General features: G+C 35.2%; 3 protein-coding genes and 3 non-coding genes across 6 annotated transcripts; 3 read left to right on the top strand and 3 right to left on the bottom strand.

Annotated features, from left to right (window-relative positions):
• Window positions 1-806: 806 nt before the first annotated feature.
• Window positions 807-914, bottom strand: LOC148546023 (small nucleolar RNA R71). The gene has a single exon (XR_015900649.1). It is a non-coding gene; the product is annotated as a small nucleolar RNA R71 (small nucleolar RNA).
• Window positions 915-16,032: 15,118 nt separating this feature from the next.
• On the top strand, window positions 16,033-18,900 carry LOC107615741 (uncharacterized). Its single transcript, XM_088500353.1, has 5 exons — window positions 16,033-16,103; window positions 16,252-16,311; window positions 16,415-17,095; window positions 17,200-17,397; window positions 17,522-18,900. The coding sequence occupies exons 2-5, from the start codon at window positions 16,281-16,283 to the stop codon at window positions 18,898-18,900; spliced, it is 2,289 nt and encodes a 762-aa protein (XP_088356479.1). The 5' UTR covers window positions 16,033-16,103; window positions 16,252-16,280.
• Window positions 18,901-25,568: 6,668 nt separating this feature from the next.
• Window positions 25,569-72,796, bottom strand: LOC110266902 (receptor-like protein EIX2). Its single transcript, XM_021111957.1, has 2 exons — window positions 72,453-72,796; window positions 25,569-25,683 (listed from the first exon to the last, which is right to left on the bottom strand). Exons 1-2 carry the CDS (start codon window positions 72,794-72,796, stop codon window positions 25,569-25,571), a joined length of 459 nt encoding a protein of 152 aa, XP_020967616.1.
• Window positions 65,105-65,212, top strand: LOC148546024 (small nucleolar RNA R71). Its single transcript, XR_015901950.1, has one exon. It is a non-coding gene; the product is annotated as a small nucleolar RNA R71 (small nucleolar RNA).
• A 3,780-nt stretch (window positions 72,797-76,576) lies between the features above and the next one.
• LOC107619561 (calmodulin-5/6/7/8) lies at window positions 76,577-78,152 on the bottom strand. Its single transcript, XM_016321852.3, has 4 exons — window positions 77,993-78,152; window positions 77,663-77,820; window positions 77,451-77,534; window positions 76,577-76,863 (listed from the first exon to the last, which is right to left on the bottom strand). Exons 1-4 carry the CDS (start codon window positions 78,066-78,068, stop codon window positions 76,726-76,728), a joined length of 456 nt encoding a protein of 151 aa, XP_016177338.1. The 5' UTR covers window positions 78,069-78,152; the 3' UTR covers window positions 76,577-76,725.
• A 61,903-nt stretch (window positions 78,153-140,055) lies between these two features.
• LOC148546025 (small nucleolar RNA R71) lies at window positions 140,056-140,163 on the top strand. The gene has a single exon (XR_015901234.1). It is a non-coding gene; the product is annotated as a small nucleolar RNA R71 (small nucleolar RNA).
• The last annotated feature ends 4,016 nt before the right edge of the window (window positions 140,164-144,179 follow it).

Here is a 144,179-nt window from a genome sequence, read left to right on the forward strand (position 1 = left end):
TTTTAATTTTAATTTTCGAAAATCACTAACCATTTTTCAAAAATAATTTTCAAAATTCCTCTTTCTCTCTCATCTCCTTCTATTTATTTATTCATCTACTAACACTTCTCTCCCATCCAAAAATTCGAACACTACCTCCCTCTCTGTGTTCAAGTTTTTTTCTTCCCTCCTTTACATTACATTCTTTTCTTCTTCTACTTACACAGGGGAACCTCTATACCTGGGTAAAAAGGATCCCTATTATTATTATTTTTCTGTCCCCTCTTTTTCATATGAGCAGGAGCAAGGACAAGAATATTCTTGTTGAAGCAGATCCAGAACCTGAAAGGACTCTGAAGAGGAAACTAAGAGAAGCTAAATTACAACAATCCAGCAAGCACCTTTCAGAAATTTTCGAACAAAAAGAGGAGATGGCAGCCGAAAATAATAATAATGCAAGGAGGATGCTTGGTGACTTTACTGCACCTAATTCTAATTTACATGGAAGAAGCATCTCCATCCCCACCATTGGAGCAAACAATTTTGAGCTGAAACCTCAATTAGTTTCTCTAATGCAGCAGAACTGCAAGTTCCATGGACTTCCATCTGAAGATCCTTTTCAGTTCTTAACTGAATTCTTGCAGAGCTGTGATACTGTTAAGACTAATGGAGTAGATCCTAAAGTCTACAGGCTTATGCTTTTCCCGTTTGCTGTAAGAGACAGAGCTAGAGTGTGGTTGGATTCTCAGCCCAAAGATAGCCTGAACTCTTGGGATAAGCTGGTTACGGCTTTCTTAGCCAAGTTCTTTCCTCCTCAAAAGTTGAGCAAGCTTAGAGTGGATGTTCAAACCTTCAGACAGAAAGAAGGTGAATCCCTCTATGAAGCTTGGGAGAGATACAAGCAACTGACCAAAAAGTGTCCTTCTGACATGCTTTCAGAATGGACCATCCTGGATATATTCTATGATTGTCTGTCTGAATTAGCTAAGATGTCATTGGATACTTCTACAGGTGGATCCATTCACCTAAAGAAAACGCCTGCAGAAGCTCAAGAACTCATTGACATGGTTGCTAATAACCAATTCATGTACACTTCTGAGAGGAATCCTGTGAGTAATGGGACGCCTCAGAAGAAGGGAGTTCTTGAAATTGATACTCTGAAAGCCATATTGGCTCAAAACAAAATATTGACTCAGCAAGTCAATATAATTTTTCAGAGTCTGAATGGGATGCAAGCTGCATCCAACAGTACTCAAGAGGCATCTTCTGAAGAAGAAGCTTATGATCCTGAGAACCCTGCAATAGCAGAGGTGAATTACATGGGTGAACCCTATGGAAACACCTATAATCCCTCATGGAGAAATCACCCAAATCTCTCATGGAAGGATCAAAAGCCTCAACAAGGCTTTAATAATGGTGGAAGAAACAGGTTTAGCAATTGCAAGCCTTTTCCATCATCCACTCAGCAACAGACAGAGAACTCTGAACAAAAATACTTCTAATTTAGCAAACTTAGTCTCTGGTCTATCTAAGGCCACTGTGAGTTTCATGAATAAAACAAGGTCCTTCATTAGAAATTTGGAAGCACAAGTGGGCCAGCTGAGTAAAAGGATCACTGAAATCCCTCCTAGTACTCTCCCAAGTAATACAAAAGAAAATCCAAAAGGAGAGTGCAAGGCCATTGATATAACCATCATGGCCGAATCCAAGGAAGAAGGGGAGTACGTGAATCCCAAGGAGGAAGACCTCCTGGGACGTCCAGTGATCAATAAGGAGTTTCCCTCTGAGGAACCAAAGGAATCTGAGACTCATCTAGAGACCATAGAGATTCCATTGAACCTTCTTACACCCTTCATGAGCTCTGATGAGTATTCTTCTTCTGAAGAGAATGAGGATGTTACTGAAGAGCAAGTTGCCAAGTTCCTTGGTACAATCATGAAGCTGAATGCCAATTTATTTGGGGGTGAGACTTGGGGAGATGAACCTCCCCTGTTCACCAATGAACTGAATGCATTGGATCAACTGAGATTGCCTCAGAAGAAACAGGATCCTAGAAAGTTCCTGATACCTTGTACCATAGGCACCATGACCTTTGAGAAGGCTCTATGTGACCTGGGGTCAGGAATAAACCTCATGCCACTCTCTGTAATGGAGAAACTGGGAATCTTTGAGGTACAAGCTGCTAAAATCTCATTAGAGATGGCAGACAATTCCAGAAAACAGGCTTATGGACAAGTAGAGGACTTATTAGTAAAGGTTGAAGACCTTTACATCCCTGCTGATTTCATAATCCTAGATACTGGGAAGGATGAGGATGAATCCATCATCCTTGGAAGACCCTTCCTAGCCACAGCAAGAGCTGTGATTGATGTTGACAGAGGTGAATTAGTCCTTCAATTGAATGAGGACTCCCTTGAGTTTAAAACTCAAGGACATCCTTCTGTAAACATGGAAAAGAGGCACAGTAAGCTTCTCTCAAAACAGAGTCAACCAGAGCCCCCACAGTCAAACTCTAAGTTTGGTGTTGGGAGGCCACAACCAAATTCTAAGTTTGGTGTTGAACTCCCATATCCAAACTCTAAGTTTAGTGTTGGAGAGTCTCAACAATGCTCTGAACATCTGTGAGGCTCCATGAGAGCCCACTGTCAAGCTATTGACATTAAAGAAGCGCTTGTTGGGAGGCAACCCAATTTTTATTTAATTATATTTTTATTAGTTATATGTCTTTATAGGTTCATGATCATGTGGAGTCACAAAATAAATCAAAAAAAATTAAAAACAGAATCAAAAACAGCAGAAGAAAAATCACACCCTGGAGGAGGATCTTACTGGCGTTTAAACGCCAGTAAGGAGCATCTGGCTGGCGTTCAACGCCAGAACAGAGCATGGATCTGGCGTTGAACGCCAGAAACAAGCAGCATCCTGGCGTCCAGATGCCAGAAATGCGCAGTGAAGAAGAGCTGGCGCTGAACGCTAGAAACAAGCATCTGGCTGGCGTTCAACGCCAGAAATATGCTGCATCTGGGCGTTGAATGCCCAGAACAAGCATCAATTCGGCGTTTAAATGCCAGAATTTCATGCAAAGGCATTTTACATGCCTAATGGGTGCAGGGATGCAAATCCTTGACACTTCAGGATCTGTGGACCCCACAGGATCCCCACCTACCTCCACTCACTCTCTTCCCTTTTCTCAATGTTCATCCTCTCTTCCCAATAAACACTCTTCCCCAAAACTCTTCACCAATCACCTCAATTTCTCTTCCCTATCACCACTTCACCACTCACATCATCCACTCTTCCCCATAAACCTACCTCATAACTCCACCTACCTTCAAAATTCAAAATCAATTTCCCACCCAAAACCCACCCTTATGGCCGAACCTTACCCCCCCCCCCTCTCTTCCCTATATATAGCCCTCCATTCTTCCTCATTTTCACACAACACAACCCTCTCTTCTCTTCTTGGCCGAATACACCTCTCCCTCCTCTCCTCCATATTTTCTTCTTCTTCTTCATCTATTCTTTCTTCTCTTGCTCGAGGGCAAGCAATATTCTAAGTTTGGTGTGGTAAAAGCATAAGCTTTTTGTTTTTCCATTAAGATTGATGGCACCCAAGACCGGAGAATCCTCTAGAAAAGGGAAAGGGAAGACAAAAGCTTCCACCTCCGAGTCATGAGAGATGGAAAGATTCATCTCCAAAGCTCATCAAGACCACTTCTATGATGTTGTGGCCAAGAAGAAGGTGATCCCCGAGGTCCCCTTCAAACTCAAGAGAAATGAGTATTCGGAGATCCGACATGAGATCCATAGAAGAGGTTGGGAAGTTCTAACAAACCCCATCCAACAAGTCAGAACTCTAATGGTTCAAGAGTTCTATGCTAATGCATGGATCACAAGGAACCATGATCAAAGTAAGAACCCGAACCCAAAGAATTATCTCACCATGGTTCGGGGGAATTACTTAGATTTTAGTCCGGAAAATGTAAGGTTGGCGTTCAACTTGCCAATGATGGAAGAGAACGCACGCCCCTACACAAGGAGAGTCAACTTTGATCAAAGGTTGGACCAAGTCCTCATGGACATATGTGTGGAAGGAGCTCAATGGAAGATTGACTCAAAAGGTAAACCGGTTCAACTGAGAAGACTAGACCTTAAGCCTGTAGCTAGAGGATGGTTGGAGTTCATTCAACGCTCAATCATTCCCACTAGCAACCGGTCTGAAGTTACTATAGACTGGGCCATCATGATCCATAGCATCATGATTGGAGAAGAGGTGGAGGTTCATGAGATTATACCTCAAGAACTCTACAAAGTGGCTGACAAGTCCTCCACTATGGCAAGGTTAGCTTTTCCTCACCTCATTTACCATCTATGCAATTCGGCTGGGATTGACATAGAAGGAGACATTCCCATTGAGGAAGAGAAGCCCATCACTAAGAAAAGGATGGAGCAAACAAGAGAGCCCATTCATGGAGCTCACGAGACGCATGAAGCTCATCACCATGAGATCCCGGAGATGCCTCAAATGCATTTTCCTCCACAAAACTATTGGGAGCAAATCAACACCCCCCTAGGAGAATTAAGTTCCAACATGGGACAATTAAGGGTGGAACATCAAGAGCACTCCATCATCCTTCATGAAATTAGAGAAGATCAAAAAGCAATGAGGGAGGAGCAACAAAGACAAGGAAGAGACATAGAAGAGCTCAAGGACATCATTGGTTCCTCAAGAAGGAAACGCCACCATCACTAAGGTGGACTCATTCCTTATTCTTACATTCTCTGTTTTTCGTTTTCTTTATGTTAAGTGCTTATCCATGTTTGTGTCTTATTACATTATCATTAGTACTTAGTAACTTTGTCTTAAAGTTATGAATGTCCTATGAATCCATCACCTCTCTTAAATAAAAACTGTTTTAATTCAAAACAACAAGAAGTACATGAGTTTTGAATTTATCCTTGAACTTAGTTTAATTATATTGATGTGGTGACAATGCTTCTTGTTTTCTGAATGAATGCCTGAACAGTGCATATGTCTTTTGAAGTTGTTGTTTTAAAATGTTAAATACGTTGGCTCTTGAAAGAATGATGACAAGGAGACATGTTATTTGATAATCTGAAAAATCATAAAAATGATTCTTGAAGCAAGAAAAAGCAACAAAGAACAAAGCTTGCAGAAAAAAAAAAAAAAATATATATATATATATATATATATATATATATATATATATAATAAAATAGCAAAAAAAATAGAAAGAAAAAGAAAAAGCAAGCAGAAAAAGCCAAGGCTCTTAAAACCAAAAGGCAAGAGCAAAAAGCCAATAGCCCTTAAAACCAAAAGGCAAGGGTAAATAAAAAGGATCCCAAGGCTTTGAGCATCAGTGGATAGGAGGGCCTAAAGGAATAAAATCATGGCCTAAGCGGCTAAATCAAGCTGTCCCTAACCATGTGCTTGTGGCGTGAAGGTGTCAAGTGAAAACTTGAGACTGAGCGGTTAAAGTCAAGGTCCAAAGCAAAAGAAGAGTGTGCTTAAGAACCCTGGACACCTCTAATTGGGGACTTTAGCAAAGCTGAATCACAATCTGAAAAGGTTTACCCAGTTATGTGTCTGTGGCATTTATGTATCCGATGGTAATACTGGAAAACAAAGTGCTTAGGGCCACAGCCAAGACTCATAAAGTAGCTGTGTTCAAGAATCAACATACTGAACTAGAAGAATCAATAACACTATCTAAACTCTGAGTTCCTATAGATGCCAATCATTCTGAACCTCAATGGATAAAGTGAGATGCCAAAACTATTCAAGAGGCAAAAAGCTACAAGTCTCGCTCATCTGATTGGAGCTATGTTTCATTGATAGTTTGGAATTTATAGTATATTCTCTTCTTTTTATCCTATTTGATTTTCAGTTGCTTGGGGACAAGGAACAATTTAAGTTTGGTGTTGTGATGAGCGGATAATTTATACGCTTTTTGGCATTGTTTTTAGTATATTTTTAGTAGGATCTAGTTACTTTTAGGGATGTTTTCATTAGTTTTTATGTTAAATTCACATTTCTGGACTTTACTATGAGTTTTTGTGTTTTTCTGTTATTTCAGATATTTTCTGGCTGAAATTGAGGGACCTGAGCAAAAATCAGATTCAGAGGTAGAAGAAGGACTGCTGATGCTGTTGGATTCTGACCTCCCTGCACTCAAAGTGGATTTTCTGGAGCTACAGAACTCAAAATGGCGCGCTTCCAATTGCGTTGGAAAGTAGACATCCAGGGCTTTCCAGCAATATATATTAGTCTATACTTTGGCCGAGTTTAGATGACGCAAAATGGCGTTGAACGCCAGTTCTACGCTGCAGTCTGGAGTTAAACGCCAGAAACACGTCACGAACCAGAGTTGAACGCCAGAAACACGTTACAACCTGAAGTTCAACTCCAGAAAGAGCCTCTACACGTGTAACATTCAAGCTCAGCCCAAGCACACACCAAGTGGGCCCCAGAAAGTGGATTTATGCATCAATTACTTACTTCTGTAAACCCTAGTAACTAGTTTAGTATAAATAGGACTTTTTACTATTGTATTAGACATCTTTGGTCTCAGTTTTAATCTATTGTTCATCTTAGGAGACTATTGATCATGTTTAGGGGGCTGGCCTCTCGGCCATGCCTGGACCTTCATCACTTATGTATTTTCAACGGTAGAGTTTCTACACTCCATAGATTAAGGTGTGGAGCTCTGCTGTTCCTCATGAATTAATGCAAAGTACTACTGTTTTTCTATTCAATTCAACTTATTCCGCTTCTAAGATATTCATTCGCACTTCAACATGAATGTGATGAACGTGACAATCATCATCATTCCCCCACGAACGCGTGCCTGACAACCACTTCCGTTCCACCTTAGATTGGATGATTATCTCTTGGATCTCTTAATCAGAATCTTCGTGGTATAAGCTAGATTGATGGTGGCATTCATGAGAATCTGAAAAGTCTAAACCTTGTCTGTGATATTCCGAGTAGGATTCAGGGATTGAATGACTGTGACGAACTTCAAACTCGCGAGTGCTGGGCGTAGTGACAGACGCAAAAGGAGGGTGAATCCTATTCCAGTATGACCGAGAACCTCAGATGATTAGCCGTGCTGTGACAGAGCATTTGGACCATTTTCACAAGAGGATAGGATGCAGCCATTGACTACGGTGATGCCTCCAGATGATTAGCCATGCAGTGACAGCGCATCGGACCATTTTCACAGAGAGGATGAAAAGTAGCCATTGACAATGGTGATGTTCTTACATAAAGCCAGCCATGGAAAGGAGTAGGACTGATTGGATGAAGACAGCAAGAAAGTAGAAGTTCAGAGGGACGAAAGCATCTCTATTCCTTTATCTGAAATTCTCACCAATGATATACATAAGTATTTCTATCGTTATTTTCTGTCTATTTATAATTTATTTTCGAAAACTTCATAATCAATTATTATCCGTCTGACTGAGATTTACAAGATGACCATAGCTTACTTCATACCAACAATCTCCGTGGGATCGACCCTTACTCACGTAAGGTTTTATTACTTGGACGACCCAGTGCATTTGCTGGTTAGTTGTATCGAAGTTGTGAATGAAAAACGATTTATTAAAACGTGCGTACAGAGTTTTTGGCGCCGTTGCCTGAGATCACAATTTCATGCACCAACACTTAATTGTTTACATTCTTCCTCTTCTTCCAGTTGGTTAACAGAAATGACTCCAAGGGGAAAGAGGAGAAGATTAGTGCTCTTGGATTTTAATTCCTTATAACAAGCTTTCTTTTATTGTTATCAGCTTGATTCTCCTTGCTTGTTAGGGTAGGGGTTGTATTGTTTCTCCATCCCCTATGCATCTTCCTCTTGGGACCTTCCTCCTTGGTGGGTGGTGACTGCAACTCCAAACTTAAGTTTGATGTATGGACAAACTGTATGAGTTATCACCAAGGGGGGAGGTTTCAGTATTGTACTCTACATGAAAGTACCTCCTTTGTCAAGGGGTAGTGGAGGTTTAAAGACCTCGATAATTATGTAATACTTCTGTAACCTCATCACCAATTCCCCTCTCTCAGCATCAGAGAGGTTTCTTTCAGTAGATAGAGACCAATGCTCCAAAACCTCAGCAAAAGGAATATTAATTTGTAGCTTCTTAGAGCCTTCCAAGGATTGTGCGTAGTGATTGTCCTTGGTCTCCTTTTGGGTCTTTTAAGGGTGTGGTACTTCAGGCTTTCTTCTCATGAAAGGGGCATGTAATAGTGTGCTTCCAGCCTCTTCTTGAGTCTTTTCTTCATCTAGTTCCTTAACAATATGTACCATTTTAGGCTCAGTCCCCTTGGTATTAAGGAGGGCCTTACAGTCTTCTCTTGGATTCACTTCTGTGTTTCTAGGAAGAGTGTTAGGGGGTCTCTAAAGTTTCTGAGGAAGGTTCCTCTGAATGACTACACTGCACTCCTTAGTAAGTACCATTGTCTCTACTTCCCTCAAATCCCTCTTGTTATTCAGTATTTCCTTCATGAACTTAGCATATGATGGCATTTGTTCAAGAGCCTCTGCAAAAAGGATTTTGATCTCTAGTTTCTTGAAAGCTTCTAAGAATTTGGCAAATTGCCTATCCTTTTCTGCTTTCTGGAGTCTTTGAGGGTATGGTAACTTGGCCTTGTACTCAAGGGCCATGAGTGGTGTAGGGTGAGTGTCTATAGTGCTTATAGAAAGGCTACCAGCTTGTTTAAGAGAGGTGTTCTCAGCACTTATACGTGTCTGGCCTCCCTTGGACTGGCGTTCAATGCCTAGGCTGCCCCTTTCTGGGTGTTGGATACCTGGGCTGCCCCCTTCTGGGAGTTCAGCGCTCTCATGAACGCCTTGAACTACAGCTTGTTCATATTCTGCCAGCTCTTCTCCCTGCCTTTTACTGTTCTGAGGCCGGGTGTTCTTAATTGAAGAGCTTGGCACTCTTCTCTTATCTATTCAGACAAGTGTTGTTTAGCCTGGTTCAACCGTGCTTTCATATTTCTTATGGAGGCTTTGGTCTCCTGCATGAAGCCTTGCTGGCTCTTTACAAGTTCTGCTATTGTAGGTGCCAGGTCAAGAGTACTCCGAGGCTATAGAGGCTGAGGAGGAGGGTTGATAACTGAACTTTGCAGGCTCAACACTTGTTGTGTGAGAAAGTTCAGCTGCTGGACTAAAGATTCATTTTGTTCATGGATAGCAAATTCAATTAGCACTCCGTTGTCCTCCCTTTTCATTGAGGTCTTCTCTGATGAGTATAGGTTTTGGTTGTTAGCCACCATCTCAATGAGTTCGTTGGCTGCCTCTAGAGTCTTCTTCATGTGTAAAGAGCCACTCGCGGAATTATCCAGGGATACATTGGCTCTTTCAAAGAGTCCGTCATAGAAGACATCCAGCTTGATCCACTCTGTGAACATTTCAATGGAACATTTTCTGAGCGTCAACTTATACCTTTTCCAGGCGTCATAAAGAGACTCATTATCCTCTTGTTTGAAGCTTTGAATGTCCAGTCTTAGTTGGGTTAACTTCTTTGGGGGAAAGTACTTGTTCAGAAATTTGCTAACTACCTGACTCCAGGTATTCAAGCTTCCCTTGGGTTGGACATCCAACCAATTCTTTGCTTGATCTCTCAAAGCAAATGGGAAAAGCATCATCCTATAGACTTCAGGATCCACTCCCTTGGTCTTTACAGTATCACAGATCTGCAGAAAGTCAGAGAGGAATCTAGTAGGGTCTTCTTGAGGAAGTCCGTGAAACTGGCAAGTTTGTTGCACCAAGATGATCAACTGTGGGTTGAGCTCAAAAGGAGCTACTCCAATAGGAGTTATACTAATGATCCTTCCATAGAAGTCAGGAGTGGGAGCTGTATAAGATCCCAAGGTTCTTCTGGGTTGTGCATCCTCATTTGGATCTATATTGATTTTTGGTATTCCTGCATAAGCAAGAGACAAAGAAAAGTGGGAGTCTCTATGTCAAAGTATAGAGAACACCCATTGAGATACCCAAGAAGAAAGAACAAGAATTAAAAATTCTCCTTTTTTTTCGAAAATAAAAATAGAAAGAAAAAAATAATTATGAAATTCGAAAAATTTTAAAAAAATTTAGAAAGAGATGTGTGTAAAAATTTTTGAAATTCAAAAAGAAAGAGAAAAGAAAAATTAAAGAAATACCAAATTAAAAATTAAAACAAGATAAAGCAAACAATTAATTAAAAAGATTTGAAAATAAGATAAAAGATTTTATTTTGAAAATTTTTGAAATTTAAAAAAGAAAGAGTTAATCAAAGATTTTCCAAATTGAAATTTGAAAAGGAAAATCAAACAATATAAGATAAGATTTAAAATTAAAATAGCAAATTTGATTTTTTTTTTTTTTTTTTTGTAAAAAGTTTTGAAATTAAAAGAGGAAAGAAAAAGGAGAATAAAAGAGATACCAATTTTAAAATTAGAATAAGATAAAACAAGTAACTAACTAACTAACAAGATTTGAAAATAAAATAAAAGATTTGATTTTGAAATTTTGAAAATTTAAAAAGGGGAAGTCAAAAGAAGATCTTTAAAATTGGAAAGAAAAAGTCAAACAAGGAAAGATAAGATTTGAAAAGATTTTGAATTTAAATTTTGAAATTTGAATTTTAAATTTTGAATTTTGAATTTTAAAATTTTGAATTCTAAAAATTGAATTTGAATTAAGATAAGATAAAAATCTGAAATTTGAAGAAAAGGAAAAAGATAAGATAAAGATCTAAGATACTAAAAGATAACTATCAAGACACCAAACTTAAATTTTGAAATTAAATCAAAATAAGATAAAAAGAAATTTTTTGACTGATTAATGCTCTTGTGTTCTCATTCCTCTCTTTCGTTCGTAATGCTCTAATCTCCAATTCTAGTAGTTTACTTCCGGCTGAATCAATGTGAATAGGTCAATTTCTATCTTCCTTTCTGTTGTGTTTATAGGTTATTCAACGACTGCATTGCCTCAGTAACTTTCCTGTAAGGAATATGAATATCATCCCTGGGAGAAGGGCCTCAAGGCTCCAACTATTGGTTGTTTAAAGTTACGGTTGTTCGATGTTCAAGTTTCTCTTGGCTTTGGGAATAGATTAACCAGGTGTTGGATGAGAAGCAGCCTAGCCCAATCTTGACTGAGTTTGAGTTGCAATAAGCTTGAAAATGTAAATTCGTGTTAGCCCAGAAGAGAAGAAATTGACCTGGACTAATTTTGAAATATCTGATCAATCAAATTGCAGCTGGAAATACAATAAGCGAATCTACTACAATGGAAAGACTAAGGAAATCCTAACTTCTCATCTTTGTCATACTCTTCCAACGGTAGGTGGAGGACTCTAAATTTGAAATTTTGAAATTGGAATTTTTAAAATTTGAATTCAAAACAAGATAAGATAAGATTTTTAAAATTCAAATAAAGATAAAAGATAAGATAAAGATTTGAAAAAGATTAATAAGATAAACAAGAAAAATTTTAAATTTTGAAAAGATAAGCAAAAAGATAACTAATTAGGACACCAAACTTAAAATTTTTGAAACCAAAAGATAAGATTTTTGAAAATTGAAAGAAAAAAATACAAAAAGACACCAAACTTAAAATTTTGAAATCAAACAGAGAAAAACATCAAGAACAATTCGAACACAAGGAAGAAAAACAAGAATAATTTTCAAAGGACTCAAGAAAAGAAAAACCAAAAAGATACCAAACTTAAATATTGACACAAGACTTAAACAAAAGAAAAAGTTTTTGAAAAATATTTGAAAAAGAAACCAAGAAAATTCAAAACTTTTAACAAGAAACAAGAACAAAAGACTCAAACAAAAAGAAAAACAGTAAAAAGTACCTGATCTAAGGAAAAAGACAACCGTTAGTTTGTCAATCTCGAACAATCCCCGACAACGGCGCCAAAAACTTGGTGCGCGAAATTTAAAACTCCGCACAACTTAGCCGGCACAACTTAATAGCTCAGGTGAGTGAGGGTTGATCCCACGAGGATTGTTGAATTGAGCAAGTAATAGTTATCCTGCACTTCTTAGTCAGGCAAATAGAAAATTGATTGATTGTTGTTTGAACGCGCATAAGATAAATAAGAAAGCAATAAAGAAATAGCAAAGAAACAATAGTGAGAAATCACTTAAGGTTTTGGAGATGCCTTATCTTTCCGGATTAACTTTTTTTACTGTCTATTCCAATAATAGATGATTCATTCCATGGCAAGCTGTAAGTGATTAACGCCACGCCAATGGTCATTAATCTCTTCTGATTCACATCAACCGCCACGCCAATGGTCAATCGATCTGAACGAGGATGAAGCTCTAGCAATTCAATCTCTAATGATCCTACTCAAAATGTCACAGACAAGGTCAGATCTTCCATAGCGGAGAACGAAGCTTTATGATTCTAGCTTATACCACAAAGGCCCTAATCACCCTAGAACTCGGTTGAACATAGGTTTCCATGTCCCCAACGAGATTGTGAATTATCCGTCTAAAAGATGTCACCTCAAGCTTGTAGTTCAATGATATCCCTCCCGAGACTTGCAAGAACTCATGTAGAAAAAGGGGTCATACTCCGGTCCACCCCAGATTCGTAAAGATGAAGAACGAGAATGCATCTTAGAATAGAACCAAACATATATTGAAATAGAAACAGTAATATTATTAATCCATGAGAATCAGCAAAGCTCCTAATCTTAACCTAGGAGGTTTAGTTGCTCATGATTTACAGAAAATAAAATATGAAACATGTAGAGAGGCAAGAGTTTTTAACAAGGGTGAACTCTTGTCTATATATACTAATCTAATGACTAAGGATTACAATAGTAAGATAAACTAGACTCCTGGGGCGAAAATCCACTTCTTGGACCCACTTGGTGAGTGTTTGGGCTAAGTTTGGGGTGAATCCATGTGCTGGGACTCCTCTTGGGGCGTTGGACACCAGGCTTGCTCCCTTTTGGGCGTCCAAACGCCAGTTTGCTCCCTTTGGGGCGTCAAAATTCCAGGCAGGGGGTCAGATGGGCGTTCAACACCCGTTTTCGGCCTTCATTTCCAAAGATAAGTATGGACTATTATATATTTCTGAAAATAATAATAGTAGTAGTAGTAAAAAATTAAATAAAATTCTCAAATTACCCTTCTCTCCATCACTACTACCATCATCTCTCCCCTCCTCTCTCTCTCCCTCAATATTCTCAGTACCACCGCCTTGCACTCCTCCTCAACCGTCACTCTAACCCCTTCTCCACACACTCCGTCATCGGTGTCGGTCGTGACTCAACAACACCAACACCACTATCACCAGCATAATCATCTAACGCAAGCTCAGCCTCTGTCTATGCCGAAAAGAAACCCTATATCTAAGGATGCTGCAAGTAATGGGAGTGATTTGTTGGGATCTAAGGATGCTGCAGAATGTCACGGCGGTCGATATCGGTAGGTTGCTCTTCAGGGGCCTCGAGAACAATGGCGAGGACGAGAAGTTCAAATCATAGAAGTTCCCTTTCAACAGCTGCGAATTCGCCGCCGCCCTCGTTGTATTCTTCCTCTTCGCCGCCAGCCTTTTCTACATCTACCTCACCATGCCCGCCTCCGGCCGCATCAAGCTCCCACGCACCCTCTCCGATCTTCACCTCCTGAAGTAAATAAAGATCCATCTTTGCATTATTATGTTATCATCCTCGTAGATTTGTTTGAATCAAATTAGCACTAGATGAACGTAGCATAAGATTAGTTGAAAGATTAGTGATTTAGACAGGTGGGAGAAAGCCTCTTTTAAAAAAGAAAGTTTTGGAATTTGTTGTGTTGTTTTGAGTGTAAGGGTATGTTTGAATCTTTTTTGTGTAGTTTATTGTATTATTTCTTTGAATACAGAGAGAATCTTTTAGCATATGCGAGTAAACCGTCACTACAGTTAACCTCATCATCCTCACCGTCTTCCATCACCGTCAAACTTAACCATCTGGCTTTCGGAATTTAACATCCTAATGGAACCTATAGAGTGCATGAAGAGGCTTCTGCATTACGCATTTTTTGCTTCCACCATTCGAAAATTCGGATCGGGTTCTAGAGAATCGCATTCCGGGCTGCTCAACGTAGGTGTGGGTTGTTTCCTCTATGGACAACGACGATAAGATGTGGTTTCACACTAATAGCGACTCGAAGATTTCAAAGAAATTATGTTGCTGAATTTGAAGGATGAAACAATAGAGGAGGAAGCGACGGGGTTGGAGATTCGGAAGGAGAGGAAGGTGAGGGGGAAGCGGAACCTGCGGTTGAGATCAAGGTCGAAGAGGTGGAGGGAGGAGGAAGGGTGGCAATGGCGGTGGTGGTGATGGTAATGAAAGCAGTGATGGTGGTATTTGGGGAGGAAAGTGGTGGTAGAGTTTGGTATTGGAGTCGCTAAGAACATTTAGAGAGAGAGAGAGAGAGGAGAGATGATGGTAATAGTGGTGGAGAGAAGGATAATTTGAAAATTTTATTTAATTTTTTAGAGTTTGAATAATTTTACTTGCAGAAATCTATTTTTTATGAGTTTAAATGGTAATTTCTATCTTCTATGAATAAATATTTCAGCATTTTCAACTTTCATGAATAGAAATGATAGTTTACTCTTAATTATTACTTTCTAAGGGTATTTCCTAAATTTACTATCTTTGCTACAAAAAATTTCCAAAGAATCAAGTAATAAATAAAAAAGTTGCAAAAAAATTAGAATGTTGTATTAAACTTTGTAAGGCCAATTAATTTCTAAATCCAAACGATCATGACTGTTCATATGCTTTTAGGTCAGCGTGGGACAAATTATGTCATAAAATACCGAAAGCACAACAAATTGTAATCACTAATCTCTAATTGCAAACTATGATTAGGGTCATCACTCGGAACACTAAACTAAGCAAACTGGCCCAGACACTTGCAATCTGCTTCTATCATTTATACCTTAATTACAAAAAATAAATAAATAAAGAAAATGGCATTTGGGGCATTACCTATAATCCACCACCAACTTTACTTTATAAAAGAATTGAGAACGGGAAGAGTAGTAATATTTATCGAACAATGCTTTATCATTTTTAGATTTTGGTGTGATCTTAGTTCTAACTTCTAAGTTCTCTAAATCTTGTCGTCTAATTTTAGATTGAGTTAGATGTCAATAGTGATGGGTTAAGAGTATAAATATTCCGTGGCGTTCCGTATGGTCTAATTTAATTTTTGAAAAATCAAATGTTTTAAAATTGATTCTGGAAAATAAAACCATAAGTCACACTAGTGACTAGTCTATTTATCAGTTATATAATAATACATAGTCTAAATGATTTTGTGATCCGTCATTATTTAACTAATAAAATGACCAATATAATTTACTATTATATTTGTCAATGATTAATTTAAAGTGATCGATCTTTCGAAGATCAAATTGGCAAGAAGTGTGATCTTTCAACGACATTGCAACCATTAACCATAATATACACATCTTACTCTAGGTATACAAATAAATTATCTGTAGCAGACAAATGATGAAGCCTATTGGACTAAAAAAATAAACTTAAGCCCCATCAACAGACTCGTACCATTCTCTTTACAATGTATATGGCTATGTGAACCTTATTCTTGCTTAATTTTAATGAACTTGTCCCCAGTGCCTATCTGTCAAGTACATTGTTCAATGGTTCTTTTGTTGATGGTTGTCACTTTAAGACAGCCAAGAACAACACTCACACCTATTTCTCTTTGTGAAAAAAGGAATAACAAATGAAAAAGACATTTCATTGTTTTGAATATGTATTTCCCAAAAGCTTAACCATGAAAAGATTTGATTAGTAGTAGTGTGACCTTCCCTAGTTTCTCTTATGTGTCTGCAATAATTGTTTGAGAATTAGTTTAAGAAAATTTCAACAGACAGAAAGAACTTTATTTGGTCATATTTTGCTCTTAAATTATAAAGCACTTCTTTTTATGGTAGAAAAATGTTGATCATAAAGAGGTGATCATATGTGTTGTATCGTGACCAATTTTGATGATTTCTAAGCAGACAAAAAACACAGAAAATGAGGCTTGTGTGGCAAGCAATAACAGCTTAGTAGCAGTTTAAGTATGAACAACTTGGCAATCTCACAAAAATCAAGTGTTACATTTCACCATTCAGTGTTATATTCAAATATAAACACTTCTGATGTTGCAGGTTCTTAATTGATATTGATTGATTGTGTACTAGTCTCCTTATATTTCTTGTATTGCAGGCATTCGCAAACTGAGCATCGTCGAGGAAATGGGTAACAATAATACAACTGATATCAAAGGTATGTGGTTGAGTGCATACATCATTGGAATGTCGAAGAAAGCGTTGATGTAGTAGAGTTTATTATATTTCTTGCTTCACAAGAAACATTTTCATTGTTGCAGAAGAAGACAACGAGCGCGAAGCTGAGAAGAAAACTCATAATGACCTCAATCATCACGAAGATAGTGTGAAGGAAGAGAATGAAGTAAACCCAACATCCAAAAGGGAATATGCTGACTCTAAATCTGCAGAGGAATTTTATGTTCATTCAACAAGTGAACCTGCGAAAGATGAGCCACAAGAAGATAAGCTTACAGATGATTTAAAAGTAGAAATGCAAGCAGTTCCAACAGCTGAAGGCAAAGATGTTGAGGAGAAAGTTACATTGCCAAGCATGTCCAAGAATGATTCTTTCCAAGAAGGTACTAATGCAGGCAATGCGCATATGGAGAATCGAATGATTCCAACTTCTGAAAGTGAAGATTTTCGGGAGAAAAATGCACCTTCTGATCATACAGGAGGTGAAGGAGATACTAATGCAGGTGATGTGCATACACGAAATCAAAGGCATCCAACTGCAGAAGGCACAGACGTTCAAGAAATCGATACTATGTCGGCTTTAGATCATAGCAAAGCAAGTGATCCTAAAGAACATGTATCTCAGGGTCTAGATACTCATCATGCCAGTAACAAAGATGAAACTGAATTTGTTCTCTGTGACAGCCGAACCGATGTTCTTGCTAAAAGTACCATTGTGGATTCAGAGGATCAATTTGATTTGACAAACTCTAATGATAGTGCAGGTTCCCAATTTATTTCATAATGCTATATTTTTCAATTAACTAATAGCTACTTAGTGAAGAAGTGGCATTATAACATTTTTGTTCTTTGTAATTCTGTTTCATAGGGCAAGAAATACTTGAAGTTGGACCACCTGACAGAACTGAAAATGCTGAATCAATTGAAGAAGGTGGTGAAAAATGTGAAATTTTGTCAAGTTCTTCATTAGTAGATACTGAGGATTATGGAAATCAAACAGAATCAACTTTAAGGGAGGATCCGTTGTTAACAAATCTTGATCACCTTGAAGAAGATCCTAAACAAGGTTAGAAGAACATAATTAAATTCTAGTGTTAAACTTCAATCATAGATTTATACTTTCACATACAAAATGATGAAGAAAATTTAAGAGCTCTTAGTTAATTCCATTTTTGGTTGAATTCTTACAGAGGAAGAGGACACAAAAGTCTTAATATCGGCCATGGAGGACATGTTCAATGAAGCAGAACTTCAAGAATCACCAGTTGCGGATCAAGTCCTCCCTGAATCATCACTACCAAAAGGTGATTTTCTGGATACTAATCTTATTTGTCCTGAAGATAATGATGTTGTTATAGAAAGAGATACACAAACACAAGAAAACAATGTATCTTCTAACATTTCTGGAGACAATGATAGAGATGAAGTAAAGAATAGTTTGGGAGATTTATCTGGAATCAGATCCAATTCGCCAAGTGGCAACATAAGCAATGGTACTAATTTGTTGACCAAGGTAAATGGGGAACACTCGTCAATGCATGAATTTGAGGAAAATCACAAGTTGCTTCATGCAGAATCAACAACAGAAAATTCACATGAAAAGAGTCCTATAGGGCCTAATGGGGACTCCAATGGAGAAAGAAATGAAGAACCAACTTGTAATGGGCACCATTTTGATGACTGTGATGATAACAACCCCAACAAGAAGGATTCAGATGAAACCAGCAGTGTTTCAGAAGAACAAAATCATTATCTTGTGTTTCCTGAAGCTGAGTCTGAACTTCTTCCAGAGGCTTCACATGCTGCTGAAAAAGGCCTTGAGGTTTTAGAACAATGCAACTCTCAGTTGGTAACCACAGATCATGTTGAATCTTTTTCTCTGCATAATTCTAGTTCCTTGTTACATATCTATAGTTTCCAAGAGGGCACTGAGAACCACACCAAAAATCACAATGCCTCAAGCATGTCATCCTCGGATTGTGAAGACGCAACTTCAGTCAATGATAAGAATCGCAACTATGCTATAGAAGATCAAAATCATCACCTTGTTGTAGCTGAAGCTGAAGTCCTTCCACTTGTTTCACATGTAGAATCCTTTTCATTGCAGAATTCCAATTCCCTTTCACATGAGAAGCTGAATTCTTCAATTGATGATAAAGCATTTGACAATGAATGTGAAGATTGCACTGATCCATGTCCGAACAATTCTACACTTGAAACAAGGGAAAGTACATCAACAACAACAACTACTGTAGATAACTGTTCTTGTCAGATACAAAAATCACCAAGCTTCAATCTCAATCTTCAAATTGGAGAATCAGAGCAGAGTCCATTGCTCTATGAAGATAAGTGCAGTACAAGTGAGATGCCAGTGGAAGAAGAGAAAATAGTTACAATGGAAAGAAGCTACAGTGAGAAATCTAAGTACTCAGAACAAGGTAACATTGCTGGAACATGTGAAACAGTAGAGAAGGAAGTGACACCAACTATGCCAAAATCAAAGGAAAAGAGAAAGGCTGTGTCTTCATTCTTCATCAACTGCATGTGTTGTGCAACTGTTGCAAATTGAATTGAAGCCTTCTAAACTATATACTTATTTATTTTTCTTCTTTATTTGTGAGGCTGAGTTTTCTTTTCTTTTCTTTTCTTTTCTTTCATGTTGATTGCTCAATGTGAAGCTTTGATCTATATAGACAGATATTGGTTCTTCTGTGGTGTAAATTTTACTTCACATTGATTGTAAAGTTTGTTTTCAGAACACTGATTTTGGAATTTTGTGGAGTTTTTCGTATTGAGATAGAAGCAATTATATTATTAAGCGCTTCTAAATATTGATTTTGAAATATTAATTCACCAACAAAATGATCTCAATACATAGATGGAAATTGGTTTAATACTTTATTTTGATAAAATCGTTAGTCATCCAAATAAAAATAATTTTAATAGTAATATAATATTTTTAGAACTAAAATGATAATTTACTTATGAATAATATAAAATTGCATTGATTTGTTAAAAATTATTTTATAGTAAATAATATTTCAAAAGTTAAATTTATAATTTACTCTTAATATTTGAATACAAAAATTTTTAGGTGTTCCAAGAATAGATGAGAGTTCTTACTCTATTTCATTTATACTATTATACATCATAGCGTTACTATCTTTATTTTTAAAATTAAATTTTCAAAATTTACAAAACCCACTAACACTCTCTCTCTTTCTAATATTGCTGTGTCACAAAATAAATAAAAAATAAAGCAATAACTTTCATTTATTCTTTGAACAACTTTGGCCTGGCAAGCAACATTACAATTTTTCTTAGCCTTCTAAATTTTTATCCCATAATAACTGGAACAATAATAATGCAGAAATTATTTTTAATATGAACAATATTTGTGTTTTATATAGTTATATAATTATATTCTATCATAGAGTGTTATATCATAATGTAAAGCTGTAACATTATCTGAGCTAATACGCAAGTTACGTGATGCTTTAACTCGAATCAATTTTTACAAAAAAGAGAGACGCGTGATGAGCTCCCATCTACAGACAGGTCGCATGTTGCTTTCGATGGAAGCGGCTTTTGCAGCAAAGTAGAATGTGTGGCGAGCCACCGTCAACACGAAGGCTACGTGTTGCTACAGGTGGCGCAAAAATTCCTTCATTTTTCTAAAAAAATTGTACAATTTTTTAGAGATTCTCTTCGCTTTTTGACCAACACAATATATGCGTGTTGTCAGTATATTTGCATACAAAAAACATGCCTGCTCCGGGAACACGCGACGCAGCAGAAGTTGCTTTTAGAAATTCCCACTTGAGCTTTCCTCTTCACTCAAACAAGTTGAATCACATTGTGAAAAAAGTGAAAAGAATTCAGAGAGTTTAGAGAGTGAAGAGAATAATTCTCAGTGTTTTATTAAGATTATTTAGTGTATTTAGTGTGAGATTTATATAAAAAAATTATAAATTGTGTTTAGTAAAATTTGTATGTATAGGCTCGATAGTAGAATATATTCTCAACTATTCAGAACAATATAATTACATAAATTTATTATTTTTACTAATCTAAAACTTATTATTTGGTTAATATGATTTTTAGTTTAGTTATGTTGGTTAATATTATTATTAGTAATATTATTATAATTAATTATTTGATTAATTTTTTATGGATTTTATGTGATAATATTATTATGTATTTTTATTTTTTATTTTCTGTTATAATATTATTATTTTATTTTAATTGTAATTATTAAAATTAATAAGTGATATATTTATTAATAAATATATTTTTTAAATTTTCTATAATTGTTTTTTTATTTTCTGTTATAATAATATTGTTATTTTATATTTATTTTAATTACTAAAATTAATAAATAATATAAATATTATTAAAAAATTTTCAAATTTTATGTAATTTTTTTATTTTCTGTTATAATATTATTATTTTATTTTAATTTGTAATTATTAAAATTAATAAGTGATATAATTATTAATAAGTATATTTTTGAATTTTCTGTAATTATTTTTTATTTTTCTGTTATAATATTATTATTTTATATTTATTTTAATTATTAAAATTAATAAATAATATAAATATTAACAAAAAAATTAATAATTTTCTATTATTATTTTTATTTTTTTTATAATATTATAATTTTATTTTAATTTGTAATAATTAAAATTAATAAATAATATAAATATTAATTAAAATTCTTCAATTTTTAATTATCTTTTATTTTATTTTCTGTTATAATATTATTTTTTATTTTATTTTTTGTTATAATATTATTATTTTATTTTTAGTTCTATCAAAGAGTTTATAAGTGAGATTTTTTTGTGTCTTGGTAAGGTTGAGATGAGATTGGGTGGCTAATTGATTAGTACGATGAAAACGTAGATGAGTAAGAGGATGAATTATATTTATTTGTATAAGTTCTTATTATTTATTTTTCAAAACATATATTATATAATTATTATATTAAAATATTCTTGTTATTAATTATGACATGAATAAAATAATCATTTGATTGGTTTTATAAAAAAACAAATATTAAAAAGCCTCTTTTAATTTAACTTATAAAAATATTTGTTTAGTTAATTTTTAAAAGATAAAAATAATTTTTTAAGATTAATTTTTATAGGACTTTTTTTTTATATTCTCGAAGATGAAAATATGGGGTATTGGACGAGAAGGTGGTGGGGTCACTTTTCTTGCCCATTGCGAGATATTAGTTGCTTTTTTTAATTATTGAAAAGCATCTCGTATCAAGCGAGATTAGTTTTTTATTTTTTATTTTTAGATAAAGTATATTTTTTGTCCTTAAAATTTTCGAAAAATTTTAAAAATACCTCTAACATTTAATTTGATTCATTTTTGTCTCTAACATTTGCAATAAGTTTCAATTTTACTGTTACTATCAATTTCTTAACAGCCAATGTTGGGTCAAATATTTTTTACCAATTTACCCTCTTTTATATACATCATCATTCATGACAGTAGGCGAGTAGCTTTTCTTTCTTTCTTTCTTTTATCCCTCACCCCCATCAAGACACCCCACTTCTCCATCCTGCCCGTCTCTTCTCTCTCTTCCTCCACTTCCTCTGATGTCTTCTCTCCTCCTCTATCTCTCCATGTCTTTGCAACTTCTATTAATCATCTTCTTTTATCACAGCCACCTCCTCCTCTAGCATGTGCACTATATGCGAAACTTCATCATTCTTTCTTTTTCACGTAAGTTCGATTTGTTCATTCCTTTGATCACTTTCTATCTTTCTCTATTTAATTATTATTGTTGATTTGTGTGTATGTGTGATAGTGATGATAGATTTAGGATTTGTATTGGTTGGAATTGTGATGAGGTGAAAAGAATGGACAAAGACGATGGTGACGGTGGAGGTGAAAATGCAGTGGCAAAGGTGGATGAGGAGGTGTCAGAGATTTAGGGAGGTAAAGGGTGGGATACGAAGCAGAAGGGATGGGTGGTTGTTAAGTGGGGTGGGATCCAATGAAATTAATGATGATGTTGATAATGATAGTAGCGGTTTCCGTAAGTGAGGTGTGATAGTAGTTGGGTTATGGTGGTGGGTTAGGGGCAATGACCAGGAAGGTGGTAATGGAATAAGAAAAGAAAGTTTAGTAAAATTATTGTTTTTGATGATGTTGGTGGTGGTGGTTGTAGGTGAAGGAAAATGGTGGGGCTGTCACCGTGGGATAAAAAATGGTGGTTTGTTGAAGGTTAATGGAGAGAGATGACGATGATGATGATGTGATGTAGATGGAGATGTTGTAATAAGGGTAAAGTTGGTAAAATGAATTTTGACCTAACTTTGACTGTTAGAAATTTAACTAAAAGGACAAAATTGAAATTTATTTCAAACGTTAGGGATAAAATTGAATCAAATTAAACATTAAGAGTTTTTAAAATTTTTCAAAAATTTTAAGGACAAAAAATATGTGTTACCCTTTATTTTTTAAATGTTGAAACTGTAACTCGCTAATAGCGAAAAGATAATTTTCTTTTTTTTTAGTTTTAAAAATTCATAACGTCGTCAACGAAAAAGAATTTTGATTTTTTCTTTTAAATAGAAAACACTATTGAAAAGAGATAATATGATATTTTTAGACACTCGTATAGTGTAAAAAGCTCCCTTTACCAAATTGAATTGACCAAGTGAATCTTTCCTTTCATGCGAAATATTAATAATTTAATATTATTTCAAACAAAATTTTACTGTTTTATGAAGAAAATAATTAAAAAATTAGTTTTTATTTCTATATAAATAAGTTAATCTCGCAGAAACAAACCACACATTTATTCGCTTTCTTCTACTTCTCTGTTATTGTGATTTCTCTTAAAGTTTCAGAATGCAAGAGTATTAAATTTGAGAAAAAAATTTTAAAAGCAATGGAAGCTAATGTGTGTTGTTAGTATATTTTGATGGTAAGATTATACCATATACAAATGAGGGCATAAAATTTATTTGTGCAAGTACAGCATCTTTTATTATTCCTTGCACGATGTCGTTTGTAGAGCTACAAATTGTATTATGCCAACACATATACGGTGATTTTTCAAAGAGAGTCAGTAGTATTTTATACAGGCAACACGTGCTAGTTTTTGATGGTGTAATACAGTTTCAAGTAACAAATGTGACAGATGAAGCCATCATTCTAGATATGTTAATGATCTATCGACAGAATCAAGTTCATGTGTCGATGATCAAGTTGTATGTTAAATTCGAAGAGTTAGATATTAGTCACGAAGTAGACGAATCCTTCATAAATGAAGGGGACAACACAGACTGGGAAGAAGAAAACAACACTGAAAATGAAGAAGAATTCTTAACCAATAATAACATGTTGGGAGGATACGACAAAAAAATGAAACTATAGACACGGAAGTTCAGACTGTAATAAATACGGTAACAAGACAACATCCCTTTGGTGTACCATCTTTCATGTGTGCTTTGGATTTCGAAGCTATGAACATACCAGAATTTTCTGAGTTGGCAAACTAAGATATGTCATCGTATTATTTTTTGTCATGACAATTTTACTCTCAATTTTCAAAATACGATTATACGTTTTAATTTTAGATGTTAGATTATTTAAAATATATTTGTTGAAAGTAAATCTTTTATGGATTTTGTTAGGGTACCAGATAATTACAACTAGATATACTTTAATAGAACTTAAAATTGGTATTCGTTGTATACAGATGTTCTTTCTGTGCAAGATGGTAAGTTTGCTATTGAAATAGAGTTCAGTTCTAGAAAATTTGTAGTCATAGCAATTAGGAATTACACCATTTCTAAGGGATTCGATTACAAGGTATTTGAGTATGAACCTTTGACATTTTATACAAAATGCCTACAATATGGTAGATGTTGTGATTGGCTTATTCAGGCTAATTTGATTCAAGAAAATACTCTTGAGAAATTAGAGGATACAATAGAAGTCATACTTGTACTATGGGTACAATTTTTCAAAGACCATTTGAAGTTGGATTCTGACACAATTGCGGATGCTATAAGACCTCTAGTTGAAGCCGACTCATCTATTAAGGCCCGAGTCGTCATTGCAGATATTCAATCAAAATTCAACTATATGATAAGCTATCGTAAAGTGTGGTTGGCAAAGCAAAAGTTGATTGCAAAATTTTTGGTGATTGGGAAGCCTCGTATGAGTGTTTGCCAACATGGTGTATGGCAATGTGTGCTCAAAATCTAGGTTTTTTGGTTCAGGTTGATACTATTCCAACATATTGTGGATCTGAAGTGGAGAAAGGTGTAAAGATAATGCGCCGAGTATTTTGGAGCTTCCATCTATGCATTACAGCGTTTCGACATTGTAAACCACTCATGCAAGTTGATGGCACACATCTGTATAGACGATACAGGGGAGCTCTTTTGGTTGCCGTGTCTCAAGATGGGAACCAAAATATTGTACCACTTACTTTTGCCATCATTGAAAGAGAGACCGTTTATACATGGCACTTTTTCCTCGATAATCTACAGAGGAATGACGTGAGGAAGAATGGTGTGGGTATTATTTCTGATCGACACAACTCTATTAGTCCAGCAATTGCTAGAGTAATTGTGCGTGGAGTCTTCCTAGGGAATTACATCTATTCTGTGTTAGGCATATTGCATCAAACTTTCTACGACGATTCAAGGCACCTTACTTACAGAAACTCATCATAAATATGGGTAAAACATGTTCTTTATATACTATTGATCTTTGTTTATTATAAATTTTTTTATAAAGTAATGATTGGTGTCATAACGAATTTTTCTGTATGATATTCTAAGACAAAGCAACAATACAACGAGCAGTACTAGCGATTGCGAGAGTGAGGAGATGCATATACTCAATGGTGTGACAATATCGATCATCAGCAGTAAGGGATGGTTTTTTTATTAAGGGCATCACTTGGGTTATATGACAACCAATCTGTTCGAGTGCATAAACTATATGTTGAAAGGTGTGTGTAACCTCCCTATCACGGTATTGGTCAGAGCAACCTTTTACTATTTGAATGAGCTATTTACTCGGAAGAGCGCCGAGGCTCAAAAGCGATCACTGCTGGACATGCCTTCTTAGAATTCGCCACTGCGAAGCTACATGCAAATTTACAAGCATCGGGGAACTTACAAGTGCATTGGTTTGATAGACAAAACAAAGTATTTGAGGTTTATGAGATTCCTAGTGGTGCTGAATATACCGTTGACCTCAGGCGCAGAGTTTGCGGTTGTGGTAACTTCCAGATGACTTGACTTCTATGTCGCCACATTTTTGCGTCTTGTGCCAACCAGTGTCTCGATTGGCGAACTTACGTTCATGATGTCTACATGATGGATGAAATTCGCAGAGTTTACCAACACGAGTTTATACCAGTAAGGGATCCAAGCACATGACCAGCTGACACTGGATCACAATTAATCCCTAATCTTACACTCAGGTGATGAGGTAAAGGTATACTGAAATTAAATTGATATTTGAGTAAAATGGATGCTTGCCAGATGTGTGGTCCACGATGATGCAACTTTGTGGGGGCTAGGGCCATAGCTATAGTCAATGCTCTCATTGTGCCGGGTCAAGTTCAAGTGGTGGAAGTCCTGCTCCATAGTTATGTTGTGGTTGAATAAAAATCAATATATTCATTTAGTAAATATTTATATGATTAATTCAAATGTTAAGTTTGTCTTTGATATAATGTTGTGGTTGTGGTTAGACTATTGTTGTTGCAAAATGTTGACATTAAGTTATTGGTTGCTGTAGTTTTTTGGTTAAAACTTCTTAGAGAATATGTTCTGTTGTAGTAAGGTGATAAAAAAAATGTAACAAAATGTAAGAAAATAAAATCGAACGGTTAACTATGAAAAGTTACATCGCATAATTGGTGCACAAAATCGTGATTGTTCATTCCTTGGTAACGGCGCCAAAAACTTAATACGCACGTTCATAATCTTAGTTCTTTTTCACAACTTCGCACAACTAACCAACAAGTGCACTGGGTCGTCCAAGTAATAAACCTTACGCGAGTAAGGGTCGATCCCACAGAGATTGTCGGCTTGAAGCAAGCTATGGTCATCTTGCAAATCTCAGTCAGGCGGATTCAAATGGTTATGGAGATTTGATAATTAAAATATAATTAATATATAAAATATGATAGAAATACTTATGTAATTCGTTGGTGGGAATTTCAGATAAGCGTATGGAGTTGCTTTTGTTCCTTCTGACCCTCTGCTTTCCTACTGCTTTCATCCAATCATTCATACTCCTTTCCATGGCAAGCTGTACGTTGAGCATCGCCGTTGTCAATGGCTACATCCCGTCCTCTCAGTGAAAATGGTCCAAATGCACTGTCACCGCACGGCTAATCATCTGTCGGTTCTCGATCATGCTGGAATAGGATCCAGTGATCCTTTTGCGTCTGTCACTACGCCCAGCACTCGCGAGTTTGAAGCTCGTCACAGCCATCCCTTCCCAGATCCTACTCGGAATACCACAGACAAGGTTTAGACTTTCCGGATCTCAAGAATGGCCACCAATAATTCTAGCCTATACCACGAAGACTCTGATCGTAAATCAGGAGGCTAAGAGATATGCATTCAAGCTTGCTTTCATGTAGAACGGAAGTGTTTGTCAGGCACGCGTTCATAAGTGAGAATGGTGATGAGCGTCACATAATCATCACATTCATCATGTTCTTGTGTGTGAATGAATATCTTAGAGAAGAAATAGGCTTGAGTTGAATAGAAAAATAATAGTACTTTGCATTAATTCATGAGGAACAGCAGAGCTCCACACCTTAATCTATGGTGTGTAGAAACTCTACCGTTGAAAATACATAAGAACAAGGTCTAGGCATGGCCGAATGGCCAGCCTCCCCAAATAGCATATGAATTCGAAAATAGGGAAAAATACTGATCCCAGATCAAGGATGATCAAAAGATGTAAAATAAATCACTAAAATTAGTTTTTATACTAAACTAGTAGCTAGGGTTACATAAGATAAGTAAATGATGTAAAAATCCACTTCCGGGCCCACTTGGTGTGTGCTTGGGTTGAGCATTGAGCTTTCATGTATAGAGACTCTTTCTGGAGATAAACGCCAGGTTGTAGCATGTTACTGGCGTTTAACTCTGCTTTGCAACTTGTTTCTGGCGTTTAACGCCAGAATAGGGCTGAAAGCTGGCGTTAAACGCCAGTTTGCGTCATCTAAACTTGGGCAAAGTATGGACTATTATATATTTCTGGAAAGCCCTGGATGTCTACTTTCCAACGCAATTAAGAGCGCACCAATTGAGTTTCTGTAGCTCCAGAAAATGTATTTCGAGTGCAGGGAGGTCAGAATCCAACAGCATCTGCAGTCCTTCTTCAGCCTCTGAATTAGATTTTTGCTCAAGTCCCCCAATTTCAGCCAGAAAATACCTGAAATCACAGAAAAACACACAAACTCATAGTAAAGTCCAGAAATGTGATTTTTATTTAAAAACTAACTAAATCATACTGAAAACTATGTAAAAACAATGCCAAAAAGCGTATAAATTATCCGCTCATCACACACCAAACTTAAATTGTTGCTTGTCCCCAAGCAACTGAAAATCAAATAGGATAAAAAGAAGAGAATATACTATAAATTCTAAAATATCAATAAAACTTAGCTCTAATTAAATGAACGGGACTAGTAGCTTTTTGCCTCTGAACAGTTTTGCCATCTCACTTTATCCCTTGCAGTTCAGAATAATTGGCATCTATAGGAACTCAGAATTCAGATAGTGTTATTGATTCTCCTAGTTCAGTATGTTGATTCTTGAACACAGCTACTTTATGAGTCTTGGCCGTGGCCCTAAGCACTTTATTTTTCAGTATTACCACCGGATACATAAATGCCACAGACACATAACTGTGTGAACCTTTTCAAATTGTGACTCAGCTTTGCTAAAGCCCCCAATTAGAGGTGTCCAGGTGGTGCGGTAATTTACAACCACACTTACTAACCAGCAAGTGCACCGGGTCGTACCAAGTAATACCTTACGTGAGTAAGGGTCGATCCCACGAGGATTGATGGATTAAGCAACAATAGCGTTTGATAGGCTTAGTTAGAAAAACAGAAAAGAGTATTTGAATATTCAATCGTGCAGAAAATAAAATAGTAAAATAAATAAGTTGGGAATAAAATATGGAGAAGGCAGTTAAGGTTTCAGAGTTATCTATTTTCCCGGATTAATTTTTCTTACTAACTATTTTAATCATGTAGGATTTAATTTATGGCAAACTATATGTGACTAGACCCTAATTCCTTAGACCTTCCTAGTCTCCTCTAAAATTCATCAACAGCCAATTCCTTGGTCAATTAATTCCAATTAGAGGGTGATAATCAAATTTCAGTTTATATGCCACAAAAACTCTAATTACCCAAAAATAAAAGGATTATATGTCACGTATCCCGTTAAGTCCAAATAATTAAAATTTAGGAGAATATGTTTTCAAGCTGTTGTTCAAGTAAAGAGCTTTTCCAAGTTTTACAGGAACTCAAATAGAAAGAGGGTCATACTTCCGTTCCACCCAAATTTATAAAATAAAGAGCGAAAACAATTCTTAAATTATAAATCCATACATAAATTAAAATAGAAAAAGCAATAAAATTAATCCATAGACAGAGCTCCTAACCTTAACAGTGGAGGTTTAGTTGCTCATAGAAAAGAGAGAAAATTAGGATTGTCAATTATGTTCCCCTGATGGGATGAGGTGGAATCTCCCCCGGACCTCCCCAAAGGAAGGAAAGCTTCCTCCTTTTATAACTAATCATAATAAATTTAAAATCTAATATCTAAAACTAAAAATTAAAATAATATCTTTTCCTAGAATTAAAATTTGAATTTAAATTTGAATTAATTTAAATAATCAAATCTTCAATGGATGGATGGGGACCACTTGAATTGTCCATGCTGCAGCTTCTAATCTGTGTTTTCTGGGCTAGAAACTGGGTCAAAATAGCCCAGAAATCGCCCCCAGCGTTTTTCTGCACGTGGCGCATGTGACGCGTCCGCGTCGTCCATGCGTCCGCGTCGTCCACGCGTTCGCGTCATTTGTGCAGATTTCAGTCCACGCATTCACGTCAGGCACACGATCGCGTCATTGTGATCTCCTCCATTCCGCACGGTCGCGTGAGCCATGCGTCCGCATCGGTATTCGCTGGTCATCTCCTTGGTTTCTTCTCTTTCTCTGCAGAAACTTCATCAAATCCATCCGAATGCTACCTAAAATAAATAAAATTGCACAAAACTCAAAATAGCATCCATAGTGGCTAAAATATAATTAATTCTTAATTAAACTCAACAAATTAGATGCAAATTCACTAGAAAAAGATAGGAAAGATGCTCACGCATCACAACACCAAACTTAAACTGTTGCTTGTCCTCAAGCAACCAAAACTAATATAAGCTTAGGATGTGAATTTACATGAGAATGAGAGTTCGATTAAGCCCATGTCTTCTCTTATAGTGGGGTTTACAACTGCAATCCTGAACAGTTTTGGCATCTCACTTTATCCTTTGAAGTTCAGAATGATTGGCATCCATAGGAACTCATAATTCAGATAGTGTTATTGATTCTCCTAGTTCAGTATGTTGATTCTTGAACACAGCTTCTTTATGAGTCTTGGCCATGACCCTAAGTATTTTGTTTTCCAGTATTACCACCGGATACATAAATGCCACAGACATATAACTGGATGAACCTTTTCAGATTGTGACTCAGCTTTGCTGGAGTCCCCAGTTAGAGGTGCCCAGAGTTCTTAAGCACACTCTTTTTACTTTGGATCACAACTTTAACCGCTCAGTCTCAAGCTTTTCACTTGACACCTTCACGCCACAAGTACATAGTTAGGGACAGCTTGATTTAGCCGCTTAGGCCAGGGTTTTATTCCTTAGGGCCCTCCTATCCATTAATGCTCAAAGCCTTGGATCTTTTTTACCCTTTCCTTTTAGTTTAAAGGGTTATTGGCTTTTTCTGCTAGCTTTTTATTTTATTTTATTTTATTTTATTTTATTTTATTTTATTTTTTTCTTTTTTTTCGCAAGCTTTGTGTTTTTCACTGCTTTTTCTTGCTTCAAGAATCAATTTTATGATTTTTTATATTATCAATAACATTTCTCTTTTTCATCATTCTTTCAAGAGCCAATAATTTTTAACATTCATAAACTTCACTATAAAAAATATGCACTGTTCAAGCATGTATTCAGAGTCAGAAAATACCACCACATTTAAGTAAATAAGACAACTCTAAAAATTAAACCCAAATTCTCATGCACTACATCACTTCTTTTTCTTTTCTTTTTAGGTTCAAGTTCAGTGAGTGGTACATGAAACATCTTTTTAGCATTAAAGTAATTAAAAGAAAACTAAACTAGTCCTAGGATTCTAACTAATAAAGGATCATGCAACAAACAAAGAAAAATAGCAGAAAATCGGAACATAACATAGACAAAGAGGGGAGGAGTAAAAAAATGAAAGGAACTCAACCACCTTAGTTATCCTAGCAATCATTTATTCTTCAGGTTGTGCTCCTCAGTGAAGATGATTCGCCTCCCTTTTGGTGCCATAGGAATAAACAGAAAACCCTTAAGTGAAGTGTCAACACCAAACTTAAAGGTTTGCTTGTCCTCAAGCAAATAAAAACTGAAAATAGAAGAGACAAATGTTAAAATGAAAGAAAAAAATAAAAGGATAAGAGAATAAGAGAGAATTAGGATTGGAAGAGAGAGAGAAGAAAACTGGGCGGCGCAAGCGACGCGTTCGTGTCAATGACGCGATCACGTGCGTCGCGCATTCTTCATAATGACGCGTTAGCGTCAGGCACGCAATCGCGTGGATGGCCATATGTGTAACTGACGCGAACGCATCAATCACGCGTCCGCGTGACCAAATTTGTGCGTTTAGCACACTTCTTGCCCCAAGCTGGCACAACTGTCTGCCCAAAATGCTCTGTTACGTCGAATTTGCAGGTCATGCGATCGCGTCGGTGACGCGACCGCGTGAATGACGAAAATCACAAACGACACGAACGCGTGGGCCACGCGTCCGCGTGGGCTTGTTTGTGCGAAAAACTTCATTCTGGCGCCACTCCCGCGCAACTCTCTATAACTTTTTATTTTTCTTGCACCCCTAGATGACGATGACGCGTACGCGTCAGCGACGCTTTCGCGTCGGGTGTTTTTTTTTTTATATTTTTTTAGCTTTTTTTTTAGTTTGAGGTGTTCGGTTCCTGTGATAAAATAGCTGCATGATCAGAAAATTAGTAAGAACTTAATAAAAATCAACTAAGTAAGAAAACTACTATTACGAAAAACAACTAAGAATGAAAAAGAACGATCATACCACGGTGGGTTGTCTCCCACCAAGCACTTTTAATTAACGTCCTTAAGTTGGACATGTTGTGAATTTTTGCAACTTGTTTTTTTTTTTTTTTTTGTTACAAAATATTACTATATTTTGTAACAAAACACCATCTCATTACAAAAACTAAGATTTTTTGTAACAAAATAAAACAGGTTGTTACAAAAATATTATCATGTTTTGTAACAACTTGTTTCCTTTGTTACAAAATATTATCCTTTTGTAACAATTTTAAATTTGATACAAATTTTTTGTTACAAATGTTCCATTTTCTTGTAGTGTTGTCATGGTGGCTTGTGCTTGTACTGATCCAGGAATCTCCACCAATGTTTGTAATTCTAATGGCTACCGGGATCCCAAACTAGGCGCATAAAGCCTTTGAGCAAGTTGAAGCAAGTGACAAGGCCCTAAGAGTGTTGATTGTGGGAATGAATTTCAGGGTCCCAAACCTTGCTTTTACACCCGTCTTCTTGTGGATTACCATTGTTCCCACCGGGTGGCAAGCGATCTGAATTCTCACAGAGACATCCAAACAACCTTCTAGACCCATTCAGATTAGCTCTACACCAATTCTTGCACTTCAATTCGGAGCATGCAACCATATTGAACCTTGCTTGACAACTCTTACCACTAACCATCTTCCTCTTACTCTTAATGCCACAAAGAGCTCTAAGTTGACCATCCATCTCCAGTAGCCCATATTCAAGTGGGAAAGTAAGGATTAAGGATAGGAATTTTACCCACTTGAATGTTGTATTGGATGGTGATGGCTTTGGAAGAGGTCTTACAAGCTCTACTCCCTTGTGTTCTACTTTGAATTCTACCACCTCCTTGCAAGCTTCCTCAATTTCAACATCTTCTTCTTGGTAGCTTTCTTTTAATTCAATCTCTTCTTCATTGCTTACCAAGGGTATGGGAGGTTGTGTATCTTCCTCCTTTGTGGGTGCATCTTCCTCCTTTATTTTTGCATCTTCCTCTTCTTCCATGTGTGAGAATGGAAAGTTCTCTAATGCACTGGAGTATAAACTCCTTTGATTGGTTTCCTTACTTTCTTCCATAGGATCTTGCATTGTATCTTTTGGGAAGGAATTTGCTTGTTCCTCTTCCTGGTACTTGATAATCGACTGCATATGCTTCTCTATATTTTTGACACTTGTCTTTATATCATGTAAGTATTCTTTCATGAGAAGCTCAAGATCTGATGGTATTTGAGATGAATAAGAAGGAGGTGATGGTTCTTGATAAGTGTAAAAAGAGGATGGTTCTTGGTATGGATAGGAAGATGGTGGCTCTTGATATGGGTAGAAAGATGATGGTTCATGATACGGATAGAGAGGTGGTGTTCTTGATATGAATATGGAGGTGGTGGCTCTTGATAGTTGGAACATGGAGCACTGAGGTTTCTTTGGTTTTGACCTTGCCAACCAAAATTTGGGTAGTTTCTCTATTCATAAGGATATGAATCACTACTCGGGTGTGAGTAGTAACCCATATAATCTCTCTCCATTATTTTTTCTTAGCACAACACACCAAAAAGAATTAAACGCACCATGTGGTAAACAGGAAAGCAAAGAAAAAAAAAGAACAAAATTCTAAAAATTAAAATAAGAAGAATCAAAATAAAATTAACTAGGAGACACCAAACTTAATTTTAGAAATAAAAAAAATTATTAGTATTAAATTATTATTAAATAATTTTTTTTTTGAAAATTAAAGATAAAAATAAAACAAAACTAATAAAAAAAATTAATGGAAGAAAAAAAACGAAAATAAAAATAAAATGAAAATAAAATAAAAAAAAAAGATAAAATAAAAATAAAATTAAAAACGGACAAAACAAAAAAAACAAAAAAATAAAAATAGAATGAAACAGTAAGGGAGCAAACGGAAAAAAAAACAAGGAAAATTAAATTTATTTATTTATTTTTTTTTTTTTTAATAATAAAAGAAAAAAAATTAAAGAGAACGAAGCAGGCGGGATTGCTAACGCGAAACAAAGGAAAAAAAATTTTTTTCGAAAAATAATAAAATAGTTTTCTTTCTCCGACAACGGCGCCAAAAACTTGGTGTGGTATTTGTAACCCACTTCTACATCAATCAGAGCTCTTCCAGTGGCTAGGAATGGTCTTCCTAGAATTATAGAGGCATTCTCATCCTCCCCTGTATCAAGAATCACAAAATCTGCTGGGAGGAAGAACTTACCCACTTTGACCAAGATATTCTCCACTAATCCGTATGCAGGCTTCATAGATTTGTCCGCCATCTGTAATGCTATCTTTGTGGGTTGTGCCTCTTGGATCTGCAGCTTCTTCATCACAGACAATGGCATTAAATTGATGCTTGCTCCCAGATCACATAACGCCTTCTCAAAGGTTGTACTCCCGATGGTGCATGGAATTTGAAAGCTCCCTGGATCTGGCATCTTCTTTGGTAAGTTATTCTGAATGATGGCACTGCATTCTTTAGTCAGGACCACTGTCTCATTTCCCTTTAAAGGCTTCTTCTTTGACAACAGCTCCTTCATGAACTTGGCATAGAGGGGCATTTGTTCCAAAACCTCAACAAAAGGAATATTGATTTGTAACTTTCTAAAGACTTCCAAGAACTTTGAAAACTGTTTGTCCTTGGTCTCCTTTTGAAGTCTCTGAGGATATGGCATTTTAGGCTTGTACTCAGGAGCCTTTGGCAATGTAGGATAAGTGTCAAGAGAGTCTGGGAATGGGTTGTCTGCACGCTTTGGAGGGGTGTGCTCCACTTCTCCCTTCTTCTCCTCTGGAGCTTCCTTTTCAACTAGCTCTTCATTGGCCTTGGTCTCAGAGCCAGCTACTTTACCACTTCTCAATTGAATAGCCTTGCAATCTTCTCCTGGGTTCACCACTATATCCTCTTGAAATGTACTTGCAGACCTCTCAAGTATTTGCTTGCTCATTTGGCCCACTAGCACCTCTAAGTTTCTAATAGATGCTCTGGTTTCCTGTATAACTTGTGCTTCCGTACTTGTCACTTGTTCACTTATTACAGTGATAGCCTTGCATTCCTCTCTTGGATTTGGAATTGTGTTACTAGGAAGGCTATTAGTGGTCCTCTGATCAATTTCATTAACCTTTGTGGCTAATTGACCCATTTGAATCTCCAGGTTCTTGATGGATGCTCTGGTTTCCTGTCTAAAACCTGTCAATATTGCTTCCAAATCATTGTTCTGCTGGAAACCGCCCTGAGAACTATTGTTGAAGTTCTGAGGTCTCTGAGGTTGGTCCCTCCACCCAAAGTTTGGGTGATTTCTCCATCCCTGGTTGTATGTCTTAGAATTTGGATCATTGTTGGGATTCCTAGGGCCACTCCCCATGTAATTCACCTGTTCATAAGAAGGTTGAGCATAATCATGATTATCATTTTGAACAAAATTACCTGCCATGTCATAGGAGATTTCTTGGGGTGGATTTTGAGTGTTGATAGCTGAGACTTGCATGCCACCCATCTGTTGAGTAAGTAGATTTATCTGCTGAGACATAAGCTTGTTCTGAGCAAGAAGAGCATTAACAGCTTCCACTTCCAACATGCCTCTCTTCTGAGGGGTCTCAGAGTTCACAGGATTCCTGTTAGATGAGTATAAATATTGGTTGCTTGCAACCAATTCAATAAGCTCAATAGTCTCCTCTGGTGTTTTCTTCTTGTGCAGTGAACCGCCTGCAGAAGTGTCTAGGCTCATCTTTGACATCTCACCCAAACCTTCATAAAAGATATCTAGTTGGGTCCATTTGGAGAACATGTCCGGAGGGCTGCCTAGTCAGTAGCTTGTATCTCTCCCAAACTTCATAAAGAGTTTCACTCTCCTTCTGCCTGAAGGTCTGAACCTCCAACCTAAGCTTGGTCAGCTTCTTTGGTGGAAAAAATTTAGTGAGAAACTCCGTAACAACCTTTTCCCAAGTATTCAGGCTCTCCTTTGGTTGGGAATCTAGCCATAGCTTTGCTTTATCCCTCACAGCAAACAGGAAAAGCATGAGTCTGTACACCTCTGGATTCATTCCATTTGTCTTCACAGTATCACATATCTGCAGAAAATCAGATATGAACTGATTTGGATCTTCATGAGGAAGTCCATGATACTGGCAATTTTGTTGCACCAAGATGACAAATTGTGGCTTCAACTCAAAGTTGTTTGCATTTATAGGAGGCACCACAATACTTTTTCCATAAAGATCCGCAGTAGGGGCAGAATAAGAGCCAAGCACTCTCCTCTGTTGATCATCCCCATTCGGATTTACCACATTGGCATTAGCATTATTATTTGCCATAGTGGATTCTGCAGCCTTGCAAAGTCTTGCTTGTTGTAAACGTTGCCTGAAAGTTCTTTCATGTTCAGGATCAAAGTCTAAGAGATGTTCTTTGTCTCTATTCCTGCGCATACAGAAGCAGAAAACAAAAAAAAATGAAACTCTCTACGTCAGAGTACAGAGAAGTCCCTGTGAGGTAACCTGTGTAAAATAAAATAAAAATACTAAATACATAAAAAAATTCAAAAATTTAAAATAAAAATAAACAGAAAAATTAAAATAAAATCAACTGGGTAACACCAAACTCAATTTCAGAAATTAAAGAAAAAAATTATTAATACTAAAATAATTTTTTTATTATTATTTTATTTTTATTTTTTATTTATTTATTTATTTATTTATTTATTTATTTATTTTTTATTTTTTTTAATTTAAAGATAAAAATAAAACTAATAAAATATAGAAAGAGAAAATAAAATAATGAAAGTAAACAAAAACAAAAATAAAAGAAAGTAAAAAAAGAAAGAAATTAAAATAAAAATGAAATAATAAAATATAAAAATAAAAAAAATAAAAACGAACTAAACAAAAAAAAAGAAAGAAGGATCAAAGCAAAAGGACGTCAAGGAAACAGGGGGGGTTGAACGAACTGTACGGGAAATAAAATAAAAATTAATAATAATAAAATAGAACTAATTAAAATTAAAACGCCTAATTTAAGCGATCAAACAACTAATAGTTGTTAATCATAGTTAATCCCCGGCAATGGCGTCAAAAACTTGGTGCGGTAATTTACAACCACACTTATTAACCGGCAAGTACACCGGGTCGTACCAAGTAATACCTTACGTGAGTAAGGGTCGATCCCACGAGGATTGATGGATTAAGCAACAATAGCGTTTGATAGGCTTAGTTAGACAAACAGAAAAGAGTATTTGAATATTCAATCGTGCAGAAAATAAAATAGTAAAATAAATAAGTTGGGAATAAAATATGGAGAAGGCAGTTAAGGTTTTAAAGTTATCTATTTTCCCGGATTAATTTTTCTTACTAACTATTTTAATCATGTAGGATTTAATTGATGGCAAACTATATGTGACTAGACCCTAATTCCTTAGACCTTCCTAGTCTCTTCTAAAATTCATCAACAGCCAATTCCTTGGTCAATTAATTCCAATTAGAGGGTGATAATCAAATTCCAGTTTATATGCCACAAAAACTCTAATTACCCAAAAATAAAAGGATTATATGTCACGTATCCCATTAAGTCCAAATAATTAAAATTTAGGAGAATATGTTTTCAAGCTGTTGTTCAAGTAAAGAGCTTTTCCAAGTTTTACAGGAACTCAAATAGAAAGAGGGTCATACTTCCGTTCAACCCAAATTTATAAAATAAAGAGCGAAAACAATTCTTAGATTATAAATCCATACATGAATTAAAATAGAAAAAGTAATAAAATTAATCCATAGACAAAGCTCCTAACCTTAACAGTGGAGGTTTAGTTGCTCATAGAAAACAGAGAAAATTAGGATTGTCAATTATGTTCCCCTGATAGGATGAGGTGGAATCTCCCCCGGACCTCCCCAAAGGAAGGAAAGCTTCCTCCTTTTATAACTAATCATAATAAATTTAAAATCTAATATCTAAAACTAAAAATTAAAATAATATCTTTTCCTAGAATTAAAATTTGAATTTAAATTTGAATTAATTTAAATAATCAAATCTTCAATGGATGGATGGGGACCACTTGAATTGTCCATGCTGCAGCTTCTAATCTATGTTTTCTGGGCTGAAAACTGTGTCAAAATAGCCCAGAAATCACCCCCAGCATTTTTCTGCACGTGGCGCATGTGACGCGTCCGCGTCGTCCACGCGTTCGCGTCATTTGTGCATATTCCAGTCCATGCGTTCGCGTCATGCACGCGATCGCATCATTGCGATCTCCTCTATTCCGCGCGGTCGCGTGAGCCATGCGTCCGCGTCGGTATTCGCTGGTCATCTCCTTGGTTTCTTCTCTTTCTCTGCAGAAACTTCATCAAATCCATCCGAATGCTACCTAAAATAAATAAAATTACACAAAACTCAAAATAGCATCCATAGTGGCTAAAATATAATTAATTCTTAATTAAACTCAACAAATTAGATGCAAATTCACTAGGAAAAGATAGGAAAGATGCTCACGCATCACAACACCAAACTTAAACTGTTGCTTGTCCTCAAGCAGCCAAAACTAATATAAGCTTAGGATGTGAATTTGCATGAGAATGAGAGTTCGATTAAGCCCATGTCTTCTCTTATAGTGGGGTTTACAACTGCAATCCTGAACAGTTTTGGCATCTCACTTTATCCTTTGAAGTTCAGAATGATTGGCATCCATAGGAACTCAGAATTCAGATAGTGTTATTGATTCTCCTAGTTCAGTATGTTGATTCTTGAACACAGCTTCTTTATGAGTCTTGGCCATGACCCTAAGCATTTTATTTTCCAGTATTACCACCGGATACATAAATGCTACAGACATATAACTGGGTGAACCTTTTCAGATTGTGACTCAGCTTTGCTGGAGTCCCCAGTTAGAGGTGCCCAGAGTTCTTAAGCACACTCTTTTTACTTTGGATCACGACTTTAACCGCTCAATCTCAAGCTTTTCACTTGACACCTTCACGCCACAAGTACATGGTTAGGGATAGCTTGATTTAGCCGCTTAGGCCAGGGTTTATTCCTTAGGGCCCTCCTATCCATTAATGCTCAAAGCCTTGGATCCTTTTTACCCTTTTCTTTTAGTTTAAAGGGTTATTGGCTTTTTCTGCTTGCTTTTTATTTTATTTTATTTTATTTATTTCTTTTTTTTTTCGCAAGCTTTGTGTTTTTCACTGCTTTTTCTTGCTTCAAGAATCAATTTTATGATTTTTCAGATTATCAATAATATTTCTCTTTTTCATCATTCTTTCAAGAGCCAATAATTTTTAACATTCATAAACTTCACTATCAAAAATATGCACTGTTCAAGCATGCATTCAGAGTCACAGAAAATACCACCACATTTAAATAAATAAGACTACTCTAAAAATTAAACTCAAATTCTCATGCACTACATCACTTCTTTTTCTTTTCTTTTTAGGTTCAAGTTCAGTGAGTGGTACATGAAACATCTTTTCAGCATTAAAGTAATTAAAAGAAAACTAAACTAGTCCTAGGATTCTAACTAATAAAGGATCATGCAACAAACAAAGAAAAATAGCAGAAAACCAGAACATAACATAGACAAAGAAGGGAGGAGTAAAAAATGAAAGGAACTCAACCACCTTAGTTATCCTAGCAATCGTTTATTCTTCAGGTTGTGCTTCTCAGTGAAGATGATTCGCCTCCCTTTTGGTGCCATAGGAATAAACAAAAAACCCTTAAGCGAAGTGTCAATACCAAACTTAAAGGTTTGCTTGTCCTCAAGCAAATAAAAACTGAAAATAGAAGAGACAAATGTTAAAATGAAAGAAAAAAATAAAAGGATAAGAGAATAAGAGAGAATTAAGATTGGGAGAGAGAGAGAGAAGAAAACTGGGCGGCGCAAGCGACGCGTTCTCGTTAATGACGTGATCACGTGCGTCGCGCATTCTTCATAATGACGCGTTAGTGTCAGGCACGCGATCGCGTGGATGGCCATATGTGTAACTGACGCGAACGCGTCAATCACGCGTCTGTGTGACCAAATTTGTGCGTTTAGCACACTTCTTGCCCCAAGCTGGCACAACTCTCTGTCCAAAACGCTCTGTTACGTCGAATTTGCAGGTCACGCGATCGCGTCGGTGACACGACCGCGTGAATGACGAAAATCACAAACGACGCGAACGCGTGGACCACGCGTCCGCGTGGGCTTGTTTGTGCGAAAAACTTCATTCTGGCGCCACTCCCGCGCAACTCTCTGTAACTTTTTATTTTTCTTGCACCCCTAGATGACGATGACGCGTACGCATCAGCGACGCTTTTGCGTCGGGTGTTTTTTTTATATTTTTTTTAGCTTTTTTTTTTAGTTTGAGGTGTTCGGTTCCTGTGATAAAATAGCTGCATGATCAGAAAAAAATAAATAGATAAGGAGATTAAGGAACGGGTCCACCTTAGTGAGGGTGGCGTCTTCCTCCTCTTGAAGAACCAATGGTTCTCTTGAGCTCCTCTATGTCTCTTCCTTGCCTTTGTTGCTCCTCCCTCATAGCTCTTTGATCTTCTCTAATTTCATGGAGGAGGATGGAATGCTCTTGGTGCTCCACCCTTAATTGTCCCATGTTGGAGCTTAATTCTTCTAAGGAGGTGTTTATTTGCTCCCAATAGTTTTATGGAGGGAAGTGCATCCCTTGAGGCATTAGTGGTTATGAAAAAACAAAAAAAGCAACACTTTTTCCACACCAAACTTAAAATGTTTGCTCGTCCTCGAGCAAAAGAAGGAGGAAAGGAGGAGAAGAAGAAGAATGGAGGAGATGGAGGTGTGTGGTGGGTTCGGCCAAGGGTGGGGGAAGTGTGTATGAAAAGGTGTGAAGAGGAGAGAAGAAGACGTGTGGCAGGTGGGGATCCTGTGGGTCCACAGATCCTGAGGGGTCAAGGATTTAGCATCCCTGCTCCATGTAGGCGTGCAAAACGCCCTTAGAATGCATGTCTGGCGTTAAACGCCAGCTTGCTGCTTGTTTCTGGTATTTAACGCCAGCTTTTCTCCCATTCTTGGTGTTAAACGCCAATTCCATGCTCTGTTCTGGCGTTAAACGCCAGTCTGGTGCTTGTTTCTGGCGTTTAACGCCAGCTTGATGCTTCTTTCTGGCGTTAAACGCCAGTTTGATGCTTCTTACTGGCGTTTAAACGCCAGTAAGCTCTTCCTCCAGAGTGAGCTATTTTTAATGCTATTTTTCATTCTGTTTTTGATTTTTCAGAAGTTTTTGTGACTTCACATGATCATTGATGAGCGGATAATTTATACGCTTTTTGACATTGTTTTTAGTATGTTTTTAGTAGGATCTAGTTACTTTTAGGGATGTTTTCATTAGTTTTTATGTTAAATTCACATTTCTGGACTTTACTATGAGTTTGTGTGTTTTTCTGTGATTTCAGGTATTTTCTGGCTGAAATTGAGGGACTTGAGCAAAAATCAGATTCAGAGGTTGAAAAAGGACTGCTGATGCTGTTGGATTCTGACCTCCCTGCACTCAAAGTGGATTTTCTGGAGCTACAGAACTCGACATGGCGCGCTTCCAATTGCGTTGGAAAGTAGACATCCAGGGCTTTCCAGCAATATATAATAGTCCATACTTTGGCCAAGAATTGATGACGTAAACTGGCGTTCAACGCCAGCCTTCTGCCCAAATCTGGCGTCCAGCGCCAGAAAAGGATCCAAAACCAGAGTTGAACGCCCAAACTGGCACAGAAACTGGCGTTCAACTCCACAAATGGCCTCTGCACGTGCAACACTCAGGCTCAGCCCAAACACACACCAAGTGGGCCCAGGAAGTGGATTTATGCATCAATTACTTACTCATGTAAACCCTAGTAGCTAGTTTATTATAAATAGGACCTTTTACTAGTCTTTTTAACCATCTTTGGACGCCTGGTTCTTAGATCAGAGGGGCTGGCCATCTCGGCCATGCCTGGACCTTCACTTATGTATTTTTAACGGTAGAGTTTCTACACTCCATAGATTAAGGTGTGGAGCTCTGCTGTTCCTCAAAGATTAATGCAAAGTACTACTGTTTTCTATTCAATTCTTCTTATTTCGCTTCTAAGATATCCATTCGCACCCAAGAACGTGATGAAGGTGATGATTATGTGTGACGCTCATCACCATCTCCCTTATGAACGCGTGCCTGACAAACACTTCTGTTCTACATGAATTAAGCTAGAATGAGTGTCTCTTAGATCTCCTAACCGGAATCTTCGTGGCGTAAGCTAGAATGATGGCGGCATTCAAGAGAATCCGGAAGGTCTAAACCTTGTCTGTGGTATTCTGAGTAGGATTCAATGATTGAATGACTGTGACGAGCTTCAAACTCGCGAGTGCTGGGCGTTAGTGACAGACGCAAAAGGAGGGTGAATCCTATTCCAGCATGATCGAGAACCGACAGATGAATAGCCGTGCCGTGACAGGGTGCGTGAGCATATTATTCACTGAGAGGAGGGGATGTAGCCACTGACAACGGTGATGCCCTTGCATACAGCCAGCCATGGAAAGAAGTAAGACAGATTGGATGAAGATAGCAGGAAAGCAGAGGTTCAGAGGAACGAAAAGCATCTCCATTCGCTTATCTGAAATTCCTACCAATGATTTACATAAGTATCTCTATCCCTATTTTATTATATAATATTCGAAAACACCATTATTATTTTATATCCGCCTGACTGAGATTTACAAGGTGACCATAGCTTGCTTCATACCAACAATCTCCGTGGGATTCGACCCTTACTCACGTAAGGTATTACTTGGACGACCCAGTGCACTTGCTGGTTAGTTGTATCGAAGTTGTGACAATTATGAATTAAGATCAAAGCACCAAGCTTTGGAGCCATTACCAGGGATTGTTCGAGCCTGGACATCACAATTTCGTGCACCAATCATCAACCTAAAGAAAACATAAAATAGCAATGAAAAATAAATAGATATAATTAAATAACATTGGGTTACCTCCCAACAAGCACTTCTTTAATGTCAATAGCTTGACAGTAAGCTCTCATGGAGCCTCACAGAAAATCAGAGCAATGTTGGGGCCTCTTAACACCAAACTTAGAGTTTGACTATGGGGGTTTTTTTTGACTCTGTATTGAGAGAAGCTTCTCATGCTTCCTCTCCATGGTTACAGAAGGAGAACCTTGAGTCTTAAATACAAGGTAGCCCTCATTCAACTGAAGGACCAACTCTCCTCTGTCAACATCAATCACAGCTTTAACTGTGGCTAGGAAGGGTCTGCCAAGGATGATGGATTTATCCTCATCCTTCCCAGTGTCTAGGATTATGAAATCAGCAGGGATGTAAAGGCCTTCAACCTTTACTAACATGTCCTCTACTAGTCCATAAGCCTATTTCATTGATTTGACTACCATCTCTAATGAGATTCTTGCAGCTTATACCTCAAAGATTCCCAGTTTCTCCATTACAGAGAGGGGCATGAGGTTTATCCCTGACCCAAGGTCACATAGAGCCTTCTCAAAGGTCATGGTGCCTATGGTACAAGGTATGAAGAACTTTCTGGGATCCGGTTTCTTCTGAAGTAATGTCTGCCTCATTAATGCATTCAGTTCATTGGTGAGCAAGGGGGTTCATCCTCCCAAGTCTCATTACCAAATAACTTGGCATTCAGCTTCACGATTGCTCCTAGATATTTAGCAACCTGCTCTTCAATGATGTCTTCATCCTCTTCAGAGGAAGAATATTCATCAGAGCTCATGAATGGCAGAAGGAGGTTCAATGGAATCTCTAGGGTCTCTGTATGAGCCTCAGATTCCTTTGGTTCCTCAAAAGAGAACTCCTTTCTGTCCAGAGGACGTCCCATGAGGTCTTTCTCACTGGGATTCACGTCCTCCTCCTTCTCTGGGCATTCGGCCACCCCAAGTAAGGTTATGGCCTTGCACTCTCTCTTGGGATTTTCTTCTGTATTGCTTGGGAGAGTACTGGGAGGAGTTTCAGTAATCTTCTTACTCAGCTAACCCACCTGTGCCTCCAAATTTCTAATGGAGGACCTTGTTTCATTCATGAAACTTAGTGTGGTCTTGGATAGATCAGAGACTATGGTTGCCAGGCCAGAATGGCTCTGTTCAGAATTCTCTATCTGTTGCTGAGAAGATGATGGAAAAAGCTTGCTATTGCTAAACCTATTTCTTTCACCATTATTATTGAAGCCTTGTTGAGGCTTCTGTTGGTCCTTCCATGAGAGATTAGGATAATTTCTCCATGAAGGATTATAGGTGTTTCCATAGGGTTCTCCCATGTAATTCACCTCTGCTATTGCAGGGTTCTCAGGATCATAAGCTTCTTCTTTAGAAGATGCCTCTTTAGTACTGTTGGATGCAGCTTGCAATCTATTCAGACTCTTAGAAATCATATTGACTTGTTGAGTCAATATTTTGTTCTGAGCCAATATGGCATTCAGAGTATCAATTTCAAGAACTCCCTTCTTCTGAGGCGTCCCATTGTTCATAGGATTCCTCTCAAAGGTGTACATGAACTGGTTATTTGCAACCATTTCAATGAGTTCCTGAGCTTCTGCAGAGGTTTTCACGTGAAGAGATCCTCCTGCAGAATGGTCCAATGACATTTTTGACAACTCAGATAGACCATCATAGAATATACTTATGATGCTCCATTCTGGATGCATGTCAGTAAGACACCTTTTGATCAGTTGCTTATATCTTTCTCAAGCTTCATAGAGGGATTCTCCTTCCTTCTGTCTGAAGGTTTGGATTTCCACTCTAAGCTTGCTCATCTTTTGAGGTGGAAATAATTTGGCCAGGAAAGCACTGACCAGCTTATCCCAAGAGTTCAGGCTATCCTTAGGTTGTGAATCCAACCATGTTCTAGCTCTGTCTCTTACAGCAAAAGGGAAAAGCATAAGCCTGTAGACCACGGGATCAACTCCATTGGTCTTGACAGTGTCACAGATTTGCAAGAATTCAACTAAAAACTGATGAGGATCTTCCATTGGAAGTCCATGAAACTCGCAGTTCTGTTGCATTTGAGAAACTAATTGAGGCTTAAGCTCAAAGTTGTTTGCTCCAATTGCAGAAAGTGAGATGCTTCTTCCATAGAAGTTAGAAGAGGGTGCAATAAAGTCACCAAGCATATTCCTTGCATCTCCACCATTGTTATTATGTTCGGCCATGTCTCCTCCTTTTTCAAAAATTTCTGTCAAGTCCTTTCCAGAGAGTTGTGCCTTAGCTTTCCTTAGCTTTCTCTTCAGAGTCCTTTCAGGTTCAGGGTCAGCTTCAACAAAAATGTTCTTATCCTTGCTCCTGCTCATATGAAAAAGAAGAGAACAGAAAAGAATAGGAATCCTCTATGTCACAGTATAGAGATTACCTTTTGTGAGTAGAAGAAGAGAAGAATAGAAGAAGGGGAAGTGGAAAATTCGAACACAGAGAAGAAGATGGGGTTCGGATTGTTAGTAAATAAATAAATAAATAGAAGGAGATGAGAGAGAGAGGAATTCGAAAATTAAATAAAATAAAAGGAAAATATTTTTATTTTTATTCTAAAATGTAGTTAGAATTTGAAAATCAAAAAGAGAAACAAAATAAATTTTGAAAATCAAATAAACTACTTAATTAAAAAGATTTTTAAAAAAATGGTTAGTGATTTTCGAAAATTGGAGAGAGAGAAGTAGTTAGGTGGTTTTGAAAAAGATAAGAATTTTAAAATTAAACAAAAATTCAAGTGGTTAATTGAAAAAGATTTGAAAATCAAATTTTGAAAAGATAAGAAGTTAGAAAAAAGATTTTGAAATTAAGTTTTGAAAAAGGATATGATTGAAAGATATGATTGAAAATTTAATTTGAAAAAGATTTGAAAAGGAAATTAAAAAGATTTGATTTTGAAAATTAAAGTTGATTGCTTGACTAACAAGAAACAAAAAGATATGATTTTAAAATTTAAATATTGAACCTTTCTTAATAGGCAAGTAACAATCCTTAAAATTTTTGAATCAATCACATTAATTGTTAGTAAAGATTTTGAAATTATGACATGAAATTAAGAAAAAGATTTTGAATATTATTTTAAAATTTTCGAAAATCATAAAAGAAAAATGAAAAAGATTTGATTTTTGAAAAAAGATTTGAAAAAGATAGAATTTTTAAATTGAAAATTTGATTTGACTCATAAGAAACAACTAAATTTTGAAAATTTTTTGAAAAAGTCAACTCAAATTTTTGAAAATTTATGAGAAGAATAAAGGAAAGATATTTTTTTATTTTTGAATTTTTAATGAAGAAAGAGAAAAACACAAAAAAGACACAAGACATAAAAATTATGAATCAAAACAAGAAAAATATGCAAGAACACTTTGAATGTCAAGATGAACACCAAGAACTTATTTTTGAAAATTTTTAAGAAAAGACACACATGCAAGACACCAAACTTAGAAATTTTTAATGTTAAGACACTAACAAATTGAAAATGCATATGAAAAACAAGAAAAGACATAAAACATAAAATTGCAAAGATCAAACAAAGAAGATCATCAAGAACAACTTGAACATCATGAAGAACACATGCATGAGTTTTCAAAATTTTAAAGAAAAATTAAAAGCATGCACTTGACACCAAAATTAAAACTTGACATTAGACTCAAACAAGAAACACAAAATATTTTTAGTTTTTTTTATTTTGTAAATTTTTTTGGATTTTTCGAAAATTAATTGGAAAAGAAAAATAAGGATTTCAAAATTTTTAATAGGAATTCCAGGAATCTTGCAATGTTAGTCTAAAAGTCAGGTCCAGGAATTAGACATGGCTTACTAGCCAGCCAAGCTTTCAGTGAAAGCTCCGGTCCAAAATACTAGACATGGCCAATGGCTAGCCAAGCTTTAGCAGAACATTACATACAACAGCTACTTTGCTGAGAAAGACAAAGAAGCTCTTCTCATGATAAGTGGAAGTCTCGGTCCAAAAAAAATTAGACATGGCTTAACAGCCAGCAAGGCTTCAACAGATCATGATGAAACTCTAGAATTCATTCTTAAAAATTCTGAAGAACATAGAATAAATTTTTAAAAAAAATTTTGAAATTTTTTTTTGAAAATAAGAAGAATAAAAGCAAAAAGTTTAAAATTTAAAATAAAATTACCTAATCTGAGCAACAAGAAGAACCGTTAGTTGTCCAAACTCGAACAATCCCCGGCAACGGCGCCAAAAACTTGGTGCACGAAATCATGATTGTTCATTCCTTGGTAACGGCACCAAAAACTTAATACGCACGTTCATAATCTTAGTTCTTTTTCACAACTTCGCACAACTAACCAGCAAGTGCACTGGGTCGTCCAAGTAATAAACCTTACGTGAGTAAGGGTCGATCCCACGGAGATTGTCAGCTTGAAGCAAGCTATGGTCATCTTGCAAATCTCAGTCAGGCGGATTCATATGGTTATGGAGATTTGATAATTAAAATATAATTAATATACAAAATAGGATAGAAATACTTATGTAATTCGTTGGTGAGAATTTCAGATAAGCGTATGGAGTTGCTTTTGTTCCTTCTGACCCTCTGCTTTTCTACTACTTTCATCCAATCATTCATACTCCTTTCCATGGCAAGCTGTATGTTGGGAATCACCGTTGTCAATGGCTACATCCCGTCCTCTCAGTGAAAATGGTCCAAATGCACTGTCACCGCACGGCTAATCATCTGTCGGTTCTCGATCATGCTGGAATAGGATCCAGTGATCCTTTTGCGTCTGTCACTACGCCCAGCACTCGCGAGTTTGAAGCTCGTCACAGCCATTCCTTTCCTCTGGATCTCAAGAATGGCCGCCAATAATTCTAGCCTATACCACGAAGACTCTGATCATAAATCAGGAGACTAAGATATATGCATTCAAGCTTGCTTTCATGAAAAACGGAAGTGTTTGTCAGGCACGCGTTCATAAGTGAGAATGGTGATGAGCATCACATAATCATCACATTCATCATGTTCTTGTGTGCGAATGAATATCTTAGAGAAGAAATAGGCTTGAGTTGAATAGAAAAATAATAGTACTTTGCATTAATTCATGAGGAACAGCAGAGCTCCACACCTTAATCTATAGTGTGTAGAAACTCTACCGTTGAAAATACATAAGAACAAGGTCTAGGCATGGCCGAATGGCTAGCCTCCCCAAATAGCATATGAATTCAAAAATAGGGAAAAAGACTGATCCCAGATCAAGGATGATCAAAAGATGTAAAATAAATCACTAAAAGTAGTTTTTATACTAAACTAGTAGCTAGGGTTACATAAGATAAGTAAATGATGTAGAAATCCACTTCCGGGCCCACTTGGTGTGTGCTTGGACTGAGCATTGAGCTTTCATGTGTAGAGACTCTTTTTGGAGTTAAACGCCAGGTTGTAGCCTGTTTCTGGCGTTTAACTCTGCTTTGCAACTTGTTTCTGGCGTTTAACGCCAGAATAGGGCAAAAAGCTGTCGTTAAACGCCAGTTTGCGTCATCTAAACTTGGGAAAAGTATAAACTATTATATACTTCTGGAAAGCCCTGGATGTCTACTTTCCAACACAATTGAGAGAGCGCCAATTGAGTTTCTATAGCTCCAGAAAATCTATTTTGAGTGCAGGGAGGTCAGAATCCAACAGCCCTGCAGTCCTTCTTCAGCCTCTGAATCAGATTTTTGCTCAAGTCGCTCAATTTCAGCCAGAAAATACTTGAAATCACAGAAAAACACACAAACTCATAGTAAAGTCCAGAAATGTGATTTTTATTTAAAAACTAATAAAATTATGTTAAAAACTAACTAAATCATACTTAAAACTATGTAAAAATAATGCCAAAAAGCGTATAAATTATCCGCTCATCAATAATACACATGATAGTTAGTACCAAAAGAGTTCAAAACAAAAAAAATACACATCAGAACATACACATCAGAGTTCCTACCTACGAGTACGCTATATTAAAGCATTACGTAGAGTTCATTTTTTCTTCTTTTTCCCTAGCCAACTTGGTCCGCTGATAACAAACTTCTTTCCCTTCTTAAGCATTTTCATGAAAGGAAATGGGTTGAGTTTATCCATTGATGCTATAAGAGTCCGAAGAAAATATGCCCTCTCATGCTTATTATCGCATTGACGGTTGCCGCCTGCACTACCAACCATTCATACAGAAAGCTAACCTGCAATAAATATCTTTCTGATGAATATAACAACAATGTTGTCATCTATCCAAAGGTATATCCAAATACAAACCTGAACACACAGTCACATTTTAGTATACATTCCTTTCAGCTCAAAAACTGGAAAAAGATTTTACTAGCTTCACATAATTGTGCAAAAAATACTTGAAAACAATAGAATGAAATAGGTATCTACTTGAATAAAATACAAGGCACCATTTATTAAAATATAAATTATCTTGAGCTTATTGGTAGGTAAGCTCCTTGCATGTTTAATCATTGAAACAAACTCGGATTCTCTTTTCTTTTTTCTCTTTTTTTTCTTTTTGTTTAAGCATAACGTAATTGTTAATTAAACTATAACCAGAATATATGATCTACAACCAGGAAAAAAACAAAAAAAGCAAACAAAGTTTTTGAAATCCGTTTAACTAATAGTTTGACTAGAAGGGCTTGCTTCCACCAATCGCCTCATACTCAGATCAAATCCGTCTAACTAATAGTTAAGCATGAATGAATTAGCACTTTAGGAATATATGCATAAAATAACAAACAAAGTTGTAGTTTTAAAATTTGATCACTATTCAATACAAATTGATAAGGGAAAAGATAATATGAATTTTGAATTTTTCGAATATTGTATTCAGAATGAAAAGAGCTCAACTGAAGAAGTAAAGCTGTAAGAACCGGAGTTTTTACGTAAAATCGCTTTAATAAATAATAACTTTAACTGCCCAGAATATGTTCAAAAATATAGAAGTATTCTTTTTAAAATATAAAGATGAAATTTGAATTCCATGAATTTTTCTGAGTGGAAAAATATATCTTTTACAAAAAAATTTTGTAAAAATGTGTACCGACACTTAAGCCGACAGTACCGGCTCTAGTCTGTCCAGTACCACGTATTTTGGAAAATGAGATTTTGAAAATTGAATTTATTGATTTGAAAAGACAAAAATAATTTAGAATGTAAAACCGGGCACTAATCTTAAAGGTTTTGGCCCAAAATTGGACCAAACAGACATAAAACGCTAACGGATTGGATCGGATCTAAGTTGAGCCCAAGGCCCAACATATATAAACCCATTAATGAGCCAAATCAGATCATTCCACCCCCAAAATAAGAGAAAGGGGCGCTGCTACTGGGTGAGAGAAGGGAGGAACAAGATTACTATTCACACTCTCACTCTTTCGCTTGTAACTTGAGCTACGGAGCTCCGATTGACGAGCCGTTTGTGGCCACGCGTCGCTCTCGCTGAACTTGTTATTTCTAGCTAGGATTTGTTGGTAATAAATTGAAACTCATGCTCAAGTTTTCTGCCCTAGTCCAAAACTCGAAAATGGCTTTGGATTTTTGAGTTTCTTTGTGTTTTTGGTTGTTTAGGGGTGATCTAGCATTGGAGTATTGTTAGATTTTGCCCCTAATACCATTGGATAAGGTAAGGTCACACTAAACCCTTATGTTTAGTTATTTTTGTGAACCCTAGGTTAGATGTTGGTATGTTGTACGATGTTAGATTGAGTTTTGGTATTTGTTGGAGTTGGTTTGAGGCTTTTGGATCGAGTTTGGTGGCTTCGTTTTGGTGTCTGGTGCATTTTGGGAATCGGCCAAGGTATAGTTTTGGTATTCTTTATGTAATATGTAATGTTTCGTGACACTTAGGATAGTGGCCTTTAAGATAGGATTGAATGAAGTAGTTGTATGATTTATTGTATGTGATTACATGTTTGATGATGATAATGATGATATGGAGTTTTTGGGATGTGTGGTATATGAATTATGATGAAGGTTGAGTGAGTTGTATGTGGGGGAGTATGATTGTGAGGATAACTTGATGGGTATTGGTGCTGATTTTGATTGATGATGACTATGAGTATTGTTAATGATAAGTGTTGAAAGAGTTGATAAGTTAGGATATTAAAGGTTGGATGTTGTATAGTTGAATAATGATGGAGTTTAGGAGCTTTGATGTGATTTAGGTTGAATTTAGATGTTGATGAATAATGATTTTGATGATGTGGAATAGTGTAATTGGGATGTTATTAATAGTTGAGTTTAAGGAATGAATGGTATGGACTTTTGTGTTGTTTTGGTATTGTTTGGGTTGTGAGTAGTTTGGTTTTGAATTGAGAGATTTGGTGAAATTGAGTTTTTAAGGTTTTTGGTAAAAATGGATTTTGGGCCAACTTTGGCGGATCATATCTTGAGCTACAATTTTTGAAATTGGTTAAATTTTGTATCAAAGTAAAGATAATTCAAAGAGATTTAAAACTGTATAGACTTTGTGGAAATCAAAATTTTGTAGAAAAATATATGATCATTGGAAGTTGGTGTTGAAAATCTAAAATTCTGTGATGTTGCAAAAATTGAGTTTTGGTTTGTGTGGGCATGCACACTGTTGTGTGCACACACACACAGGGATATGCCTACTGTTGAGAGCGTTTGCACACTCTGGTGCGCACACACACCCTGCAAAATTTACAAGTGCATACGCACAACATCATGCGTATGCACACGCTGGGAAGTGCCTTCTATTGAGGGCATTCGCACGTATCCATGCATGCACAAAAAATGAGAAATTTTACTTTTGTGCATACTGGTGCGCAGAAATCGTGAACGTTCCTTCCTTGGTAACGGCGCTAAAAACTAATTACGCATGTTCATAATCTTAGTTCTTTGTCACAACTTCGCACAACTAACCAGCAAGTGCACTGGGTCGTCCAAGTAATAAACCTTACGTGAGTAAGGGTCGAATCCCATGGAGATTGTCGGCTTGAAGCAAGCTATGGTCACCTTGTAAATCTCAGTCAGGCGGATTCAAATGGTTGTAGAGTCTTAATAATTAAAAGATAAATAAAACATAAAATAGGATAGAGATACTTATGTAATTCATTGGTGAGAATTTCAGATAAGCGTATAGAGATGCTTTCGTTCCTCTGAACCTCTGCTTTCCTGCTGTCTTCATCCAATCATTCATACTCCTTTCCATGGCAAGCTGTATGTTGGGCATCACCGTTGTCAATGGCTACTTCCCGTCCTCTCAGTGAAAATGGTCCAAGATGCTCTGTCACAGCACGGCTATTCATCCGTCGGTTCCCGATCATACTGGAATAGGATCCATTGATCCTTTTGCGTCTGTCACTACGCCCAGCACTCGCGAGTTTGAAGCTCGTCACAGCCATCCCTTCCCAGATCCTACTCGGAATACCACAGACAAGGTTTAGACTTTTTGGATCTCAGGAGTGGCCATCCATGGGTTCTAACTTATACCACGAAGATTCTAATATCTCGGACTCGGTCCCCCTGTGATGGGAAAATTTGTGGAAAAACGAATTTCCAAAACACCCAAAACTAACCGGCAAGTATACCGGGTCGCATCAAGTAATAAAACTCACGGGAGTGAGGTCGATCCCACAGGGATTGATGGATCAAGCAACTTTAGTGGGTGATTAGTTTAGTCAAGCTAACATTGAAGTGAAATTTGATGGAATGTAGCCAACAGAAAGTAAATGGCGGTGAATTAAAAGTTGCAGAAAGTAAATGAGCATAAACGTAAAGGGCAAGGAATGTAAATTGCGAGAATCTTAAATGACAAGAAATGTAAATTGCATGAATTGTAAAAGGGGGCTGGGTGCAGGAAAATTAAATGAAAGCAGTAAATTAGAACTCAGATCAATTGCAGAAAATTTAACTTGCAGGAAAAATAAATTGGAAGCAATGCAACAGAAAGTAAAAATTGCAGAGAAGGAAATTGTAGCAGAAAGGTAAATCAGCAAGAAAGCTCAATTCAATTATGAAATAAAAAAACAAGTAAAGATCTCAGGGGATCAAAGAGACTAGAAAACAAGTCTAGATCTCAATTCCTTCCTTGATCCAATAGAGAACAAATTGCAGATGAAAGAAAGATGAAGGTAGTAAATGAAAGCTCAAATTCAATTCTCAATTCTCTAAGATTATGCAGAAGAACAAAGAGATTTTAGACCAAGTGAAACAGAATTCCTTCAACTCTTGATCCAAAATTCAAAACAAAGAGAAAAACTAAAGAGAGAATTCTCTATTCCTAATGCTCCCTAATGGAGCCAGCCTCCTTACTCTCTAATGGAGCTCGCTTTTTTAGTGAAATTAAACTAATGCCTTTATATAGGCTTTTACAAAATAAAAGTGAAAAATGAAAACAATATTTACAAAAATAAAATTCCTAATCTAACTTCTCTGTGTGCCTATAAGTGATGTCAATTGGGCTTTGCTACTTTGGAGTGGAATTGGGTTGAAGATGGATTTGGATGGCCTTGGTCTTGAGGAGAAATCTGCGTGCAAGTTGGATTGTTGAGCAATTCACGTTTGAGTCAACGTTTGAGGCAAACGTTGGCTCAAACGTCTTCGTGAAACCCACAATGCAGATCGGCCCCTTGCTGTCATCCACATTTGAGCCAACGTTTGAGGTCAAACGTGAGCTCAAACGTGACCTTTCCCAAGCATCTCTTCTAGCCAACGTTTGGCCTAACGTTTGAGGCAAACATTGGCGCAAACGTGGCTCATCATCAATCAGGGGTGCTCTTTGTCCTCTTGTCAACGTTGCTAATTTTATGCCCACTATAGACTATTATATATGGTTGGAAAGCTCTGAATGTCAGCTTTCTAACCCAATTGTAATCACCTCAATTGGACATCTACAACTCAAGTTATGCTCCTTTGAAGGGGACAAGGTCGCTGGTGTTGCTGTCACTCACGTTTGACCCCACGTTTGAGGTCAAACGTGAACGCAAATGTTGGAAACATTGCCAGATTCGGAAGCTCAAACGTGCTATCCACCCCATACTATTATTCATTGTTGGAAATCCCTGAATGTCTACTTTCCAATGCAATTGGAAGCGCATCATTTGGAGCTCCACAGCTCGAGTTATACTCCGTCGAAGGTGTAGAGGTCAGTTGGTCTCACTGCAGGTTGCCACCATGTTCGTTTATGCACATTTCGGGGCAGTTTTCTCCCTCAATTTTAGTGTCCACCATGCAATGCCATATATGCTTGGAAAGCTCTTGATTCCTACTTTCCATTGCTTTTTGAATCACCTCATTTGGAGCTCTGTAGCTCAAGTTATTCTTGTTGGAAGTATGCCCCTTCATGCTGTTTGGCGCCAACATTTGACCTCACGTTTGAGGCAAACGTTGGCTCAAACGTTGCTGCCTCCAGGGATGCCATTTCTCTTGGTATTCCTTAGCCAATGTTTGACCTCACGTTTGAGGCAAACGTTGGCGCAAACGTTGAGCTCCTGGGTGGCTGTGCTGATGAAGCTTCCTTGATTTGGTCATGGGCCACGCTTTTAAAAGCGTGGCCTAAGGCTTCAAAGTGTGCTCCAACTTCAAAGTGTGCCCCAAAGTTCTTTTTTTCTCCTTTTTAGCTTATTTTGTGCTTCTTTGCTTCTTTTTCTTCTTATTTCCTACAAAGTTTATCAAATCAAAAGATAAAAGAAATATACCATTTAAGCACCAAAGAATGCAATATTTAAGCACTAATCATAAATTTCTTGTATGTAAAAGCATAGAAAAACATGACATGGTGACATGTCATCACAACACCAAACTTAAACCTTGCTTGTCCCCAAGCAAGAAAAGAATCATGCAATAAATATTGACAAACCAAGGTGAGAAGAGTAGCAACTCAATTTTCATGGTAAGCTAGTTTTCTAAACATGCTACAATCACAAAAGAGATGTAAATGATTGATGTTTCTATCTAGCTCAATTTATGAAATCTTTCTCTTATATTTCTTCCTTGAAACAAGCTTTTGATTTTTCTTATTAGCTTCTCCTTTTGGGTGCTTTGCCCCATGAGTTAATAATAAAGCTACGACTTCTAAATGCTTTGTTTTCAAGTATTACCACTTGATACATAAGCACCACAAGCATTTGATTAGAGGACTTCATTAAACACATTTTTCTTTTCTTTTCTTGACTCTCTAATCATTGATGCTCAGAGCCTTGAGCTTTGAGGGAGTGTTTTTGCACTTTGAGCCTAACCTTGACTTCTAAGTGTTTTGTTTTCAAGCATTTGGCTTGATACATAAACACCACAAGTACTTAGCAAATAAATTGCCATTGGTACTCAGAGCCTTCAGCTTTCTCATTCTTTCCCTTTTTCTTTTCTTGCCCTTTTTTGCTTTTTCTTTCAAGGTTTTCATGATTTTCAAAAGATTTCACAAAATGTACTAGATGAAAACTTCAATTAAATAAAATCCAATGTAATTAAGCAACAATCAAACATACTAGCTTTCCAATACTTTTATGCACATGCTAAATTCTTCTTTAATTCCTTGTTTGTTTATGATCATGATACTTTACTGCTTTTGAATTCACAAAACTCAAGTTGATAGTCATAATGACATGGCAACATGTTACAAATCAAGATGCAGGCTATGCTTTATTCATACACACATGTAAACAGAAAAGATGAAGACAATCATGCATTTTAAGTGCTGGAAACAAATGAGGAGAAAAGGAACTCTACAACCTTGTAGTTCATCTTCATTATTGTTGTCCTTTTTCCTCTATTCTTCCTTCTTCCCTTGCCAAACTCAGAATGCTTGCTCATCCTTAAGCAACAATTAGAACAATGGCTATGGGGCTAAGATGGATCATGAATGTCTTACACAATGAAAAGTTAGTAGTACATGTGTTCTAAGCAAGCAAAATTAAAGATATGAAGGCACAGAGAAACAGAGACATTATTTTTGCAAATATAAGTTGGTGTGCATGATACATTGCATAAAAGTATAAGTGGTACACCAAACTTAGTGTGACACTTTCTCTTGGAATTGATGCAAGCATCTTGTAAGGATTAGAACCAAATTTTGTTGCATAGCAACACCAAACTTAGAATGCAACCATATGTCAATTTATTGAAATTTAAACTAAACAAAGGAAGAAAACAAAGCAGAGAAAAAATGTTACCTACGGTTGGGTTACCTCCCAACAAGTGCTCTTTTAGTGTCATTAGCTTGACATGTTGTTCTTCACTTTCTTCCTCTTCTTCCAGTTTGTTAAGAGGAATGACTCCAAGAGGGGAGAAGTTTCAGTTATTGTCCCCTGTCTTGGTCTCCTTTCAATAAGCTTCCTTGTGAAATTGGCTTGATTGATCTTGCTTGCTGGATCAGGGGGAGGATTGTTTGTAGTTGACCTTCTCATGAATGTTGTCCTTGGTATCTTGGTCACAATCCTCTTCTTGGTGCTTTTGTCAATTGCCTTCACTTCTTGGATGTCAAGACATGGTTGTTGTGTGATTATTGGAGTGATTTCTTCATTAAGAGCCTCTTGAATTGGTGGTTCCATGAGTTCTTCTTCTATGCATTTCTCTGCTTCAATTGAGGGTGACTTCTCTTGAGTGTCTTCCTCACTTTCTTGCTCCTCCACTCCTTCCCTTGTCACCTCAAGTGCAGTTTCATTTTCAACCACCTCATTCTTCATTGAAAGTTTACTTGATGCAGTGGCCTCCTTATCTTACTCTTCCACTTTCTCCTTCATATCCATCACTTGGCCTTCATTTTTCTTGCTCAGTGGTTCTAAGCTCCTCCTTATTTTCTCTAAATCTTCATTCATATTTTTTAAGAGAGCTTCTTCCCTTTTCCAGGATTTTTGTGCCTCTCTCTCATATTTTTCGAACATGGACTCAAGCTCTGAAAGCCTTGAGTGGTTCATGGAAGTTTGTGTGGGTGGTGAGTTTTGAAAGGGGCTTTCGGTTGAAGTATGGTCAAGTGATGATATCTTTGGATGAATATCATATGGAGCACTAGAATTCTCTTCCCAGCCACCATTAGAATCATGACTTGCATCATTTCGTGGTGGAGGAAAATATCCCATATAATTTCCTTTCTCATCTTGTGGTTCTGAAGCATAGCTCCATGACTTGGAGCGCTCAGAATTGGTATTTTCTTGGTGATATTCCCAGCCACCATTAGAGATTGGTGATGGTGGGTGATATCCCATAAAATTTTGTTTGACCAAATGATGAGTTGAACTCCATTTGTATTTTGCAAAAATCAATGAAAATTGAAATTACTCATATCAGAGATGAGAATTTCTTAGTGAGGCAAAAACACAAACACCTTGGTTTCAGCTTAGAACAGAGAACAAAAATAAAAAAAATGCTTGATCTAGACTTCTCACCCACTTAATCATTGTTGATCTAAATCAATCCCCGGCAACGGCGCCAAAAACTTGATGGGAAAATTTGTGGAAAAACGAATTTCCAAAACACCCAAAACTAACCGGCAAGTATACCGGGTCGCATCAAGTAATAAAACTCACGGGAGTGAGGTCGATCCCACAGGGATTGATGGATCAAGCAACTTTAGTGGGTGATTAGTTTAGTCAAGCTAACATTGAAGTGAAATTTGATGGAATGTAGCCAACCGAAAGTAAATGGCGGTGAATTAAAAGTTGCAGAAAGTAAATGAGCATAAACGTAAAGGGCAAGGAATGTAAATTGCAAGAATCTTAAATGACAAGAAATGTAAATTGCATGAATTGTAAAAGGGGGCTGGGTGCAGGAAAATTAAATGAAAGTAGTAAATTAGAACTCAGATCAATTGCAGAAAATTTAACTTGCAGGAAAAATAAATTGGAAGCAATGCAACAGAAAGTAAAAATTGCAGAAAAGGAAATTGTAGCAGAAAGGTAAATCAGCAAGAAAGCTCAATTCAATTATGAAATATAAAAAAAAACAACTAAAGATCTCAGGGGAACAAAGAGACTAGAAAACAAGTCTAGATCTCAATTCCTTCCTTGATCCAATAGAGAACAAATTGCAGATGAAAGAAAGATGAAGGTAGTAAATGAAAGCTCAAATTCAATTCTCAATTCTCTAAGATTATGCAGAAGAACAAAGAGATTTTAGACCAAGTGAAACAGAATTCCTTCAACTCTTGATCCAAAATTCAAAACAAAGAGAAAAACTAAAGAGAGAATTCTCTATTCCTAATGCTCCCTAATGGAGCCAGCCTCCTTACTCTCTAATGGAGCTCGCTTTTTTAGTGAAATGAAACTAATGCCTTTATATAGGCTTTTACAAAATAAAAGTGAAAAATGAAAACAATATTTACAAAAATAAAATTCCTAATCTAACTTCTCTGTGTGCCTATAAGTGATGTCAATTGGGCTTTGCTTGCCTTGGAGTGGAATTGGGTTGAAGATGGATTTGGATGGCCTTGGTCTTGAGGAGAAATCTGCGTGCAAGTTGGATTGTTGAGCAATTCACGTTTGAGTCAACGTTTGAGGCAAACGTTGGCTCAAACGTCTTCGTGAAACCCACAATGCAGATCGGCCCCTTGCTGTCATCCACGTTTGAGCCAACGTTTGAGGTCAAACGTGAGCTCAAACGTGACCTTTCCCAAGCATCTCTTCTAGCCAACGTTTGGCCTAACGTTTGAGGCAAACGTTGGCGCAAACGTGGCTCATCATCAATCAGGGGTGCTCTTTGTCCTCTTGTCAACGTTGCCAATTTTATGCCCACTATAGACTATTATATATGGTTGGAAAGCTCTAAATGTCAGCTTTCTAACTCAATTGTAATCACCTCAATTGGACATCTACAACTCAAGTTATGCTCCTTTGAAGGGAACAAGGTCGCTGGTGTTGCTGTCACTCACGTTTGACCCCACGTTTGAGGTCAAACGTGAACGCAAATGTTGGAAACATTGCCAAATTCGGAAGCTCAAACGTGCTGTCCACCCCATACTATTATTCATTGTTGGAAAGCCCTGAATGTCTACTTTCCAATGCAATTGGAAGCGCATCATTTGGAGCTCCACAGCTCGAGTTATACTCCGTCGAAGGTGTAGAGGTCAGTTGGCCTCACTGCAGGTTGCCACCATGTTCATTTATGCACATTTCGGGGCAGTTTTCTCCCTCAATTTTAGTGTCCATCATGCAATGCCATATATGCTTGGAAAGCTCTTGATTCCTACTTTCCATTGCTTTTTGAATCACCTCATTTGGAGCTCTGTAGCTCAAGTTATTCTTGTTGGAAGTATGCCCCTTCATGCTGTTTGGCGCCAACATTTGACCTCACGTTTGAGGCAAACGTTGGCTCAAACGTTGCTGCCTCCAGGGATGCCATTTCTCTTGGTATTCCTTAGCCAACGTTTGACCTCACGTTTGAGGCAAACGTTGGCGCAAACATTGAGCTCCTGGGTGGCTGTGCTGATGAAGCTTCCTTGATTTGGTCATGGGCCACGCTTTTAAAAGCGTGGCCTAAGGCTTCAAAGTGTGCTCCAACTTTAAAGTGTGCCCCAAAGTTCTTTTTTTCTCCTTTTTAGCTTATTTTGTGCTTCTTTGCTTCTTTTTCTTCTTATTTCCTACAAAGTTTATCAAATCAAAAGATAAAAGAAATATACCATTTAAGCACCAAAGAATGCAATATTTAAGCACTAATCATAAATTTCTTGTATGTAAAAGCATAGAAAAACATGACATGGTGACATGTCATCACACTGTATTAGATATCCAAGAGATACCCATTCAATCTAAGATAGAACGGAAGTGGTTGTCAGGCACGCGTTCATAAGTTGGGAATGATGATGATTGTCACGATCATCATATTCACATTGAAGTGCGAATGAATATCTTAGAAGCGGAATAAGTTTGTATTGAATAGAAAAACAGTAGTACTTTGCATTAATCCATGAGGAACAGCAGAGCTCCACACCTTAATCTATGGTGTGTAGAAACTCTACCGTTGAAAATACATAAGTGATGAAGGTTCAGGCATGGCCGAATGGCCAGCCCCCAAACGTGAACAAAGGATCAAAAGATAATCCAAAGATGTAAATACAACAGTAAAAAGTCCTATTTATACTAAACTAGTTACTAGGATTTACAGAAATGAGTAAATGATGCAGAAATCCACTTCTGGGGCCCACTTGGTGTGTGCTTGGGCTGGGCATTGAGCTTTACATGTGTAGAGGCTTCTCTTGGAGTTGAACGCTGGTTTGTAACCTGTTCCTGGCGTTTAACTCCACTTTGCAACCTGTTTCTGGCGTTTGACTCCAGAATGCAGCATGGAACTGGCGTTCAATGCCAGTTTGCGTCATCTAAACTCGGGCAAAGTATATACTATTATATATTGCTGGAAAGGCTTGGATGTCTAATTTCTAACGCAATTGAGAGCGCGCCATTTGAAGTTCTGTAGCTCCAGAAAATCCACTTTGAGTGCAGGGAGGTCAGAATCCAACAGCATCTGTAGTCCTTCTTCAACCTCTAAATCTGATTTTTGCTCAAGTCCCTCAATTTCAGTCAGAAAATACCTGAAATCACAGAAAAATACACAAACTCGTACTAAAGTCTAGAAATGTGATTTTTATTTAAAAACTAATAAAAATATACTAAAAACTAACTAAATCATACTGAAAACTATGTAAAAATAATGGCAAAAAGCGTATAAATTATCCGCTCATCACAACACCAAACTTAAATTGTTGCTTGTCCCCAAGCAAATGAAAATCAAATAGGATAAAAAGAAGAGAATATACTATAAATTCCAAAATATCAATGAAACTTAGCTCCAATCAGATGAGCGGGACTTGTAGCTTTTTGCCTCTTGAATAGTTTTGGCATCTCGCTTTATCCATTGAGGTTTAGAATGATTGGCATCTATAGGAACTCAGAATTCAGATAGTGTTATTGATTCTCCTAGTTCAGTATGTTGATTCTTGAACACAGCTACTTTATGAGTCTTGGCTGTGGCCCTAAGCACTTTGTTTTCCAGTATTACCACCGGATACATAAATGCCACAGACACATAATTGGGTGAACCTTTTCAGATTGTAACTCAGCTTTGCTAAAGTCCCCAATTAGAGGTGTCCAGGGTTCTTAAGCACACTCTGTTTTTGCTTTGGACCTTGACTTTAACCGCTCAGTCTCAAGTTTTTACTTGACACCTTCACGCCACAAGCACATGGTTAGGGACAGCTTGGTTTAGCCGCTTAGGCCAGGATTTTATTCCTTTAGGCCCTCCTATCCACTGATGCTCAAAGCCTTGGATCCTTTTTTTATTACCCTTGCCTTTTTGTTTTAAGGGCTATTGGCTTTTTGCTCTTGCCTTTTGGTTTAAAGAGCTTTTGGCTTTTTCTTTTTTTTTCTTTTATTTTCGCCATTTTTTTTCTGCAAGCTTTTGTATTCGCTGCTTTTTCTTGCTTCAAGAATCATTTTTATGATTTTTCAGATTATCAAATAACATTTCTCTTTTTTCATCATTCTTTCAAGAGCCAACATATTTAACATTCATAAACAACAACTTCAAAAGACATATGCACTATTCAAGCATTCATTCAGAAAACAAAAAGTATTGCCACCTCATCAAAATAATTAAACTAGTTTCAAGGATGAATTTGAAACCATGTACTTCTTGTTCTTTTGTAATTAAAATATTTTTCATTCAAGAGAGGTGATGGATTTATATTCATAACTTTAAGGCATAGACACTTAAATACTAATGATCATGTAATAAGACACAAATATAAATAAACATAAAGCTCAAAAATCAAAAAACAGGAAAATAAATAAACAAGGAGATTAAGGAATAAGTCCACCTTAGTGAGGGTGGCGTCTTCCTCTTCTTGAAGAACCAATGGTGCTCTTGAGCTCCTCTATGTCTCTTCCTTGTCTTTCTTGCTCCTCCCTCATAGCTCTTTGATCTTCTCTAATTTCATGGAGGATGATGGAGTGCTCTTGGTGCTCCACCCTTAGTTGTCCCATGTTGGAACTTAATTCTCCTAGGGAGGTGTTGATTTGCTCCCAATAATTCTGTGGAAGAAAGTGCATCCCTCGAGGCATCTCAGGGATTTCATGGTGAAGAATCTCCTCATGCTCATGTTGAGGTCCATGATCTCTTGTTTGCTCCATCCTTTTCTTAGTGATGGGCTTATCCTCTTCAATGAGGATGTCTCCCTCTATGTCAATTCCAGCCGAACTACAGAGGTGGCATATGAGGTGAGGAAAGGCTAACCTTGCCAAAGTGGAGGACTTGTCAGCCACCTTGTAGAGTTCTTGAGGTATAATCTCATGAACTTCAACCTCCTCTCCAATCATGATACTATGGATCATGATGGCCCGGTCTATAGTAACTTCAAACCGGTTGCTAGTAGGAATGATTGAGCGTTGAATGAACTCTAGCCTTCCCCTAGCCACTGGTTTGAGGTCATGCCTTCTTAGTTGAACCGACTTGCCTCTTGAGTCAATTTTCCATTGAGCTCCTTCCTCACATATGTCTATGAGGACTTGGTCCAACCTTTGATCAAATTTGACCCTTCTTGTGTAGGGGCGTGTGTTCTCTTCCATCATTGGCAAGTTGAACGCCAGCCTTACATTTTCCGGACTGAAATCTAAGTATTTTTTCCGAACCATGGTAAGCCAATGCTTTGGTTTTGGGTTCACACTTTGATCATGGTTCCTAGTGATCCATGTGTTTGCATAGAACTCTTGAACCATTAGGATCCCGACTTGTTGAATGGGGTTGGTGAGAACTTCCCAACCTCTTCTTTGGATCTCAAGTCAGATCTCCGGATACTCATTCTTTTTGAGCTTGAAAGGAACCTCAGGGATCACTTTTTTCTTGGCCACAACTTCATAGAAGTGGTCTTGATGAACCTTTGAGATGAATCTTTCCATCTCCCATGGCTCAGAGGTGGAAGCAATTGCCTTCCTTTTCCTCTTTCTTGAGGTTTCTCTGGCCTTAGGTGCCATTGATGGTTATGAAAAAACAAAAATCTATGCTTTTACCACATCAAACTTAAAATATTTTCTCGTCCCCGAGCAAAAGAAGAAAGAAAGAAGTAGAAGAAGAAGAGAAATGGAGGAGAGGGAGGGAAAGGTGGTTTCGGCCAAGGGAAAGAAGAGAGAGTTGTGTTGTGTGAAATAGAAGAAAGAATGAGGGGTTTATATAGGAGTGGGGGGTGTAGGGTTCGGCCATTAGGGTTGGGTTTGGGAGGGAAATTAGTTTGAAATTTAAAGGTATGTGGGTGGTGAAGAGGTGATGGGAAAGAGTGATTAAGTTGATTGGTGAAGGGTATTTGGGGAAGAGAGTCATGAAAAGGTATGAAGAGGAGAGAAAAAGGGTAGGTGGGGATCCTGTGGGGTCCACAGATCCTGAGGTGTCAAGGGTTTTTCATCCTTGCACCTTTTAGACGTGTAAAATGCCCTATACATGCAATTCTGGCGTTTAACACCAGACTGCTGCCTGTTTCTGGCGTTAAACGCCACTTTCATGCTCTGTTCTGGCGTTTAACGCCAGGTAGATGCTTGTTTCTGGCGTTAAACGCCAGACAGATGCTTGTTTCTAGCGTTTAAATGCCAGACTGCTCTCCTCCAGGGTGTGCTATTTCTTTTGCTATTTTTCATTTTGTTTTTTATTTTTCAATAGCTTTTGTGACTTCACATGATCATCAACCTAAGGAAAACAGAAAATAACAATAGAAAATAAATAAATATAATAAGATAACTTTGGGTTGCCTCCCAACAAGCACTTTTTTAATGTCAATAGCTTGACAGCGAGCTCTCATGGAGCCTCACAGATGTTCAGAGCAAGGTTGGAACCTCCCAACACCAAACTTAGAGTTTGAATGTGGGGGTTCAACAGCAAACTTAGAGTTTGGTTGTGGCCTCCCAACACCAAACTTAGAGTTTGACTTTGGGGGCTTTGGTTGACTCTGCAGTGAGAGAAGCTTTTCATGCTTCCTCTCCATGGTTGCAGAAGGAGATCCTTGAGTTTTAAACACAAGATTGTCCTTATTCAGTTGAAGGATCAATTCTCCTCTGTCCTTATCACAGCTCTTGCTGTGGCTAGGAAGGGTCTTCCAAGGATGATGGATTCATCCTGATCCTTCCCAGTATCTAGGATTATGAAATCAGCAGAGATGTAAAGGCCTTCAACCTTTACTAGTACGTCCTCTACTTGTCCATAAGTCTGTTTTCTTGAGTTGTCTGCCATCTCCAGTGAGATTCTGGCAGCTTGCACCTCAAAGATTCCCAGTTTCTCCATTACAGAGAGTGGCATGAGGTTTATCCCTGATCCAAGGTCACATAGAGCCTTCTCAAAGGTCATGGTGCCTATGGTACAAGGTATTAAAAATTTTCCAGGATCCTGTTTCTTCTGAGGTAATTTCAGTTGATCCAGATCACTCAGTTCATTGGTGAGCAAGGGAGGTTCATCTTCCCAAGTCTCATTACCAAATAATTTGGTATTCAGCTTCATGATTGTACCAAGGTACTTGGTAACTTGCTCTTCAGTGACATCTTCATTCTCTTCAGAAGAAGAATACTCATCAGAGCTCATGAATGGCATAAGGAGGTTCAATGGAATCTCTATGGTCTCTAGATGAGCCTCAAATTCCTTTGGTTCCTCAGAGGGAAACTCCTTGTTGATCACTGGACGTCCCAGGAGGTCTTCCTCACTGGGATTCACGTCCTCTCCCTCCCTTGTAGGTTCGGCCATGATGGTTAAATCAATGGCCTTGCACTCTCTTTTTGGATTCTCTTCTGTATTGCTTGGGAGAGTACTAGGAGGGGTTTCAGTGACTCTTTTACTCAGCTGGCCCACTTGTGCCTCCAAATTTCTAATGGAGGACCTTGTTTCATTCATGAAACTTAGAGTGGCCTTAGATAGATCAGAGACTATGTTTGCTAAGCTAGATGGATCCTGCTTAGAACTCTCTGTCTTTTGCTGAGTGGATGATGGAAAAGGCTTGTTATTGCTAAACCTGTTTCTTCCACCATTGTTAAAGCCTTGTTGAGGCTTTTGTTGATCCTTCCATGAGAAATTTGGATGATTCCTCCATGAGGGATTATAGGTATTTTCATAGGGTTCACCCATGTAATTCACCTCTGCTATTGCAGGGTTCTCAGGATCATAAGCTTCTTCTTCAGAAGATGCCTCTTTAGTACTGTTGGATGATTCCTTCAATCCATTCAGACTCTGAGAGATCATATTGACTTGCTGAGTCAATATTTTGTTCTGAGCCAATATGACATTCAGAGTATCAATTTCAAGAACTCCCTTCCTCATAGGTGTCCCATTATTCACAGGATTCCTTTCAGAAGTGTACATGAACTGGTTATTTGCAACCATGTCAATGAGCTCTTGAACTTCTACAGGCGTTTTCTTTAGGTGAATGGATCCACCTGCAGAATGGTCCAGTGACATCTTTGATAGCTCAGACAGACCATCATAGAATATATCCAGGATGGTCCATTCTGAAAGCATGTCAGAAGGACACTTTTTGGTTAGTTCCTTGTATCTCTCCCAAGCTTCATAGAGGGATTCACCTTCTTTCTGTTTGAAGGTTTGAATATCCACTCTAAGCTTACTAAGCTTTTGAGGAGGAAAGAACTTGGCTAAGAAAGCCGTGACCAGCTTATCCCAAGAGTTCAGGCTATCCTTAGGTTGAGAATCCAACCATATTCTAGCTCTGTCTCTTACAGCAATTGGGAAAAGCATAAGCCTGTAGACCTCAGGATCAACCCGATTGGTCTTAACAGTATCACAGATCTGCAAGAATTCAGTTAAGAACTAAAAAGGATCTTCAGATGGAAGTCCATGAAACTTGCAGTTTTATTGCATTAGAGAAACTAATTGAGGTTTAAGCTCAAAGTTGTTTGCTCCAATGGTAGAAATTGAGATGCTTCTTCCATGTAAATTGGAATTTGGTGCAGTAAAGTCACCAAGCATCTTCCTTGCATTGTTATTATTTTCGGCCAAGTTTTCTTCTTTTTCGAAAATTTTTGTCAGATTTTCTCCAGAGAGTTGTGCTTTGGCTTCCCTTAGCTTCCTCTTCAGAGTCCTTTCAGGTTCAGGATCAGCTTCAACAAGAATGTTCTTATCCTTGTTCCTGCTCATATGAAAAAGAAGAAAACAGAAAAGAAAATATGGAATCCTCTATGTCACAGTATAGAGATTCCTGTATATGAGTAGAAGAGAAGAATAAAAGGAGGGGAAGAGAAAAACTCGAACACAGAGAGGAAGATGATGTTCAAATTTTGGGTGGAAGAGAAGTGTTAGTAGATGAATAAATAATTAGAAGGAGATGAGAGAGAGGGAATTTCGAAAATTAATTAAATTAAAAATAAAAATTAAAGTTAAATTTCAAAAATTAAAATTGAAATCAAATCAAATTAAAAATTAAAACAATTAGTTAAATAAATAAAAAAAAGAATTTTGAAAAAGAGGGAAAGGATTTTTGAAAATTAGAGAGAGAATTAGTTAGGTAGTTTTGAAAAAGATATGATTGAAATAGTAAACTTTTAAAATCAATCAAAAAGTTAAGTGGTTAATTGAAAAATATTTGAAAATCAATCTTGAAAAGATAAGAAGTTAGAAAAGATTTTGAAATTGATTTTGAAAAAGATGTGATAGAAACTTATTTTGAAAAAGATTTGAAAAAGATATTTAAAAAGATTTGATTTTAAAAATTAAAGTTGATTACTTGACTAACAAGAAACTAAAAAGATATGATTCTAGAGTTTAAAGATTGAACCTTTCTTACTAGGCAAGTAACAAACTTAAAATTTTTGAATCAATCACATTGATTGTTAGTGAGATATTCAAAAATATGAAATAGAAGTAAGAAAAAGATTTTTTTTTTTTTGAAAATCATTTTGAAATTTTCGAAAATCATAAAAGAAAAATGAAAAAGACTTGATTTTTGAAAAGGATTTGAAAAAGATAGAATTTTCAAATTGAAAATTTGATTTGACTCATAAGAAACAACTAGATTTTAAAAATTTTTGAAAAAGTCAACTCAAATTTTCGAATTTTATGAGTGAAAAAAGGAAAGATATTTTTTTTTATTTTTGAATTTTTAATGATGAAAGAAAAATATCAAAAAGACTCAATGCATGAAAATTTTGGATCAAAACATGTGATGCATGCAAGAACACTATGAATGTCAAGATGAACACCAAGAACACTTTGAATGTCAAGATGAACATCAAGAACTTATTTTTGAAAAATTTTCAAGAAAAGAAAACATGCAAGACACCAAACTTAAAAATTTTTATTCTTTAGACATTAATGATTCAAGAATCCATATGAAAAACAAGAAAAGATACAAAACAAGAAAATATGAAGATCAAACAAGAAGACTGGCCAAGAACGACTTGAAGATCATGAAGAATGCAATGCATGAAATTTTTTAAAATAATTTTTTTAGAAAATTAGAAATATGCAATTGACACCAAACTTAAAACTTAACTCTAGACTCAAACAATAAACACAAAAATATTTTTTTTTGTTTTATAATTTTATTAATTTTTGGTATTTTTTTCGAAAATTATTTTGGGAAGAACAAAAAAGAAGAAAAAAATTTTTTTTGTATTTTTCGAAAATAAAAGAGTAAAAACAAAAAGGTTAAAATTAAAATAAAACTACTTAATCTGAGCAACAAGATGAACCGTCAGTTGTCCAAACTCGAACAATCCCCGGCAACGGCGCCAAAAACTTGGTGCGCAGAAATCGTGAACGTTCCTTCCTTGGTAACGGCGCTAAAAACTAATTACGCACGTTCATAATCTTAGTTCTTTGTCACAACTTCGCACAACTAACCAGTAAGTGCACTGGGTCGTCCAAGTAATAAACCTTACGTGAGTAAGGGTCGAATCCCACGGATATTGTCGGCTTGAAGCAAGCTATGGTCACCTTGTAAATCTCAGTCAGGCGGATTCAAATGGTTGTAAAGTCTTAATAATTAAAAGATAAATAAAACATAAAATAGGATAGAGATACTTATGTAATTCATTGGTGAGAATTTCAGATAAGCGTATAGAGATGCTTTCGTTCCTCTGAACCTCTGCTTTTCTGCTATCTTCATCCAATCATTCATACTCCTTTCCATGGCAAGCTGTATGTTGGGCATCACCGTTGTCAATGGCTACTTCCCGTCCTCTCAGTGAAAATGGTCCAAGATGCTCTGTCACAGCACGGCTATTCATCCGTCGGTTCTCGATCATACTGGAATAGGATCCATTGATCCTTTTGCGTCTGTCACTACGCCCAGCACTCGCGAGCTTGAAGCTCGTCACAGCCATCCCTTCCCAGATCCTACTCGGAATACCACAGACAAGGTTTAGACTTTTCGGATCTCAGGAATGGCCATCCATGGGTTCTAACTTATACCACGAAGATTCTAATATCTCGGACTCGGTCCCCTGTATTAGATATCCAAGAGATACCCATTTAATCTAAGGTAGAACGGAAGTGGTTGTCAGGCACGCGTTCATAAGTTGGGAATGATGATGATTGTCACGATCATCATATTCACATTAAAGTGCGAATGAATATCTTAGAAGCGAAATAAATTTGTATTGAATAGAAAAACAGTAGTACTTTGCATTAATCCATGAGGAACAGCAGAGCTCCACACCTTAATCTATGGTGTGTAGAAACTCTACCGTTGAAAATACATAAGTGATGAAGGTTCAGGCATGGCCGAATGGCCAGCCCCCAAACGTGATCAAAGGATCAAAAAATAATCCAAAGATGTAAATACAACAGTAAAAAGTCCTATTTATACTAAACTAGTTACTAGGGTTTACAGAAATGAGTAAATGATGCAGAAATCCACTTCTAGGGCCCACTTGGTGTGTGCTTGGGCTGAGCATTGAGCTTTACACGTGTAGAGGCTTCTCTTGGAGTTGAACGCCAGTTTGTAATCTGTTTCTGGCGTTTAACTCCACTTTGCAACCTGTTTCTGGCGTTTGACTCCAGAATGCAGCATGGAACTGGCGTTCAACGCCAATTTACATCATCTAAACTCGAGCAAAGTATGGACTATTATATATTGCTGAAAAGCCCTGAATGTCTAATTTCCAACGCAATTGAGAGCGCACCATTTGGAGTTCTGTAGCTCCAGAAAATCCACTTTGAGTGCAGGAAGGTCAGAATCCAACAGCATCTGCAGTCCTTCTTCAACCTCTGAATCTGATTTTTGCTCAAGTCCCTCAATTTCAGTCAGAAAATACCTAAAATCACAGAAAAACACACAAACTCATAGTAAAATCCAGAAATGTGATTTTTATTTAAAAACTAATAAAAATATACTAAAAACTAACTAAATCATACTGAAAACTATGTAAAAACAATGCCAAAAAGCGTATAAATTATCCGCTCATCACATACACACACCTTTATGCGTACGCACACTTTGAGAAAACTCTTCTGGGAGTGCATACGCACAACTCTATGCGTACGCACACAACCCTGTTTTTCAATAAAAGCCTTGTTATTAGCAGTTTTACCTTCCCGACAAGCTTCTAAACTTCCATAATGCTTGTTTAAGATCCTTTAGCTTTTTTAGGCTTTGAAACATAGAAAATATCATAAGTGAGTTTAACTAGATATTTTCTGGTAATGAGTTAGAAGACGGAGATGTAGGTTTCTGGTGTACAGAGGGATGGACTAGTTGGGTATCTGATGGTGTACTATATTGATGATGAACTTGTGATATTGAGGATGGATGATGAATTTAAGACTTGAAAATGAATGATTATGGTTAATGGAATGAGTATGAAAGGAAATGTGCTATGAGCAGTGGCCTCTGAGATGGACTATGTGATTGTGATATGCATTGTTCTCCGTCGTAGGGGCTGTGGCAGTCTTCTGCCTACGTTCGGATGTGAGGGTTGAAGCTGGGCTTCCCATCACATTTCGCTCTCATGGAGAATGTGGTAGGGCACTCATCCCTCGGAATTATTCCTCCTGAGCATGCGTTTTTCTCTCTGGTTGCAAGGTGGTAGGGCGCTAACCCACAGAATCATGCGGCATCTAGAGAAAGGTGGTAGGGCACTCTCCCTCAGAATGTTTCCCTCTGAAAGGTGAAGGTGGTAAGGCACTCATCCCTCGAAATTATTCCTCCTAAGTATGCGCAACAGAGAGACTAATCCGGGAATTTCCGTCTGGATTTTGTCTCAGGTTTGGCACTATAACATGGTAGACATTCATCATATGCATCTTCTATCTGCTTATTTCCTTTGATTACTTGAGTTATGCCTATTTGAATAATATGACTATATGCTAGCTGATTTACCTATTATACATGAATATTACCTGTGTATTACTTGTTTGCATATAGTTGTGATTGTCTGGCGTTGAGGAGGATCGGGAGACGGTGGCAATGGGATCACATGGAGGTTAGGTTGGCGAAGGCTGTGGGATACAGTGGTGTGATTAGTATTGGTTAGAAATTCTCCTAAGTTTAGATAACCCTGTTTATGGTGTTTGGTTTAAGTTATTTATTTTTGTTAAGCTTGAATATCTATTTGGTGTGAAGTTCTAGGATTGCCTTCAGCATTTCGGAACCTTACATCTTACATATTGGGCACTGTTACCATACTGAGAACCTCCGGTTCTCATACCATATGTTGTTGTTTTTTCAGATGCAGGTCGTAACCCACCTCGATGAGTTGTGAGATGGTGACGAAGCAGAGAATCTTATGCACTCTTTTGTATTTTGATTATTTGTTGTAATATTCTCTCTCACCTCTTTATTTTAGACTTTATAGCCTTAGAGACTTGATTTGAGAGATAAGTTATATAAGCTGTTTAAAACTTCCAAAACTCTTTTGTATTTTTAGTTTAACTAGCCAGCCTAAACTCCGTAGACTGTGACTAGTTCTCTTCTTGGTATTTCATACTTATATATATATATATATATATTGTTAATTTAATTATTACCTTGTATATCCTGAAGCTATCTACAAGGTTTTATGTATATTATGCCCTGTTCTGTCCATGCCTACGTGTTTAGTTATCGTGTGTGAACACTTCGCGTTTTATAATTCTGCCTTATGCGACATTGAGCTTTACTCCTACATCGAGCTTTTAGTTATATAAATTCTTGGACATATATTATATATTATAAATTTTAGAACTATCGTGACACTTTGTTATCCTTTGCCTTACGGCTAGAGGTAAGGTTTAGAGTAACGGGGTGTTACAAAAGCAAGCGAAAAAACATGAGAAAATGACAACAGGCAAAAAGCATATCTGGTAACCTTCACGACCACCCAAAAAAACATAATTTTCTCCTCCCAAATAATGTGTCACCTGCAAATTAAATCAACTAAATGGATCTTTCTTCTACTACTGCTACATTCAGTTCATACACACAAATGTACCTCTATGGCTTTCTTCACTTGAACAATAGCATATGTATACACCTGTAATTTAGAACTATGAAAGCAACTCAATTTGTTAGCCATCAACTCAGCATATATAATTAGAATAAATTAAAGACCATATATATAAGATATATAGCTAGTAGCACCACCATGCATATAATGAGAAGGCATGAATAATTGAGCCGTTCCCCATAAAACTTTTTTGTTACTCTACATTATTAAATAAAATAGAAAATAAAAATTGTGAAATGAATACACACTTAATACATTATTTAGAACAAATGTATATGTATGACATAAGCTAGAAGAAAAAGGATGCTTCATGTCAAATTACCTTAGTTTCATTAGTTTTCATTAGTTTCCTATGACAAACTCAACAGGTGCAATAATCAAAAGCAGAGTATTATTAATTAATCAAGGATAAACTATGACAAATTTAAAAGATTGAGTGATCACCTCCAAAGTTTGTCCATTAGAGGCTATATCCCTATCGTGGAAGCACAAAAAATTAACCCCAAGTTTGTCTATGAACTCAAAGTTTGCTCTCACTGTGTATACTAAGTAATCGTATATGCACTAGCTATTATATTATATATTATTGCCCTAAATCATGGCATAAGAGATTCATGAAATCATGTATTTAAATGTAAGAAATTAGTGTATACCAACGTAAATAAATAAATAATTATTTTTGCTTGTAAAAACTCAAAATATTAACAAATTTATTTAAAATAAAATTAAAAACAACTCCCTTATTTATTGGTAATGCCTACTCTTGCTGCTACTGCATAAATTAGAACCAGAGAGAGCCAAAATTAGAATCAGAAACAGAACAATAAATTAGAAAAGAAGCAAGAACAAAATTAGAATAGAGAAAACCAAAAATTAAAACCAAATCAGAACAAAACCAAAATCCCCAACAAAAAATTAGTACAGAAATCAATGGCGGTGAATCAGACGAGATGCGGCAAAGCTCAATGGAAAACGACGAGCTGGAGGAGAGGCATCAATGTTAGAATATACTAGAGGAGAGACTGGCTTAGAAGTTGCAACTAATGCTCATAGAAGTTAGAATACAGTGCTATAGTAACTAATGAAATGAAATACATGCTTACATGAATCTTTTTCAGTTCAGCCTCCGTGGAAGCTATTTTACTGTTCTCCCATGATGAAATGGATGAAAGCTTCTTCTAAGTTCTGCGAAACAAATTGATCTAACTCGGCAATAAATAGCTTGTTAGTTGAGATGGTATTATTCCTTGTAAAAAAATTAAATTGAGATTAAGATACTGCAACTTGGACAGATTCCCAAGTTGATAAGGGATTGAACCCTTAAGTTATTCCAATAAAGATTCAAGTATGTGAAATGTGAAATAGATCCAAATTGACTTGGAATTCTTCTACCAAAATCACAAAATGATAGGTCAAGATACCTCAAGCTAGAGAAGTTAGCAAAGAATTCAGGGATATGGTAGTCTTCAAAACCATTTGAACTGAGGTTCAAGTACCTAAGATGTTGTAATTCCACTAATGAGTTTGGAATCTTACCTCTCAAAAATCTTTGTACAGAGGTATATTCATTTTCGGTGAAGTCATAATCGAGACTTTGCACATGGCCAGTGAGATTGTTGCAGCCAACACCATTCCAATGGCAGCAATCCTGACCGTTCCACGATGAGAGCATGCCGTAATCATCAACCATGGCGGCCTTGAACTCCAGCAATGCTTGCCTCTCACTCTCAATGCAGCCACTCGTAACGACTCCAACATGCAACATCAAGTATTGTTTTTGTCCCAAACGTTGGGGTAAGTCATATTTGTATCCCTAACATTTAAATCGTCCTATTTGTATCCTTAACGTTTATAAAAGTGATTCAATGTTATCCTACTATCAATTATACTAACAAATCAGATTATATTTTTCAATTATTCTCACTTGGATGTATTCATTCTCAATTAGGTCTCACTTGGATGTGGTCGATTTTAATATTATATCCACTATTTGTGTTTAAATTCAATTATGTCCTTAGAAAAGTAAATTATGTAAATGTTGTAGGAATTAGTTTCAACATTTGATGAACTATTTTTTGAAGTAGATCATCGATTCTATCCCAAACATTTATATTCTAACTTCAAGAAGAGGTTTTTAAAACTCAAACTAAAGCGCTCATGATGTGTAATTGATGGCAGGATAACATTGAATCACTTTTACAAACGTTAGGGATACAAATAGAACGATTTAAACGTTAGGGACACAAATAGGATTTACCCCAAACGTTGGGCACAAAAACGATACTTTACTCTAATTTAAAAGAAACTAATATACCCTTTTTTATTAATTTTCAAAGACTAAAATATTTTTTTAGGATTAAAATTTTTTAATTTGTTGGTTTTAATTATTAAAAGACTAAAAAATAACATTTTTTTACTTCAAAAAAACTAAAATATCCTTTTAAAAGGACTAAAATGTTCTTTTAATTTTGTTAATTTTAGAAATACAAAAATACCCTTTTAGACTACGGTTTTTAATTGTACTGGACAAAGTTGTGTAATTGAATTAGAAAATAAAATTTTTGAATTTTATTTTAAAAAACTAAAATAGCTTTTTTCAATTTTCTAATCTATAATATAACTAAGAAATTAAATTTAAAAGATTATTTTAATCTTTTAAAAATTAACCCAAGTATTTTTTGTATTTAAAAAAAAATAAAATGCATTCCGTGGAAAAATTAAAAAAAAACTTCAATCCTTTTGTAAAATTAGTTAAAAAGGATATTTTAGTCATTAATAATTAATAACAATGATATATATATATATATATATATATATATATATATATATATATAAGTTATTATATAATATATGTTTTATAAATAAATAAAAATAAATGTAGATGCAGATAATTAGTCCAGATATCATCTTTTAATTCGGCAATGTTTTTATCATGTTGAGATATATTAATTAGGAGTACATTATTAATACCGTTCTTGATTTTCTAAGACCCTGATAAAAAAATCTCACTTTTATTAATTAATGATAAAAATGACTTTAAAATATTTTGTGACGCGATAAACATACCCAATGTTTAATATATATTCTCAAAAACTATTTTAGAAATTAGTTTTTGTTGTGAGTTTTTTGTAAATATGATTAAAAAGTTGAGACATTTTTTTTTTAAATTTGATAATTTTATGTTAAGTAATTTTTTTTGCGATTTTTTGTCAATAAAAAGAATATTTTTCTTATTATAATTTAGAGGTCAAAGTTTTATCCAATTTTTTATAGGTACATTCTAAAGAGTTATTCAAATTTTTTTTAAAAAAAATTTGTATTAAATGTATAAATAATTTGTCAAATACAAAAATTATTTATCACCTTAACAAAATAACATTCTCTTAAATTGTCCTTTGTCACATTTTGTTACCATTATAAAAAATAAAGAGTGTTTTTATCGGCATTCTAAAAATTCAAGACAATTTTAATAATTTAGCCTATTAATTAGACACCTTAATTTAATAAGTCCTTTGAACTTTTTTCGATCCAATAAAAAACAGCTATAAACTTTTATTTCATTTATTTTAAAAATAAAAAAAGGAAGATGGGTTACAGGATTACAAGATTACAGGATATGACGGTGTGAGGTTTTAATTGGCTTGTGCAGAAGAGAACAGAAAACTGACAACGTGTGGCACTGCATGGCAAAATATACAGCTAATTGCAAGCTTTCTGCATTCTGTAGTTCACTTCAGTTCACACCAGCTGTTCATGTTTTTCTTATTGTTTTCTTTCTTTGATCCCATTTCAATTGCAATGCATTCTATAATATTCATTATCTTTATAACTATAAAGTTAGTGCAACAACTAATTTGAAGAAGCTCAGTTTTGTTTGCTACTGCAAAAAGTTGGAATATGATGAATTGGCAATGGCTCAAAGTCAATAAAATGAAAAATTTTGACCATAAATTAGTCACATGCTACAACAGAGTCTAATCTTTTTTGGGTCAAAAGTCTAACAACCCATTCCAAAAGAGTGGTAAGTTTTTGAAATATGTTATTCAACAATCAACACATTCCAACAGCTCTGTTTTTCTTATTCAACAGAAATATGTCCCCCAAGTGAGATTGTGACATCCCAAAAGTAAAGTTATTATTATTATTATTATTATTATTAGGAATTAGCCAACAAATACTCAACTTGTTAAAAGCACTAAAAATTCCTTAATAAGTTCTTTTAACTAAACTCTTTTTATTATACATAAACTAAATGTAGCCTTATAATTCACCAAGTTTAACAACCCACTTTATTAATTAAAAAACTAAAGTTATATTGTTGGCATTAACTATAATTTTTGGCATAGTAGTCAAGAATTTTGTTGAGTAAACTATTATTTTTTAAGATAAAAATTTGAGCACTTACAAATTTAAATATCTATCAAATAGTGGATCAATTTAACAAAATTACTACAAACGTTTGATAAAATTATGCAATGAACTATTAATTTTGAGTAATTTCATCAAATTAACTCAATATTTAATGAATATCTAGTTAGTTTATCTTATTTATGATTAGAATTGTCAATGATTAAATCGATATAAAATTCTAACCAGTAATCAAGTTGTTCTAGCTACAGGTTTGTCGATTTAAAAGTTCAACTAATTCAATCGCAGTTCGACCAATTCAATCGTGATTAAATCAAAATAATTGAGTTATAATAAAATAATATATAAAATTATAAATAAACACATAAAAATATAATATTATAATATAAATATAAAAAAATATACAAAAATTGAAAATGATCATAATCCTATTTAAGTACACAAATAGGCAGCACAATAGCAAAATTAAATAAACTAACCATTACAATTTAATGAATTTACAGCAGAAACAATAAGAAACTAAATCCAACAAGAGAGTTAATGACTAAACATCTAAACTAATACAGTAACAACTTAAAAAAAATCAATGAACAAGAGTAAAATTAAAGGACAAGAGAGGAAATAGAAACGTTCGTTGTTCGTTAAAATTGAGAAAGATGACGGCTAAAAAGTGACTACGATACGGAGACGAGACGACAATATTGCCTAAACTAGAAGCATCAATATTGATTTTGGAACAACATGGTATTTGGTTTTTCAGAAGAAGAGTGTTAAGGGACTAACAAATTTTGTAATTTGTAGTTATCAATTAATCATCATTAGTATTTTTAATGGTATAAAACTATATCTAATGATATAATATTGTTCACTTTCCCTTTTCGAAACTATGGTTTTGTCTAATATATCACAATTTTGCATCCATATCTCTCCGTTAATTTTCATTTTAATCAACGATACCATAAGCTTGACATTTCCAAGTAACTAGAGAACATTAAGATATATTAATATAAACAATAATGCTGAACTAGAATTGAAAGAAAAGCTACAAGTTGGAGTTGAACAAATGAAAGAAATGTAGGTTTGTTGTGGCAGGGGAAGTCACTCTAAAAGCTTGGTCATTCATTCACAACATGGGAGGAAACCACTACAACAAGTAAAGGCAGAAAATACACACGAATTGAATTAAATTAAACTAACTAACTAACTTATTTTCGTGTGAGGGAAACTAGGTTGGAAATCGGAATAATAAACTATAAATTAAAGCCAAATGAATTTTGAATATAACAAAAAAAATTATGTATTTATGATGAGGAAATTTTATTAATTTCATCTAACGGCCATCATCATCTTGACAAATTCATCATAGTTAACTTGACCATCACCATCCAAATCTGCCTCTTTGATCATCTGTTCCACCTCTTCATCAGTTAGCTTTTCACCTAGATTTATCATTACATGTCTCAACTGCACACCAATAAATTAACCACACCCATTAAACAAATTATTTAGCTTATATATAAATATAATTCAAGATGCTGATAATTCACACATATGGGATATTTGATATTTCTAATGAAAATTCACGCACACAAAGGGTTACGAATTTAGTAAAATAATAAGATAGGTCTAGAGAAATGTGAGATTCCCTACAGCTCTCTCTCAAAAATGTCAAACTCCAATTAATTTTCTAATGAGACAGCTAATATTCATTGCATGCGGAAATGTACGGATTACTATCCTATCCTATACATATAATTATATATACAGGATTTACAAATTCACAAATTTATGTATAAATTAAAAATCATGTAAATAATAATAATAGTTTAAATATAGAGCTGTAGTCCCTTAAGACCTTGTAAACTAGTTTTGCAACATATTGGGCCCTACTTGCTTTGTTTATGTTCTATAGAATCTCTCACTTTGTCAAATTTGTCAGAAAGTGAAAGACTTAAAAATGAATATACATGATATGATATGATAGAAAATCATCAGTTATAATACATATTAAAAATGAAAGAAAAATAGAAAAGAACAAAAATAATATATACCTCACTGGCTGATATGAAACCATTTTGATCTTTGTCAAAAACCTTGAAAGCCTCTTTGAGTTCCTCCTCTGCATCATCAGTGTCCTAAAACATTGGAAAAGAACAGCAAAAATAACTTATTACAACTTTAATTTGATAATCATAAATTGATTATTGACTTATAGTAATGAAGAAGAAATGACTTAATAAAAATAATAATAATGTTTAGTTACTTTGATTTTCTTGGCCATCAAGTTTAAGAACTCATCAAATTCAATGGTTCCATTGCCATCAGCATCAACCTCAGTAATCATATCTTGAAGCTCTTCTTCAGTTGGGTTCTGATCCAATGAACGGATCACAGTGGCAAGTTCCTCAACAGTAATGCAACCTATATATTCAGTGAATATTCAATATACAACATGCACACACACACATATATATGATGATGATGATGTTGCTGAGAATTATGTTATTCTATCAATTTAAATTAAAGAAGAACAATTCAGGTGCATATATAACAGATACATACGTAGATGCCTAATGAATAATACTATACTCACCATCTCCATCTTTGTCAAACAAGCCAAAGGCTTCTTTGAAGTCAACAATCTGTTCTTCACTAAGAATATCTGCCATTGTATGTATGTGTCTATGCCCAGAAGAGAGAGAGAGAGAGGGAGAGAGAGAGAGAGGAATATAATGTGGTGAGTTGAGTATAGCTCAATCTTAGCTGGGCTATATGTAGAACTTCAATGACCCTATAGTCTACCAAAATATCTTAAAAAAAAAAAAGAAAGAAAATTTAATTCAATAATATTGATCGAGTCAAATTAAGCTTATGACTAATAAGGAAGTTGGCATAGCAAAAGAGATGCATTCAATAATATCTAAGAGGAATTTGAATTGTATTAAAAAAGAAATACTAATTCTAATTTACAGAGCAAATATGTGGCTAATTTTTTTTATATTGATTAAATATATGTAATACGTTATTATTGAAAAATTAGGTGTTTTTCTTTGATATGACGTTTTTTTTTAATTGATAATATTTAAATTGGACAGTCCAATTTATTTAAAGAAAAAAATAAATTACAAATCGGAGTATCCGATTTATACTTTTAAATTTTTTTATTTTTTAAAATAAAAATTGGATGGTTCGATTTTAATATTAATTTTTTTTAATTTTCAAAGACACAAATGGAAGACTCCGATTTGTCTAACTTGTAGCAATGTAAAATACTTCTCTTCACACAATATCTTGTGATACACTTCTCTCTCTCACACGAAAAATAAAAAGTACAAATCTGTATATGATAAATGTCATTTTAAAGCATTTAGAGTTACATATGGATTTAGTATATACTTATATGTATTATCAAATTGATAAAAATAATTATTTTTTATATTTATTATGTGAATGATTATCTAAAATAATTAATGTAATAAATGATGGGATAAAAGTATATCAAAATTAAACTTTTGTATAATATTTTTTTCTGAGGAAAAAAAATTAACAATGTATTTGGTTTGTTTATTTTTTATTTCAAATATTTTTACTTTTAATATTTTGTGCGGAGAAAAATAAAAACAAAAAATTAAATTGAATTTGATTGTGTTTACTTTTTTTTTTTTCATAAAATTCTGAAATTTAAAATATTAAATTAAAACAAAAAAAAACATTTTTTAATACCAAACAGACCCTAGGCTCCTAGAGCTTATGGCTGAATTATTTTGGAGGGATAGTTGTGATTTTTATTATGGTAAAAAATAATCAAATTGTGTAACCCTTGATATAGGGTGTGGGGGTGGGGCATGATGATTTTAATGGCTTCCATGTTTCATTAGTAGTTTTTGTTCATATTCATTTGAATATAATAATTTAATAATTGGAGTGGAAATTTTGACAGCTGGGAAGGTTTGGTGCTCAGGGGACAAAACAAAAACCCATTAATTCATGCAAAACTTCAAAGGTTAATAATACGGGTAGAAATAGACCGGTGGTCTGTCAGAAATTTACAAATGTATACATTTAGGTTCATCTGTCCCAAAATAACTATAAATTTAGGTTGTTTTAAAATTCTAAAATTATTAATAAATCAGAACTAGATTCATAAATTAGTTTAATTGATATATTAAATTTATTTGGAGCTGTCGAAATATAAATAAATTTTGGTAAACTAAAAAGTAATTAATTTTATTTTTTACACTTTATTATAAATATTTTATATATTTTAAATAATTTAAAAAATTAGATGTTATTGTAAATATTGAATTTGATTTATTGCATATAAATAATTTTTATAAAAAAAAGTTTCTTTCAATTGTTTTTTGTAAAAAAAAGAAAATGTATATGAGATTTTTTAATAGACTTTAAACCAAGAAGATTCAATAGTATGTGAGATTTAATACTTGAAAAATAAAATAGTCTATAATGTAGCGTCTGTTTTGAGGTATTGAGACAGAAATTAAGAGACTAAAATTCAGTATCATGTTTATTAGTTTAGAAACTAGTACTTAAATTCCAGTCTCTATTTTCAAAATTTCAATATTCTAGTATCTCCAAAAAGTGGGGACACACATTACAAGAAAAACGTTGAGTACCATCGGATTTAGCGAGAAACGTTACTGTCAGATTTTTCGACCGTTATGAGTGAAAATTCGTCTCTTGAATAAGTTACTATCAGATTTAGAATTCCGTCGCTAAATTCGACGATGAATAGAAGCGCGAAAATTAATTTTATTAGCACCGAATTTACCGTGGAATTTTCCGTGGAAAAATTTCGATGGTAACAGAATTTAGTGAAATGCGTCATTTAGGGTGTAATTTAGGGTTTGCTTTGGGTTGATGGTGTATTGGATGATTGTTAATTTTCTTTGTTTATTGTTGTCTGAGTTAATTAGTGCTGATTGTTATTAATTTTCTAAGTTAATTTTAGCTTGTTAATTTTTTAAGTTAATTATCGACTTATTATTGATTGTTGTTAATTTTTTAATTTATTATTGTCTGAATTAATTGTTTTCTGAGTTAATTAGTGTTGATTATTGTTAATTCTTTGAATTAATTTTAACTTGTTAATTTTTTAAGTTAATTATTTACTTATTATTGATTGTTGTTAATTTTCTGAGTTTATTGTTGTTTGAATTAATTATTTTATGAATTAATTTGTTGAGTTGATTGTTGTTAATTTTACTAAGTTTGTTGTAATTTACTCATTTGAATATATGAACTTTGATTTGTTTGTATAATTATAATTTGTGTGTTGATTATGTTTGTAGTTTGTGTGTTAATTATGTTTATAGTTTGTAATTGAAGGTATACAGCTTACTATTCTAGAAAATGCTCCTGTAGACAGTAGGTTTGTAAGTTGCTGAAATTGTATAAATTTAAATAAATATCCCATTTGAGAGTCATACATATGCAAGTTAGTGGATTACTTATAATCTTAAATATATAATTACTTTTTTTTCAATATTTTATTATCTAGAGAGTTTTAACTATGCAATTTACTTAGCCACTATGAGACATCTTGTTTTTTATATCAAACTTTATGTATGTTCATCTTTTCTGGATTTAGAGTATACTAGTGCTACTTTTTTTCCATACACGAGTAATTATTATTTTTCTTTTTTATTCTTAAACTTTGATGTGTGAACTTATTTGTAAACATTTAATGAAAAATTATAGACAAATTATTATGAAAAATTATAAAATTTTGAATTTTGTTAGTTTAAAAAGAGATTGAATTTAAACATTTAAAATTATATATTGAATTTTTAAACAATTTTTTTAAATAAAATTTAAGATTGTCATTGGATTTTATTGGGGGATAAATCCGATGGTACCAAACTCTAAAATTTTGCCAATTAAAAGTTAATATCCGCCATTAAATTCGCCAGTAATTAGCAGCGAACGAAAAAATCCGTCGGTAATAATTACCGGCGAGGTTTATACCGTCGAATTTATTCCGAATGTAAACATATTACCAGTGAATTTTTTTGGTAAATCCGACGGTAAATATGACGGTATCAGACGAATTTTTTGTAGTGACAGGGGACTGAAATTTTTGGAGACGGGGACTGAAACTTTAATAACTTTTTTTTCTCAAATGCCCTCATTCAAAATTTCATATTCCAAATTTATCCTTCACTCCCAACTTCATCCCACCTCTCACCCACTACCCAACCCCACCCCACCTTTCACTCCTCCACCACACCTCCGCTACCACTAACAACAGTGCCGACAGCAACAACAACAATGTCATTAATCAGATTCAACAACAACAACAATTTCATAAATCAAATTTAACAACAACAAAATAATTTCATAAATCAGATTCAACAACAATAACAATAATACAAAAAACAAGAACAATCTCATAAAATTAAAAACAACAATCTCAAAATAGAAAAGAGAAGAATAGCAAGACATAGAGGTGACACAGTGGCGTGGAACTGGAACAGAGACGACGCAGTGAGCACAGAGAACATAGACGACACGGTAGACCATTGGTGAGCAGGGATGGATTTACTCATACAGGAATGGGGGCAAGTGCCCCAGTGAAATTTTAAATATTATTTAGTGACTCTCAGTAATAAAAGTTAGTTGCCGCCACTACAAATCTAGTTTTGATCCCAACTTCAAATTCCTAACCCTTTTCCCTTTTTTCTTCAATTTTCTTTCTCTGCAGCTCTGCCCCACTCCAAGTCTCCAGACTTACTGCCGCCACTCCCGCCAACTTCACTGCCGCTGACGTCGCTCAACACTGTCCCGTTCTGGCGTTATGCCTGTCAAGCTTCTTCAACACCTGCGTCGTTGCCATTCAGCATTTCTCCTTGCATAATTGCTCCACGCCTCCACTGCCGTTCCCGTTATGCACTTCTGCCTGACGTATTTTGCCACTCCGTCTTTGTTTGTTGCCACTTCGTCTCTTGCCACTCCGTCATCTCCAGTTTCTCGTTACTTCAGGCATTGGCCCCATCGCTCCTCTTTGGCTCTAGTCTTCACTCTTCACTCTTCAGCCTCTCGAGTGAGTCTGTTCGTCCTTGTTACCTGCTAGGCGCCGTACCGTTGCTTGCTGCTGCCTCCTGGAGTCTTGCCATCTTAGTACATTCATTGATCTGTGATCTACTTGTTTCATTGCTTAGATATAGTATTTTGTTTGGAGTCTTGCTAAATTGGTATCATACTTGATATTTTTATTGTTCTGTTTGTTAATTATTTGTGTAACTGTGTATTGACTTATTTTGAATTAGAAATTTAGGATATTATTCTTCTGTTCTTCACTTTTTTTATTGCTGTTGAAAATTAATTTGAGTGACTTGTTAATTGTGTGTATCGACTTATTTTGAATTAGGAGTTTCGGATATTGTTCTTTTGTTTTTCACTTTTTAAATGATTGTTTAATGACATATATTAAAAGAGAGATATTTGATTGTATTGAAAATGAAAATATTATTCAATCTTTTTAAAATATGAAGCCAAGAAGGATGGAATTATAAATTATTTGTTATTATTTTGATTTATTATTTTAGTTTTTTAATTTGTTGGTTAGATAATTTAAAGAGTAATTATATTTTACAATATCATAATACAATTATAAAAATTATTATTATATTATATATATTTTGCTCCTACTGTCAAAAATTTTTGGATTCGTCACTGTCAATGAGCATAGAAAACAAAGGTGCAATGGATTCGACCCTAAATGCAAGATCGACTACGGCGAGTTTGACTCCATCTACCTCACAGACAGTAAAGACAACTGTGATGACAGAACGAGCGAGAGACCAAGAAAGAGAGGAGAGAAGGAGGGAGAAGCAGAATAAACAAAAAAGTATAAAGAAAAATAGAACAGGAAAAAGGAGAAGGAATGGATGGATTTAAATTTTTTAATTAATAAAGATATTTTAGTAATTTTAAATATTTTAGTTTTTATTTTTATTTTAAACTAAATAAAATATTAAAATATAATTTAGCTTTGTATATTTTACATTAAATATAATACTAAAATTTATTTCAATCTCAATTTTTTAATATCTTACTTCACAGACTATCAATTATGCTCAAATCAATTAACTCCTTTACAAATGTAAAAAGTGAAATTTAACTTGACATGTCCTACTTTTACTCTTAGATAACACATATAGGTGGAGATATAATAATAATAATAAATTTGAAAGGCACGCATTGAGAAATTATTTCAAATTTAAGTTTGTAATCAAATCTCCTATCTCCCCATTCAAGGACACAAAAAAAAAAAAAAAAGACCATATATAATAAGCATGTTGGTTTACTTGGATGAGAGGAGAGAAGACCTAGACCTAGCTAGTTAGGGAAGACTAGAAATTAAAGAATATAAGATAAGATGTAACACAGTCAACGCGGTTTCGAAAACCGAAAGGGTGAATAATTCTATTTCTATGGCACCTTTCGTTAAATACAGGGTATTATAATGTCCATCCATCCTTGTGTAATTTTGTACTTTGATTTCAAATATTAACTAAATTTATATTTTTAATTTTACACATGATTTATTTGTTAAGATTGAGGTTGAACTGTGGATTTGTTTCTCATTCCGATCCACTGTTGTCAGTATAAATAATTTTCTTTACATTGATTGTTGTTTTAAGTTTATATAAAATAAAAGTTTAATTATTATTTTATTAGTCTTTATAATTTTATAAAATTTATAATTAAATTATTATAATTTTTTTAATTAAATTTTTATATTATTTTTAATTTTATAATTAAATTATTTTCATAGGCGGAAATCCTGTATTTTCTAAGTTTTTGTGCAAGAAATTACAAAATTTTTTTTTTCACCAACGATGTGAATTAGGAAGGATTGGTAGACGAAATCTAAATCGAAGATTGAATCTTGATATACCTCAGAACAATACATTTTTGTTACCACGAGATATATTGGCAGCTGCCAATCATTTGATTGGAATGAAATTTGGAATAGGTACACTTGATGATATGAATCATTTAAAAAATAAACGTATTCGTTTCGTAGCAGATCTCTTACAAGATCAATTTGAATTGGCTCTAGTTCGTTTAGAAAATATGATGTCAAAACATTAAAATTAATTAATTAACAAAATATTTTTTTAAAATATATATAGTCAAAAAAATTAATTAGATTATTAATTCTAAATATATTTAATTTGTAAAAAAAATATTCAATTAATTCTAATTTTTTTATACTAAAAAAAATTTGATTACAAAATTAAAAATAAAATAAAAATTCAATAAAAAATATAAAAATCTAATTACAAAGTTAGTAAAATTATAAAGACTAATAAAATAATCTAACATACACAAAATTTGGACTTTTTAATATGAAAAATAAAAGCAAGTTGATGCTAGGTAGACAAAAAAAAAAACAGTAAGAATTTGTCTTATTTATCATTAATTAATTGTCGCAACAATTAATGAATGTTAAATAAGATAAGTTATGGCTGTTTTTGGCTGATTTTCTTTGGTTACCAAACATTTCCGGATGTTTAATTTGTTCAAACTCAAACATTTCAAACCCAAACTTTAACTCTTTAATGTTGTGATATTTTCATTTTTACTCTTTAAAGGAATTCATCAAGATTTTATTCCTAAAATATTTGTATGCTAATATTGATTCTTCTTCCTTATTCTTGCATGTCTCTAATGGTATTAGAAAGATCCAAATGTTGCAATGAAACAAAATATTCCTATTTACCCAATTTTATGTAACAATTTTGATGAAGAAATGGAATTTTATCCTTGATGCTCTGATTTATCATGATACTACCCATATTAACAAGAAAAGAGAATAAATTGCAGTTTATTTTTAAATACAAAGTCCAAGCGAATTTTTTAAAAATAAATATAAATATAATTAATATATGGAAAAAGAATTTGTGGTCACAAGAATGAAATGAGAAACAAATTTGCATTTTGATCTCGATCTTCATGGACAATATATAATATCAAAAAAATGAATGTAATGTTTTAACGTATTGATTGGGTGTAATTAAAAGTACTGTTAAATTGAAAGCTAATTCTAATTGTACAAATTAACACAAGTAGGTCAATAAAAACTAAACATGTAAGGGTGGATATTTTCCTATCATATTATACAATTCACTCAGTGAAAGTACATATACGCGTTTTTGTTGTACTTTTTCCCGAAGAAAATTGTACCAATAATATCTACAATAATTATTCTCTGAGAAACTCCACATTTGGGTTTAAACGACTTTTATATTAGATAAATTATTTTTTAACAAAAAATAGATAAATTAATTTTAAATTTATAAAATTTCAGATAAATTATTATTTATTAATGAAGTAAATGAAAATTTTAGTTTCTTGTATTTTAAAATTTAAATAATTTAATGTCCTCAATTATATTATATTTAAAAATCAAAGAATAATTTGTCATTTCTTAAAAATACTAAGGACTAATTTATATTTTTTTATTTTATAATACACTAACTTATCTAATATTTTGAAAGATTAGAAATCAATTATCAATTTTTTATTGAAAAATAATTTATTCAATATAAACATTATTAAGGACCAATTAAGATATATATCACCTTAGAAATAAGAGGTATACATATCTAAAAAGGTCTAAAAAAAATTCAAGAGTTAAAAACATCAACAAATGCTAACGTTATTGCATGGCAAGACGTGTTTAAAGTTTAAACTAATTATAACATTAACATAATTGGAGAGGTAGAATATAAGTTTAGAGACAAAACCTACTTTTTTTGGAATAAACTCTTGAGATACTTGTAATTCTATTCTTAAAAAGAACGTGCATAAGTCGAGACACACAAATTTAAAGTTTGTTGTAATTAAGTCATTTCCTAAACTGAAAGAGTAAATTTGAAATATTTAATCTTTATAACTTTTTTGGTCTCTCTATTCATTAATTTAGTTATCTAGATTTTTTCTGGCAGACTGATTGATTCAAAATTAAGATTTGCAAAATTTTGTTTTTAAGAGTGAATCACTAAACTAATGCATGTTCCAAATTGTCAAATTATTAGTAATTAAAAATGTTCTCTAAATTCTTTAATGATAAAAATTATCTCAAATATTTTAAAACAAAAAAATATGTAATTTTTTATAAGTGACAAATGATGTTTTGTATTTGAAAAATTGTGTGTTCATTTAGTCTGAAATTTTGTAAAAATATTTGAGAATTATTTAGAAAGTATATAAAAAAAATCAAAATTTGATCTCTATTGTTTTTATATTTTAAAATATTTTTGGTCATTTAAAATAATTAAAAAAAAATTCACTTAGTATAAAATGATCAAATTTTAAAATAAAAATATTTTTAATTATATTTATAAAAAAATCATATCAAATCTAATTTTCAAATTTTTTTAAAACATATATATTTATAATTAACTTTTTTTACGTTTTAAAATATTTTAAAAATAAATTTATTATTATTATTAACTTTGAAAACACATTTATCCACGTTGATAATTTGATGCGGTTTTAGTATTACTTTATTAAAAACTATTTTTCTAAACCTTCTCTTTACATTACTAAAAAAATTATTTTTAATGGCTGTTATTTTATTTTCAGCGAGTCACTAATATATTTATTAGTAATTAAAAATTAATCGTCTTTATTATTAAACTTTTTAACAGCAGTTATATAATTGTTAGTAAAAATATAGATAATTCACGTTAATAAAATAAATAGAGTTTAAAATTATACAGATATCCTAAATTAAAATTGGTTATATGCTATATCCTGAACACATTTATATAAATCAAACCAGAATAACTCCATTTTAACTATTTATATTTAAATCAAATTAGTCTGTTTCAATTTACTATTGGTATAATATATACATAGTAAATCGAATTGGATTGATTTGATTTATTATTTGTACAATTTATTGATATTTTTTATTTTTAAATTAATTATTTATTAATTTTAAAAATATAAATATAAATATAAATAAAAAATATTCCAATTTAAATTCAAATAAAATATAAAAAATTAAAACGAATAAAAATAGAAATTCAAATTTTATATTTTAGTTCAAATTTCAAAAAATTTATATTTTATAAACTTATGAATTTAAAATAAAATAATAAGTGATTTTAAAAAATTCACTAAAAATTATTTTTTGATCTACATTAGCGTACGAAAGAATTATTACTGAAATTTTGTATGTTAAAAAAGTTTTTATAAAATATAGTCAGTTAAGATGACATATAAACTCAAACTTAGAGTTTTAGAGTTAAAAATAATGCATAACGTCATCAAAATATTTGTTCTTACACTTAATTTTAAAAATTAAATAATAATTTAATTGATATAATATTTTAATATTTCTCAAATTATATATTATATAAATATAATTGGTCTTTCATTGTATAACTATTTGTTACTTCTTACTCTAAAAAAGTTTAAGTTTTAACTCTTATACCACTTTGGAGGGGTTATATTTTATATTAACTTTTTTAACATCAAAAGTTTCGATAATTATTCTTTAGATGCTAATGAGTCAAAAGATAATTTTTAATAAATTTTTAAAAATTATTTATTGTTTCGTTTTAAATTTATAAGTTTGTAAAAATGTAGATTTTTTAAAATTTAAACTATACAAAATTTGAATTTCTATTAGTATTTATTTTAATTTTTTTATATTTTATTTTAATTTAAATAAAATAATTTTTTATTAACATTTATATTTTAAAGTTAATAAAAAATAAATAAATAATTAACTTAAAATTGAATAAGCATGATTCAATTTATTACATGTATCTTTTACAAATAATACGTCTCATTCAATTTACTATGATTATGCTATACTAATAGTAGACACATAATAAATCGAATCAGGCATGTAAAGAGTTAAAATTGAGTTACCCTGATTCAACTTTATAGATGTGTTAAAGTCTGAACGTATATTCAATTGTGGGTTAAGACATTTACATAATTTAAAAAATTTATTTATTTTATAACGTGAATTATCTTAAAAATATTTTTAATAATTGCAAAAAATATAAACTTATTATTATAATATATAATAATAACAACAAATATATAATTATTATAAAAATATAATTTAAATAAGATATAGAATAATGATTATATTACAATTACTAAATTTTTGTCATTAAAAATTATTTTTGTTACAATGTCGTAACCTCTAATAATATTTAAATTCGATAAAACCGGCTAAAAGATATAGACCACTCAATCTGTACCAACAACCTACGCCAAAACCTTTATGACTTTGTTAACTATTAAGGTTTTTTGACCTCACTACACACTCTAGAGCTTCTTAAAAAGTCATAGTCAGAGTCATAGTTATTTAATCAAGTATACATAAAATAAAAAATTATATGTATATGAAAAAAATTAATTGTTAAATTAATCATTAAAAATTTTTATATTTATATATAATAATTTATTTATTTTTAAATAAATATTATTTACTAAAATAACTAACATGCTATAGTAAAATCAAATTTATAATAAATAATAATAAAATTTATTTACAATAATATAATAATTTTTTTTATAAAATACCAACTTGGTTCGAATTACACACAAACACACGCACACACATAATTCGAACCAGCTTGGTTCGAATTACACAGAAACACACGCACACACTAATTCGAAACAGCTTGGTTCGAATTACACACAATAATTCATGGTATAATTCGAATTATGCTGTTAAAAAATTAATAATTTATTAAAAAAATTTATTAAAAAATTTATTAAAAAAATTAATAATTTAAAAATTAAAAAAATATATATTTTATTTCATACATTAAAAAAAAGCTAACAAAATATTTAATTACGAGACTTCTTTAAAATATTAATGAGCTATCAATTCGAATTCCATACAATACTTTTCTGTCCATTTTTAATAGTTCATGAATATTTTTTAATAAATTTTTTTAAATTATACTACAAAATATATTTTATCCTATGCAAAACAATTTAAAAAAAAATGGCTTAAAAAATGTTAGGAGTACTATAAAAATTTGTAATGTTATAATAACTTAGGTAAATACATGCATGTACTCAAATTTTAAATAAAATACTCTACATAGTCAATAATAATTTAGAAATGAAAGAAAATATTTTATTCCATACAAAATAATTAAAAAATATATTTTATTCTATACAAAATAATTTTAAAAAATGGCTTAAAAGATGTTATGAGTACTATAAAAGTTTGTAATATTCTAGTGATTTAGGTAAATACATGATAAAAATATTTTTTCTTTAGTTTCTAAATTATTAGTGACTATGTGGAGTATTTCTTTAATGTCCTAAGTCATTAGGACATTACAAATTTTTATAGTACTTCTAACATCTTTTAAGCTATTTTTTAAATTATTTTGTATAGAATAAAATATTTTTTTGTGGTATAATTTAAATAAATTTATTAAAAAATATTCATGATAATTTTTTAATAAAATTATTTAAATTATATGGTGAGATATTACATGATTCGAATTAGGGAAGTTCGAATTACTCTGATTCAAATTATATGGTGAGCAATTCGAATTCTATACAATACTCTTCTGCCTATTCTTGATAGCTCATGAATATTTTTTAATAAATTTATTTAAATTATACCACAAAAAAATATTTTATTCTATGCAAAATAATTTAAAAAATGGCTTAAAAGATGTTAAAAATACTATAAAAATTTGTAATGTCCTAATGACTTAGGACATTAAAGAAATACTCCACATAGTCACTAATAATTTAGAAATTAAAGAAAAAATATTTTTACCATGTATTTACCTAAATCACTAGAATACAAACTTTTATAGTACTCATAACATCTTTTAAGCCATTTTTTAAAATTATTTTGTATAGAATAAAATATATTTTTTAATTATTTTGTATGGAATAAAATATTTTCTTTCATTTCTAAATTATTATTGACTATGTAGAGTATTTTATTTAAAATTTAAGTACATGCATATATTTACCTAAGTTATTATAACATTACAAATTTTTATAGTACTCCTAACATTTTTTAAGCCATTTTTTTAAAATTATTTTGCATAGGATAAAATATTTTTTGTAGTATAATTTAAAAAAATTTATTAAAAAATATTCATGAACTATTAAAAATGGACAGAAAAGTATTGTATGGAATTCGAATTAATAGCTCATTAATATTTTAAAGAAGTCTCGTAATTAAATATTTTGTTAGCTTTTTTTTAACGTATGAAATAAAATATATATTTTTTAATTTTTAAATTATTAATTTTTTTAATAAATTTTTTAATAAATTATTTAATAAATTATTAATTTTTTAACAGCATAATTCGAATTATACCATGAATTATTGTGTGTAATTCGAACCAAGCTGGTTCGAATTATGTGTGTGCGTGTGTTTGTGTGTAATTCGAACCAAGCTGGTTCGAACTACATATAAACGTGCATGGGTAGATTCATGAAGTAATTTTCGTTTTGGCTTATTTACGTAAATTATTTTCTCCCTCGACTTATTTTTGTTTTTTACCCAATAAAATATTTACTAATTTAGTAAACCGCATACTTAAAATAATAATAAATAAAAAAAATACCATCTACGTTTTCAATGTGTTATCATTCCCCCACTAGAAAGGGTCTTTTCCACGTGAAACGCCCTATGTAGTTTGCTTTCATTTCCGTTTCTGACCTCTTACTACTTTCTCAGGTTTTGAACAAACATGTCTTTTTCTAAATTCCAAAGGTGGGGTGTAATTTGGAAATTGTTCAAATGGTTTACTTCGACTAAGTCTAAGAAATTAATAAACAAACTGCCTAAAAAATGAAAGTGAGAAAGTATATATTAAGTAACATGTCTTTTTTTATAATTCATTATTAATTAATAAATAGGATTGCTTAACATGAATTATGGTGACTGATTCATCTGTTGTAATAATTTTTATTTATTTATTATTATTTCTTTTGTTTTAATGAGTCATCTATGTATTTCTGTTTTATTAACAGTTCACATAAAAACATTTTTCTTGATGACGACTATATAAGCATTTGAATATAATATTCAAAAATTAATTTTGAATTGGAATTGATTTGTGTATAATATACCAAAATGAGATTTAATTGGGATGATTTACCTTGTGATGAGCAAAAAATTTGATACGGCTCTAACATTAATAAATGTACCAAATCACTTCAAATAATATCACGATGAGTGCATATCGTTCCCACAAGAATTAAATGATTGAACAAATAACTTCTAGTCGAATCTTTTAATTAGATCGATCAAATCTTTGCAAGAAGAAAAATATGAATCTTGAAATAATAAAGAACAGTAAAAAGAAAAGTATCCGATGTGAATGAATGAATAAATGTTTATGAATTTGAAGAAAGAAAATAGTGAATAAAGATGTTGAAGGTTTCAGAGTTGTTTAATTTTTAGAAAAGAGAATCCTCATGCGCTACAAGAAAAATATTGATTACCATCGGATTTACCGTCGTTCTATAGTTGACAGTATAAATGGCGCCGAAAACCTCTTACAGGCGGATTTAGTGTTCTTTGACAACATATTGGTGTACATCAGTTCTTTTGATAGTCATCTTGAGCATTTGGAATTGGTATTGAGAGACTCTCTTCGCTAAGCTCTCTAAATGCCTTTTTGGAACTAATAAGGTGGATTACTTAGGTCACACAATTACAGGTGGTGGTGTTCTCATAGAATCGGCCAAAGTGCAAGCAATTCAAGATTGGCCTCAACCTAGTAGTGTTAAACAGCTTTGTGCCTTTTTAGGCCTCACAGGATGTTATCGTCACTTCATTAAAGGTTATGCAACCTTAGCTACTCCTCTTACTGATTTGTTGAAAAAGAACGCTTTTGTTTGGTCTGATCAAGGTACGTTGGCATTCCATCAATTACAACAAGCAATTTTCATTAAACCAGTGCTAGCACTGCCTGATTTTAACCTTCCATTTGAAGTAGAGACCGATGCGTCAGGTACAGGTATTACTGCTGTTCTGATTCAGCAGCGATATCCTATAACTTATTTCTCAAAGAAACTTCCTCCTACTTTGTAGAAGAAATCTGCCTATATTAGAGAGTTTTATGCAATAACTGAAGCAATTGCTAAGTTTCGACACTATTTCTTGGGTAAGAAATTTATTATTCAAACTGATCACAAGAGTTTAAAATCTCTTTTAGAGCAGGATTCGCACGCACCTGAACAACATAAATGGCTTCACAAACTCCTTGGTTATGATTTTGAAATTCATTACAAGGCCCATACTGAGAACGTGGCCACGGATGCCTTATCAAGAAGTTTTTATGGTGCTTGGTCTACACCTCATGTTAACTTCTTGCAGCACCTTCGAGTTGCAACTGAGAAGGATGCTACTCTTTCTGAGTTGATGCAGAAATGTGCTTCTAATTCTACTGAGGATCCTAATTATACTTGTCACAATGGGTTACTATTGAGGAAGAACTGTGGTTATTCTGCCAAATAGCCATTTGATCAAGCTCATTCTTCATGAATATCATGATAGTGTGGTGGGAGGCCATGCGGGGATTGCAAAAACAGTCGAAACAAATTTGTGCTCAATTTTATTGGCCTAACATGCAAAGGAACATTAGACATTATGTTCTCATTTGTTGCACTTGCCAACAAGCTAAACATGAGGCTAAAGCACCAGCAGGGCTGCTCAAACCATTACCTATTCCTTCGCAGGTGTGGGAGGATATCTCCATGAATTTTATTGTCTCTTTGCCTGCTTTATGTGGTTTTTCTGTGATCATAGTCATCGTTGATCGCTTAACCAAATATGCTCATTTCAGTCCACTAAAATTGGATTTTACTAGTAAATCAATGGCTGAATCCTTTATTCTTAATGTGGTGAAGTTGCATAAATTTCCAAAATCAATTGTATCCGACAGAAACAGAGTCTTTGTTAGCAAATTCTGGCAGCATCTCTTCAAGTTACAGGGCATTTGCTTAGATATGAGTTCAGCTTACCATCCTTAGACGGATGGCCATAGTGAAGTATGTAATCAAACTCTGGAGATGTACATGAGGTGTTTATGTTTTGACAATCTTAAGAAGTGGCTAGAGTTACTTTCTTGGGGTGAATTTTGGTGTAATTCCTTTTGGCATAGCAGCATCAAAATCACCCCATTCAAAACACTCTATGGTCGAGACCCCCTTCCCTTGTTAGATATGAACTCTCTTGTGAGGATGAGCCATCCTTGGAGGAACTACTATTAGCTAGAGATAAATTGCTTGATAAGCTTAAACTCAATCTTGTTAGATCCCAACAATTCATGAAACATTTTGCGAATAGACATCGACGCCGCTTAGAATTTCAGGAGGGCGATTCAGTGCTAGTCAAATTACAGCCATATCGCCAACACTCGGTGGCATTGCAAAATCATCAAAAGCTTGGGTTGCATTATTTTGGCCCTTTTAGAATTGGAAGAAAACTCAATGAGGTAACCTATCAGTTGGAATTGCCGCCAGAAGCCTGTATCCATAATATTTTTCATATATCGACACTCAATAAATTTCGTGGTGACTAAGAATCCCAGTATCTACCACTGCCTTTAACTACAACAGAGTTCAGACTAATCTTGGAGCCTTCTCAAATTTCATCCCAACCATCTATCTTGCGTGGTGACAAGGAAGTTTTACAGTGGCAAATTTAGTGGGGACATGACGCTGTCACAGAAACGAGTTGGAAAGATGTTGATCAATTCCTCAAGCTCTTTCTTGAATTCAACTTTGGGGACAAGGTTACTCTTAATGAGGAGAGTAATGTTAGGCACATGAATGAGGAAGAGCACGTAATTGAAAAACTTGCAATCTCAGAAGAAAATATTGTTACAACAGAAGAACAATTGGCACTCAATCAGCATCATACAGGCCCTAGAAGAAGCACTAAAGAGAAAATTAATAGTAAGAGGCTGGTTGGTTATGATCTTCAGTGATTGCTGGTACATTTGCCTCCCCCTTGTCCTATTCCTTTACCCTTCTTCTCTGCTCCCTTATTCTTTTTCCCTTTATTCCCTTTCTCATCTATTGTTATTTTCCAATTCTTTAGGTACTGTTCATGCTTGGAGTAATTGAGGAATTACTATACCCTTCTACTACACTATTCCTTTTTATTTCCCCCATTTCTACTTACAACTCTCATATATGCTCTTCACTTTCCAATTACTTGTAAATTTCTTCACTTAAACATAAATACATATCATATTTCTTCCTATTCTTATTATCTCTGAGCTCCACCCTATTAGACATTTTTCCTATGGCAGAACTTGACGAAGATCTTTCTGTGCTTAAGCAAGGTAAACTATCCATTACTTATTTCTTTACCAAACTCAAAGAAATTTAGGAAGAATTAGATGAATTCCAACCCATTCTTCAATGTGAATGCTCCAAATCTTGTGCGCATGCCACTGCCCGAGGTTATCGACAATAGTCACATTTGATTCGACTTTTGCAAGAGATGAATGATCAATACAGTAATGTTCGTTCCCATATTATGCTCATGAAATTGCTTCCCAATGATAATAAAGTTTTCTCTTTATTGCTCCAATAAGAAAGGCAGCTAAATTCAACTGATTATGGTGATGCAAAGATCTTAGTGAATTCAATTGGAGCCAATGGAAACTTCAATTCATTCACCGGATCACAACAGAACTGAGGCAGGGGCCATGGTCGTGGAAGATCCAATGGATATGGAGGATGTGGTTCTCAGAAGAAATGCTCTGATTGTGGAAAATTAGACCACCTAATTGACACATATTATCTTAAATATGACTTTTCTATCCACCTGCAATAACGAGCACCACTGAAATCTATCAATAATGTGATGACTGGTGAATTTCTTAACAACAACATCACACCTTCCAACTCTAAAGAGGATATAAAAAAAATAGACAATTTATTTTCAACTAAGCAACAATAGGCTATAATTACACTTTTCAATAATGATGTGGCATCTTCTCATGGTAAAAGTTTGGCAAACACAGTTCTAGCTCCTTTCCTAGGTATCTTTCACATTTTGTCTGTATCACAACACATTTTACACCCTCAAGATTGGATAATTGACTCTGATGTCATTGCACACATTTCTTCTTCACTAAAAAATTTTACATCTCATCATCAAATCCAACCTACTCTCATAAAAATGCCAAATGGTTCTCAAATAGTTACTACCATAAGTGGAACTGTTTTCTTTTCAAAAGATTTTTACCTTAACAATGTTTTGTATGTTCCTGCATTTTCTTTTAATATCATATTCATGTCTACATCAACTAAAGATCTTTCTTGTCAAATTCTGTTTAATGAGAATTCTTGTGAGATACAGGAACTGCAGATTTCGAAGATGATTGGCACTACTAGGGTATATAAAGGTCTTTACATCCTACAAGCAAACCTGCATGCATCACAACTCATAAACACAACCTTTACAAAATCACCCATTCGATCTCGACACAAGCAAAAGAACAAATACTCTTCAATAAATTGGCACAATAGATTAGGACATATTGCACAAGACAGAATGCTTATCATGGAAAAATTTTACAATTTTATAAAATCACAGTTCAACAAGGTTCCTGTGATTTTTGCCATTTTGCTAAGTGATGAGCGGATAATTTATACGCTTTTTGGCATTATTTTTAGTATGTTTTTAGTATATTTTAGTTAGTTTTTATTTAAAATTTACTTTTCTGGACTTTACTATGAGTTTGTGTGTTTTTCTGTGATTTCAGATATTTTCTGGCTGAAATTGAGGTACCTGAGCAAAAATCTGATTCAGAGACTGAAAAAGGACTGCAGATGCTGTTGGATTCTGACCTCCCTGCACTCGAAGTGGATTTTCTGGAGCTACAGAAGCCCAATTGGCACGCTCTCAATTGATTTGGAAAGTAGACATTCTGGGCTTTCCGGCAATATATAATAGTCTATACTTTGCTCAAGATTTGATGGCCCAAATTGGCGTTCCAAGTCAGCATAGAAATTCTGGCGTCAAAACGCCAGAACTGGCATAAAAGTTGGAGTTAAACGCCCAAACTGGCACAAAAGCTGGCGTTTAACTCCAAGAAAAGTCTCTACACATGGAAGCTTCAATGCTCAGCCCAAGCACACACCAAGTGGGCCCGGAAGAAGATTTCTGCATTAATTACCTATTTCTGTAACCCTAGGCTACTAGTTTTCTATAAATAGGACCTTTTGCTATTGTATTTTCATACTTTACAGAGACTTTCATATACCTTTTGATCTTTATGTTCACATTTGGGGAGGCTGGCCATTCGGCCATGCCTAGACCCTGTACTTTTGTATTTTCAACGGTGGAGTTTCTACACACCATAGATTAAGGTGTGGAGCTCTGCTGTTCTTCATGAATTAATACAATTACTATTGTTCTTCTATCCAATTCACGCCTACTTCTTCTCTAAGATATTCATTCGTTCTTCAACTTGATGAATGTGATGATCCGTGACACTCATCATCATTCTCACCTATGAACATATGCCTGACAACCACCTCTATTCTACTAGCAATGGCTTGAATGCGTATCTCTTGGGTTTCTAATCTAAGATTGGAACCTTCGTGGTATAGGCTAGAATCAATTGGCGGCCATTCCTGAGATCTGAAAAGTCTAAACCTTGTCTGTGGTATTCCGAGTAGGATCTGGGAAGGGATGACTATGACGAGCTTCAAACTCGCGAGTGTTGGGTGTGTGACAGATGCAAAAGGATCAATGGATCCTATTCCAACATGATCGAGAACCGACAGATGATTAGCCATGCGGTGACAGCGCATTTGGAACATTTTCACTGAGAGGACGGGAAGTAGCCATTGACAACGGTGATGCCCAACATAAAGCTTGCCATGGAAGGGAGTATGAATGATTGGAAGAAGGCAATAGGAAAGCAGAGGTTCAAGTGGAACAAAGCATCTTCATACGCTTATCTGAAATTCCTACCAATGAATTACATAAGTATCTCTATCTCTATCTCTATCTTTATTTTATGTTTATCTTTTAATTATCAATTCTCCATAACCATTTGAATCCGCCCGACTGAGATTTACAAGATGACCATAGCTTGCTTCAAGCCGACAGTCTCCGTGGGATCGACCCTTACTCACGTAAGGTATTACTTGGACGACCCAGTGCACTTGCTGGTTAGTTGTGCGGAATTGTGACAAAGTGTGATTCACGTTTGAGAGCTCCAAGTCTTTGGCGCCATTGGTGATGATCACAATTTCGTGCACCAAGTTTTTGAAATCACAGAAAAACACACAAACTCATAGTAAAGTCCAGAAATGTGATTTTTATTTAAAAACTAATAAAAACATAATAAAAACCAACTAAAATATACTAAAAACATACTAAAAATAATGCCAAAAAGTGTATAAATTATCCGCTCATCACAACACCAAACTTAAATTGTTGCTTGTCCCCAAGCAACTAAAAATCAAATAGGATACAAAGAATAGAATATACAATGAATTCCAAAAACATCTATGAAGATCAGTCTTGATTATATGAGCGGGACTATTAGCTTTTTGCTTCTGAACAGTTTTGACATCTCACTTTATCTCTTGAAGTTCAGAATGATTGGCTTCTATAGGAACTCAAAATTCAGATAGTGTTATTAATTCTCCTAGTTCAGTATGTTGATTCTTGAACACAGCTACTTTATGAGTCTTGGCCGTGGCCCTAAGCCCTTTGTTTTCCAGTATTACCACCGGATACATAAATGCCACAGACACATAACTGGGTGAACCTTTTCAGATTGTGACTCAGCTTTGCTAGAGTCCCCAATTAGAGGTGTCCAGGGTTCTTAAGCACACTCTTTTTGCTTTGGACCACGACTTTAACCGCTCAGTCTCAAGTTTTCACTTGACACCTTCATGCCACAAGCACATGGTTAGGGACATCTTGGTTTAGCCGCTTAGGCCAGAATTTTATTCCTGTGGGCCCTCCTATCCACTGATGCTCAAAGCCTTGGATCCTTTTTATTTTACCCTTGCCTCTTGGTTTAAAGGGCTATTGGCTTTTTCTGCTTGCTTTTTCTTTCTCTTTTTTTTCGTCTCTTTTTTTTTGTTTTTTTCGCATATAATTTTTTTCTGCAAGCTTTTCACTGCTTTTTCTTGCTTCAAGAATCATTTTTATAATTTTTCAGATTATCAATAACATTTCTCCTTTTCCATTATTCTTTCAAGAGCCAACAATTTTAACATTCATAAACGACAAATTCAAAAATATGCACTGTTCAAGCATTCATTCAGAAAACAAAAAGTATTGCCACCACATCAAAATAATTAAACTGTTTTAAAATTCAAAATTCATGTACTTCTTTTTCTTTGGCAATTAAAAACATTTTTCATTTAAGAAAGGTGATGGATTCATAGGACATTCATAGCTTTAAGGCATAGACGCTAAGATAATAATGATCATGTAGTGAAGACACAAACATAGATAGAACATCAAGCATAAAAATCGAAAAACAGAAAAATAAGAACAAGGAAATTAAACGGGTCCACCTTAGTGATGACGGCTAGTTCTCCTTCTTGAAGATCTTATGAAGTACTTTAGCTCCTCTATGTCTCTTCCTTGCCTTTGTTGCTTCTCTCTCATGGCCTTTTGGTCCTCGCTAATTTCATGCAGGATTGTAGAATGCTCTTGTTGAAGTCCATGAGTGGGCTCTCTTGTTTGCTCCATCATTTTCTTAGTGATGGGCTTTTGAGATGAATCTCTCCATTTTCCATGACTCGGAGTTGGAAGCAATTGCCTTCCCTTTCCTCTTCCTAGAGGTTTCTCTGGCCTTAGGTGCCATAAATGGTTATGAAAAAACAAAAAGCAACGCTTTTACCACACCAAACTTAGAAGGTTTGCTCGTCCTCGAGCAAAAGAAGAAAAAGGGTGTTATTGGAAGGTGTGAAGAAGAGGTAGATGGAGTTGAGGTAGGTGGGGATCCTATGGGGTCCACAGATCTTGAGGTGTCAAGGATTTCTTCATCCATGCACCATGTGGCGTGTAAACGCCCCATTGATTGCCAATCCTGGCATTAAACGCCAGGTTGCTGCCCATTTCTGGCGTTTAACGCCAGCTTTTCTCCCATTTCTGGCGTTTAACGCTAGCTCTGTGCCCATTTCTGGCGTTAAACGCCAGCTCTGTGCCCTTTTCTGGCGTTAAACGCCCAGAATGGTGCCAGACTGGGCGTTTAACGCCCATTCTGCTACCTTTATTGGCGTTTAAACGCCAGTAAGCTTCTCCTCCAGGGTGTGCTGTTTTTAATGCTGTTTTTCATTCTATTTTTGCTTTTTTCAGTTGCTTTTGTGACTCCACTTGATCATCAACCTGAAGATAATATAAGATAACAATGGAAAATAAATATATATAATTAAAGAACATTGGGTTGCCTCCCAATAAGCGCTTCTTTATTGTCTTTAGCTGGACCTTTACTGAGCTTTATTCAAGCCTCAGTTTTGAGCATTCTTGCTCAAAATTTCTTTCAAGATAATGTTTGATTCTCTGTCCATTAACAATGAACTTTTTATCAGAATCAATATCCTGAAGCTCAACATATCCATACAGTGATACACTTGTGATCACATATGGTCCCCTCCACCGGGATTTCAATTTCCCGGGGAATAGTCTGAGCCTAGAGTTGAAGAGCAGAATCTTTTGTCCTGGTTCAAAGACTCTAGATGACAGTTTTTTGTCATTGCCACTTTTTTGCTTTCTCCTTATAAATTTTAGCATTTTCAAAAGCATTGAGCCTGAATTCCTCTAGCTCATTCAGTTGGAGCAATCTTTTTTCTCCAGCTAACTTAGCATCCAGGTTTAGGAATCTGGTTACCCAGTAGGCCTTATGTTCCAGTTCCACGGGCAAATGATAGGCCTTGCCATACACAAGCTGGTATGGAGAGGTTCCTATAGGAGTCTTGAATGCTGTTCTGTATGCCCACAGAGCATCATCCAAGCTTTTTGCCCAATCCTTTCTACGGACAATTACAGTCCGTTCTAGGATTCTTTTTAGTTCTCTATTAGAGACTTTAGCCTGCCCATTTGTATGTGGGTGATATGGAGTTGCCACTTTGTGGCTAATTCCATATCATACCATAGCAGAGTATAGCTGTTTATTGCAGAAATGAGTGCCCACGTCACTGATTAGTACTCTGGGGACGCCAAATCTGCTGAAGATATGTTTCTGGAGGAATTTCAGTACGGTCTTAGTATCATTAGTGGGTGTGGCAATTGCTTATACCCATTTAGATACATAGTCTACTGCCACCAGAATGTAAGTGTTTGAGTATGATGGTGGGAAGGGACCCATGAAGTCAATACCCCATACATCAAACAAATCAATCTCTAAGATCCCTTGTTGAGGCATGGCATAACCATGAGGCAAGTTGCCAGCTCTTTGGCAACTGTCACAGTTACGCACAAACTCTCGGGCATCTCTATAGAGAGTAGGCCAGTAGAAGCCACATTGGAGGACCTTAGTGGCTGTTCGCTCACCTCGGAAATGTCCTCCATACTGTGATCCATGGCAGTGCCATAGGATCTTCTGTGCCTCTTCTCTGGGTACGCATCTGCGGATCATTCCGTCTGCACATCTCTTAAAGAGATATGGTTCATTCCATAAGTAGTACTTTGCATCTGAAATTAGTTTTTTCGTCTGCACCCTGCTGTACTCCTTGGGTATGAACCTCACAACTTTATAATTCGCAATGTCTGCAAACCATGGTGCTTCCTGAATGGCGAAAAGTTGCTCATCCGGAAAGGTTTCAGAGATCTCAGTAGGAGGGAGGGACGCCCCTGCTACTAGTTCTATCCGGGACAGGTGATCAGCTACCTGGTTCTCTGTCCCTTTTCTGTCTTTTATTTCTATATCAAACTCTTGCAGAAGCAACACCTATCTTATGAGCCTGGGTTTTGAATCCTGCTTTGTGAGTAGGTATTTAAGAGCAGCATGGTCAGTATACACAATCACTTTTGAACCTACTAAATAGGATCTAAACTTGTCAATGGCATAAACCACTGCAAGTAACTCTTTTTCTGTGGTTGTGTAATTCTTCTGTGCATCATTTAAAACACGGCTAGCATAGTAAATGACGTGCAGAAACTTGTTATGCCTCTGTCCTAACACTACACCAATGGCATGGTCACTGGCATCACACATTAGTTTGAATGGTAATGTCTAGTCTGGTGCAGAGATGACTGGTGCTGTGACCAGCTTAGCTTTCAGGGTTTCAAACACTTGCAGACACTCTGTGTCAAACACAAATTGCGTGTCAGTAGCTAGCAGATTGCTCAGAGATTTTGCAATTTTTGAAAAATCCTTTATAAACCTCCTGTAGAATCCTGCATGTCCCAGAAAGCTTTTGATTGCCTTTACATTGGCAGGTGGTGGTAATTTTTCAATTACCTCAACTTTAGCTTGATCCCCCTCTATCCCTTTGTTCGAAATTTTTTGCCCAAGGACAATTCCTTCAGTCACCATAAAGTGACATTTTTCCCAGTTTAAAACCAGGTTAGTCTCTTGGCACCTTTTCAAAACAAGTGCTAGATGATCAAGACAGGAGCTGAATGAGTCTCCAAATACTGAGAAGTCATCCATGAAGACTTCCAGAAATTTTTCCACCATATCAGAGAAAATAGAGAGCATGCATCTCTGAAAGGTTGCAGGTGCATTGCACAGACCAAAAGGTATTCTTCTGTAGGCAAATACTCCATATGGACATGTGAATGCTGTTTTCTCTTGGTATTGAGGATCTACTGCAATTTGGTTGTAACCTGAATAGCCATCCAAAAAGCAATAATAGTCATGACCTGCTAGTCTTTCTAGCATCTGGTCTATGAATGGTAAAGGAAAATGATCCTTTCTGATGGCTGTATTGAGCCTTCTGTAGTCAATACACATACGCCACCCTGTAATTGTTCTTGTAGGAACCAGTTCATTCTTTTCATTATGAACCACTGTCATGCCTCCCTTCTTGGGGACAACATGGATAGGGCTCACCCAGGGGCTATCAGAAATAGGATAAATAATCCCAGCCTCTAGTAACTTAGTGACCTCTTTCTGCACCACCTCCTTCATGGTTGGATTTAGCCGCTTCTGTGGTTCCACTGGCTTAGCATCATCCTCTAATAGAATTTTGTGCATGCATCTTGCTGGGCTAATTCCCTTAAGATCACTTATGGACCACCCAAGAGCTGTCTTGTGTGTCCTCAGCACCTGAATTAGTGCTTTCTCTTCCTGTGGATTTAAAGCAGAGCTTATGATCACCGAAAAAGTGTCACCTTCTCCTAGAAATGCATATTTCAGGGATGGTGGTAGTGGTTTGAGCTCGGGTTTAAGAGGCTTATCCTCTTCCTGAGGAATTTTCAGAGGTTCTTTTATTTTCTCTGGTTCCTCCAGATCAGGCTGAACATCTTTAAAGATGTCCTCTAGCTCTGATTCGGGACTCTCAGTCATATTGACCTCTTCCACTAGGGAGTCAATAAACTTGGTGAAAATTGTGATAGGATACCATTCTGGGCGTTTAACGCCAGAAAGACAGGGGGAGAGGATTTTGTTTTCCACTTCAAAATTTTTCAAATTTTCATGTTTTGACTCATAATTTTCTACATAAACATGTTTCAAACTTTCATCATTCACCCTCAATTTTTAAAAATTCAACACTTTTCTAAATCTCTTTTCAAATTACCTTCAAATCCTTCCCAAATCTTCTTCAAAACTCAAGTATCTTTTCAATTTCTTTCCAAATCTTTTCAAACTCATCATATCATCTCTTATTTCTTAGATGCATAAACAAATTTTCAAATTTAACCTCTTTATATCTTTTTTAATTAAAAATTTCATCTTTTTCATATCATGATTCTATTTTCTTCCACCAATCATATCTTTATGACATATCTTTTTCAAAATTTTTGAAATCCCTCCCTCCACTTATAAATACACATTCGGCCATCCCCTCCTCTCCACCATTCAAATTTGCATCTCCTCCTCTCTCTCCCCTTTCCTTTCTTTTGCTTGAGGGCAAGCAAACCTCTAAGTTTGGTGTGTTTTTTCGTGATCACTGAGCTAAGACTCATCAAGATCATGGCTCCTAAGGGAAAACAAACCAATTCAAGAGGCAAAAAAGAGAATACTCCAAAGAGTCTTTGGAATCAAGAGAGGTTCTTCACCAAAGAACATGCAGACCATTACCATAAAATAATGGGTCTAAGATCAGTGATCCCGGAAGTTAAATTCAATCTGAAAGAAGATGAATATCCGGAGATCTAAGAGCAAATTCGAAACAGAGGATGGGAAATTCTAGCTAATCCTGAAACAAGGGTTGGAAGAAACATGGTTCAGGAATTCTATTCAAATCTGTGGCTGATAGATAAGCAGAGAATAACTGGAATCGCCTTTCATACCTACAGAACCATGGTCAAAGGAAGGATTATTTACTTCCATCTGGACAAAATAAGAGAGGTCTTCAAATTGCCTCAACTACAAGATGATCCAAAATCCTTTAATTGGAGAATGGTGAGAGAAGATAAGGGGTTGGACCAAGTTCTAGGGACATATGCCTCCCTGGAACTAAGTGGATAACCAATTCAAAAGGTGTCCCAAACCAACTCAAGAGAGGAGATCTCAAACTAGTTGCAAGAGGCTGGTTGGACTTCATTGGGCGTTCCATACTGCCCACTAGCGACCGCTCTGAGGTCACTGTCAAAAGAGCAGTGATGATTCATTACATTATGCTGGGAAACGAAGTGGAGATTCATCATCTGATTTCTTGTGAGATTTACACAATTGCAAACAAGAATTCCACTGAAGCCAAACTGACATACCCAAGCTTAATTTCTCTGCTATGTAAAGATGCTGGGGTGAGGATGGGAGTAGATGAATTCTTTCCAATCGAACACCCAATCACCAAGAAGTCAATGGAAGGACAACAAGTGCAAGACAACTCCATCAAAAGGAGGGCGCAGGAGTTCCTTCCAGAAATCCCTGAAATTGACTACTGGACCCGCCTAGAAGCATCTGTCACCAAGCTGCAAGAAGCTGTGGAACAACTTAAGAAAGAACAGCAGAATCAAAACTGCATGCTCTGCAAGCTGCTGAAGGAACAGGAGAAGCAGGGGCGTGAGCTACAGAAGCTGAAGCGGCAGGAGCTCTCCCTTGAAGGACCAAACACCCCACAGATTAAAGGAGCATCCACTGCTCAAAATCAAGGTTGTTGAGTCCTAACTCTATGATAACCTTTATTATTATTAGGAATCTATTTTAAGAGTCATTTACTTTTCTATTTTTAATTTTATATCTTCTATTATTATTGGTTTGCTCTTATATTTATTTTTGAGTCTTATTTTTATTTCATGATTAATAAAATTTAAGGTTTATGTCTTAAAGCTATGAATGTCTTATGAATCCATCACCTTTCTTAAATAAAAAGTATTTTTTTAATTGCAAAAGAAAAAGAAGTACATGAATTTCAAATTTTAAAACAGATTAATTATTTTGATGTGGTGGCAATACTTTTATTTTTCTGAATGAATGCTTGAACAGTGCATATTTTTGAATTTGTTGTTTATGAATGTTAAAATTGTTGGCTCTTGAAAGAATGATGAAAAAGGAGAAATGTTATTTGATAATTTGAAAAATCATAAAAATTGATTCTTGAAGCAAGAAAAAGCAGTGAAAAGCTTGCAGGAAAAAATGCGAAAAAAAGGAAAGTAAAAGAAGAAAAAAAAAAGCAAGCAGAAAAAGCTAATAGCCCTTTAAACCAAAAGGCAAGGGTAAAATAAAAAGGATCCAAGGCTTTGAGCATTAGTGGATAGGAGGGCCCACAGGAATAAAATCCTGGCCTAAGCGGCTAAACCAAACTGTCCTTAACCATGTGCTTGTGGCGTAAAGGTGTCAAGTGAAAACTTGAGAGTGAGCGGTTAAAGTCGTGATCCAAAGCAAAAAGAGTGTGCTTAAGAGCTCTGGACACCTCTAATTGGGGACTCTAGCAAAGCTGAGTCACAATCTGAAAAGGTTCACCCAGTTATGTGTCTGTGGTATTTATGTATCCGGTGGTAATACTGGAAAACAAAATGCTTAGGGTCACGGCCAAGACTCATAAAGTAGCTGTGTTCAAGAATCAACATACTGAACTAGGAGAATTAATAACACTATATGAATTCTGAGTTCCTATAGATGCCAATCATTTTGAACTTCAAAGGATAAAGTGAGATGCCAAAACTGTTCAGAAGCAAAAAGCTAACAGCCCCGCTCATCTAATTAAGACTGATCTTCATAGATATTTTTGGAATTCATTGTATATTCTATTCTTTTTATCCCATTTGATTTTTAGTTGCTTGGGGGCAAGTAATAATTTAAGTTTGGTGTTGTGATGAGCGGATAATTTATACGCTTTTTGGCATTGTTTTAACTATGTTTTTAGTATATTTTAGTTAGTTTTTATTACGTTTTTATTCAAAAATCACATTTCTGGACTTTACTATGAGTTTTTGTGTTTTTCTGTGATTTTAGGTATTTTCTGGCTGAAATTGAGGGATCTAAGCAAAAATCTTATTTAGAGGCTGAAAAAGGACTGCAGATGCTGTTGGATTCTGACCTCCCTGCACTCGAAGTGAATTTTCTGGAGCTATAGAAGCCCAATTGGCGTGCTCTTAATTGCGTTGGAAAGTAGACATCCTGGACTTTCCAGCAATATATAATAGTCTATACTTTGCCCGAGATTTGATGGCCCAAATCGGCGTCCCAAGTCAGCATAGAAATTCTGGCGTCAAAACGCCAGAACTGGCATGAAAGCTGGAGTTAAACGCCCAAACTAGCACAAAAGCTGGTGTTTAACTCCAAGAAAGGTCTCTACACGTGAAAACTTCAATGCTCAGCTCAAGCACACACCAAGTGGGCCCCGAAAGTAGATTTTTACAATAACTATTCTAGCTTACTCGTTTTCTGTAACCCTAGGTCACTAGTTTACTATAAAAACTTCTTTTAGTGATTCATCTTGTACCTCATGACACTCTACAAATTTTACATTGTATCTTCTATGGCATGAGTCTCTAAACCCCATTGTTGGTGGTGAGGAGCTCGGATGTTCTTCATGAATTAATGCAATTACTACTGTTTTCCATTCTATCACACTTGCTTCTATTCTAAGATATTCATTCGCACTTCAACCTGATGAATGTGATGATCCGTGACAATCATCATCATTCTCACCTATGAACGCGTGCCTGACAACCACCTTCGTTCTACATGCAATCAAGCTTGAATGTGTATCTCTTGGGTTTCTAATCTAAGATTGGAACCTTCGTGGTATAGGCTAGAATTATTGGTGGCCATTCCTGAGATCCGGAAAGTCTAAACCTTGTCTGTGGTATTCCGAGTAGGATCTGGGAAGGGATGACCATGACGAGCTTCAAACTCGCGAGTGTTGGGCGTGTGACAGACACAAAAGGATCAATGGATCCTATTCCAACATGATCGAGAACCAACAGCTGATTAGCCGTGCGGTGACAGTGCATTTAGAACATTTTCACTGAGAGGACGGGAAGTAGCCATTGACAACAGTGATGCCCAACATAAAGCTTGCCATGGAAGGAGCCTTGCGTGCATGAAGAAGAAGATAGTAGGAAATCAGAGATTCAGAAGACAAAGCATCTCCAAAACCTCAACGTGTTCTTCGTTACTGCATAACAAGTATTTATTTCATGTTCTTTTATTTTTACAATTAAATCTGAGAATTATTGATATCCTGACTAAGAGTTACAAGATAACCATAACTTGCTTCAAGCCAACAATCTCAGTGGAATCGACCCTTACTCATGTAAGGTATTACTTGGACGACCCAGTGCACTTGCTAGTTAGTTGTGCGGAGTTGCAAAAGTGTGATTGTAATTTCGTGCACCAAGTTTTCCACCAAGTCATAGAGGCTTTCTTACAATGTAAGGCACAATAAACTAAAAAATATTTTTGACTTAATTCATGTAGATATATGAGGACAATGCCCATTATTTTTGTACATGGATACAAGTACTTCCTCACCATTATTGAGGACAAAAGTCGGTTTATTTGGTTGTATTTTCTGAAAAATAAAAGTGAAGCTTCTGGTTTACTTCAAGATTCCGTTCAATTTGTTCATACTCAATTTCATACTGTTGTTAAATCTATTAGATTAGATAATAGGCCTGAGTTTACTATGTCGGATTTTTATTCAAAAAGGAGAATACTCCACCAAACCACTTGTGTTAAGACTCCTCAACAAAATGGAGTGGTGGAGAGAAAATATCAAGATATTTTGAATATGACTAGAGCTCTAATCTTCCAAGCTAATCTGCCTAAATGCTATTAGAATTATGCTGTAGCACAAGTAACAGAGTTTCTAGTTCATATTTGAATGATTTTAGCCTTTGTTAAGTTTAGTTTGATTTTGGGTTAACTTATGATGACAAACATTTATATGGGTTGAAAGCCTAATATTATTTAATGTGTGGTTTAGTGATGCAGGCCCATATGACCAAGTCCACATTGCTTCAGTCCAAGACCAGCTAGTGCTTCAGCAATGTAAAAGAGCCAAAGCTCATTGCACCATTCAGCAAAGAGTAAAAGGTTATGCATTTGGCAAAAAGAAAAGAAAGACAAGGACATCTGTCAACATCAAGGACAGCTGGGGCTCTAGCAAAGCAACAAGACACAAGGCCACCCCACTAAACTAAGGACAATAGCAGAGCAACATTTGGTTGGTGGTTGAACAAAACACAAACTTGCCAAGCAGCAGAGGTAGTGGGTGAAGCTCCTCGTATGGCAGAGATCATGGAGCAGGATGAAAAAGGAGAGCATGCCAAGGAAGAAAACAAAGCCAAGGACCACAGAGGTGGTGGACGAGCTACTCCAGCAGCAGAGGTAGTGGAGCATGTTGAAGAAGGACAGCTTGCTAGCTGTGCCAAGCTCTAACGGGCAGCAAGGACAAGCAAAAAGGATGAAGCTACAATGAAGCCAAGTTGAAGATATATAACAAGCTTCACTCCACCATTTCAAATTAAGAAAAAGAGAACACACATATAGAGCACCATCTCATACATTGAGCTGGAATCTTTTTCTTCTACTCAAGCTTAATTCTGATCTTTGTGTTATGGCTGTCTTGCGTTATTTTCTGTTTTGAAAAGGCAATTATGTGAGGTTCAAAAGCCAAGAGAGAAAAGGCAAGAGTGATGCAAAATAGCCACTATTTTTTTGATGTAATTTTGGTGTATGAACTAGGATTAGTTTCCCTTGCCAAGTTGGGTTAGCACTTGGTGAGAATGGAATCTGTGTAGATTCCCCTTCCAAGTTAGGTTAGCACTTTGGGGTTGCTAAGCTTTGGTGAAGAAAGCTTGGGGTAGATACTAGTTGAATTAGGGAGTAATTCAATAGTATTGTTGTATGTAATCTGAGAATTATAGTGAAAATTCTACCATGGTTTGTGGTGGAGACTGGACATAGGATTTATGGTACTGAGAATTCGAACAGGATACATGCTGGCCCTTTTCTCTTATTCTCTGCTCTTTTAATGTTCTGCGTATGAGATAATTTCAAATAATCTCCTGCAACTTAAGCTTCCATTGCAACAGAGTTTGAAACTCTAAATTTTAAGCTAACTTGATTCAACCCCCCTTCTCAAGTTCATCTAGAACCATCAATTGGTATCCAGAGCAAGGTCTCAAGAAGGCAAGCTTCACAGCTTGGAGTAAAGATCCATGGCCAACAACTTGAATTCCAACATCGTGGCTTTCACTCTCACTGAAGGGCAGTCTAATAATAGACCTCCCTACTTTAATGGCAGCAACTATTCTTACTGGAAAGAAAGAATGAGAATCTTCATGCAGTCAATCGACTACAACATCTGGAAGATCATTCTTAATGGACCAGATGTTCCTACCAAACAGAATGCTGATGGAGAAGTAGTGGCAAAGGAAGACAGTGAATGGACAGATGAAGAAAAAAGAAGGTTGAACTCAATGCCAAGGCAATCAACCTGATGCACTGTGCAATCAGTTTTGAAGAATTTAGAAAAGTGTCAAGATGCAAAACGGCTAAAGAAATCTGGGATAAGCTCAGACTCACTCATGAAGGCACTAAGCAAGTGAGGGAGACCAGAATTGGCATGCTGATGAAGGAGTATGAAATGTTCAGTATGAAGAAGGATGAGAGCATCGATAAAATGTTCGAAAGGTTCTCAATAATCATCAACAATCTGGATGCCATGGGAAGAAACTACTCTGAAGAAACCTTAGTGAGGAAGATTCTGAGAAGTCTTACTAAGAAATGGGAAGTGAAAAGCACAGCCATCTTTGAAAGGAATGATTTGATTAAAATCACCTATGATGAGCTGAGAGGCAAGCTGCTGGCTTATGAACCCACTCACATGTCTCAAGACAAAGATGACAAAAAAAAAGTATAGCACTAAAATCAAGAATGATAGCCCAAGGAGAAGAATCTGATGACAGTTTCTCAGATAAAGAAATGGTGCTCTTTGCAAGAAAAATGAGAAGACTACTGAGATACAAAAACAAAGGCAAAGGAAGCTCTTCATCCAAGGATGTCAAGAAAGATCAAATCAAGTTCACATACCATCACTGCAAGGAGCCTGGTCACTTCAAGTCAGATTGCCCTCAACTTAAGAAAGGCAAAAAATCTAAGAAAGACAAAAAGAAGGTGATGATGGCAACATGGGAGGACTTGGAGAACGACACTAGCTCAGAGAGCTCAGATCAAGAAGCTCAACTATGTCTGATGGCAGATCAAAATGATGAAGATGAGGTAGATCTCTCTGACTTATCTATTGATGAACTGCACTACATTATCAAAGACATTTCTGTGAACTCTAAGAAACTCTTGGATAAGTATGCAAAATGTAAGAAAGAAAATGAGGCTTTGAGGACAGAAAATGATCTTCTTTTGAAAAAGGTTAAGGCAAATGAAACTAGTAATGAAAAGTTTTTAAAAGAATTAAACATTTCCTTGCGAGCTGAATTAGAAAAATTCAAACTCAAGCATGAAGTTACTGCTTCCACTGATTTGATTTCTGAAAAGAAAAAACTGAATGAACAAATAAAAAATTTGAATGAAGACTTAGCAAAGTTTGTTCAAGGTTCTCAAAATCTGAACAAACTACTTGTTAGTCAAAGGTTTAGATCTAAAAAATATGGACTTGGATTCATAGAGAAAAACAAGGCCATTTTCAAACAAAACTTTAAAAAATCTGAAGCCTCCTCTTCCAAGCTTTTCAAACCAAAAGGATTCAGCAAACCTAAAAAATCAGTAAGCAAGAATCATTGCTACAAGTGCAATAGAAATGGTCATGATCCTCCTCAATGTTTCGTCTTTCTTAAGTCTTTTGGTAATGATAGTAAATTATATAAAGTTGTTCATGATTATAATGCTCTTGTGCAACCAAGAAGATTTCACATCAAAGGATCCAAATGGATTTGGATACCTAAGGTTAGTTGAAGAACATGCAGGTTTGCCTTGCATCCAAGAAGAAAATAGACATGTGGTATCTTGATAGTGGATGTTCAAGGCATATGACCGGAAGGGATACTTTCTTCATTAAACTCAACAAGTATAATGGAGGATTTGTTACTTTTGGAGATAATAGTAAAGGTAAAATAATTATAATTGGTAAGGTTGGCAAACATTTTTCAACTTGCATTGATAGTGTCTTTTTAGTTGATGGGTTAAAGCATAATCTATTGAGCATAAGTCAATTGTGTGATCTTGGATATACTGTAACCTTTAGAAAATTTGATTGTAGAGTCATAAATGAGAAAATATGGGCTATTTTATTTGTTGCCAAAAGAAGTGACAATATTTATGGTATCACTCTAGATGATCTATGTAATACCTGGTCTAACCAAAATTAATTAAATAATAAGTTAAATAGGAGCAAATATGGTTGGAAGATTTTGCAATTGGAATTTGATAATTTAAATATGATATTTGGATTCAGTGAATTTTTTTGAGTCGAAAAACATAGTTTTCTGCGTAAAAGCGCGCAGTAGAGTTTTGACCGGCAGTACCGGCTAAGATCTGTCTGGTACTACAGCTGAGGAAATTGATTATGAGTAAATAAGATTAAGAAATGAGGAATTATAATTAGGGGAGGTAGAAATTTTTAAAGTGCGATTTAGAGCGCTAATCTTAAAGGGTTTTGGCCCAAAATTGGGCCAACGGACAAAAATAAGTGAACTGAGCCTAAGTGGGCCCAAGACCCAACATATATAAACATTAGTTATGAGCATTTCAGCTCATTTTACCCTAAAAGGTTGGGGCGCTGATTTGGGAAGAGAGAAGAGAAGAGAGAAAATCTAACTCTCTTTGATCTTCAAACCACCATAACTTGAGCTACAGAGTTCCAATTGACGAGCTGTTTGTGGCCACGCGTCGCTCTTCTCATCCTCTACAATTCTATCTAAGTTTTGTGGTGAGTATTCTATTCATCTCTACTCAGTTTTCGAAATTTCCCACTGTTATACGTTTTTGGGTAGTTAGTGTTGAAATCTTATGATTTTGGGTGTTTAGGGATACTCCTGTAACAGCCCAGACCACCCGCTAGCACGATATTGTCCGCTTTGGCACATAAGGCCTCACGGTTTTGCTTTTTGACGATAGGGATGCTAGCCGAAGCCCCCCACACTCACTCGTCAAAACGCGTCATGCTAGGGAGAGGTATCCACACCCTTATAAGGCATGCTTCGTTCCCCTCTCCAACCGATGTGGGCCTTACAATCCACCCCCCTAAGGGAGCCCAGCGCCCTCGCTAGCACATCGATCTGGGTTCCAGCTCTGATACCATCTGTAACAGCCCAGACCACCCGCTAGCACGATATTATTCGCTTTGGCACACAAGGCCTCACGGTTTTGCTTTTTGACGATAGGGATGCTAGCCGAAGCCCCCCACACTCACTCGTCAAAACGCGTCATGCTAGGGAGAGGTATCCACACCCTTATAAGGCATGCTTCGTTCCCCTCTCCAACCGATGTGGGCCTTACAACTCCAACATGGGTTCTAAGCGGGTTCTATCCCTACTTCATATGGGCTGAGGTAAGAAGTGCTTAAACCTTTGTAATTTGTCATTTTTATGAGCCCTAGGTTGATGTATGTATGTGATATTGGTTATGTTAGTGTATTTGGTGATGTTGGTGCACAATTGGGAGATTGGTATTGCTTGAGGAGCTTTGGTGAGACTTGGAGCTAAGGTTGGTGAAGACTTCCAAAGAAGAGGCTCAATTAGTTTGGCTACAAGAGGTACGGTTTAAGTTTCATTTAAGTACCGTGTGGTGTGATGAGAATTCCTAGGCTAGATGCCCCTATGATTAAGTTTGGATTGTGTAAATGGTTGGTGCTAATATGCATAGTTGGTATGTAATGCGAATTAATGATTGGGTTGAGAATTGTGTCGCCTTGTATGCTTGGTGTATTGAGAATTTGATGTATTGGGTAATGAGTATTGATTTGTGGTTTATGCATTTAAATTGTGAAATTGGGCCGGAGGCCGTGAATTTTGGGCCAGAGGCCTGAAAGAGGTAAGGAAGGTAAGTTGACGTGTGCATTGTATGATGACACAAGTGATTGGATGAATTTTAGATAATGAATATATGAATGATTGGGTTGGTTATTGAATAATAAGGTTTGAGGAGTTGAAGTGTGGAATTTGGTAATTTTGGGTAAAATTATGTAGATGAGGTATGTTTGGTTTTGGTTGAGATATATTATGTGGTCATATATGTGATTATGATTATTGATGCCTGGATGGCATGATGATGCATGAGAGATATGTATGTTGTGATATATGCTTGAGGAATGATTAAGGTTGATTTGTGGTTGAAACCACGTGATAGTGTGTATGATATTGATTATGTATAATGATGATTGATTGGAAATAGTATTGTTGGAAATTGGGATGAGAAAGGATGTATGACATGTTAATGTGTTTGTAATTTAGCCATTTGTTTGAAATGGGTGAAAATGGTTATATGGCGGTTTTGTAAATTGTGGTAAGGTGTTAATATATGAGTTGAGGAGGCTTGATGTTGATTTTGGTATATTTTGATTGATTTCAAAAAGGGAAGAAATTGGCATATTTTGGCTGATTTTGAAAAGAGTTGAAAATGGCACTTTGTGGTTTTGTGTGAAAACATGATTTTTGGGCATGCTTTAACGGGACATACCTTGGACTGCGGATTTCCGTTTTGTGCCAAACTTGTTTAGAAGTGAAACTGGATCCAGGATGTCCATGCCGTTCAAAGAACGGGCGAAAAACGATTTAAAATGAGAAAGTTATGTCCGTCGGGAGATTGGGGGTTGAATCTGTGAATTCTGCAGCTTTTAACTTAGAAAATTTTTAGCAGAATGACTCTCCACGCGTAGGCGCACTTGGCGCGTACGCGTCGTTCTTCAAGAAGGCACCATCCACGCGTGCGCGTGGTGTGCGCGGGCGCGTCGATGCGCTGCACCAAATGCCCAGCCATTTTTCCGAGAGTTGTGCCACGGTTGTGCCAGTTTTGTGCCTGGGGCGCAAGTGCACCCACGCGTACGCGTGGCTGACGCATACGCGCCGTTTGGCTATTTTTCAATCCGCGCGTCCGCGCGTATGACGCTTGCGCGTCGATGAGTTTTGTGACCATCCACGCGTGCGCGTGGAGTGCGCGCACGGGTGGCCCTGTTTTCATGCCAAAGTTGATTTTTGAGTTTTAAAAGCCAAATCTCATGCTTTTAAGCCTCCGATCTCACCCCTTATGTATTAAATCATTATGATATGCCTAGCAATGAGAAAGGAGCTAGGGGATGTGGTAACTTGCGAGTGAAGCAAGGGGAAAAGTTATGATCAATGATGATCAAAGATGATTATATGAGATATGGAGGATGACGGTGGAAGTACCGTGTATGCCATGAGCCGAAGGGCTATATTTATTGATAAATGGCTGGTTCTTGATTGAACCATGAGCCGGATGGCTGAGTTATTGCCGGGTTATGGCATAGCCATTATTGGTTATGGCTGAGTATAAAAGTATATATGATTAATGAATGAATGTGTTAAATGGATAATAATGGAAAATCTCGAAATGTGATGTGTGACCCCGGGTAGTAGGCAGTGGCGTTGTCTACTTGCTCCGGGTATGAGACGGGAAAGGATGTTTATGATAAATGAGTTTAATTATGGAGTTTTGAATAAATGTGTATTTGTGATACCTGGGTAGTAGTAAGGGTGGTGGTTCATCCTGCTTGCTCCAGGTTAATGTTTGAGATTTGATAACAATGATGATTGCTATTAAACTGAACGAATATATGTTTTGAGATCTTGGGCAGTAGCAAGGGTTGTGGTTCATCCTACTTGCTCCAGGTCAGAGATTGTGACGCCTGGGTAGTAGCGGCAGTAGTGGTGAATGCACTCGCTCCAGGTTGAGCTTTTAAACACCCGCCTGGGTAGTAGCCGCAGTAGTGGTTATTTCACTGGCTCTGGGTTGAGCGGGCAGTAACAAGGGGGTTGTAGCTCAAACCTACTTGCTCCGCAAGGGGTGTTTCTGTCCAATGGTTAGCTACCAAGACATGTCGGGTTGGCTATATAACCGAAAGATGATATCATCAGCCATAGGGCAGGCATTCATCATTTGCATATGTTTGAATTGTTTGGGTTTGCCTATTTGTTTTGGATTTCTACATCACATATGCTATGTTACCTGATTATGTGCTACTTGTTCTACTTGTACCTTATTTGTGTATTACTTGCCTGTATTGCTTGTGTTTGTACAACTGGGAGGCCCTCATGCTGGTGTCGGTGGATGTTGAGGGCTGTTCTTGTTGAGATGAATCGATGATGCGATTGCATGATGATGATGATCATTGAATGAGATAATCTGAACTCCCTGGGTAGACGCAGTGATGTGGTTTCACTAGCTCCAGGTGAAGGTATGATGTATTGATATAGGATTGTTGAGGTAAAACAACTGGTGATGGTTTTGCTTATGATTCTGAGTCTGATTCATGGAAGAGTCAGCGAGTTGGGAAACATGTGAAACATGAATTAGATTTAGCACTCCCTCATGACAGTTGCCTATTCATGGATTAGCGAGAACCTAGGATGGATAATTGGTGAAGGAGTTTAGGATGCTTAGTGAGTTTTTATTGCAGTGCATTGTATTTATTTGGCACTTTTACCCTACTGGGAACCCATGGGCCCGGGGTTCTCATTCCGTATATATCTCTTGTTTTTCAGATACAGGTCCAGGTACTCAGAAGTGAGTTGTGGGTTGTCTGAGAGACGGCGAAGATCTTTATTTTCTTTACTTTGTGTTTTGCTTAGAATCTTTCCACCTTTATTTTGAAAAGATTATATTATGTATTGAACTCTTTTAAATTTGCCTATAGAGGCTCTCATGTTTTCCTTCGGGAGAGATTAGGATATACTGTTGTCAACTACTTTCATACTGTACCCTAGCTGGCCTAAACTTCGCAGGTCGCGACTAGTGGCTATTTACTTATGTTATATGTATCTATCTGTTATCTACCTCTTAATCTCCTCTACGCCTTGTCCGTATATCGCTTTCAGCTTCACGGTTTATCTTTTGTTGTCGAAACGTGAGTGATACGTCTTCGCGATTTTATTTCTACTCTTTTCAGGCTTCTTGATTAATATTCCTTTTGAAATTACCTACTTTATATATTAAAAATCCACCTGAGAGTCGTACCACCGTAATATCATTGACTTATGACTCGAGCATAAGGATTTGAATATTAGGGTGTTACAATCTAAAATTTCAAAATGTAACTTGTTTCTCTTCAATGGAATCTGAAAAATGGATGTGGCATAAGAGGTTAGGACATGCTAGCATGTTCCAAATCTCTAAGCTATTAAAGAGAGGCTTAGTTAGAGGTCTTCCTAATATAAAATTTGATAAGGATATCATTTGTGATACTTGTCAAATGGTAAAACAAATCAAAACCTCTTTCAAACCCAAAGAAGATGTCTCTACTAAGAAACCATTGTTGTTGTTGCATCTTGATCTGTTTGGACCTACTAGAACTCAAAGTCTTGGAGGAAAGAGTTATGGCATGGTAATTGTGGATGACTATACTAGATTTGGCTATGTGTTCTTTCTTGCTCGTAAACATGAAGCTTATTCTGTTTCTGAGAAGTTCAGCAAAAAGATTCAAAATGAAAAAGGTACAAAAATTGTTTCAATTAGAAGTGATCATGGTAAAGAATTTGAAAATCAGTACTTTGAATCTTTTTGTGATGAACAAGGCATATCACATAACTTCTCTTGTCCAAGAACACCTCAACAAAATGGTGTTGTTGAGAGAAGAAATAGAAGTTTACAAGAAATGGCTAGAGCTATGTTATGTGAATATGAAATTCCTAAGTTCTTATGGGTTGAAGCTGTGAATACAGCTTGCTATGTTTTAAATAGAACCATTATTAGGAAGTTTTTGAAGAAAACCCCATATGAACTTTGGAAAAGGCATCCTCCCAATCTTAGTTATTTTCATGTGTTTGGCTGTAAATGTTTCATTTTGAATATCAAAGAAAACTTAAGAAAATTTGATCCTAAAACACATGAAGGCATTTTTCTGGGTTATTCCACAAATAGCAAGGCCTATAGAGTTTATAACAAAAGCTCCAAAACTGTTGAAGAAACTATGCATGTCACTTTCTGTGAATCTAACAATGTTCCCAGTGTTTGCATTGATAATAGTCCAGGTTTTGAAGCTGAATTACCAAAGAACACTGAACCAGTTCCACAAAATCCAAGTTCTCATGAAATTACACCTATTAGCTGCGAATAGTAATTATTTTTAGACATCAATTCAATTTCTTTAATTTAATAATTCAATAATATATTTTAATTATATATAATTAGAATGTGCTTTCTATCCCTTTTTTCTTTTTATTTTGTGCTTCGGGTGTAATGTTTGTAGTTTCTTTATTTTTATTTTTTCTATCTTAATTTTGCTAAATATTTTTATAATTTTGTTTTATATCAATTAATTTTTTTATGTATTTTGATTAATAGAATTATTTTTTAAAGACGTTTTAAATTTGTTATAATATTTTTATAAAAGTTGATTAATAGGTTTTTCTTCAAATTTTTTTTTCTTAAAATTTGTTTAATGAGATCGTATTTTAATTTTTCTCCTTTATCTGTTATATTCATTGATTATATTAATCTTCTATTACAATACATTTTTTATTTATTTTACACATTATTTATTTTACCTTCTTTTATTTCTTTTAATTGTTCTCTTTATTTTATTTTTAATTTTTTATTTTATTTTTACTCCTCATATATAAATTTATTATAATTCATCACATGCATGTTCTTTTTGAATTTAAGTAACTTTTTTAGGTTATATTTTACCATTGATGCTCTATATTGTTTAGCGTATTTATTTTTAATTTTTTAGTTATGTGTAAATATATTTATAAAAATATGATTTTATTTTGTCCAGTATTTACTACCACGTTTAGTAGATAAATAAGAAAATTTTCATTTATTGTTACATTGATTGAGTTTGAAGATTTTATTTTTACTTTTATACATTTGTTTATATTGTATGATTTCTATTTGTGTTAGTGACATCACGATAGTTCATACATTTTAATATTTGTGTAACAAATATTATAAATTGTTTTTACAATTTATAATTTATTTTTGTTTTATTTGAATATTCAATTTTTAATAATAATTTTATTTATTTATAAATATATTATTTCCTATTTTTATTTAAAAAATTATAAAATAGTAAATATAAATTTTTTAATTTTATCCTTAATATTTAGTTTTAGTTTTATTCTTGATATTTTAATATGTTTCAGTTATACTACTAAATAAATAACATGAAGTATAAATAATTAATTATACTAATTATTTGATTTAACCAAAATAAATATTAAATTATTTAATAAATAATAAATAAGAAAATAAAATAAATGAATTTAATTTAAATTTTTTACCTATTTATTTATATATATATATATATATATATAATTAAAATGTATTTTATACTTTTTTTTCTTTGATTTTACTTCCGTTATAATCTTTGTAATTTTTTTATTTTGCCAAAATTTTCTATGATTTTGTTTTATATATTTTTTTATGTATTTTGATTAATAGATTTTAAGGGTGTTACTATTTTATGAGAATGATATAGCTTGACTAAGTGGTTAGAGTAGTTTCACACCACGAACCAACAAATGCTAGCAATTGGAATGATAAAAAAGACTAGCTAATCGGGGACTAAATGGGGATCGGTAAAATTTTTACACGTGAAATAGACTGGGATGGGGACATAGGTACCCTCTTCAAGGGACCCGTTAAATCTACATGAATATAAATTACTGATTTATCCTTATCTATATATATATATATATATATATATATTTTTTTTTTTAAACTTTGGTAATCCTTAATTTGTCTCCAATTTAAACTCTTTTTTTTTCTTTCTAAACTCATCCTTAGCCTTGATTTTGTATCTACTCTTCCTCTAACTTACTTTCTCTGTCTCTTAAGTTCATCATTATGTCGCTCAGTCTCACTCTAAAATATTATATTATGTTATTATGTTGGAAGACGTTTTTATATTTTTTTAAAATGTTATTTTTATAATGAATATATTATGAGTTGTGTTCAATTATATTGAATTGATTATTTTATTATTATTATATTATAGTTTTTTTTTGTTATTTTTTTCAAAAATTTTCAAAGAATATCTATAAATAATTATGGGTATCTGCATTCGCTAAGGAGATAATTAAATAGAGGGACTTGCGACGAAAATGGAGAGTGAACGGGGGATATTTTTTTAAATGGGAGCGAAGGACGGAAAAAGGGGTCCGCCGCTGTCCCCACACGAGTATCTATTACTATATCTAACTAACAACGAAAATTCAATTTGAGTCGATTTGAGATAGGACACGTGAATTTTATCTGCATCAGGTTTTAAGACAATGAACCTAATTTGAATTTAGGATCCTAACAATAGACCTAGGTTGATCTTACTCACTTGACTTAATATTTTGAGTCATTACTGTAATAAATACTATACTATTAAATATGATTATATTTAGTATATATAAAAGTTAAGTATACTTATAATAGATTTTATTATAATCAAACTAAAAAAATTCTGATTATCTTTTTTTTTTAATTTTAAATATTATTTACTATCTTATTGAAAAAGTGAATAATAATAATCACTCACATAATTAAAATAGACCATCCTAATATACACATGACACTACATATATCAAGGATTATTATATGTGATAAATTATTTTTTTATTTTTCTAAAGATAATTTATATGTAAATTAACTAATCTTTATAACATACGATTTATTGCATAATTTTTCTCCTCTTAATATGGATAAATTGATGAATTTAATATATAAAATATAATTTATATTATTTAACATACGAAATAAGTAACTTAATCCAATTATCTAAGACAACAAATATAATAGTACAAATACCTATATATTTATTAGTATTAAAAAAATATACAAATAATATAAACATGATTTTGTTTGTAAAAAAATAATAATAAAGGTTATTAATTAAGTTGATTACATAATAAAAAATTATAAACAATTTTTTAAATAAGAAAAAAATAAGATCACTATTTTCATATACTATAAAATTTTTAAAAAAATTTTAGACAATAAATCAAGTCTCAATAAATTATACATTAACTCTGTTAAAAAAATTAAATGATATATTAGATATTACTATTTGTGTACTAATATATATATATATATATGTATTATCGATTATTAAGTTATAATTAATTTCTAACTCAATTTTTGGTAATTAAAATTTAAATGATTAAACTTATTAAATGTTAAATATTTTGCAGTTAACTAATTTTGTTTTTTACTTCTATTCTAATCGTACCCCTCAAAACCAATAATATTGAAGTTAAAAAAAAGTTTAATTAAAGAATTTATACTTGTATTTTTTATTTTTCTGTGGTAGAAATATATATAAAGAGTATGTTGAACCTTTTCAGAAATATAGCCTAAACTGATATTTTCATTATTTAAAATTGAAAATAAATGAACCAACCCCGAACATACCCCACAGGGGAAATTGATTCAGCAATATTGAATTAAACCCTCATGAATTTGGGTTTTGTCGTATTCAACGTTTGTTCAATTACTCTTTTACTCGCAAATGCAATGTAAGCATCGGGTTCGGCAATAATGATATCGCCCAACATGCCGAAACTGGCGGTCACCCCACTAGTAGTAGGAAATGTAAGGATGGATACACAGAATAACCTTTTATTTTTTTTGATACTCATATAAAGCAGAAGATATTTTAGCCATTTGCATCAAGCTCAGACTTTCTTCTTGCATACGTGCTCCTCCGGACGCACATACTAGAATAAGAGGTAAAAGTTGGATTGCCAGCATGTTCGACCAAACGGGTTATTTTCTTGCCTACTACAGATCCCATACTACCCCTCATAAACTGAAAATCCATGATCCCAATTGCTACAGGAATCTCGTTTAGTTGACCTGTGCCTGTTTGAACAGCCCCAATTAATCCTGTCTTTCTTTGATAAGAGTTCATACGATTCTTATAGGATTCGGATTCCTATAGTTGTTAATCAATTTTGAATTTTTTTCACTAACCAGAATTAATTTTGAAATAAAAAATTATTTTGTACATCATATCATCATATTATAAAATAATGTAGTCATTCATTTTTTTAATGACAATTATTGTCAAATAAAATGATATAAAAATGGAAAAAAATATATTCCAATCTAGGAATAATAATTTATTTTTCAATAGAATAAATTATATATTAAATAACAAAAATTATTATAGTTTCTTTTTACACAATTTAATATACTCAACTACAGTATTTTGGTAATATTACCAAAAAATATTAATCAATCTAATAGCTTTTTTAATGACATAAGTTTATAAGTTTAGAAACTTGAAAATCATGTCATAAAATATAAAATTTAATCGGTAATAACGTTGATCATATTGGTTGACTTCATGAATGAATATGATACCAATAAATAAAACCGTCACAGTTAAATTTTAACAAAGGCAAATCTCTATAAGTATTGCTATCATCAATGAGAATTGTTCTACTTTCAAGACAAATACTATTTTCTTTCACTGTATTTTTCAACTCGGCAGGTCGAGAACTAATCCTCCACGGATTGAAGCTCCATTTATTATTAAGGGTCTGCCGCTAGCCAATGAGTTGTTACATACACAAGGCGAAATTTGAAACTCTAATACTTACTTAGGTAGACGAGTGAGATGACCACTTAATCAATCCAAATTAGTTAAGACAAATACTAATTATTTTTAATATTTTTAACATTAAAAATAATTAAATTTTGATTTTAATTATAACTTTGTAAAATATTTATAGTAATAATTATTATATATATCTTTTGTTTAATTTTTTTTAATAAAAAAAATTATACATTTTTATTAATTATTCCGTACAGTGTACGGGAACATACACTAGTTATTATAATTTATGGTTGATTTATTGTTTTTAATTTCTGTTAATTGGTATGCTCTTTATAGACATGATGACAGGTAGAAATGTTGCAAATTAGCCTACTGGCCGTGGTCGTGGTCGTGGTAGAAGGAGGGTTTCTGGCGATACCCTTGGAAATTGTGGATCCTCTCCCTCTACTCCAGCTACCTCGGCGACATCATAGGTTGTAGGTTTATTGGATTAGACGTTCATCATAGTCTCTAACCCCAACTACGTCCTTCCATCTACGACGAAGACGCAACCTCCATCCTCTCAGCAACACAATGTCTCAGCGACACTGCCTCCAACGACAAACACTGCGGCCCTAGAAAATCCTCTCATAGAAGTGAGCCAGCTGATGCCCCTCCACCACCTTCCATCATACGGTTGACAATTTGGCCTGATCGTGGAACGAGGTAAGTATCACTTTAAGTCTTCTATATGATGAATGTGTCTGACTATTGATTCTAGTTTAGTGGATTTAGGGTTATAAGTTTGAAACGCTAAAAATATTTAATATATCATGATTAGTGATTCTTGATAGTTGATTCTAGTTTTTATGGATTTAAGGTTGTAGGTTTGAATTGATGAAACTATTTCACATTTCCTGATTATTGAATTGCTAAAAGTATCTGGTAATTAATTCTACCTTAGTGGATTTAGTGGATTTATGGATATTGCTTCTTGATTATTGCTTGTTGTTCGTTGATTGTTGACATTTGGTGTTGTTTAAGTTAATTGAATTTCTCTTATAGAAATAAGAACTTCGTTGTAAGCATAGCTCCAAACCAACAAACAATTCTCACATAAAAAATTTGAGTTGTCAAAAGTACAAACCCCAATAAGAATTAACCGAAGTATTTAAACCTCGGGTCATCTCACAAGGAATTGCAATGAAGTGTTTAATTATTGGCTATGAAGAACAAGGGGGTTTGATTTTCAATTGACAAGAAAATATAATAATAAGAAAGTAAAATAACAAGAACTAATAAAATAAATGGAAAGAACTCTTGGCTAAGACATGGGAAATTGAGATCACCATCCTTGTCAACAAATCATATATTGACAATTATGAGGAACCAAGCTCATCAAGGCTACTTCTGTGCTTGAAGTATATCAAATGGCTTGATCAACATCAATCCATAGGTTCTAACCTAGCTACCAATTGTCTTAGTAGTAGGCTAGTATCAATGGTTATCAAATTGACCACCAAGGATTCTCAAATCACCAATTCAATGAGACCTAATGACTCAAGGTCACTGAATCCCCTTAGCCTAGGCTAAGAGTAAAGAAAACTACTCAAAAACTAGTGAAAACATTTTAACAAACACCTAGAGTGTAATAAAAGTAAACATCACAACATGTAAGAATTAACAAAACCCATAACTATCGTAAGCAAGAGATCAACAATATAAATGAAGATAAACATAGAAGAGCATGAAAACATAAAATTGCATTAAAGAAAACTAAGATTCAACAATGGTTCATTAACATAAAAGAGGGCAAAATAAGAAATCACAAGTAAAACTATAAGAGTAAAGATGTAGCAACAAGAAATTGAAAGGGAAAACTAAATTAAAACAAGAATTGAAAGTTGGATCTAAGAGAATTAAACCTAAACTACCTTAAATTTTAGAGAGAAGGGAGAGCTTCTCTCTCTAGAATTCTAACCTAAACCATGATAAAAACTAAACTATGGCTACTTGGTTCATTCCTCCTTCAATCTTTGGGTTCAATAGCATTAGAAATGAGTTGGATTGGGCACAAAAATGCTTCAGAAATCACTGGCCACGAGTTGCTAAAATGGACCCACGCTGATCCACCAAAGCGTGCGCGTGATGCACGTGTACGCATCCCTAAACGCCAAGCAACGATAACAAATTTTATATCATTTTGAAGTCCCGGATGTTAGCTTTCCAACGCAACTAAAACTGCCTCATTTGGACCTCTATAGCTCAAGTTATGATCGATTGAGTGCAAAGAGGTCAAGATTGACAGCTTTGCGATTCATTCATTTCTTCATGAGTTCTCCATTTTTACATGCTTTTTCTTCATTCCTTCAATCCAATCTTTGCCTTCTAAACCTGAAATCACTTATCAAACATATCAAGGCATCGAATGGAATTAAAGTGAATTAAATTTAGCTATTTTAAGGCCTAAAAAGCATGTTTTCACACTTAAGCACAAATTTAGGGAGAATTACAAAACCATGCTATTTCATTGAATAAATGTGAGAAAAGTTGATAAAATCCCCCAAATTAAGCACAAGATAAACCATAAATGGGGTTTATCAAACCTCCCCACACTTAAACCAAGCATGTCCTCATGCTAAGAATAAAGAAGGACAAGAAAAGGGGTATGAACATTTATTCAATGCAAATAAACTATATGCACCTATTTATATGAATGCAACTGAATGCAAAATGATTCTACCTACTTGATTAAAAGTAAATCAATTCCCAAGAATACATATGCACATGTAGGGCTAAGTAGTATGTTGATTCATGAATTCCATCAATTTGAATATCAAAATAAAGTACAATTAGACTTGCAAGAAGAAAAGCTCATGAAAGCCGGGAACAAGGAATTGAGCATTGAACCCTCACTGGACGTGTATCCGCTCTATTCGCTCAAGTGTATAGGGTTGAGCACTTAATTCTCTTCTACTCAAGCTTTCCAAGATTTGTCTTTCATCTAACAATCAACAATTATTCAATGCATGCATATATTTATCATGAGGACTTATTCATAGGTTGTAATGGGGCTAGGGTAAAGGTGAGGATGCATATGGTCAAGTGAGTTTGGAATTTGAATCTTTGATTAACCTAAGCTCTCACCTAACCTATATAACAACCTATGTAATTCTAATACACTACCTAGCTATCCATGATTCCCACTTTTTCACATACTCATGCATTCTCTTTAATTCACATTCCATATGCATTGTTATTATTACTTTGCTTTGGGGCATTTTTGTCCCCTTTTTATTACTTTTTTTTCTCTATATATATATATATTTTTTTTTTCTATATATTTTTTATTTTTATTATTTTTTTATTTATTTTGTAATAATTTTTTTTCTTTTTGCAATAAAGTATATACAAGAGTATCAATGCATATGGTTTAAACATAATTAATAGATGAGTATATACCCAATTCCATGATTTTCAACAAAAATATAAAATACACTTTTACCTCAACTAATGTCCCAAGTTTCCCATACCCAAATGATACACACTCTCACTAGCCTAAGCTAATCAAAGATCCAAATTAAGAACATTTATTGTTTTTCACTTTAAGGCTTGTGATGTGCTATAATTAAGAACAAAAGGGATTAAATATGCTCAAAATGGGCTAACAATGGTTGATGAAAGGTAGGCTATTTGGGTAAGTGAGCTAAATAAAATGATGGCCTCAATCATATAAATACATGTATACATGGAATAATGGACATAAAGAATCATACAAATCAAAGATTACAATCATAGAAAGAGAATGATGCACACAGGAATGGAAATAAGTGGTTATAAGATATAACCACACAGTTTGGCTCAAAACTCACATGCTTGTGTTCTTAGCTCAAAAACCATGTTCCAAAATAAATTCTTCAAGCAAGTTCAACAATTTTTTTTTTCAAATTGGTAGGTTGGTAGGGTGCCCTAAAAACAGTTTTCTTGGAAAAGATATCATCACCCTAACCAAGTAGTTTTAACATAAAAAGAAGTGGTAAAATATATACAATTTCTAACTAACATGCAACCTAACATGCAATGCAACCACTAACTAACAAAGGCAAAAATTGAAAAATTGGCATTGAAAAGAAACTTGTTACCCACGGAGATCGGTCAAACGACCTCCCCACACTTAGAAATTTACACCGTCCTCGGTGCATGCAAAGAAAAGCAAGGTGGATAGGATGCTACAATTGATGAGCTCCTTCAAAAGGTTGTGCAGGTGAACTTGTTTGTTGCCCCATTAGAAGCTTTTCCATTCCTTTCCTTCTTGGTGGCCAACCTAAAAGGAAAGAAAAAGAAAGAAAATTAAGGCCATAGCAAAGATATCAAACCAAATAGAACATAGGCGGGGCTAATGCCAAATAAGAGTAAGGTTCTCACTATATGTTAGCTACGCATGTAAGTGAGAGAGAAATATAGGCAAAGGGCATATCAACTAATACTTGATGCAAGAGTAAAGTCAAAGCATAGGTACATGACATGAAGAGCATGTTGTATCAAGCTTAATCAACAATTAACACAAACAAGATTAGTGATAAGCATGAGAGCATTTGGTCCCATCCTAACTCAATGATGATGAGGTACAAAAACAAGGGATCATGAGTCAGGAAGGACTAAAGCACTAATCTTGTGTGTAGAGCAAATGTTACAATTAATGCCAAACAAGTCATGAAGCACCAAGAGTAACCAAAAAATTCTCAACAGTTGAGTAAGAGAATTCAACACCATTATTAAAATAAGAAAATTAGAAAGGAAAATAAGAAAAAGCTATGAAAAAAAAATTAAAAAGTAATGAATAAAAGTATGCAAATGCAATAAATAAAAGAAAATAAAACATGAGAAAATTAAAATTGATAAAAATAATATTTTGAAAGGAGAGGAAGAAAGTAAGAAAGGAAGATGAGAGAAGAAGAAAGGTATAAAGAAAGAAGAAGGAGAGAAGAAAAAGAAAGAAAGAAGAAGAAATGGGAAGAAACAGGGCACGAAAGTGACGCGTAAGCATCACTCACGCGTCTGCGTGGATAGCAGGATGGACAAGCGATGCGTAAGGGTCGTCCACGCATACGCGTGGAATGCAGAAAGTCCAGGTGACGCGTAAGCGTCACCCACGCGTACGCGTGGGTCTAGATTATGCTAAACGCACAATGACCGCGCGATGTTTGCGCAACTCTCGGGTTTTTGTACCGGGAGTCCCAATATGGCATACGACGCATACGTGTCGGCCACGCTTATGCGTGGCTCGCCCCTTTTTTTTTGCAATAAGAGAACAAAAACAAAGCATTTTCCTAATCTACAAGCATTCTAGAACAACCAAAATTCAAATTTAACCACAAATCTTTTTGGTTTTTGGAAAAATTTTCAAATACAAAGCAAACAAAACTTACACTTCAAGTAAAACACTACTCAACAACAACTAACCTACAACTTAAGGCACAAATCTAATCAAACAAACCAACAACCAAAATATTAAAACAAGAGTATGCAAAGAAGAAAACTACCTAACAATGGCAACCCAATTCATCCATTGATTATATATACAAGAGAATGGAAAGAGTTTACCATGGTGGGGTGTCTCCCACCTAGCACTTTTAGTTTAAGTCCTTAAGTTGGACATTTGGGATGCTCCTTGTCAAGGTGGCTTATGCTTGAAATCATCTTGGAACCCCCAACAATGCTTGGTCTTCAAGTGAGCTCCAAATTTTAGAATCAAAGGCACCAAGCTTTGATCAAGTTCCACACAAGCTAAGGGCTCCCAAAATTGATCCTCATATATTCCCGGATCCCAAATCTTGTTTTTGCACCCATCTTCAAGTTGATAATCACAATTCCAATTGGGTGAGAAGTGATCCGAATTCTCAAGTAAACACCAAAGCATCTTCCTAGACCCCTTTAGTTGAGAACTATACCAACCATTGCACTTAGACCTTGAGTTTCTAACCATAAGGAACCTTGATTGGCATTTCTACCCACTAATAAGTTCTCTTTTACTCTTAACCCCACAAAGAGCTCTAAGTTGCCCATACGTCTCAATCAAACCATATTCAAGTGGGAAAGTAAAGATTAGAGATAAGAATTTTACCCACTTGAATGTTATGTTGGATGGTTGACTTAGGAAGGGATGGTCCTAATGATCTTGCAAGTTCCGCTCCCTTGTGCTCTTCTTTGACTACCTCCACCTTTTTACAACTTTCCTCAACTTCAACCTCTTCCTCTTAGTGGCTCTCTTCCAATTCAATCTCTTCTTCATTGCTCACCAAGGGTATGAGAGGTTGTGCATCTTCTTTTTTGACCTCAATTTCAAGCCTAATGGGGGAGGATTCAATTGTAGATAAGAACTCCTCAATGATTGAATCCATCTCTTGATCAAACTCTTCAAAGTCTTCAATCATGATATGCTTTGGAGGTTGTACACCCTCCTCAACATCAACGTCAAGCATCTTGGAAGAGGGCTCTCTAATTCTACATTCCCATGGACTTCCAACATCTCCTAGATCTTCAACCACTCCTTTCATTTCAATCATCTCTACCTCCCCCTCTTGTTGCACTCCTTGCTTCAACTCCTCTTCTCCACCTTGAAGCACCAAACTCACCTCCTCATTATGCTTCTTGATTGCTTCTCCACATTCAACAATGGGAGTGCCTTGATCGCGTGAGCTTAGGTAGGATGAACACATGTTGCTAACAGCTTCCGCCACGATAGCAATCTCGGCTTCTATCTCCTTGAACTCCTTTTCTGTCCCCTCTTGTTGCCTTTGGATATGGGAGTCAAGACCTCTCAGTTCTAGCATGAGGGCTTCATTGGGGGGCGGTGGTGGAAGAGAGGGTTCATTGTTTGAGGAAAAGGCGTTGTAGTTGGAAGGTGGTTGATAAACCATTAATTTATGGTTTATATTGTGTTTAATTGTGTGGTATTATCAACTCTTTACCCACTTATTCATTAAAAAAGCATGCATTTATAATTCCTTCCTAAAAATGACTTATGGTTGAAAACTTGCTTCCTAAGAGATTTTTAATTATGTATTTTAATTCTTCTTTATTCCATTCGATGCCGTGATTTGTGTGTTAAGTGTTTCAGGCTTTATAGGGCATGAATGAGTTGGAGATTGGAAAGGAAGCTTGCAAAAATAGAAGGAACATAAGAAATTGAGGAGATGACCAACGAGAAGTGACGCGGACGCATGGCTCACGCAGCTGCATGATATAGAGGAAATTGCAGTGACGCGGACGCATGGCTCACGCGACCGCGCGGATTGGAAACTGCATCAGTGACGCGAAGGCGTGGACGACGCGCACACGTGGCAAAGCAAACGTTAAATGACGCGTCCGCATGAATGACACGATCGCATGACATGCGCGATTTGCATAATCTACAGAATTCACTGGGGGCGATTTTGGGCCCTGTTTTGACCCAGTTTTCGGCCCAGAAAAGCAGACTAGAGCCAGGGAACATGCAGAAACGAAGGAGAACAATTCATTCTACACAGTTTTAATTTTTTAGATCTAGTTTACTCCTCCTCTAGTTTTTTTCTCTCTACACATTCATAGTTCTTAGGATTTTATTTATTATTATTTTTTTACATTGGGATATTGAGAAAAGTTATTGCCTCAGCAAGACTTCGTCATTCTAGTTCGTTCTCTTTACTTGTCTCTTACTCTTCCATGTCCTTAATTTACTCAATTTTACTATTGAATTATTTTTAGAGTTTATTAATACAAGAACTAATTTTTATTTTAATTGATCCCTTTGATTACCGTTTATCATGTCTTTCTATATTTCCCTTTCCTATGTTATGAGTTCTACATTCACAATGAGCGAGTAGCTCCATAACTTGGATGGGAGTTGATTGAAAGGAAGACCTTGAGTTGGAATGCTTAAAAGAAAAATTATAATTGGGTTTATTGTTGGATTGCTCTCTGGTCACTGACACCAATCCTTCCAAGTAAGCGGATTGGGACTTGTGAGTAGAAATAGCTTTCCAACTTGTTTGACTTTTCCTTACCTAGTAAGGGATAACTAAACAGAATAACCCTCGATTATCAATTAATCTTGAGAGTACTCCAACAAGAATAGGGCTTCCAACTAATCTACTCCCAGCCAAGGCTTTTATTTAAATCACATAAATTCTCTAATTTAATTTCCTGTTCATCAACTCAATTCATTTTTGAAAACATCTGATTAATAAAATAGCACACCTTTCTGCAACTCGTTGGGAGACGACCTGGGATTCATACTCCCAGTATTTTAATTTTAATTTTTGTGACAACCCTTCTAAATTGATAGGAAGATTTCTGGTTAGTTGACAACTATACTTGCAACGCATATCTTATAACAATTCTTAACTCGCCAATTTCCGCCACGTCAGTGGTTCATATTGGTAAGGGTATGGAGATGGTGTATATGGGGGTAGTTCTTGGGAGTAGTTGTGTTGGAATTGTGGTGGTTCTATGTATGGTGCATATGGCTCATAAGGTGGTTGGTATGGTGGATAAGGATTAGGGTCATAATGAGGTGTTTGGTGGTAGGGGGCTTGTGAGTATGATGGTTCAAAACTAGGTTGAGGGGGTGGTTCATAGGCATATGGTGACTGTGATTGACAATCACAATGAGGGTTACCATATCCATTAGATTGATATGCATTAGGATTATAATTATACCTATAAGAGACCGGAGGGGGTTGTTGCCAAGAAGGTTGATCAATCCCTTGAGGCTACTCCCATCTTTGATTCCCAAATCCTTGATGCATGTTACCATTGAAGCTTCTATTCCCTACAACATAGTTGTAACCAAACTCATAGCCAAAGGGATGAGAATTCATAGTAGCAAATAAAAACAAAAGCTAACAAAATTAAGCAACAAAGTCCTAAAGCTAACAAAGAGTAACAAATACGCAAAAGACAAACATATTCACAATAGCCAATAATATAACACCATTGCAATTCTCCGGCAACGGCGCCATTTTGATAGTGAGAGATTGAGTGTTGGTTTAGAATTTCTCTTATAGAAATAAGAACTTCATTGTAAGCATAGCTCCAAACCAACAAACAATTCTCACATAAAAAATTTGAGTTGTCACAAGTACAAACTCCAATAAGAATTCACCAAAATATTTAAATCTCGGGTAGTCTCACAAGAAATTACAATGAAGTGTTTGATTATTGGCTATGAAGAACAAGGGGGTTTGATTTTCAATTGACAAGAAAATATAATAATAAGAAAGTAAAATAACAAGAACTAATAAAATAAATGGAAAGAACTCTTGGCTAAGACATGGGAAATTGAGATCACCATCCTTGTCAACAAACCATATATTGACAATTATGAGGAACCAAGCTCATCAAGGCTACTTCTATGCTTGAAGTATATCAAATGGCTTGATCAACATCAATCCATAGGTTCTAACCTAGCTACCAATTGACTTAGTAGTAGGCTAGTATCAATGGTTATCAAATTGACCACCAAGGGTTCTCAAATCACCAATTCAATGAGATCCAATGACTCAAGGTCACTCAATCCCCTTAGCCTAGGCCAAGAGTAAAGAAAACTACCCAAAAAATAGTGAAAGCATTTTAACAAACACCTAGAGTGCAATAAAAGTAAACATCACAACATGCAAGAATTAACAAAACCCATAACTATCATAAGCAAGAGATCAACAATAGCAATGAAGATAAACATAGAAGAGCATAAAAACATAAAATTGCATTAAAGAAAACTAAGATCCAACAATGGTTCATCAACATAAAAGAGGGCAACATAAGAAATCACAAGTAAAACTATAAGAGTAAAGATGTAGCAACAAGAAATTGAAAGGGAAAACTAAATTAAAACAAGAATTGAAAGTTGGATCTAAGAGAATTAAACCTAAACTACCCTAAATTCTAGAGAGAAGGGAGAGCTTTTCTCTCTAGAATTCTAACCTAAACCATGATAAAAACTAAACTATGGCTACTTGGTTCATTCCCCCTTCAATTCTTGGGTTCAATAGCATCAGAAATGAGTTGGATTGGGCCCAAAAATTCTTCAGAAATTGCTGGCCACGAGTTGCTAAAATGGACCCACGCTGATACACTGACGCGTGCGCGTGATACATGCGTACGTGTCTCTAAACGCCAGGCAACTATGGAAAATTTTATATTATTTTGAAACCCCCGGATGTTAGCTTTCCAATGCAACTAGAACCGCCTCATTTGGATCTTTGTAGTTCAAGTTATGATCAATTGAGTGCAAAAAGGTCAGGATTGACAGCTTTGCGATTCCTTCATTTCTTCATGAGTTCTCCATTTTTACATCCTTTTTCTTCATTCCTTCAATCCAATCTTTGTCTTCTAAACCTGAAATCACTTATCAAACATATCAAGGCATCGAATGGAATTAAAGTGAATTAAATTTAGCTATTTTAAGGCCTAAAAAGCATGTTTTCACACTTAAGCACAAATTTAGGGAGAATTACAAAACCATACTATTTCATTGAATAAATGTGAGAAAAGTTGATAAAATCCCCCAAATTAAGAACAAGATAAACCACAAAATTGGGGTTTATCATTCAGTTTTTTCAATCTCTTCAAAATTTTCAATTAGTCCAAAAGGGTTATCTATTACCCAATCTTAAGTGCATACAAGAGCTTCCACCATATATCGTGTCAAGGAACTTCGATAAGGGTCAATAATCCTTCCTCCTGTACTAAACGCACTCTCAGAAGCAACTGTAGAAACCGGTATGGCTAAAACTTCTCGAGCCATACGTGCAAGAATAGGAAATCGGGTTGAATATCCTTTTCACCAACCCAAAATATCCAGGACTTAGCATCTGAATCACGTCTAGTTTCTAGGCTCATAATCTTCTTTCAGATATCTTTCAAGTTCAGATTTAGCATCTGAATCACGTTCAGTTGACTGCAAATAAATATTCAGGATATCATTTTCATCCTCTTCATTGATCATTGTATCTTGATTACTTTGAGATTCATCTTCTTTGCTTTGGTAGTGATTATAAAGGGAATTCAAGCAAGTAGACAATTTTGACTTGAGTTCTCCTCCCTTTTCAACACCAAATGACTCATCCAAAATTCAATTTACAAAATCCAACTTGTGACATGGATCAAGCATAATTGCAATTAACAATAACATGTTAATGACATTTGGAGTTCCCCAATACTTATCATATTTCCTTTGCATCTTGGACGCCATTAATCTTATGCTCAAATCAGTATTTTCACAATGCAACTTGATTTTTCTTCCGATGCTAAAGACTTCTTTCATGTATTTATTACTAGTGACATACAAACTCCCAGAAATGCGCAATGTAGCATCATAGAATATTTTCAAGAATGGTAAAATTGACTCCGCATGAGTCCAATCATCATCTGTAGGCACACCATAAGATTTGCTCAGCTCATTAATATATTTATCATCTTGCAACTCAAGCAAATCAAACGCCGCTCGAAGCTTTAATGCTGCCTCAAACATTAAATATGTCGAATTTCACCTAGTTTCGACATCCAAAGAAACAAGCCCTTTTATAATTGATGCTCTCCCGCTCAATGCACGCTTTGAAGCTTTCACTTCTCATAGGAGATGACTTGACATATTTTACTGCATTGCGAATTCTCGTAATTGAATCATCAATCTCTTTCAAGCCATCTTTCACTATCAAATTCAGGATATGAGCACAACAACGCATATGAAGATAGTCCCCTTTCAAAACAAGACTATCCCATGCATTTAATCTCTTTTTCAAGTATAAAATTGCACCATCATTAGAAGTTGCGTTATCAACCGTTATAGTAAAAACTTGATGCAATTTCCATGCATCCAAACAACCTTCAATAGCTCTACCAAGTACCTCTCCTGAATGGCCCTCAACCCGACAAAAATTCAATATCCTCTTTTGCAACTTCCAATCATTGTCAATAAAGTGTGCCGTTAGAGACATATAAGTCAAATTTTGACTTGATGTCGTCCAAGTGTCAGTTGTAAGGCACACTTTTTGACAATGATGAGAGAGATAAATTTGTAACTTATTTTTCTGTAACATAAAAAGAAAGTATATCACGGGCCAATTGGTGCACGAAATTGTGATCATCAACAATGGCGCCAAAGACTTGGAGCTCTCAAACGTGAATCACACTTTGTCACAATTCCGCACAACTAACCAGCAAGTGCACTGGGTCGTCCAAGTAATACCTTACGTGAGTAAGAGTCGATCCCACGGAGACTGTCGGCTTGAAGCAAGCTATGGTCATCTTGTAAATCTCAGTCAGGCAGATTCAAATGGTTATGGAGAATTGATAATTAAAAGATAAACATAAAATAAAGATAGAGATAGAGATAGAGATACTTATGTAATTCATTGGTAGGAATTTCAGATAAGCGTATGAAAATGCTTTGTTCCTCTTGAACCTCTGCTTTCCTATTGCCTTCTTCCAATCATTCATACTCCCTTCCATGGCAAGCTTTATGTTGGGCATCACCGTTGTCAACGGCTACTTCCCGTCCTCTCAGTGAAAATTTTCCAAATGTGCTGTCACCGCACGGCTAATCATCTGTCGGTTCTCAATCATGTTGCAATAGGATCCATTGATCCTTTTGCGTCTGTCACACGCCCAACACTCGCGAGTTTGAAGCTCGTCACAGTTATCCCTTCCCAGATCCTACTCGGAATACCACAGACAAGGTTTAGACTTTCCGGATCTCAGGAATGGCCGCCAATTGATTCTAGCCTATACCACGAAGGTTCCAATCTTAGATTAGAAACCCAAGAGATACGCATTCAAGCCATTGCTAGTAGAACAGAGGTGGTTGTTAGGCACCTGTTCATAGGTGAGAATGATAATGAGTGTCACGTATCATCACATTCATCAAGTTGAAGAATGAATGAATATCTTAGAGAAGAAGTAGGCGTGAATTGAATAGAAGAACAATAGTAATTGTATTAATTCATGAAGAATAGTAGAGCTCCACACCTTAATCTATGGTGTGTAGAAACTCCACCGTTGAAAATATATAAGTACAGGGTCTAGGCATGGCCGAATGGCCAGCCTCCCCAAACGTGAACATAAAGATCAAAAGGTATATGAAAGTCTCTGTAAAGTATGAAAATACAATAGCAAAAGGTCCTATTTATAGAAAACTAGTAGCCTAGGGTTACAGAAATAGGTAATTAATGCAGAAATATTCTTCTGGGCCCACTTGGTGTGTGCTTGGGCTGAGCATTGAAGCTTCCATGTGTAGAGACTTTTTTTGGAGTTAAACGCTAGCTTTTGTGCCAGTTTGGGCATTTAACTCCAGCTTTTATGCCAGTTCTAGCGTTTTGACGCCAGAATTTCTATGCTGACTTGGAACACCGGTTTGGGCCATCAAATCTTGGGTAAAGTATGGACTATTATATATTGTTGGAAAGCCCAGGATGTCTACTTTCCAACGCAATTGAGAGCGCACAATTGGGCTTCTGTAGCTCCAGAAATCCACTTCGAGTGTAGGGAGGTCAGAATCTAACAGCATCTGCAGTCCTTTTTCAGCTTCTGAATCAGATTTTTGCTCAGGTCCCTCAATTTCAGCCAGAAAATACCTGAAATCACAGAAAAACACACAAACTCATAGTAAAGTCCAGAAAAGTGAATTTTAAATAAAAACTAATAAAAATATAATAAAAGCTAACTAAAATATACTAAAAACATACTAAAAACAATGCCAAAAAGCGTATAAATTATCTGCTCATCACAACACCAAACTTAAGTTGTTGCTTGTCCCCAAGCAACTGAAAATCAAATAGGATAAAAAGAATAGAATATACAATGAATTCCAAAAACATCTATGAAGATCAGTCTTAATTAGATGAGCGGGGCTTTTAACTTTTTGCTTCTGAACAGTTTTGGCATCTCACTTTATCCCTTGAAGTTCATAATGATTGGCATCTATAGGAACTCAGAATTCAGATAGTGTTATTGATTCTCCTAGTTAAGTATGTTGATTCTTGAACACAGCTACTTTATGAGTCTTGGCCGTGACCCTAAACATTTTGTTTTCCAGTATTACCACCAGATACATAAATGCCACAGACACATAACTGGGTGAACCTTTTCAGATTGTGACTTAGTTTTGCTAGAGTCCCCAATTAGAGGTGTCTAGAGCTCTTAAGCACACTCTTTTTGCTTTTGGACCACGACTTTAACCGCTCAGTCTCAAGTTTTCACTTGACACCTTCACGCCACAAGCACATGGTTAGGGACATCTTGGTTTAGCTGCTTAGGCCATGATTTTATTCCTGTGGGCCCTCTTATCCACTGATGCTCAAAGCCTTGGATCCTTTTTATTTCACCCTTGCCTTTTGGTTTAAAGGGCTATTGGCTTTTTCTGCTTGCTTTTTCTTTTTCTTTCTTTCTCTCTCTCTTTTTTTTTCGCATATACTCTTTTTTTCTGAGCTTTTCACTGCTTTTTCTTGCTTCAAGAATCATTTTTATGATTTTTCAGATTATCAAATAATATTTCTCCTTTTCCATCATTCTTTCAAGAGCCAACAATTTTAACATTCATGAACAAAAAATTCAAAAATATGCACTGTTCAAGCATTCATTCAGAAGGACAAAAGTATTATTGCCACCACATCAGAATAATTAAACTGTTTTAAAATTTGAAATTCATGCACTTCTTTTTCTTTTTCAATTAAAAATATTTTTCATTTAAGAAAGGTGATGGATTCATTTTCATAGCTTTAAGGCATAGACACTAAGACACTAATAATCATGTAATAAAGACACAAACATAGATAAACATAAAGCATAAAAAATTGAAAAACAGAAAATAAAGAACAAGGAAATTAAGGAATGGGTCCACCTTAGTGATGGCGGCTTGTTCTTCCTCTTGAAGATCTTATGGAGTGCTTGAGCTCCTCAATGTCTCTTCCTTGCCTTTGTTGCTCCTCTCTCATGGTTCTTTGGTCTTCTCTAATTTCATGGAGGAGGATGGAATGCTCTTGGTGCTCCACCCTTAGTTGTCCCATATTGGAACTTAATTCTCCTAGGGAGGTGTTGATTTGCTCCCAATAGTTTTGTGGAGGAAAATACATCCCATGAGGCATCTCAGGGATTTCATGGTAAGGAATCTCCTCATGCTCCTGTCCATGAGTGGGATCTCTTGTTTGCTCCATCCTTTTCTTAGTGATGGGCTTGTCCTCATCAATGAGGGTGTCTTCCTCTATGTCGATTCCAGTCGAATTGCAGAGGTGACAAATGAGATGAGGGAAGGCTAACCTTGCCAAAGTAGAAGACTTGTCTGCCACCTTCTAGAGTTCTTGGGATATAACCTCATGAACTTCTACTTCCTCTCCAATCATGATGCTATGGATCATGATAGCCCAGTCTATAGTAACTTCACACCGGTTGCTAGTGGGAATGATTGAGCGTTGGATGAACTCCAATCATCCTCTAGCCACGGGCTTGAGGTCATGCCTTCTTAGTTGAACCGGCTTTCCTCTTGAATCTCTCTTCCATTGAGCGCCCTCTTCACAAATGTCTAAGAGGACTTGGTCCAACCTTTGATCAAAGTTGACCCTTCTAGTGTAGGGGTGTGCATCTCCTTGCATCATTGGCAAGTTGAATGCCAACCTTACATTTTTTAGACTGAAATCTAAATATTTCCCCCGAACCATTGTAAGCCAATTCTTTGGATCCGGGTTCACACTTTGATCATGGTTCTTGGTGATCCATGCATTGGCATAGAACTCTTGAACCATTAAGATTTCGACTTGTTGAATGGGGTTGTGAGAACTTCCCAACCTCTTCTTCGAATCTCATGTCGGATCTCTGGATATTCACCCTTTTTGAGCTTGAAAGGGACCTCGGGGATCACTTTCTTCTTGGCCACGACTTCATAGAAGTGGTCTTGATGCACCTTTGAGATGAATCTCTCCATCTCCCATGACTCGGAGGTGGAAGCTTTTGCATTCCCTTTCCTCTTTCTAGAGGTTTCTCCGGCCTTAGGTGCCATAAATGGTTATGGAAAAACAAAAAGCAACGCTTTTACCACACCAAACTTAGAAGGTTTGCTCGTTCTCGAGCAAAAGAAGAAAGAAAAGAGTAGAAGAAGAAGAAATGGAAGAGATGGAGGTGGGTTGGTATTTCGGCCAAGGGGGAGAAGTAGTGTTTATGTTGTGTGATTGGTGAATGGGTGAAGAAGAGAGAGAGAGGTGGGGTAGGTGGGGATCTTATGGGGTCTACAGATCTTGAGGTGTCAAGGATTTTTCATCCCTGCACCAAGTGGCGTGCAAAACGCCTTTTTCTGCCAATCCTGGCGTTAAACGCCAGGTTGCTGCCCATTTCTGGCGTTTAACGCCAACTTCTTGCCCTTTTCTGGCGTTAAACACTAGGTCTGTGCCCCTTTCTGGCATTAAACGCCTAGAATGGTGCCAGACTGGGCGTTTAACACCCATTTTGCTACCCTTACTGGCGTTTAAACGCCAGTAAGTTTCTCCTCCAGGGTGTTCTATTTTTAATACTATTTTTCATTCTGTTTTTTTCTTACTTTTTCAGTTGTTTTTGTGACTTCACATGATCATCAACCTACAGAAAACATAAAATAACAAATAGAAATTTAACATAGATAAGTAAAAATTGGGTTGCCTCCCAACAAGCGCTTCTTTAATGTCAATAGCTTGACAGTGGGCTCTCATGGAGCCTTACAGATACTCAGAGCATGATGATGGCCTTCCAACACCAAACTTAGAGTTTGGTTGTGGCCTCCCAACACCAAACTTAGAGTTTAAATGTGGGGATTTTGTTTGACTCTACATTGAGAGAAGCTTTTCATGCTTCTTCTCCATGACTACAGAGGGAGATCCTTGAGCTTTAAACACAAGGGAGTCCTCATTCACTTGAAGGATCAATTCTCCTCTGTCAACATCAATCACAGCTTTTGCTGTGGCTAGGAAGGGTCTGCCAAGGATGATAGATTCATCCATACACTTCCCAGTCTCTAGGATTATGAAATCAGCAGAGATGTAATGGTCTTCAACCTTTACCAAGACATCCTCTACAAGTCCATAAGCTTGTTTCCTTGAATTGTCTGCTATCTCTAATGAGATTCTTGTAGCTTGCACCTCAAAAATTCCTAGTTTCTCCATTACAGAGAGAGGCATGAGGTTTATGATTGACCCTAGGTCACACAGAGCCTTTTCAAAGGTCATGGTGCCTGTGGTGCAAGGTATTGAGAACTTTCCAGGATCTTGTCTCTTCAGAGGTAATCTCTGTCCAGTCAAGTCATCCAGTTCTTTGATGAGCAATGGGGGTTCATCCTCCCAAGTCTCATTACCAAATAACTTGGCATTTAGCTTCATGATTGCTCCAAGGTACTTAACAACTTGTTCTTCAGTAACATCTTCATCCTCTTCAGAGGAAGAATACTCATCAGAGCTCATGAATGGTAGAAGTAGATTCAATGGAACATCTATGGCCTCAGTGTGAGCCTCAAATTCCCATGGTTCCTCATTAGGGAACTCCATGGAGGCCAGTGGACGTCCATTGAGGTCTTCCTCAGTGGCGATCACTGGCTCTTCCTCCTCTCTAGGTTCGGCGGTGTGGGTTATGGTGATGACCTTGCACTCTCCTTTTGGATTCTCTTCTGTATTGCTTGAAAGAGCACTAGGAGGGAGTTCAGTAACTTTCTTGCTCAACTAACCTACTTGTGCCTCCAAATTTCTAATGGAGGACCTTGTTTCAGTCATAAAACTTTGAGTAGTTTTAATTAGATCAGAGACTACAGTTGCTAATTCAGAGTGGCTCTGCTTAGAATTCTCTATCTGCTGTTAAGAAGATGATGGAAAAGGTTTGCCATTGCTAAACCTATTTCTTCCACCATTATTGTTGTTAAAGCCTTGTTGAGGCCTCTGTTGATCCTTCCATGAGAGGTTTGGATGATTCCTCCATGAAGGATTATAGGTGTTTTCATAGGGTTCTCCCATGTAATTCACCTCTTCCATTGCTGGGTTCTCAGGATCATAAGCTTCTTTTTCAGATGAAGCTTCTTTGGTACTGCCTGTTGCTGCTTGCATTCCAGACAGACTCTGAGAAATCATATTGACTTGTTGAGTCAATTTTGTTCTGAGCCAGTATGGCATTCAGAGTATCAATCTCAAGAACTCCTTTCTTTTGATTTGTCCCATTATTCACAGGATTCCTTTCAGAGGTGTACATGAATTGGTTATTTGTAACCATTTCAATGAGTTCCTGAGCTTCTGCAGGCGTCTTCTTCAGATGAAGAGATCCTCCAGCAGAGCTGTCTAATGACATCTTGGACAGTTTAGATAGACCATCATAGAAGATACCTATGATGCTCCATTCTGAAAGCATGTCAGAAGGACACCTTCTGATCAATTGCTTGTATCTTTTCCAAGCTTCATAGAAGGATTCACCTTCCTTCTGTCTGAAGGTTTGGACTTCTACTCTAAGCTTGCTCAATTTTTGAGGTGGAAAGAACTTTGCCAAGAAGGCATTAACTAGCTTTTCCCAAGAGTTCAGGCTTTCTTTAGGTTGTGAGTCCAACCATGTCCTAGCTCTGTCTCTTACAGCAAAAGGGAAGAGCATAAGTCTGTAGACCTCAGGGTCAACTCCATTGGTCTTGACAGTGTCACAGATTTGCAAGAATTCAGCTAAGAACTGATGAGGATCTTCCAATGGAAGTCCATGAAACTTGCAATTCTGTTACATCAGAGAAACTAATTGAGGCTTAAGCTCAAAGTTGTTTGCTCCAATGGCAGGGATTGAGATGCTTCTCCCATAGAAGTCAGGAGTAGGTGCAGTAAAGTCACAAAGCACCTTCCTTGCATTGTTGGCATTGTTGTTGTTTTTGGCTGCCATGTCTTCTTCTTGTTTGAAAAGCTCTGTTAGGTCCTCTATAGAGAGTTGTACTTTAGCTTCTCTTAGCTTTCTCTTCAAGGTCCTTTCAGGTTCAGGATCAGATTCAACAAGAATGCCCTTGTCCTTGCTCCTGCTCATATAAAAAGAGAGAAGAAGAAAATATGGAATCCTCTATGTCACAGTGTAGAGATTCCTTGAGGTGTCAGAGGAAAAGAAGAATAGAAGGAGGAGGTAGAGAAGAGAGAATTCGAATTTATCAAGGGAGATAGAGTTCGAATTGCTCATTGAGGAGGGGTGTTAGTCCTTAAATAGAAGAGTGTGAAAAAAGGGGAAGAATTTTCGAAAATAAATTAAAGAGATTTTGAAAAAAATTAAAAGAAATTTGAAAATTTGATTGATGATTTTCGAAAACTAAGATTGGGAAAGAAATTAAGTGATTTTTGAAAAAGATTTTGAAATTAGAAATAAAAAAATATGATTGAGACTTAATTTTGAAAAAGATGTGATTGAAAAGATATGATTGAGAAGATATGATTGAAAATCAAATAAAAAAAGGAAAGTTTTAAAATTAAAGTTGATTACTTGGCTAATAAGAAATTAGAAGATATGATTCTAGAATTAAAACTTTTGATTCTTTCTTAATAGGCAAGTAATAATTTGAAAATTTTGAATTAAATTACTAATTGTAGCAAGGATTTTCGAAAATAATAATAAATAAATAAATGGAAAGAAATTGATTTTGAAAGGATATGATTGAAAAGATATGATTTGAAAAAGATTTGATTTTGAAAAATTATGAATATTTGAAAATGATTTGAATTAAAAACAAAATCTTCCCTCTAGTGTCATCCTGGCGTTAAACGCCCAAAATCCTACCTTTTTGGGCGTTTAACGCCCAGCCAGGTACCCTGACTGGCGTTTAAACGCCAGTTTTCCTTCTTCACTGGGCGTTTTGAACGCCCAGCTTTTTCTGTGTAATTCCTCTGCTGAATGTTCTGAATCTTCAATTCTCCGTGTTATTGACTTGAAAAGACACAATTTTGAAATTTTTTTTTGAATTTTTAATGATGAGAAATAATAAAAGTGCAACTAAGATCAAATAAACAATGCATGCAAGACACCAAACTTAGAAGTTTGTATACTAAGGACTATAACAATTTGAAAATGCATATAAGAAACACAAAAGACACAAAATAAGAGAAATTAAAGATCAGAGTACTGAAATCATCAAGAACAACTTGAAGATCATTGAAGAACATAATGCATATATTCGAAAAATGCAAGAAGAATAAAGACATGCAATTGACACCAAACTTAAAAATTGATACTAGACTCAAACAAGAAATATAAAATATTTTTGATTTTTATGGTTTTATAAATTTTTTTGTGAATTTTCAAAAATTGAGTGGAAAAGAAAATAAAGGGATTCAAAATTTTTAATAAGAGTTCTAGAAATCATTGCAATGCTAGTCTAAGACTCCAGTCTAGGAATTAGACATGGCTTACTAGCCAGCCAAGCTTTCAATGAAAGCTCCGGTCCAAAATACTAGACATGGCCAATGGCCAGCCAAGCTTTAGCAGATCATTGCTCACAACAGCAAAATTGATAGAAATCAACAAGCTCTTGTGATGATAAGTTGAAACCTCGGTCCAATAAGATTAGACATGGCTTCACAGCCAGCCAGACTTCAACAGATCATCATGAAACTTTAGAATTTATTCTTAAAAACTCTTAAGAACAAAATAAATTTTTTTTGTATTTAAAAATTTTTTTTTTTCGAAAATAAAAAGTAAAATTACCTAATCTAAGCAACAAGATGAACCGTCAGTTGTCCAAACTCGAACAATCCCCGGCAACGGCACCAAAAATTTGGTGCATAAAATTGTGATCATCAACAATGGCGCCAAAGACTTGGAGCTCTCAAACGTGAATCACACTTTGTCACAATTCCGCACAACTAACCAGCAAGTGCACTAGGTCGTCCAAGTAATACCTTACGTGAGTAAGGGTCGATCCCACGGAGACTGTCGACTTGAAGTAAGCTATGGTCATCTTGTAAATCTCAGTCAGGCGGATTCAAATGGCAATGGAGAATTGATAATTAAAAGATAAACATAAAATAAAGATAGAGATAGAAATAGAGATACTTATGTAATTCATTGGTAGGAATTTCAGATAAGCGTATGAAGATGCTTTGTTCCTCTTGAACCTCTGCTTTCCTATTGCCTTCTTCCAATCATTCATACTCCCTTCCATGGCAAGCTTTATGTTGGGCATCATCGTTGTCAATGGCTACTTCCCGTCCTCTCAGTGAAAATGTTCCAAATGTGTTGTCACTGCACGGCTAATCATCTGTCGGTTCTCGATCATGTTGGAATAGGATCCATTGATCCTTTTGCGTCTGTCACACGCCCAACACTCGCGAGTTTGAAGCTCGTCACAGTCATCCCTTCCCAGATCCTACTCGAAATACCACAGACAAGGTTTAGACTTTCCGAATCTCAGGAATGGCCGCCAATTGATTCTAGCCTATACCACGAAGGTTCCAATCTTAGATTAGAAACCCAAGAGATACGCATTCAAGCCATTGCTAGTAGAACAGAGGTGGTTGTTAGGCACATGTTCATAGGTGAGAATGATGATGAGTGTCACGTATCATTACATTCATCAAGTTGAAGAACGAATGAATATCTTAGAGAAGAAGTAGGCGTGAATTGAATAGAAGAACAATAGTAATTGTATTAATTCATGAAGAACAGCAGAGCTCCACACCTTAATCTATGGTGTGTAGAAACTCCACCATTGAAAATACATAAGTACAGGGTCTAGGCATGGCCGAATGGCTAGCCTCCCCAAACGTGAACATAAAGATCAAAAGGTATATGAAAGTCTCTGTAAAGTATGAAAATACAATAGCAAAAGGTCCTATTTATAGAAAACTAGTAGCTTAGGGTTACAGAAATAGGTAATTAATGCAGAAATCTTCTTCCGGGCCCACTTGGTGTGTGCTTGGGCTGAGCATTGAAGCTTCCATGTGTAGAGACTTTTCTTGGAGTTAAACACCAGCTTTTGTGCCAGTTTGGGCGTTTAACTCCAGCTTTTATGCCAGTTCTGGCGTTTTGACGCCAGAATTTCTATGCTAACTTGGAACGCCGGTTTGGGCCATCAAATCTTGGGCAAAGCATAGACTATTATATATTGCGGGAAAGCCCTGGATGTCTACTTTCTAACGCAATTGAGAGAGCGCCAATTGGGCTTCTGTAGCTCCAGAAAATCCACTTCGAGTGTAGGGAGGTCAGAATCCAACAGCATCTGCAGTCCTTTTTCAGCCTCTGAATCAGATTTTTGCTCAGGTCCCTCAATTTCAGCCAGAAAATACCTGAAATCACAGAAAAATACACAAACTCATAGTAAAGTCCAGAAAAGTGAATTTTAAATAAAAACTAATAAAAATATAATAAAAACTAACTAAAATATACTAAAAACATACTAAAAATAATGCCAAAAAGCGTATAAATTATCCGCTCATCACCAATGTAGTACGCGAAGGGATTTTAAACTTAGGTTGCAAGCTATGAAAGAGCCTTCGAAACACATTTATTTCTACAAA

Source organism: Arachis ipaensis, chromosome B9 (genome assembly GCF_059453495.1).
Source record: "Arachis ipaensis isolate K30076 ecotype BB chromosome B9, ASM5945349v1, whole genome shotgun sequence".
Classification (NCBI taxonomy): Eukaryota; Viridiplantae; Streptophyta; class Magnoliopsida; order Fabales; family Fabaceae; genus Arachis; species Arachis ipaensis.

What these genes read in the sequence shown, in the direction of transcription:
- LOC107615741 (XM_088500353.1), top strand. Translation starts at nt 16,281, where the DNA reads ATGGGTAACAATAATACAACTGATATCAAAG. An exon ending in AAACTCTAATGATAGTGCAG is followed by an intron (nt 17,096 to 17,199) that starts GTTCCCAATTTA and finishes TCTGTTTCATAG; the next exon opens with GGCAAGAAATACTTGAAGTT. An exon ending in TGAAGAAGATCCTAAACAAG is followed by an intron (nt 17,398 to 17,521) that starts GTTAGAAGAACA and finishes GAATTCTTACAG; the next exon opens with AGGAAGAGGACACAAAAGTC.
- LOC110266902 (XM_021111957.1), bottom strand. Translation starts at nt 72,796, where the DNA reads ATGTTGCATGTTGGAGTCGTTACGAGTGGCTGCATTGAGAGTGAGAGG. An exon ending in GCTAACTTCTCTAGCTTGAG is followed by an intron (nt 25,684 to 72,452) that starts GTATCTTGACCT and finishes TCCATCATGTAG; the next exon opens with ACATCATGAACGTAAGTTCG.
- LOC107619561 (XM_016321852.3), bottom strand. Translation starts at nt 78,068, where the DNA reads ATGGCAGATATTCTTAGTGAAGAACAGATTGTTGACTTCAAAGAAGCC. An exon ending in GTTTGACAAAGATGGAGATG is followed by an intron (nt 77,821 to 77,992) that starts GTGAGTATAGTA and finishes CTGAATATATAG; the next exon opens with GTTGCATTACTGTTGAGGAA. An exon ending in GTTTCATATCAGCCAGTGAG is followed by an intron (nt 76,864 to 77,450) that starts GTATATATTATT and finishes ATTGGTGTGCAG; the next exon opens with TTGAGACATGTAATGATAAA.